The sequence below is a fragment of the Cibotium barometz genome, chromosome 18 (genome assembly GCF_041138505.1).
Source record: "Cibotium barometz isolate CiBa-2024 chromosome 18, ASM4113850v1, whole genome shotgun sequence".
Lineage (NCBI taxonomy): Eukaryota > Viridiplantae > Streptophyta > Polypodiopsida > Cyatheales > Cibotiaceae > Cibotium > Cibotium barometz.
In genome coordinates this window covers 19,059,766-19,191,285 of record NC_141063.1, presented here as the reverse complement: position 1 = coordinate 19,191,285, position 131,520 = coordinate 19,059,766, and the positions used below count along the sequence as shown (strand labels likewise).

The following is a 131,520-nucleotide window of genomic DNA, read 5'->3' as shown; positions in this document are numbered from 1 at the left end:
TCTACCGTGACTCCTTGATGTAAGATAATGGCGGCAGCTCTTGTTAATCCCAGAATTGAATTAACATTCCCCCCTTCCTGATGGCAATCACGTCCGCGTGATCGCGTTGAGTGGGGAGAATGAACAAGCTTGTCGATGGCTTTGATGTTGAATAACGTTCAATGGTCTGTTCCTCCGGAGGAAATAAGAAAAGCTAGTTAATGTGAATGAAGAGGTTAGTTGTGTATTGGGAATTCCTATGGGGTGGGGGGGTTTTGCGAATGATTGCATTTTTATATTTGTGTGAGCCCTTTTTTTATTTTTTTTATTTTTTTCCACTTTATTTTTGGCAATTATCGGCAAAGTTACATGTGATTTTTGTTAGTGGGAACACTAAGAGATGTTAATAATGGCAGAGAAGAGAGAGAAGGATCCGGAGGAACGTAGACTTAATCATCAAAATGAGATGGTGATTCTCAGTTCCTCATTTGATTCATTGAAGCGACATTCATCATTTGAAGTAATTGGTTGTGATGATGTCCCTTTGTGTGGAGGATTCTTGTCAAATGTTATTGATTAGGACCTGATCTTGTCTTCTTCTGTCCATGTGCTTTTTATGTTTTTATGCATAACTAGGTGCTCTTAGAAGCAGATTTTCATGAAGTACAAGAATTGAGTCATATAGACTCTTATTGAACTGCTCTGTGTTGAAGTAGCCACTTGTTGGTGAGGATTAAAAGAATTACGTCGACTTGCGAGGCTAATATAGATATCTTCACTAAGGATAGAAGATCATTAATTTGTAAAGATGGTAGCATCGTTTGGAGAGGTTTGTAATTTAAAGGAAAATTCCAGGTGATGGGTTGTACCATTGACTAGGCTTTCGCCCACCATGGCCCCCCCATCCAGAGATGTTCTTGGAAGTTGTTGATGGTGAGGCTTTGGTGCAAATGTTCTCCAGTGCATGAGTGGGTATTTACTCATTGAGCAGCTGCTACATTAATTTAGCCAAAAGAATAGTAAGCAATAAGCTAACAGATATATAATGGCTATTGAAGATTATTGGAAAAGGTTAATGCGTGAGATATCTTAATCTGTGAGATGAGGCTTAAATTGTGAAAGTGCAGGTTCTTAAGCCGTAAGATGGGACTCCGTGAATTGTAATTCCGTGAGATGGAATTCCGTGAATTTATAGATTTTGATCCCCTTTATTTTATTTTATAGGTCATCTATGTCATGATTTGCAACAATCAACAGCTTCTTATGTGCTCATTTCTTACTTCCAGAGGGGTGACAAGAGCATTGTTATTCTATTCTTGATGTGCTCCTAAGTCTCCATATTGCTTCTTGAATTTGTTGTTGTTGAAATGATATCAAGGCAGTAGGGAAGATTGCTGATTGTTTGCTTGAACAGACAAGCTCTTGTGTTGGTGCTGAATGCACGAGAGTGGTTGAGTGATTTGCTTGCTATTTCTTGGACCTCCATTCTTGTTGAACTTTAGGTGAAGTTGTTGGGGTTGAAGTCGGTGGTGATGTTTTCTTCACATTGTTCGATTTTGGCAACCATATGATGGAATTACCATCATAGTATCCTTGTTGTTGAATTACATGCACATGCACCCATCTTTGACGAACACTGTAACTTGGTGGCCGATGTGCTTAGTGTTTAGGCTTTCTTCTTTGAGCAAGCTTAGGAGACTTTGTTATGCGCTTGGGGACCCAAGCTTTGGTATTTCTTTGGTAGTACCCTTGTACTTGCAGCAGTGTTTTTGGTACCCACACTTGTTGCATTGGTGGAGTTCTTTGAGGAACTTGCATAGGCTTTTGTGGTGTTGTGGAGTACTTTTCTTTTTCCTTGGCTTTTGAGTGCTACGTTGAGATGCCACATCGTTCACACATTGATTGTAAGGTGTCAGTGACTATGGGCATGGAAGTATTCCAAATTGTGCAGTCTGCCACCTTATGAGGTCCACGACAATAGAAACACTGAAGCGTCCGATTAATTGCTTCCTGAGCAGTTTCTACCCTTTGGACTATTTCTGTTTGGTGCACGGGAGTTGAAGGTTTTGAGTCCATTGTGGATGAAGCAGGACACTTTTTAGCATCATGGTCAAAGATTTTACAATATATGTAGTATAGATGAACAGGTGCCTTGTATGCACAATGAGGATTGGGATGGTATGAGTCCTTTGGTCCCCCCCTTCCTAGACTAGTCAGTATGTCCAAGGTGTGGATATCCAGGGAAAGGGTTGGTACTTATAGGATTTGCGGGAATGTTAAGCAAGGGGCCAAAGCTTGGTGGAATAAAAGTGACAGGGGGTGTAAAACCCGATGACACTCTTGTTATAGGCATGGCCAACGGCATTGGGAGGTGAATTTGCGGCATAGATCTCAATGGCTAGAAGATAGCCATTGGGTTGAGTCCTTGTGTGATCCCTGGCAATCCCTCTATCGTGGCCATATCAGAGTGTCTAAATGCTCCTTAATGAGCAATCACAATTTTTATTTATTTTTTACTTTTTATACTTTCCCTAATGCTCCTTAATGAGCAATCACAATTTTTATTTATTTTTTACTTTTTATACTTTCCCACAGCCCGTTATAGCCTCAAGCGGCTTGGCGTACTCTTCGTTGGATCAAACGGGTGTCCATTTGCCCTAATTAGCTTAGGCGTTATACGCACATGAACTGAGATATTTTTTCGGAGGCGTATGGTAGGAGCTTCCCAGATGGAAGAGAAGATCCTAAAACCTATTTTCCATCACTCTCTCAAGACGAAAAATTTTCCCGATAATTTTTTCCCTGTTTCGCAGCACGTTTTTGAGAGTGTTCCAAAAGGAATTTTGAAAAACTCTATGTGAGGAAGTTGTTGTATTTTGGGAGTACTACAATTTTGTTTTCCTGAGTCATCCATGATTTTGTCGTTTAGACCCTCAAAAAGTAGCCTGAATATGGCTCGTTATCGTTTTCGCGCTGTTTTTTTTGCGATTGTGATTTTTGGACTGTTTTTTGCCTCGATTTTTGGGTCGAAATTTTGAGACTATTGGTTGGAGGCCAAAATGGTCGATTTTGACTTTGGACAACCAAATCCAAAGTCGAAGAGCTTGATGTCATCTATCCGATGAGCCCTAAAGCGCCTTTATCAGATATACGGTTAAGGAGATACGTGCCTCCAAATAGGGGTGTTTTCGAGAGTTTTTATTTGTTTTTTTAAATAAAAATATTAAAATCATTTTTTGGACCTTTTCACGAGCTAAGCCGTTCACATCTAAATCGTTCACATCCAAGCCGTTTACGCCCCAACCGTTCACGTCCCAACTATTCACATCCCAAGCCGTTCACGCCCAAGCAGTTCACTTGCCAGTCATTCACATGCCAGCCGTTCACGCCCAAGCCGTTCACGTGCCAGGCGTTCACTTCCAAGCCGTTTACGTGCCAACCGTTCACGTCCAAGCCGTTTTCATGTGCCAGCCGTTCACATCCTACACTTTCACGCCGGACCATTTAACGGCCTGGTCTTTTATGCCTTTTTTTAGTCTAGTGGGAAATATGAATTTCCCTTTTTGGGGGGAAATATTTTTGAATTTAAAATGAAAAGGATATCCAAAAAGGTAAGTGGGAATCAAAAAAGTCAACCTTTTAATGACACACTTTACACCCTTCATAAATGACCCCCAAAATGGACAAATTGACAACTCATGAGCATCCACTCATTGAATGCTCATTAGCCTTAATGAGTTATGTAAAAAAGTGATTAAAGATTAATCCTTTCACTAATCTTTTTCTCTTTTACACTAATCAAGAACTCTAATTAACCATTAATCCCTAATTCACACAATTGATGAGCACATCATTGGATAGAGCAAGGAAAAATTAATCTTTGTGCATCAACAATTGTGTAAATTAATCTAAATTAGGAGATTAAGTAGACTCTTAATTATAGTCTCCTCTTTAAGGCAAAATTAAGTAAAGAGAGACAAATTTCTCCACAATTGATCAAAAATTTGATGTGATTAGGTGTTTTGATGCATCTAGATGCTCTTAAACACTAAAAAACTCCAATTTCGACTGCTCATATGATCAATTTAGACCCCAATCAACACATTTTCTAAATTTTTAGTCTCTTGAACAAGATTAATCACCCTTAATGACAAAAACCATTCCATTAAGAGAATTTAGTCAAATTCAAGGGTTTTTTGATGGTTTTAATAAATGAAAGATTAAGCTACTCCTAATGCTTGCTAACACTCTAATCCACACAATTTCAACAAAAAACATACAATTAAACTAGAATTAATGATCTTAGATATATGTTTAAACTAAAGAGAGCTAACATTCACTAAAAATTGTATTCTATTGCATTGTTTGATGCAATGGATGCAAACTAAGCCTAATACAAACTATGTGCAAGTCTTAAGAACATGATAAACCACCAAAAAAATAACAAATTAATCTAAAAATTAAGCAAAAAAACATTCTTTTCAAAAACAAAAAAGAGAGCTATTCTACACCAAATCTCACACAAATCACCATCAAATCCACATCTTTTTCATGGGAAACCATTAATCAAGATAATGGGCAATGGGTTATGCATAGATTAGAGGCAAAACGATTGAAAAGCCAAGGGATGGCTCCCCGAGAACGGTGCCAAAAATGTTATGGCTCACCCTAACCCTCCTTGAAACACATCCAAAAAGAGATTACCTGGTGAACTGCAACTATCGTGAGAGGATCTTTCCAATGGCCGAGCTCATAACCCTTGAGGTCTCCAAGCTCTACAACTCCTTGAGAAGCAATTCCACCGCGTCTCCTGCAAGCGTTGTCACACCGTCGCGTTGCTTAACGGGTCCTCATCTCTCCTCTCACCGCACTTCACTCACACACACACACACTAGCATGCATTAGGGAGAGAGATTAGCAAGAGCAAGACTCAATTGCACAATGGGAGAGTATGTTGTATTATGAGAGAAATTCACTTATATACATGGCCATAAGTGTTCACACCCACTTAAACTATGGCCGACCGGGCACTTTAGGCTCGTAAGGGGCCTAATGCTATTACAATGACTACTCTCATAATATATCCATGAAGTACATCACTCAGGACTTCATGCTATCTTGCTACCACTCACTCTTGAAGCGGGAATAGCCACAAATACTCCGTCATCACACCATTACGGGCACCCGTCCAAGTTGTAGCTTTGGACACTACTGCTTCATATCTTGAATGTATGACCCTTTGGTGTATCTACAGTGACTCCTTGATGTAAGATAATGGTGTAGCTCTTGTTAATCCTTGAATTGGATTAGCAAGCATCTCACCCTCCAAGTCCCAACCTCTTCCAAAGAAACACAAACATGAGAAATCCCATAATCCATCCGTTTCTTTCCCACGACGCTATTGCTCCATCCCAACCACAACCTCAACCTCCTGCCACCACCATCCCCATTCCTTAGCTCACTCTAGGAGAAGCTCCTCTTGGATCTGTAAGTGATATGTTTAAGCCTCATGACTTCTTCGCACCTAAGTCCATGTTGAAGATGCCCATTAAGAGAGTCACCAAGGGTGACCCATAAGCTAGCCCCCACCACCTTCCTCTAATCCATAACCAACTCCTACTTCCTTCCAACCTTTACCACATTTACTTCGGTTGGCTTTCCACACTTGGGATCATCTCAGCTCTGTAGATTAGTCCCACATGGACCATCTCCTTCCACTAGGACCCACTCTCAAGGATGCCAGAGATTGTTCCCTCATGGACCATCTCTTCTACTATAACTCACCCATGATTTTGGAGCTCCACTCAGTACTTTTGACATCGACACTCATTGGTGGATCGAGCTTATCAGTGATGCAATAGAAACCTCCAAGCACCGTATTCTCCAACAACAACAATATCTTAAGAGCTGGGATGAATACATATGGGAAGAGGGCCAAAATTTTAGCCATTCCCAACAATTACTTCAGGCCACCTATGAGAAGAATGCCAAGCTCAAAGTTGAGCTCAAGAAAGCAACACATAAAATGTATCGGCTTCAAAATGAGATTGTGGCAGCAGAGCCCCACCCAGGAGGAGCTAGCCCATGCTCACATGCAAGGTATGGATGACCTTGACCTTCAATACCAAGCCCTCAAGACCGCCAAGGTTATGGCAACCTAGGCACATCAAGCTCAAAGTGACCAACTCCTAGATGAACTCAAGCATGCTAAAGTTAAAGAGGTCCAAAATGGTCCTCAACCCCAAAGCCTCGACTCTTTCCCATAACTAAACCACCTCTCATTAACCACATCTATGAGCCCCTCCATCCTCAAATCATTATATGATGAGGAACCACATCTAACTACTCTTGAAGAAGTCAGTTAGAAGGACGGGAAGGACGGAAGGACCCAGGGTTGACCTTGCTTGTTGTCCATGAACAACAACTCACTTACTCATGATCCAAGAAAACTTCTATAGCCACTTGGATTTACCCTTTGACATGGCTGAAATCCATATAGTGAACTAACACATAGATCAACTATTTGCCCATTGGAAGATTGACCACCCCCACGGCACACCCAGAGAAGGCACAGCACTTTGTTAGTCCCAAGGACTACCCAACAATAGGTCACATAGGAGTCCAACCCGACTGGCGTATGCTCTATCTCCTCACTGATCACCAAATGTGGCAGGAATACATGGCCGCACCCAGAGAAATCCGCATTGACCCCAAGTTCACGCCAACCAAAAGGTGGTAGCCTTGGTGCAAGTTCCTATGTATGGAAAGAAAAGGGATCGCCTACAACTTCCCATACATTGATGGCCCCACAGCCCTCACAACCATGGAGATGAAGCTCCATTTGTGATTATGTGCCAATGCAGTCAATCACTTTCTCGCAATAATTTCATTACGTCTTTTTATGAGATCGATGACATATTTGGTACCAATGTGGATTGGTAAGTCTCACCCCATGTCAGGCCTTGTCTAATAATTTTCACATTCTTTATGGACTCACTTTTTAAAACCCTTGTCCAAGGGTACCGCACACAAACTGCCCGAAAAAAGAGTCGAAGAAAGCAGAATTAAAAGTGTCAAAGAAAGCAGTGTGTTGAAGTTTTCATCGGAAAAAGCTTCTACACGGGCGGCCCACCTTTTGCCCAATGCTAATGTGCACCACTTGCAATATATCCACGGGCTCTACATGTAATAGACACATAGGCACCATTCTTTTAAACACCCACATTCAAGCCTCAGCGCCAACAACCCTTGGGTACATTTTTGGATAGGGGCAATGGCAGGTGCATGCGTCGCTCATGGTACGACCCATCACTTGGACCTTTAAATAACAAGAACCTTTTGTGATCTCGTCTTTGATCACCCTGCCCATTGATCCTCATTGACTATATTGTACGAGAGTGCTCCAACAATGCAAAATCCCTTGAGCCCTAGAGACTACGTTGCAACCATGAGCACAATTCACTGCCATGTCCCAAACAATGTAATAATCTTCTCTCCCCAAGAAAAGGGATGTCAAGAAGATGTCAAAGAAAGCAAAAAAGAGAATTGAAGAAAGCTGTTGAGTTGGAGAAGTCTTCGTGTTGCCTATCATTAGGGCTACCTAAAGCTTCCCACCACTTTGCCCTACGTATTAGGTTCGAACCATCCCACTTTGCCATACGTATTAGTTCGAACCATACCACTTAACCTAATTTCATGACGTGGCTTGGACCATTCGTGCCTTCCCATCCCGGTAGTATCTTCACCACTAACTTGGGTGGTGTGAGGACACGATCATTGTTTTAAGAAGGGGTTATGTTAACCACTCTATAGGTTAAGTCGCCCGACCTACCTTAAGAACTTTGCCATTTTATTCACTCGAATGGGCATGTATCTTTTTTAAAGACGGTGCTAGAACATATAAAGCAGCCTTACCATATGTTTAATGTCAAATAGAGAAAGTCTACAAACTCTGTATACATACTTGCTTAAGACTATTAATAGAGGTTATACCATTTTTAAGTTTGGCCAACCTAGTGTGGAAACTCGTCACTTATATAATAAAAGTCATTTATGCATCTTTCATGTAACTCTTTCCAATACTTCTTCCTAAAAAAATTTTTAGCCATTACATAGCCCAAAAGGCATAACCTCATAAATCGCCCATTCTATTTCAAAACTATTGATCCTTAGGCACATGAGCACTTGGTTGTGCCTACAAAACTTGTCTAAGAAATTATCCACTTAATTGTACCTACTATACTTGTCCAAAAATTTATGTATCTTTGATGCAACTTTTTCCAATACTTCTTCAATGAAACATAATGGGTTGTGTCCCCTCTTCGTGTAAGCATTCAACTTCTTCAAGTTGACATAAATGCAAAGCTTTTTTATTTTTCTTTAGCACAGTAATAATTGGCAAAAATCATTTTATATGTTTAATCTCATAGACAAAACCAATGTTATGCAACTTTTATATTTCCTTTTTAATATTTTTAGATTTGTTTTGTATGGACAATGAGCTATTAGCTTTGCATTAGCCACCAATGGATTACATCTGTATCTTTGTAACTTTGGGTAAAGCAATCCCTATACTTTATGAGTGAGGCCTTATATTCGTATAGCTTTTCTATGGGAAATTCCTCCCCTTGATAAGTTGTCTTAGGATCCTCCTTAAACATCTTATTGGTCCCTTAGAGCCCTAATCCAAAATTTTAGAAAATCTGGACCCTTAGGCTAAGGTCTTTTGTGCAAATTCAACATTTTTGAAATTCATTGGATCATCAAGCATCTTATCTTTTTTAAAACAATCTTCAAGTACCTTGAGAAAGGCAAAGCCAAGGACACTCCAACTTGTAATTGATCAACTCCTTGGCTTCCTCTCTTCCATGTGATTGGTAGAATGTGGTTCTCCCTCTAAGACTATGATATCATGTGTTTTATATTAAGAAAGTGCCTTCACATCCTTCTCCTTGCCTTCTATAATTGCTCGTTGTACCAAAAACTCCTTATCACCCACAAAGTCATCCGCATTCATTGAGGATTATAAAACTTGGTCCTTGTTGGATGGATATTGTTCGTGTGGTGGCATGAAAGACCAAAGTGTTGCCCATTAGGACTAGATCTCATCCATATTAACCTCCTTCCTAGGTGGCCAAGGTATCCTTCTCCACTTGCCTCTAGGTTTAGGTAGATACTTGTCTTCTCTTGGCTTTGATAGTGTGCCCTCCTTAAATCTCAAATTTATCTCCATGTCAAGCTTGATGAGTTAGGAATGAAGTGGCACTAAAGTATTGCCATGTTAGTAATTATCTAAGAGGTTCAACTCACGAATCAAACTTTTCCACATGTACTAGTAGACCTTTCTAATCAAGTTAAGATTAGTTATTGATAGGTAGCCGATGTTTGAATTAAGGGGCACTTCCACCTCAGTAAATTCAAAGATAATTGGCAATGAAGGAAAGGCTCACTCTTTACTAAGGTATATTCACCTACTTCACTATTAGTTGAGCTAATCTCTTCCACTCAACACACCATGTTCATGTCACCACATAGGGCCACAAGGTAATAGACCAATCACCTCATGTTAGTAAATGCTTGGACTATGTGTCATTTGCTAGCTCGTGTATCTGGTTGATGTGCTCATCACTATGCATATCATCCTCATCATCGTATGAATGTGTTCAAAGTTGTGTTAGAAGTTACATGAAAGTCTTTTTTTGTTTTTCTTGACAAAAATGATTTTATAGTAAAGAACAAACCTAGTTTTAGGAGAAACCCAACTCATCAACTATAACCTCCTCAATACTAAGTTAGGAGAAACCAAACTCATCAACTATAACCTCCTCAATACTAAGTTACTACATTACCAACAACAAGCAGCCTAGCTTGCTTTCTTCTTCTTCTTACCATCGTAAAATAACATATACTACTGAAGCTATGTCAAAGTTTCTTACTACCACTAGTTTTATCATTCGAAGTGTGTGGGTCAATCTTGTTTTTGGGAAGAATAAGTATTTATATATTAACAAGACAAAAGCTGTCATATACAAAAGGTCCTTTTTTATACCTACCACATCCATCCTACACCCATAATTACAAATTCGATCCCTCCCACATAGAAGATGACTTCTCAGGATATGTGATACCCCAACTGCATACATGCCACGAGAAGAGAGTTAGAGGTGCATTCCTGAGGTGTATACTTTTCCGGCTTTAATCGAAAATCCTTTGGGCAGGAGACCGATGGTGGAATGTGGGTCAATCTTTATTAGCCTTTCTTGTTTAGGACCTGTACCTTTTTTTAAATAAATATAATGAGAGATTTTTATTTGTACCAAGGAGCATCCTTACGGATGAGAGTTGGAAGTAAGACTCGATCACTGGATGAAAGCTGGAAGTAAGACTTGATCATGAGACCTTACCCCAAACACACACACACACACGGAGTAATGCGAGATTTTTATTTGTACCAAAGAGTGTCCTTACGGAGGAGAGCTGGAAGTAAGACTCGATCAAGAGACCTTACCCGACACACACATGCTTCACCAATTGCTCTACACACTGCTGGTAACCTGTACCTTATTCTTATCCCTCGATAGGTCAAAACCAAGCCCAAATGCTCTAAGTGCTCATTCCTGGACTGGCAACTATGCTCAAGCTGCGTCGCATCGTCGCCCCAGCGGCTGCTGCTCGCCATGTTTTGTCTTCAGCAAAGCCCACCTATTCGCACACTCGCCGAGCCCTCTTCCTTTCTCCCACTCTTTCCTCCTCCTCCTCCTCCTCCTCCTCCTCCAGCTTCGAGTGGCTATGGCCTGCCTCTCTTCTCGTCGCCGCTGGAACCACCTCTCTCCTCCACCCTAACTTCGCCTTCTCTGACGCATCCAGCGATTCCAGGTCTGCCATAGATCTTTCTTCAATTCCGTTTCCCCCCCTCACCCAATCAAAACTAAATATTTTCTTGGCATTTTCCTCGTTATAATCAAACAACTCGTCGTAATTTTCTTCTTCTTTTTCTCTTTTGCATCCAAGTTCCATTGCAATGAAGTATGATCTGCGGCTTTGTTTTATATTTACATTCAACGTAGAGATAGCCTGGCCCAAGTTCGCCCCAACGCACTGCCGTCGTCCTTCATCGTTGAAGAACTAAAGGCCATCTGCGGTGTAAGTAAATTTTCATTACTGTTTGCCAACTTAAATCTCGACATAAACACACGTTTTTTTGACTAGGCAATGGGCATGCCCTCTAATCACCTATCATGTTGATTAATCATTCTTTAGGTGCTCATTTTCTAAAATTGATCCAAATAATTTTTATCTTTTGTTTGAAAATCCTCATGTTAACTGGTCATTTCTTTGGCAACCCTTTACATAAATTAACCATAAATTTTCCAAGTGCCATACAGCTGGAATTTGATTCCAATATCAATCTGAATGGACTTTTTTAGATAAATCTACCCACCTTGCTTTTTGTAGGAGGATGGAGTTGTCTTGGATGATAATGAGAGATATGCACATTCAATGTCAATCAACAACTTTTATCCTGTCATGAATGTCCCTGACATGGTAGTTTATCCAAGGTCAGTATATCTCGCACTTTCTATTTCTATGAACGCATTATTCAGAGGCTATTTCTATATTTTCATTTTTCTGTTCTCGTGGATGCTAGATCCCAGGAAGAAGTTGTTGCAATTGTCAAAGCTTGTAACAAGTATGAGGTAAATACTTAAATTTTTTGATTATTGCACTGTTAGACCCTTCGTGAAAGGCCATGCCATATTGTTCATTGTTGCTAGTGTATTAAGGCATGGTTGGGGTTGAAATAGTGCTTTAATTTGGCATATTTTAAGCAGAGGAGATAACAGATTAGCTTGACATTGATAAATAGCTTTGTTCATTGCCCATGCCTAGAAATCAATGCCCATTGTCATTGTCTGTTGACATAGGCCCCAACTTGCTCTAGTTTTTAGGAGCAGCCATGTTTGAGCAGTTGGGCATTTGACATCTGTAAATTGATATGAGACAAACAAAGATGGTTGTGACAGCTTTTTGAAACAACGGTTCAAGATAGGTATCATGGACACTCTGTGTGATGGTTGTGGGCCCCATTTGGAGACCTGATCATCAGGATCACGTGCAGCTAGGGATCCCAAGTGAAAAATAATAATCAATAGGGATTAAAATAAAATGAACCCCATCTCTCTCCTCTTAAGCCACTAAACCTTCACACAAAACAAAGGTTTCCACATCCTTTATGTTTCCTCCAATTAAGAAACCATTCCAACCATGGATCTCTCATTTTAAGGTTTACACAAAACATTCATTCTCTCATATGAGAAAATTCTATTTTCTAACCGGCAAAGCATAATCCTTTTTCCACACATTTAAAGGCTCTCCATTGGTCATTAAAATTTGGGTTTTCATGCAACTCCACATGCATAAACTACACCCTAATTTCATAACCAAATGCTCTCGATTTTCTCAACAATTATTAAATCAATTCCTTGGTTTAAAGGTCCAATTTCCCAACATGAACTAAATGAAACACCCTAAGTAAGAGGTCCACTTACCTGTGTGTGTGTCGAAGATCAATATACATGCCTAAACATACTCAAGAAGCTCATCCAAGCATTTGCAATTTCTACACCTAAACAACTTTCTTGCCACTCAATCATAGGCTCCAAACCGGATATCATGGTAAGCCACCTCCGAGATAGAGACCAATGCAACCCTAGCGTATCTGTAAAGCTTTTATAGCTTTTTTAACATGATTAAGACTTAATTAATGAACATAAGACAAATACTGTAGGAAAAGATTGAGTGATTGCATTGAGACGGGGGTCTTTATTAAATAGAGGTCGAAAAGGTACAACTGAAGAGGCACATCCTTGTGAAGGGGTGTGGCTCTTGAATCAATGGTTATGTCCTTGGGACTTAGGGGTGTGTCTTTTAATGAATAGACATGTCCTTTGACAGTGACCCATGTGCAAGGGTGTGACCCTTCACAGGTGTCTTTACAGTTAATGAGAGATTAAGGAGTAATTAGGGAGAGATTAAGAGAGTTAAGTCACAATCGTGACATTCCCTCCCACTTAAAACAAGACTCCGGCTAAGAAGAGATGGTTGTCTTTGAAAGAATTCCTGAAGAAGTTCTGGATATTCTTGTAAGTCTTCATCACTTTGCCAAGTAGAGTCAGAATCATCAAGATTGCTTCATTTAACCAAAAATTCTGTAGTGAGCTTATGTCGTGTTTCTTTCTATCTGACATCAAGATTTGTCTCTGGAATTAAGAGTATGTGTTCATCTTCGATTTCTGGAACATAATTCAAAACATCTAAAACTGGAAAATCATCGTCCATAAACTTCTTGAGCCAAGAAATATGGAAAGTTGGATGAATTCTACCCCAAGAAGGCGGTAATTCCAACTTATAACAGAGAGATGAGTTCTTCTTTATAATACGAAAGGGTCCATAATATCTTGGGCGAAGCTTTGCAAATATTGATTTCACTGTCTTGTATTGATAAGGGGCAATATATAATAATGCCAAGTCTCCTTCTTGAAATTCAATGTGACGATGATGCTTATTAGTTGTGCGCTGATATTGCTCTTGTACGCTGACCATCTTATCCTTAATCTGTAACATAATATCTTGCATTTCTTGAATGAGTTGGTGTGCTAAAGCCACTTTATGTTGAAGAACAAAGTTGGCAGGAACAAGGGGAGTATGGCCATAAGGTGCTTGAAAAGGTGTTATTCCAATAGCTGAATGATAAGAATTATTATAAGCAAATTCCACCAAAGGTAAATATTCTTCCCATGAAGCTAATCGAGACTGAATATAATGATGTAGCATTTCTTTCAGAATTTGATTAACTCGTTCCGTTTGTCCATCTATCTGTGGATGATAAGAAAAGCTAAAGAGTAAATTTGTACCAAGAGACTTGAATATCGAAGTCCAAAAATGTCTTGTAAATTTTGGATCTCGATCAAAAATTATAGATTTTGGCAACCTATGAAGTTTGAAGATATATTGTATGAACAATATTGCAATGTCTAAAGCTTGGGTTGCTTTCTTGCACGGAATGAAATGTGCCATCTTAGAAAATCTGTCAACCACCACAAGAATCTGTGTATTGTCTTTAGAAGATAGTGGCAATGAAGTGATAAAATCCAAACTAATACTTTCCCAATGTTCATTGAGAACTGGAAGTGGTTGAAGAAGATCCGCTGGAACTTGTCTGCTAGCTTTCATACGTTGGCACGAAAGACATGCTGTGACAAACTTAATAACATCTTGCTTCATTTGAGGCCAATAGTATGTAGCTGTCAAAAGACGATATGTCTTGTTGATGCTTGGGTGTGCAGCATAAGTGACCTGGTGATGTTCTTTCACCAATACTCTTCGAACATGAGTATCACGAGGTACACAAATACGATCTTGATAATATAGTAAACCATCCACTAATGTATATGCTCCATAAATCTTCAATTCGGAAGGAGTTGTATTCTGAGAATTGAGAATTCGAAATGCATTTCCAAAATCACGATTCTTTCAATAACGATCCTTGAAACCTTGAGATATATCCATTTCAAGTATAAAAATGGCCAAGACTGAAGCTGGCGGCATGCGACCGAGGGCATCTGTACCCACATTGTTAAGACCAGGAATATACTCAATTGTCATATGAAAATTGGCTAAGAATTCGACCCAACGCGCTTGCCTAGCATTCATAACTGGTTGCGTGAATATGTATTTTAAAGAATGATGATCTGTTTTCACCATTGAATCCGCACCAAGGAGATAATGTTTCCATGCATGATAGGCATGAATAGCCAAAAATTCCTTGTCATATACTAGGTATCTTACTTGAATCGCAGAGTGCTTATGATTGTCAAATGCAATAGCACGTCCTTGTTGCATCAAGACGGCACCAGTGGCAATATCAGAAGCATCCGTATAAACATCAAAGGTGAGAGTAGGGTTAGGAATAGCCATGATAGGAGTTGTGGTCAAAGCTGTCTTTAATCTTTCAAAGGCTTGTGTTGTGGCTTCAGTTCACTGGAATGTAGGAGCGGACTTTAAAAGTTTTGTGAGAGGAGCAGCTATTTCTGAAAATCAATGAACCTTTGTGTAATAGAAGTTGGCAAGTCCTAAGAAAGAACGAACATCATTGATGTTTGTGGGAGTTGGTCAATTGACAATAACCTATATTTTCTTTGGATCCACAAAAATACCGTCTGCTGAAACACCATGTTCGAGGTATTTCAAGGATGTTATGAAGAATTCACTTTTGCCTAGATTAATGTAAAGCGTATTGTCACGAAGCACCTGGAAAACGATCAAGATGTGTCCTGTGTTCGTCTATATTACGACTCAACACCAGGATGTCGTCAAGATAGATAAAAATGAACTTATCCAGAAAAGGACGAAAAAGATCATTCATCAGGCTCATAAATGTTACAGGGGCATTGGTTAACCCGAATGGCATGACCAGGTACTTGTAATGACCATATTTTGTGCGAAAAGCTATCTTATATTCATCACCTTCGTGAATGTGAATCTGATGATATCCAGACTTAAGATCAATTTTGGAGAAGACCTTTGCATGGAGTAATTGATCAAACAATTCATCAATGCGTGGAAGAGGATACTTATTCTTGATAGTCAACTTATTAAGGGCACGATAGTCAATGCAAAGGCGCATAGACTTATCCTTCTTTTTCACCAAAAGTACTGGAGCTCCAAAAGGGCTTTTGCTTGGTCGAATATGTCCTTTCTCCAAAAGTTCAGTAAGTTGTCATTGTATCTCTTGAGATTCCATAAAAGAAACTCGATGTAGAGCACGAGAAGGTGGAGCACTGCCAGGAAGGAGATCAATAGCATGGTCGACTGGTCGCCGAGGTGGGAGAACTGCAGGAAGCTCCCGAGGAAAAAGATCCAAGTATGGAGCAAAGAAAGGTTGCTTAAGGTACATCATCTTCGTATCCATGTCATGGGGAGGATCATTGGTTGAATAGACCATTAAAAGTGCTGAGGAACAACCACTCTTGCGGACCCACCGTTTCGCTTGAAGAGCTGAAAGGGTTGGTGTAGAAGGTTGGTCTCTGATGCCTTCGAGTGCCACAAGCATATCATTTTGAGCAAATTGTATGGAATGGTTCCGGAAACTGATTAGGGGATCATTTTGATACAACCATTCTTGACCAAGAATCATATCATAATGTGCCAAAGACATGACTTGGAAATCCAATTTGTCACGATAGTGCTGAATTTGAAAGGAGAGGTGTTTAGCAACGGTGTTACACAAGGATGTGGAACCATCGGCAAACTCTACTTCATAAATAACAACACTTTGAGAAGTCTGAATCTTCAATCTCTGGGTGAAGGTGGTTCCCACAAAGTAATGAGAACATCCACTGTCGATGAGCACATGAATAGGGTGATTGGAAATAGAACCTTGAAGAACCAAAACCTGAGTAGACCGTTGGGGTAACGGTGAAGAGGCAGCTTGAGCTGTGGTAGCAGCGGTGATCACCGAAGCATGTGCAATAGCATGGTGATTAATCGCACGCTTTCCTTTGTCAACAACTGGGGGTTTCTTCTCGGAAGTGGAGGGTTCAGCATTAGAATTTTGTCGATGGGTTGGTCTTTTGGGGCACTCAAACCAACGATGAGGTCCATTGCAAATTGTGCATAATCCTGTCTTTTGTTGATCCCATCCAAAAGGGACGGAAGGACGAGGATTGTGAGATTGGTCATGTCCTTGGTCCCGTCCCCGATCCGAATTGCGTGGTGGAAGGACTGAGGACGTCGGGACTAAAAATAGGACGATCCTTTTGATCGGCGAGGGTGTTGAGAATTATTCCATTGGGGATTAGGCCGAGAGGTAGAAGTGCCAGAAGATTCTCTTCGACTATCTTGGTTCATACGAGACCCATTGGTTTTTTGAAAGGCAGTAGCTTGACCAGAAGAGGTCGAATTTTGAGAATTAATGTTTGCAACGTGCTCGGCGTATCGTATGGCATCGACAAGATTGACAGGATTATATTTTTGAACATCGGCACGCAGTGTGGGGTTAAGACCTTCAACGAAGGCATGGAGTTCGTCTGCTGGGGACAAGGAGTCAATCTCCAGTATCAAGTTGGTGAAATGAGAGATATAAGAGGCCAAGGAACCAGTTTGGTCCAAATGGCGTAAGCGAGTACGGGCTTGGAAATCCGCATTGGCAGGTATGAACTGCTTACGGAGAACTCACTTGAATTTTTCCCACGTTGTAACCGATTTTCCGACGTACTGTCGTCGTTGCCACCACAATAAAGCAGTGTCTTTGAGGAGGGATACCGCAAAAACCACCTTTTTGGAATCAGAAAGGGTCATGGCTTCAAAGTATAACCGCAGTTTGTAGAGCGATTGTTCTAAGATGCGCTTATTGCGCTAACCACCATAAGATTCAAGGGGTTTAATTTCCAATTTCTTTGTTTTACTGGCTTGTAAAAGACGATACAGAGTTTTAAGGTCGTCACCTTCTACCTCGGAAGGAATGACGTCTTCGTCTGCTGGTACTGTTGCTGAAACATTTGCTGCTGGTACGGAACTCGTGTGTGAGTGGCGATCCGTATGGAGCTGTTGGATCTGTGAAGCCAAGGATGCCATGGACTCCTGGAGTTGGAAATGTTGCTGAAGTTGCTGCAAAGCTTGCTGCCATTCTGGAGGAGCCGGTATGTCAACAGGTTCAGCCATGAGAGAAGATGCTGATGTAGAGGCTGCAGAGTGACGAGGCTCTGGGGGTTTTTGCTGCTGATGATGCCGCTGGGCTTTAGTAAGAACCATCGGCTGGAGGGTGGGGCATCTATAAATCCCGTGAGGAGAGGCTACGTGCTCGTGAAACAGCTATGGACCATCCAGTATAATGAGGGCGATTAAAACCGGTCTATGGACACATAAAGCGGTAATTCATTCACAAATAACCTGGACTTACTGAGACACACATTCACAGAATCCTCGCTCCCTCGCTCAACAACACATTGGCCCCGAAGTCCGGCGCCCCTTGCGGTATTTCTTTATTGTTAAAAGGTTGGAAATTACAAAGCACAAGTGCAACAAAGCACTCTACTTACATCAGCTGAATTTTACAAATTCTAGGAGAATTTTGCCAGCATAACTGCATTAAAACTGTTCCATAACATCTCAGAATGAATCCCAACTGACAGGCTCACTTTCATAGGCATCAAGCTACCCAATGGAGTCCAAAACATCACAATTCAGCTTGCTGTAATTTTCTGCACAGACCTGTTTTCAGCTCTGTTTTCAACCCAAAATAACCCTTGTATTGTCCTGGAGGACTTTAGCAAAGTCCTACTGCATTTTGGCATCAACCGGGCAACATAACAGCCCAAAAACAGCACCTAAACAGTGCTGAAACAGCATTGTTTTAAAGAGGTTATTACCCTCTTCTGTCCCTGCTTTGGTGTAGGAACCAACTACACCTGTTCCTGTTCAAGGAGGTAACTAGCCTTTGCATACAAGCATGAAATTCACACAATTGTACCTGATTTTATCTGATGAAAGCATTTCCATAGTCTGCAAGAGAGAGAAAGAGAGAAAGAGGCGGTGGGGAGCAAGCTCAACCCTCAATTCCTGAGTTGTAGGGCAAGGGAGTGCACCACGAATGCTGGTTTTCTTGCCACAAAACACCACGATGGCTGCAAATTGAGCCTCCTTCCCCAAATTCCCACGCTTCCCTCTTCTCTATGAGGAAAATGCACCAAAATTTGACACTTGGCACATTTTTAAGCCTTTTCCACATGCAATCTTCCAGGCTAAAAATCTCCTGACTGGTTCACATTCTCACAACAGTCCTTTGTCAGCTTTTGGTCCCCTTGACATTCCGCACAAACTGACGCGAACACTTTTCAATTCCGACACTGCCAAAAATAGCAGTTCCCTAGATTTTAGGGATGATGTCATCTGCATTCCTTCTGGTCTCCTGACCATCTTTGACCACTATGGTCACTTCAGAATTTGCTTAGAATTCAAAATACATTCACATTTCGATGGCGGCCACTTACTAATGTAAACTGGCCTATACCCTCATTCAGTGGCCATGTCCTGGACACTATCATTCATCTTTCAGTGCCCATGTCCTGGACACTGTCAATCATCTTTCAGTGCCCATGTCCTGGACACTGTCAATCATCTTTCAGTGGAGTTCTCAGGCTTAGCCAACCATTGGTCCAAAGTCCCACTGGCTGACCCATTCTGACATTGCAATGGCCCAAGCCCTTCCAAGAGATCCCGGGGGAAAGCAACAGCAACCAAAGAGAAAGAAAAGAAAAATATATATATATATTTATAAAGAAATGTAAATAAGGAAAACAACTGCAAAAAGTTTCACCTCCTGGTGACATACCCCCCTCTTGAAAGAAGCAAGCGACCTCGATTGCAAGTCCACATGCAAACGGATGACACAGGACGATCACAAGATTCCCCATGTGATTAGTGTCATCGCATGTATCTCCTGCCAACGGATGACACGGGGCGATGATAGGAATTCCCCACTACCATTTGTGCCATCGCAGGTTCAAGCCTTTCAAATACATGTTTCCGGATGCAACACAGGGCGATAGCATATATCTTGTACTATTAGTGTCACAACATGTAAATCATTCATTTGAAGCGTAACAGATACAACTTCAAAGCACTGAAAGTTCATTCATAGATTAAGTCATTGACAACAAATGTCAAAACTGTACATTGCCAAAAATATAATACAAATGTACAGGTCATTCAGAATTCAGCTTCAAAAAGCATATTAAATCATTGCAGGTTCTAACAGGAAGGCTTCCTTGTAAAGTTGCATCAACTGAGGTGAATCAGCCAGTTCAACCTCATCCATCCATTTAGCATCCATTGGTGAATAATTTCTGAATTTCACCAAGTACCTTCTTGCAACTTGTCCTTTCACTTTTCTGTCTTTATGGGCCAGAATCTGCTCAGGAACCAGAATTTCATCCAATTCCTCCACTTCAGGCTGTTCCTCTGGCACTATATCTTCTGGCACGTTGCCAATAAAAGGCCTCAAAAGGCTCACATGAAATGCATTATGTATCTTCCAGGTTTCTGGCAATTTCAGCCTGTATGCTACATCACTTATCTTGTCTGAGACTTGGAAAGGACCATAATATCGCATACTCAGCTTAGGAAATAGACGTTCCTTGCCCTTTCTTTTTCTCAGTCGTGCCTTTTCAAAACGCAATAAGACCCAGTCATTCTCTTTAAACAAGAGCTCTCGACGATGCATGTCAGCAGCTCTTTTCTGCTTAGCTTGTGACTTTTCCAAGGCATATTTGACCTTTTTATACGCTTCTTGCCATCCCTCAATATACCGATCTGCTTCAAATATCTTATCCTTTGTCTGCAGAATGGGAGGTACTTTCTTGCCACCTTCAACAATTTCAAAAGGTGCTTTACCAGTAGAGGAGTGCACTGTATTGTTGTAAGCATACTCTACTAATGGCAAATAATGCTCCCAAGTTGCCTTATGTTCTGACACATAACATTTCAGCAGATCCAAGACAGTAGAGTTAGCCTCTTCAGACTGCCCATCAGTTTGAGGATGAAAAGAAGATGAGAATTTCAAGGTCGTGCCCATATTCTCAAACAATGCTTTCCAAAACAAGCTAGTCATCCTTGGGTCTCTATCACTGACAATAGACTGTGGCATACCATGGTATTTAAAGATATTCTGCATGAAAACCTTTACCATGTGCTCGGGCTTTATCTTCTTTCTAACAGGAATGAAGTGTGCCTGCTTACTGAATCTACATATTATAGTCCAGATTCCATCATTCCCTGTTGTTGTCCTTGGAAGATCAAAAATGAAGTCCATGGCAATACTTTCCCATGGTCTCTCTGGAATAGGTAGTGGTTGCAATAACCCAGGTGCCTTCTGTCTATCAAACTTGACCTTCTGGCATACTAGGCAAGATCTGACATAAGCATCAAGATCACGTCTCAAAGCTGGCCAATAAAAGAAAGTCTCAACCGCTTTCACTGTAGCATCAATGCCTCGATGTCCAGCATACGGTGGAGCATGGCTTTCTAACATTACTTTCGGCCTTAACTGCTTAGTCACACATAGCTTTCCATGCATCATGAGAAAGCCGTCTTTCAGAACATAGTGATCATGATGTTGATTATTCATTAGCTGCTCATAGATTCTGGAAAAATCTTCATCACTGGCATACTGCTCTTTCATATCATCCAATTCCTGGTGATAAGAAATAGAAACAGCTGACACTTGTGGTTTGCGAGACAATGCATCTGCAACCACATTCTTCTTGCCTTCCACATGCACTATCTGAAAATGGAACATTGACAGAAAATTTGCCCAGCGCATGTGTTTCTCTGATAACTTTGCTTGTGTGAGAAAGTATCTGAGCGTCTGATGATCCGTTTGCACAACAAAATCAGCACCAAGCAAATAGTGTTTCCAACTGGTAAGTGCATGGATCACAGCTAACAGCTCTTTCTCATAAATCTGATAGTTCTTCTCAATGTCAGAGAGTATTCTACTCTCATATGCCACGACTCGGCCATTCTGCATCAAGACAGCACCAATGCTGTTCCCACATGCATCACACTGCACAACAAATGATTTAGACAAATCTGGCAATGTCAACACAGGATCTGTAGTCATTTTTTTGTTTCAGGCATCTAAATGCTGATTTCTCTTTATCTGTCCATTGCCATTTAATAGCCTTCTTTTCAAGCGCATGTAACGGTGAAGCAATCTCTGCAAAATGCCTTACAAATCTGCGGTAGTAAGAGCATAGGCCAAGAAAACTGCGAACATCATGCACAGTCTGTAAATCTGGCCATGAAACGATTGCTTCAATCTTAGCAGGATCCATTGTGACACCATCCTTTGATACAATGTGCCCAAGGAAGTGAATTTCTTTCAAAAAGAATTCACTCTTCTTGCCATTAATGAGCAATCTGTTGTGTTTCAGCTCATTAAAGACTGCTGTCAGATGGTCTCTGTGCTCCTCTTCACTCTTTGAATAGACAATCATGTCATCAAAGAATGTGCCCACAAAGCTTCTGTAAGGACGGAAAATTCTATCCATCATTCTGTTAAATGTGGCAGGAGCATTTGTCAATCCAAAAGGCATGACTAAGAACTCATAGAGACCAAATGTAGTGCGAAATGCGGTCTTGTGCACGTCCTCGGGTCTGATTCTAATCTGATGGTACCCACTCTTCAAATCTATCCTGCTAAACATTTATGCTCCTTGCAAACGGTCAAGAATATCATCTATGCGCGGAATCGGAAATCTATTCTTGATCGTGTTCTTGTTCAAGGCTCTGTAGTCAATACACATTCGCCATGAACCGTCTTTCTTCTGTACTAGTAACACAGGTGAACAAAACGGGGAACTACTGGGCTGAATTAGTCCCTTCTCTAACAGCTCATTAACCTGTGTCATAATCTCTTTCTGCTGGGCTGCACTAACCCTGTACGGTGGCCTATTGGGCGGACTAGACCCTGGAATAAGATCAATGGCATGATCCTCTGGCCTCTCAGGGGGTAACTCTCCTGGTAAAGACTCTGAAAAACAGTCTCTGAACGTATCCAAGAAAGCTTTTCTACCTTTGTCTAGTGTAGACAAATCAGTTTCAACTTCATTCACTTGCTTTGCAAAAACCAAGTACGCAGAAAGATGATTTTTCATTACTGAAGTTATAGCAGAAGCAGAAATAACTGGGACAGACTCTCCTTTTAGCTTCACATCCAAAACATGGGTCTTGTCCCTATGTACAATTGTGATTTTCCTGTTGAAAGCATCCAACACTGCATGTTTCCTATGACACCATGGAATTCCCAACAAGACATCACATCCTTCCAAGGGCATGATAAGGAACTCCTCTGTGTCCACATAACTCTGTATATGCATGCGGAGTTTGCCAAGTATAGGAGTGACAGGAACTGAATGCCCAGGGCATGCCAAATCAGCCTGTCCAACTGGTCCCATCTCTTCAGCACGAATTCCCAACTTGGCTGCCAATGCTGGTGAAATAAAGTTGGCTCGAGCACCAGGGTCAAAGAAAATCAGCACTGTAGCATCTCTGATTTTACCCCATGCTCTGCATAATTCTGTAGCATTATCACATGGTTGGTCACCAACCATGTCAGGTACCAATCCTGCACTCGGCATTGTCTTCTTCTTGAGTGGCCATTCTTTATCCTCGGCATCTTTTGCTGGCTGTTGTGGACATTTTGCAGCCATATGCCCTTTTTGTTCACAGATGAAACATTTCCCAGCTTGCATCAATGCCTTTCTCTCTTCAAATGACTTGCCATAGAGTGGCCTCTTCTGTCCTTTGCCTTGACCAACACTTTTCTGAGGTTGTGACGGCCAAGTCTTCTTCTCAAATGGCTTCTTTCTATAGAATGGTCTAGGTGGGAAATCCCTCTTCACAAGTGGTTCCTATTTGCCCTGAGGTTCCTTGTTCACTGTGTTCTTAAAGCCACGTGAACCTCCCTGTAGCAATGCATTAGCCATGTTTGCATTCTCAATGAGCTGAGTCATATTAGAAACATTGGTCTTAATGCAATAATCCCTGATTTCTTTGGGCAAACCACAGCAATATTTCTCTATTTGCTCTGACAATGGCACTGTCCTGTAAAAGTTACTGGCAAGAGTGCATCCCAAAACTTCTTATTATACTCTTCCAAATTTACACAGTTGGCTGCATCAAGTTTGTGCCATGCTGTCATAACATCCACTTCAAAAGTATTTGTAAGCCATGCAAAAGAGAACTGCTGTTTAAACTGAACCCATGTAGCAGGTGCTTGTCCTTGCATCAAGAGTGAGGTCCACCACTGCAATGCATTGCCTTTCAAGAAAGTGGCAGCCTTCCGCACCTTAGAAGACTCTGTAAAGTTACCCCCAGTGTATGCTGCATCAAACTGCTGAATGAAAGTCAGCGCTTTCAATTTGTCCTGCATCCCACTGAAAGTCTCAAACTTTACTGCTTGACCTCCTTCTTTGTAATCCTTTTGCACCTTTTCTGCATCAGTCCTTACTGCACTTTGTCCACTAGGTTGAGAAAATTCAGCCACACTGACAGGCGCTGCAGGCCCCAAAACTGGACTAAAATAAGTTTGAAATCCGGGCTGCACACCTATATTGGCATAAAGAGGGTTCACAGCTTCCATAGGCATCATTCCTGGTGACCCTCTTGACATCAATCCTGGCAAAACTGTGGGCGGCCTAGCCATGGCCTGGAAAACAGATCCACCACCAAAATAGCCAGGCTGGAAAGCAACGAATGGAGGAATGGTCGGCATGACCCTTTGCACATTACTTTCCTGGCCATTAAATGCATGTACCTGTGCCTGTGTAACATGCTGCACTGGATCAGCTGCCACTGCTGGTGTCTGCTCTACATGCTGTGGCATCCTTGGCATTTGTTCCTGTGCCCTCTCAACTGCATGCTGAGATGATTCAGCCTGGGAATCCCCTGTCCTTGACTGCAAATACCTCTTCATCCTGGGATTCTTCACCAACTGTTCAAAGGTACCAACCATGCTCAGGAGTTGCGCATGAAATAAATCCTCTTGTTCCTGTTCTTCCTCTAACAAGGCTGGCTGTACTACTGGCTCCATCCGAGCAGAGGCTGACACCTGGGCACCTGTCACCTCTATATGCTGTCTGCGAGTAGAAGAGGAACTCTCTTCGGCAGGGAGCTTGCCTTTCCCTTTGTCTGTCATACTGTCAACTGAAAGTTTAAGGGAACCTGTATCCAAAGAAAGAGACCGTACTCTTTCTCACCTGTAATCAGTTGTACCTCACTATGTGTGTCTCCTGTTCACCCAATCCAATCCGTGTCCGGGCTCTTGCAGAAAAGAGGACCCTATCCCGGCAATGGAACCATAAAACCGGTCTATGGACACATAAAGCGGTAATTCATTCACAAATAACCTGGACTTACTGAGACACACATTCACAGAATCCTCGCTCCCTCGCTCAACAACACATTGGCCCCGAAGTCCGGCGCCCCTTGCGGTATTTCTTTATTGTTAAAAGGTTGGAAATTACAAAGCACAAGTGCAACAAAGCACTCTACTTACATCAGCTGAATTTTACAAATTCTAGGAGAATTTTGCCAGCATAACTGCATTAAAACTGTTCCATAACATCTCAGAATGAATCCCAACTGACAGGCTCACTTTCATAGGCATCAAGCTACCCAATGGAGTCCAAAACATCACAATTCAGCTTGCTGTAATTTTCTGCACAGACCTGTTTTCAGCTCTGTTTTCAACCCAAAATAACCCTTGTATTGTCCTGGAGGACTTTAGCAAAGTCCTACTGCATTTTGGCATCAACCGAGCAACATAACAGCCCAAAAACAGCACCTAAACAGTGCTGAAACAGCATTGTTTTAAAGAGGTTATTACCCTCTTCTGTCCCTGCTTTGGTGTAGGAACCAACTACACCTGTTCCTGTTCAAGGAGGTAACTAGCCTTTGCATACAAGCATGAAATTCACACAATTGTACCTGATTTTATCTGATGAAAGCATTTCCATAGTCTGCAAGAGAGAGAAAGAGAGAAAGAGGCGGTGGGGAGCAAGCTCAACCCTCAATTCCTGAGTTGTAGGGCAAGGGAGTGCACCACGAATGCTGGTTTTCTTGCCACAAAACACCACGATGGCTGCAAATTGAGCCTCCTTCCCCAAATTCCCACGCTTCCCTCTTCTCTATGAGGAAAATGCACCAAAATTTGACACTTGGCACATTTTTAAGCCTTTTCCACATGCAATCTTCCAGGCTAAAAATCTCCTGACTGGTTCACATTCTCACAACAGTCCTTTGTCAGCTTTTGGTCCCCTTGACATTCCGCACAAACTGACGCGAACACTTTTCAATTCCGACACTGCCAAAAATAGCAGTTCCCTAGATTTTAGGGATGATGTCATCTGCATTCCTTCTGGTCTCCTGACCATCTTTGACCACTATGGTCACTTCAGAATTTGCTTAGAATTCAAAATACATTCACATTTCGGTGGCGGCCACTTACTAATGTAAACTGGCCTATACCCTCATTCAGTGGCCATGTCCTGGACACTATCATTCATCTTTCAGTGCCCATGTCCTGGACACTGTCAATCATCTTTCAGTGCCCATGTCCTGGACACTGTCAATCATCTTTCAGTGGAGTTCTCAGGCTTAGCCAACCATTGGTCCAAAGTCCCACTGGCTGACCCATTCTGACATTGCAATGGCCCAAGCCCTTCCAAGAGATCCCGGGGGAAAGCAACAGCAACCAAAGAGAAAGAAAAGAAAAATATATATATATATTTATAAAGAAATGTAAATAAGGAAAACAACTGCAAAAAGTTTCACCTCCTGGTGACAGCGATCCTCTGGGACTGGGCTCGCACGAGAGTCTGCTGCTACGGGAGAAGAAGGTACAGGAGTAGGGGCAGCTGTTGGTGTCAAAGGTGTATAATCTGGTGTAGCAGGGCGCACCGTGAACGAAGATGAAAAAACGTTCGCAGAATAGGAGCAATATTCATGAAAAATGATGCTGCACTTCGGAAGGATAGCGCCCAGATAAGGATGATGCCTGAGCATAAAACAGTAATGATCCAGATCCTGTGCAGGAGTACGAACACGGATCACCCACACATCGAACTCTCTGAGGTGAGGAGTCGGTGTGGCTATCTGAACACGGTAATGAGTGGGCTGTAAAGAGGGGGGCACACTCACTGGAACAGGGGCAGAGATTGGTGGAGAACCACGGGTAGAAGAGGGCACTATGGATTGTGAGGGTGTATCCTGTAAATAACTGAATTCATAGGTTTCCTCTACCATAAGCTGTCGGAGAAGAGGGTTATATGTGTCCACGTGATTTGGGAGGTGCTCTTAAACCCGTAAAAAGTGATATTGGTCCGTGATGGGTGGAGAGCATGCAAAAGAATAAAGTGACGGGTTTCTGATATTCTAATGCTCCACATTATGTGAGATTTTAATGCCCAATAAAATGGAAAAATCACACCTGAAGAGGATTGCCATAAATAATATTGTTGTTGTAGGAGAGAAGCACCAAGGAGATGGTGGCCGGCAATCCAACAAAAATTTGCAACTGCAAGCGGCTGGTCGAAGCAACAGTAGTGGACAGTAGGAAGCAAACGATGAAGGGGGTACTGTTGCTGAATCCGTGGAGAAGAGGGACGGCTGCAGGCTGGTGCACGTTGAACTGTGTGCAGGGTGGCGGTGGGCACAGGCTGAAAACTGCCCAAGCAGTTGGCGCTGATTCGTAAGTAAGGTCTTTTTTTTTGTGTTTGTAGACATGGCAAGTATAACCTTAGAGGCATAACCTTTTGGAGTGGGTATTAGGTGTGTGTGTGTTTTTTTTTTAAAATAAAATAAAATAAAGCAAGTCGATGTGCGCTTCTCAACGGGCAGCCGAGTGGAGGGAAATCCACGATGAAGGGATGCGCCGATTCAATGGAGGGGTGCCTGTCCATGAAAGGGTGCCGGCTGAAAGGTAAGCCTCTGTATTGAGGGGTTATGTGTTGTCTTGCCTCTGTTCAAGAGTTTTTCTACATATGGCTGGCCTGAAATTAATCAGCAAAAATTGGGAGTTGGGGGCTGAATTTGATGGGGCATTCTCTCTTGTTCTTCCATTCAACACTTGCTACACCCAATTTTAGGGTTTGGGCTGATTGATTTTAGGGTTAGGGTTAGGGTTTGGACATGTCACAAGGCGGAAAAAGTTTGCTCTAATACCATTGTAAGGCTTTTATAGCTTTATTAACATGATTAAGACTTAATTAATGAATATAAGACAAATATTGCAGGAAAAGATTGAGTGATTGCATTGAGACGGGGGCCTTTCTTAAATAGAGGACGAAAAGGTACAACTGAAGAGGCACATCCCTGTGAAGGGGTGTGGCTCTTGAATCAATGGTTGCCCTTAGGACTTAGGGGTGTATCTTTTAATGAATAGACATGTCCTTTGATAGTGACCCATGTGCAAGGGTGTGATCCTTCATAGGTGTATTTACAGTTAATGAGGGATTAAGGAGTAATTAGGGAGAGATTAAGAGAGTTAGTCACAATCGTGACAGTATCTCGTATTGTCAAGTCATGCGCATCCCATTCCATGCACCCCCTCACGACTGTCACATTGACGTGGCTAGCTAGTGGGCTAACCAGTAGCTTGGTCCTTGGGAGGCCCTTCTCCCAAGGTTAGTCATCATTTGAGTTCCACAAAGGAACCCCCTTACGAATGAGCCACAAACCCAACTATATAGCCCATAAACCGGTTCACACTATTATGAACTATCCAAGCGGCCTCTATGCTAACCTCGTTATGTCTCAACACGTGACATAAGTGTTTAGCTTGCGAGTGTATGACATTTGACTTGTGTGGGACTTGCATAGAGACTTTAACACTGCCTTGACCCTAGACTTGGATGGTGCCTGGCGACATGTTCTAGCAGAAGAACTCACCGAATGCATTGTGCCCATCCCAAAACGAGTCCAAGTGTATTGATTAGCTTGAATGTTCATGTGGCACCATAATACAACGGGTGTGCGCATGGCATCCCCTCCCGCCTAACTTGGTGCGTGGACATGCTTAATCCCCGGCTTTGGTTATGATTATGAGCCTTTTTAGGTATTGACCATCATTTTAAGGTATTTTTGGTATTTATTTGTCCAAGAGACCGGGCCGACAACAGTCGGCTGGTTATAGGGGCAATTCCATGAGCCTATAAATAGCAAGGCCTAGTAGAGTCATTAGTCATCTGATCCAAGGTTTGTGGGACACATCATAGGCGTAGGTGTTTCCTTTGGAGGCCATGTTGGCTAGGATTTATGTACATATTGATACATATTATTGAGAATACACTGTTACAGCGAAATCTGTCGCTCTTCTCTTTGTTCATCTTTGAGTTTTGCATAGTTCTTAATATAGCAATTCTTCCGCATGTGACATTGGTATTAGAGCCTTGCAAAAGTCCTAGAGGTGCTAAATTGGTTCATATTTGGAAAACGGACAATACAAAAGTGGTTGTTTTTGGTCTAGACAGGAAAATGCAACACAATAGTCCTAGAGGTGCTAAATTGGTGCATATTTGGGTAATGCACAATACAAAAGTGGTTGTTTTTGGTCTAGATAGGAAAACGCAACCAAGTGGTTCTTCAACATCAAGCATCTTGGTGGAGTCAGAATGAGGGCAGCCATGGGGTATAGAGCCCCCATGTGGGTATCATGGCGTATGAAGCCCATGCTTAGCTTGGTCGCCATGGTACAAGGATGAGTAGAGGAACAAGGGGTTGCAGGTTTTCAAGAAGGGATCAGCCCAAGGAGGGGTCAAGAAGAACAGGTGCATGTTCCTAAACGTAGAACAGAGCATTAGAGATTGGAGCAATCCAAGGTTGCGGCAGAAGGTTTTCAAGACAAGATCCAAGTGGTCAAGCGTGCCTCAAGTTTTGGAAGCAAGATACCAAGGATGGAGTCCACATGTAGTAAAGGGATGATGATAGTCATCTAGAAGGAAGGTGGATTTCCGTCATCAAGCTTAGCAAAAGGGGATGTCACATGCATGGCATGTGGACATGCTTAATCCCTGGTTTTGGCTATGATTAGCAGCCTTTTCAGGCATTGACTAGCATTTTATGGGATTTTTGGTATTTATTTGTCCAAGAGACTTGGCCGGCTGTAATCATGTGGTTGCAGAGGCAATTCCACGAGCTTATAAATAGCAAGGCCTAGTATAATCATTAGTCAATTGATCCTAGGTTTGTGGGACAGTTCATAGGCTTATGTGTTTCCTCTCTTCTCTTCGTTCATCTTTGTGTTTTGTACAGTTCTTATTACAAGCAGTTCTTCCACATGTGACGGGTGCCGTGTTTGAAACGTTGCAAGACGACTTGTTTTGGTTCTAAGACTTCTTTCTCGTCAATGATGTCGGGCTGTGACTCATCTAGTACTTCCGATGGAGGAGGTCCTATATATTGCTTTAGCCAATTGATGTGAAATAGAGGATGCATAGTCTAGCTAGAAGGTAACGGGAGTTTCATGGTGATGCTGCTGATGTTTTTATAAATCCAAAAGGGCCCAAAACTTCTCAACAAGAAGTTAGGGCATTGCTTGCTGACCTGCTTGAGTCGTTGCTTCATCAATTTGAGATAGATCCAATCCGCTTTTGAGAACTTGATGTCCTTATGGTGTTGTTCGCCAGCCTTGGGTAGACCTCATGAGCTTTAGTCAGATGCAGCTTGATAGACTCCATGATCTCTTGATAAGACTTGGTCACCTTGTTGGCCTCGAGAACCTTCGAAGTGGTCCTAGTCATTAAAGAATGAAACGACCCGATGAGACATAACAAGATGATGAAGAGGTGGATCCTAATTTGGCAGACATTAACCTCCAGGAAGTAAGTGGAGGTGATGTTATATCAAAGTGTCGACTCTTGATTTCAGATGCTCTTGTAAGATGTCCTGTCAATAGATTGACATAACATTTGAGGACATCAAAAGCCAATTGATTATAAATCTCAGTTTCGTTGTCCATCTGTGGGTGAAATTCACTTTAAAATTGCAATTTAGTATCAAAGTTATGGAATAGAGCTTGCAAAATATGTGTAGTAAATTTAGCATCCCTATCTGAAAAGATAGTCTTAGGAAGTGCACAAATAGGATACAAATGTCAAATAAAAAGTAGGGTGTCATCTTCGACAGTCATATTAGCTTTGCAGAGAATCAACATAACAAACTTACTAAACCTATAGCAAGTCGTTTTCCTACTTCCTACACTAGGAGGGAGACCTACAACAAGTCCATGGCAATATCTAGGAAAGGGCCATCTAGAATTGGCAAGGCCTAAAATAGTTATGTTGCTTATCACGAGGTGCTTCAAACTTTTTCGCAAATTAGACAATGTGTGATCTATGTAAACATGTCCCTTAGCATCTTATGCCAATAAAAATGCCCCTCTAGTTTCTCCAACATGTTGTTCATGCCTTGATGACTATCAATGATGGTGCATGCCATGGAGAAAAGTAGCTCTATGAATTTTAACTACACATAGACGGTCTTTATACAAGAGCCAACCATCATGAATTGTGTATTGACATGGTCCAATGGCTTCAAGTGCTTGCGTATTAAATTCTCTCAAATCCGTTCATTCCAAACCCCTCAAGGCATAACAAGGTAGGGTGAAAGGTGGTAGTGACTGAAGTATTTCCTTTCCGTGCATCCGCAATTGGATTAGACCTCCTTGCAATGTACTCAATCATGTCGCCAAGCTGTTGGAACAATGCCAACAGCATGATTGTTGGTGTTCGTAACGACTACAAGTGGATCCTCCCAAGAAGCTAACTTAAGCAAGGCACTATGGCGAGCTTTGACGACGAGAGAGACCAAGAACCTTGGGCCCAAAGTGCACCACGCAGCCCAGCTAGGGCATCAAGCATGAGTGTTAAAGAGATGTTTCAACAGATGATGCGAGCAATCGCAGACCAGAGTACCAAGTTGGAAGAGCAGAAGGCGCAGTGAAACCGATCCCGTCAAGTGGGAAAGACTCAATTGGACACCTACACGTTTAATAGCACAACTTTAAAACCACAAATATGAAATGGACAACTTAAAACAACTTGAAATTTAAATGACAGAAATGGAAAGATGGACACCAGCACTGGGGCCGGAACGGGCCGACCCCCCCCTCAATATATGATATATTTATTGGGAGTATTTAAAGAATACAATGCTCCACGGGTTCTGAGAACCAGATCATGTCCATGTACATATGAAAACAGTACTAAACAAATAGGTCGAATTTTGATGTAGAAAACTCGAAGCAGATCGACCACTGGTGTGGTCCAATCGCTACGGTCCTGTGCTTTCACTGGACTCCGCGGAGAGCACCACACTGGTGTTCCGAGACCACGCACAGACAGGCGCTCTCGTACTAACGCCTGGCTCTCCCGATCTCAGCACCTTTGGACCGAGGTTCGCCCATTTAGCTTGGACAACCCGGCACCGAACGGGTGTAGGCCGAGCGGGACGAATCTTTTACCAGATTTAAACATATAATACTTTACTCAAATCTGAAAATCACTTACTTGAATATGGTTGTTAGGAAACCAATACTTGTGGTTTGCTGAGGATGAAACCACCCTTGTTGAGGAAAGGGTAGCCTCGTGAAAACTCACTACGATAAGTTCCACCAAATAGGGCACAGCCGCCTACTGTGAGAGAGAAACTTCCACTTGCTGGTGGTGGACAATGTCCAAGAAGCAAGAGACCACTCGTTGACGATGCACACGCAGCCTGTAAGGACTGGACCACACAGCCAGTTGCTTTGAAGGGCTGCGTAGAAAGGAGAGGATGTAGTCGCCTTGTGAGGGTAGCCCACGTCCAAGAGCAGCCACAGCAATACCTTGTGAAGGGGCAGTTTCAGCAGTCGCCTAGGGTAGTAGGCGCATGCAGGGAAGGTGGAGATGGAAGTCAACCGCCTGCAGATGGAAGACAGCCGCCTGCAGCAGCAGGTTCCGTCACCTGTAGAGGGGCAGGCGCAGCTGGCAGAGCATAGATGGAGACAGCCGCCTGTGAGCAGTTCGCAGCCACCTGCAGCAGCATGTGTAGAAAGGAAGTGGCCGGCTGTAGAGGTGCACTCAGCCGCCTGGTAACTGGTTGCTGTAGGAGTAGCCTGTAGGGGATGACCACGTGGAGTAAGCAGCCAGCCTGTAGCAGGGTTCAGCCGCCTGTAGAGGATTATGCGCAGGCAGCAGCAGCATAAGCACCCCCAGCAGCAAGCGCAGCAGAACTCCAGCCGCCTGATAGCGTACGAAGGGTGATGATAAAACGCCAGGGAGAAGCGATGATCTTTTTACGCTTGATGGAGAGATTTCTTTTAATAAATTAAGGTGGAGTTAACTGTTGATAATACCCACGCATGCATGAGGGTGGGGGAGTTTGGGTAGGTGCCTTTGCCCACCCCCACACTCACTTAAATGGGGCTCCCCACCTTGGCCCCAAAGTGGGTGCCCACATTTAAATGAATGTGAACACTTCACCTTATAAATCAAAGGGTTAGTATTTAAAACATTTAAAACAACATGTACCATTTACTTACCACCTGTTCACATGCACTGAAACTCGTCAGAATACAGGGCACACTTCACGACTCACTGGCAGGCGTCCCCGCTCAGTAAGTAACACGTCAGGCAGGCAAACACACGAATACATGTCATGCGAAAACAGTTTCAAGCATGCAAAATATGTGTGCATGTGCAAAAGTAACATGGACATATCTCCCGTTCATGGAACATGTACAAAATATCTGTCGGCACAAAACTGGCACGACATAAAAAACATAAAATCCTGGTCTTCCTATGGAGTGACAGTCCCATAGGTAAGACACAGTTCCAGGCACGAGTTTCCCTAGGTGTGACAGTCCCATAGGTAAAACACGGCACGAATACTGGCTCTTCCATGGCGTGACAGTCCCATGGATCGAACACAGTCCAGGTCATACACGGGTGGCACTGATCTGGCTCCCGTCCATACAACACCATCCTGCTAACACACGGGTGGCACCAGTCTGGCTCCCGTCCATGTCAGCAAAATACTGGCCTCTTCACATGAGACACTGGCCTGGCCTCAAGTGAACGAGACGCAAAAATGTGGGAATGGACCAAATGGTCGGCCAATTGGTGACATCCCCCCGGGCTTCTAAAGAGTTGACCTCAACTTAAAAGCCTCAAGATATGCCTGCAACAATTGCGGATAATCTGCAAAATAATCCTCATTTACCCACTTGGCATCAATAGGCAAATAATTCTTAAACTTCACAAGGTATCTCCTGGAAAGCTTTCCTGCAGGAAGCTTTCTCTCCTTGTGAAAAACAATCTGTTCTGGCTGGAGGATCTCCTCAAGCTCTTCAATTTCTGGCGGATCTTCTGTGACAGGCTCATCAGGATCTGGCCCCACATATTTCCGAAATAGACTCACATGAAAAGCATTGTGAATCTTCCAATGACTAGGTAAAGCAAGCCTGTATGACACTTCATTGATCTTGTGAATCACCTTGAAGGGTCCATAATAGCGAGGAGAAAGCTTAGGATATGATCCTTCTCGTCCTGGCCTCTTTCGAAGCCTAGCCTTCTCAAATTTCAGCAATACCCAATCACCTTCTTTGACTTCCATGTCCCTTCTATGCTTGTCAGCAGCCTTTTTATGCTTATCCTGAGATCTTGCAATGGCTGTCCGCACTTGACCAAGGGCAACACCCAAAACATACGTTGCAACAACTCACAGCTTCTGCCCTTGCTACAGAGCAATTGGTGCTCAAGATCAAGCAAGATCAAGGAGGTTCCAAGGCAAAGGACAAGGCTGCCCCAAATCAGCAAAAGGGTGGACAGCCACCTAAAAAGAACTTCCGGGAGCCTTACAAGGGTGGTAAAGCTGAAAATAAAGAACAGGGCCCAAGAAAGAACAAATTTGGATTAACCCCGGAGCAAAGAGAGCAATATGCTAAGGATGGAAAATGCTTTTCTTGTGGTAGCAAAGACCACATGTTCCGGCAATGCCCAGATCGCAAACCAAAGCACGAGGACAAGAACACCAAAGCAAATGTTCATGCAGTTCCTGATGTGCAAGGTAATACAGGTCATGATGCTAAAGAGAGAATGGTTTGCAAGGCATGGGGGCAAGTTAAGGATCAGCCCGCACTCTTCATGTTTGATGACTGTGCAACTGACAATTTCATCTCTATGCAAATGGCAGCTGCATTGGGTATTGAGGTTGAAAACATGGGACCTCAGATTGAAGCTGAAGCTGCATTTATTGGCAAAGAGGTGCAGGTTACCCCTTTGATTGGGAAGTTGCGTATTCATATACAGGGCTATCTTGACAATGAGCATTTCTTAGTTGCTCCTCTGAATGGATGTGATGTATTGTTGGGCAAGCCGTGGCATCATAGGCTTGAGCCCCGCAAAGACTACAAGTCCAATATGATTTCTTTTATGCATAAAGGCCGCATGCACTTTATTGATGCTGGCAAAGAAGGGGATTCCATCCCAGTTGTATCACACATCCAAATTAATAAAGCAATGAAAAAGAGTCTTTCAGCGTACTTGATTTTTGTGCGTGAGAGTCTTGTGCCAAATCATCAAAGTGTGGATGCTATGTCTAATGATAGGCTGAATTTTCTTAATGCATTCAAAAGACTGTTTTGCTGACTCATTGCCAGGTGAATTACCTCCCCAAAGGCCCGAAGATCATTGCATAGATCTTGTGCCAGGTAGTTCTCCACCTAACAAACCCGCATACCGAGTGAGTGCTGCACAACAAGAAGAAATTATGAAGCAGGTTAACGAGCTTTTAGAGAAAGGTTTGGTTCAGCCCAGTTCCTCACCTTACTGCTCTCCTGTGCTTCTAGTTCAAAAGAAGGACGGATCATTCCGTATGTGTGTAGATTATAGAGCTTTGAACAAGCTTACCATCAAGAACAGATTCCCAATTCCACGTATTGATGATATCTTGGATAAGCTTGATGGCTCAGCTTGCTTTAGCAGACTTGATTTGAAGAGTGGTTATCACCAGATACGCGTGGTGCCACAAGATGTCCATAAGACTGCATTCAGGACAGCCTTCGGATTATATGAATTTTTGGTAATGCCTTTTGGTCTCACAAATGCTCCTGCTACTTTTAATCGTATGATGGATAGGATATTCCGATCCCATCGCAAGTTTACAGGAGTCTTCTTTGATGATATCTTGGTTTTCTCCAAGAATGACCAAGAACACAGAACTCATTTGGTCACAGTGTTCGAAGAGTTGCGGAAGCATAAACTTTTCGTCAATGCCAAGAAAAGTGAATTTTTCCTTTCAGAGATTCATTATCTGGGACATATTGTATCCAAGGATGGAGTTACAATGGATCCTGCAAAGATAGAGACTATTCGGAATTGGCCCGAATTGCAAAACGTACATCAAGTACGTAGTTTTCTGGGATTATGTTCGTATTACAGGCGTTTCATAAGGCATTTTGCTATGATTGCAACTCCTCTACATGATCTCACGAAGAAGAAAACTGTTTTCAAATGGACTTCAAAGGAACAGGATGCTTTCTTGCAGCTCAAGCATGCGATCATAAGTGGTCCAGTATTGATTGTTCCTGACTTGCACAAGTCATTCGTGGTTGAATGTGATGCTTGTGGTGATTGCATAGGAGCTGTCCTAAATCAAGAAGGGCATGCAGTTGCATACGAGAGTCGTCGTTTGCATGATGCTGAGCTTCATATGGATATCTATGAGAAAGAGCTCTTGGCTGTAATTCACGCCTTAAAGATTTGGAAACATTACCTTCTTGGGGCTGAATTTGTGGTCAAGACAGATCATCAAAGCTTGAGATACTTTTTATCTCAAACCAAGCTTTCAGAGAAGCAAATGAGAATGGCGAATTTTCTTTCCATGTTTCATTTTCAGATTGTGCATACTCCAGGAAAGAAAAATGTGGTGGCCGATGCACTATCTAGGAGGCCTTATATTGCTGCAGTCTCAGTGGCCTCTCATGGAGATCTATCTACTATGAGAGATTTGTATCATTTGGATGCTGATTTTTGCCATATATGGACTGATTTGATGGCTGGTCATTCACATGCCTCTTATGTTATCAATGAGGGTTATCTCATGAAGGATAATTGCCTATGTGTGGTGAGGGATTTGCGTCCAAAGGTTATGGACGAATGTCATGCTCCACCTTATGCTGGTCATAGAGATATTATGCCTACTACACGCATGATTCAGAGGTATTTCTTTTGGCCAAGCATGCGTAAAGACATTGAGGTTTATGTGCGTGCATGTATTACTTGCCAAAAGGTGAAATTTGACAGGCAAAAGCCTCCAGGTTTGCTTCAGCCATTGCCTATTCCCTCGCAACCTTGGGAAAGTATCACGATGGATTTTATTATGGATTTGCCTAGATCCCAGCATGGGAATGATGCTATTTGGACTATTGTGGACAGGTTTAGCAAGCAAGCTCACTTCTTGCCCGTCAAGAAAACCATTAAAGCTGATCATATGGTAAAGCTTTTTCTTGCTAATATTTTCAAGCATCATGGTATGCCTAAATCCATTGTTGGGGATAGAGATCCCAGGACTACAAGCCTATTTTGGAGGGCTTTGTTTGATAATATGGGTACTAAGCTTGAGTTTTCATCAGCTTATCATCCCCAAACGGATGGCCAAAGTGAAGCTGCAAATTCAGCTGTGTTGGATTTATTGAAGTGTTATGTGGCAGATCAAAAGCATGCATGGGAGAAGTATCTTCCACTTGTTGAGTTTGCCTACAACAATACGATCCATGCTTCCACAGGAAAGGCTCCATTTGAGGTTGTTTATGGCAGAGTGGTCTTGCCACCCATCCTTCGTACCAAGGATGAGATTTTTGCTGCTGATGAATATGTTCGTGACTTGGATTCAATACCCGATCTATAAGCAGGTTGCAATCCAGAACGAAACTTCCTCTTTCTTTCCTCCTCTGAGATTAGCATGAAGGGAGTCACTTCCAGCAACACTTTCCAAAATTTGTTCACATACTGTTGCACACTCTCATTATCTTTTTGTTCCAGCCTGTCCCACTTTTGAGTGAGAGTTTGCTCTGCATTGGGTGGCAGGAACTGAGCATAAAATCTGTCTTTGAATTCCTTCCAAGTAGAGATGGGATCCTTGGTGATCTTTTCGGTGATCCACCAATGAGCAGCAGTGCCTTTCAGAAACATGCTAGCATGGCGCACCTTTGACTTTTCTGTAAAGTCCTCATCGCTAAAAGCAATGTCGAACTGTGCCACAAACGCTAGCACCTTAGAGGCATCATGTTCACCATGAAAGACATCAAATTTGACAGATTTATCACCTGCTTTGAACTCCTTGAGCTTCCTGGTATGAGGCTCATGGTCCTCTCTTTTTCTTTTCCCCTTATCCAACGGGGTAGCCCTGTCTGCATGGGCTCCATGGGCCGTCATAGAAGCTTCATGGGGCACGGTGGCATGTGCTCCACGAACTCGAAGCTCAGATGCATGTGACTTACCTGCATATGGCATGGTCTCTCCATGAGACAACTCAGAAGGCAAAATTTTCCTGGAAGCAGACCTGTCACCATGAGATACATATCTTGCATGCATGTGACTTTCGTGCCCTCCATGAGCACTGGCATACATAAATCTGTCAGGCTTAGTGCCTTGGGGAGAGGATGCATGACGAGAGGTGACAGTCACCTCTTCCTTTTGCATATAAGATTTCAGCCTCTGGGATGCAGGATCTCCATGCTTTAAACGAGGTGGATTTCTGAATTTTAGTTCTCCGTCATCCCCCTCTTTGATATCACCTTTGCGAAGGAGATAGGCAAGTGCCAACTCCCTTGGTTTCTTGCCCACTTCACGAGCCATAGATTCAAAGGTTACATCAACCATAGCATCTGCCTTCCTGGCTTCAATAGCACTTTGCAGATGAGGATCTTCATGCAAAACCACTGGTGTGGTCCAATCGCTACGGTCCTGTGCTTTCACTGGACTCCGCGGAGAGCACCACACTGGTGTTCCGAGACCACGCACAGACAGGCGCTCTCGTACTAACGCCTGGCTCTCCCGATCTCAGCACCTTTGGACCGAGGTTCGCCCATTTAGCTTGGACAACCCGGCACCGAACGGGTGTAGGCCGAGCGGGACGAATCTTTTACCAGATTTAAACATATAATACTTTACTCAAATCTGAAAATCACTTACTTGAATATGGTTGTTAGGAAACCAATACTTGTGGTTTGCTGAGGATGAAACCACCCTTGTTGAGGAAAGGGTAGCCTCGTGAAAACTCACTACGATAAGTTCCACCAAATAGGGCACAGCCGCCTACTGTGAGAGAGAAACTTCCACTTGCTGGTGGTGGACAATGTCCAAGAAGCAAGAGACCACTCGTTGACGATGCACACGCAGCCTGTAAGGACTGGACCACACAGCCAGTTGCTTTGAAGGGCTGCGTAGAAAGGAGAGGATGTAGTCGCCTTGTGAGGGTAGCCCACGTCCAAGAGCAGCCACAGCAATACCTTGTGAAGGGGCAGTTTCAGCAGTCGCCTAGGGTAGTAGGCGCATGCAGGGAAGGTGGAGATGGAAGTCAACCGCCTGCAGATGGAAGACAGCCGCCTGCAGCAGCAGGTTCCGTCACCTGTAGAGGGGCAGGCGCAGCTGGCAGAGCATAGATGGAGACAGCCGCCTGTGAGCAGTTCGCAGCCACCTGCAGCAGCATGTGTAGAAAGGAAGTGGCCGGCTGTAGAGGTGCACTCAGCCGCCTGGTAACTGGTTGCTGTAGGAGTAGCCTGTAGGGGATGACCACGTGGAGTAAGCAGCCAGCCTGTAGCAGGGTTCAGCCGCCTGTAGAGGATTATGCGCAGGCAGCAGCAGCATAAGCACCCCCAGCAGCAAGCGCAGCAGAACTCCAGCCGCCTGATAGCGTACGAAGGGTGATGATAAAACGCCAGGGAGAAGCGATGATCTTTTTACGCTTGATGGAGAGATTTCTTTTAATAAATTAAGGTGGAGTTAACTGTTGATAATACCCACGCATGCATGAGGGTGGGGGAGTTTGGGTAGGTGCCTTTGCCCACCCCCACACTCACTTAAATGGGGCTCCCCACCTTGGCCCCAAAGTGGGTGCCCACATTTAAATGAATGTGAACACTTCACCTTATAAATCAAAGGGTTAGTATTTAAAACATTTAAAACAACATGTACCATTTACTTACCACCTGTTCACATGCACTGAAACTCGTCAGAATACAGGGCACACTTCACGACTCACTGGCAGGCGTCCCCGCTCAGTAAGTAACACGTCAGGCAGGCAAACACACGAATACATGTCATGCGAAAACAGTTTCAAGCATGCAAAATATGTGTGCATGTGCAAAAGTAACATGGACATATCTCCCGTTCATGGAACATGTACAAAATATCTGTCGGCACAAAACTGGCACGACATAAAAAACATAAAATCCTGGTCTTCCTATGGAGTGACAGTCCCATAGGTAAGACACAGTTCCAGGCACGAGTTTCCCTAGGTGTGACAGTCCCATAGGTAAAACACGGCACGAATACTGGCTCTTCCATGGCGTGACAGTCCCATGGATCGAACACAGTCCAGGTCATACACGGGTGGCACTGATCTGGCTCCCGTCCATACAACACCATCCTGCTAACACACGGGTGGCACCAGTCTGGCTCCCGTCCATGTCAGCAAAATACTGGCCTCTTCACATGAGACACTGGCCTGGCCTCAAGTGAACGAGACGCAAAAATGTGGGAATGGACCAAATGGTCGGCCAATTGGTGACACGCAGATTCTGGCTCTGGAAGAGCGCACCCGTTTCCCAGCGCCGCGTTTTCCGTCTCCTCCTCCCTCTCCTTCTGTATCCCAGATTCCAGATCCTCTACACAGGGACCCTCTCGAAGGGTGACGACCGCAGCCAAGTTCGATGCTTGAGTTGCAGATGCGTGCATTGGAGATCCGACAATGTGAAGATGAAGCCATTCGACGTGTGGAATATGAGCGATACCTGGTGGCTTTGGACGCAAGACTGACACCAGCGGCTTCCTCAAATCATTTTCCCGAGAAAATGAATTTCAGGTATAATGGTAAACTCGACCCCGCAACTCTTTATTCATGGTTGCATCAATTTGAAGCTTACGTTGCCGTAGTTAGAAAGAATGATACTAACAGGGTGATCTTATCCAGTTGGTACTTGAAGGTGAGGCCATTCCTTGGTGGACCCAGTGGGCTCATGCCCACACCAGATTAGGTATGGCAGCTTATGTTTCGGACGAGTTTGTTCGCGACCTTAAGCAGCAGTTTCTACTGCCCCGTTACCTTGAGCGACTCGAAGACGAGCTTAGGGGAGCGCGTGAGAACGCGCAAGAACCAGTCCTTTAGTTTGCCAACAGAATTTTGAACTTATGTTTGCAATTAGGCTTATCTGATACAGACAAGAAAGGGCAATTTCTGTATGGCCTGGACACGCAAATCCAGTGGGAGGTGCGTATGTTTAGGCCAGCCACCTTCGAAGATGCACTCTCGCTTGCGCAGAGTGCTGAAATGAAGCACAATGGTGGCACGCCCAAGACTTTCCAGCCGGCTACTCCCAAGGTTACCACCTCGAGAGGAAAAGGCCAAAACCAGACGGGGTCTTCCCTAGGACAGAGCACGGGAACCTCTGGCTGCAAGAACTGGACCAATGCGCCCAAGCTTACTCCAGACTAGAAAGTGGAGGTAGGCAAGACCAGTGGCAAGTTGATTGCTGAGGAGATTGCTCAGTACAAGGAGGGTAGGTGTTTCTTTTGTCATACAAAAGGACACACTTCTCGAGAGTGTCCTCAGAAGAATACTGCTCCAAAGACCGCCGCCTCAGCCTCCACGGCTTCAATGGTGAGCCCAGCTCCCACACAAACCCCAGTGGCTGTCCCTAGTTCTTCGAATCCCAATGCTTCAGTTGGAGCAATCATTAGCCGGGAGCTCGAAGATAAGCAGAAGGGCGCCCATGACCAGGAGTATGAGCGCAACGAATTGCTCAAGACCTTTGGCTACATAGGTGGTGAAACTCGCGGTGGGTGCCCGGGGGACTAGGGCCTTTGACACACTTGTTGATACCATCAAGGCATATTAAAACATTTAAACATCCTAGAGTCCACCAGACCCCTTTCAGACTGGGAAATGTCCAGGCTGGTGACATCCTCCCCAGCTTCTTAAAAGTTGTCCGCAACTTTAAGCTTCAAGCTATATATTCAAGATATAATCATGTCCCATCGATTGGGCGAGACGAGACAGTCTCAAAAATCCAATATAACTGAAGAATCCATGTCCCAAAGAAATGGGCGAGATTAAATAAGTCTCCATAATACCAATATCAAAATCATGTCCCAAGATAAATGGGTGAGACAAAAAACAGTCCCATAAGTCCAGATATCATAATCATGTCCCAAGTAAATGGGCGAGACAAATCAGTCCCATAAGTCCAGATACCATAATCCATGTCCCAAGATAAATGGGCGAGACAAATCAGTCCCATAAGTCCAGATATCATAATCCATGTCCCAAGTAAATGGGCGAGACAAAACAGTCCCATAAGTCCAGATATCATAATCCGTGTCCCAAGTAAATAGACGAGACAAAATAAGTCTCCTGCCAACAAGACATCGGTCCACATGACCCTTGGCATAGACATAAGTCCCGTCATGTCCACTTTACCACTTGCACTTCGTGTTGGTACTCTGACCACACACCTTGGATGAGTATTGGGCTCAAGTAACAAGATAAAACAATCACTCGCAGGCATAGATAACCTGGTGTTCCATAAGCATTTCTGCTACACATAGTTTTTAGGCATTTCGGCCACCAATAGTTTGTAGGCATTTCGGCCACCAACTCACACTACTCTCTCAAGTGTCCATGTTCCCTTCCATCTGCTCTCTATTGTTCCACCCTCGCATGGTAGAAACAATCTTCAAGAGAGCACGTAGGACAAGAGAACACTACATAGGGTATGTTGTGCTTGTCACTACCCTTTGAAGTGCCCATGTTCCCTTCCATCTGCTCTCTATTGTTCCACCCTCGCATGGTAGAAACAATCTTCAAGAGAGCACGTAAGACAAGAGAACACTACACAGAGTATGTGAATCATAAGTTTCATAAGTCCAATGCATCCCAAATAAAGGGAGCCAAAAAGAATAATCCATCCCAGTAAAAGCGAGCCATAAACATAATCCATAAACCTGAGGATGGATCCAAATCCCTAGAAAAGAAGTCCAGGAATCCATAGACGTGTATACCATAACTCTTACCACATACTCCGTGCTAACCACACACCTTGGAGTAGAGGTAGACTTTATCCATAAAAGAATCATATCCATGAGATATCCAAAGATTTCTTCTCTATAAACTCGGATAGATTCGTCCATAGAAACTGCTTGTGAAGCCCAATATCTATATAAATCTCGTCCAAGAAAGAAATCTCCATGGATATAATCCATCCCAATAAAGAGAGCCATGAAAAGAATTCATCCCATTAAAGGGAGCCATAAACAATGTTTCCCTGAAACCATCTCAAGGCAAACAACAACACCTTTCTCCTTGCATAGCAAGGGTTAGTGAACATCAAAAACACTTCATAGTAAATAGCCAAAGCACCAACTTTGCAAACTCAAAGTATACTTAGCTTTTCTTTGCCAGGTTGGTCATGAAGCCAAAAGAAATATCTCGTCACCATATCCTTAAGATATCCTGAGATATATCTCCATATAGCTTGCCTGTAAGCTTGATAATCCACAATATCCATATGGAAAGAGTGCTAAACGTGTGCACATAAAGCCAACTTCACACTTCCACGATAAAATTCTGTGAATTCATAAATCCTTAGATCAACAAGCTGTCTACTGCTCATCTCTTGCTTCATAAGCTATGAAGCGGCTGGCCATGCTTAACAGCAATGATGGTAAGTGTGGTTCCCACTTGAGATCTTTTCTCTTCCTTATTGATAGAAGGAAGCCTCCGCTTCCAAGAAAGCTTATGCTCTGATACCAATGAAACTCGCGGCGGGTGCCTGGGGGACTAGGGCCTTTGACACACTTGTTGATACCATCAATGCATATTAAAACATTTAAACATCCTGGAGTCCACCAGACCCCTTTCAGACTGGGAAATGTCCAGGCTGGTGACAGGTGGCGAGAGAGTCGTTGTCTTGTTTGACAGCGGCAGCACAGAGGACGTGGTCACGGAACAGGCTGCTTGGCGTGCCCGTTTCAACCTGACTTCGGTGGACAAGCAAGTTAAGGGTTTTAGCACAGGCATGACACCGAGCGTCAAGTATGAAGCTCTAGGTGCTAAATTAGTTATTTAGGGCATAGAGTTTGTGCGTGATTTTACGGTTGCCCCTCTTGTAGGAGCAGACATAATATTGGGCATGCAGTGGTTTCACAAGTTCCTTCCTGATGTCAAGTGGGACAAGCACACTTTCCAGACTAGTCGCAATCTGTCAAACACCCCAGTGACCATTAAGTGTGAGCTAGGAATTCCAAACTTCCCGCTGATAAGTCACTTGCAGGCTAAACGAGCAATCAGGAAAGGCGCACATTGTGCGATGATCTACATCTAGACTACCGAGACGGTGGCCAGTGCTTTCGAGAAGGATTTGGCTCTCCATGAAAAGTTCCGGAAGATTTTGCTTCGGGACAATCTTCCTCCCCAGTCCCCCCCCGCCCCCGCCGGTCCAAACCGGAGGATCGATCTCCTCCTAGGCTTGGACCCCCGAGCAAGTTTCCATATCGCCTTTCCAAGGCAATGGAATCGGAGTTGGACCGTCAATCCCAAGAATTGTTGCAATCTGGCTTCATCCGCCCCGGCGTGTAGCCATTTGCAGCATCGATCCTGTTTGTCAAGAAAAAAGATGGGTCTTCTCGTTTGTGTCTCAATTATCGTGCACTCAATAAGCTGACTATCAAGAGTCGATTCTCGATGCCTCGAATAGATTATACTCTTGTGAGGCTGAATGGGGCTAAGGTGTTCTCGAAACTCGATTTGAAGAGTGGGTACCACCAGGTGAGGATTGTTGAGGGGGACATCCCCAAGACAGTCTTCCGTACGAAATGAGCCCACTATGAATTTGTGGTCATGCCTTTTGGCTTGACAAACGCCCCAGCCACATTCAACCGCATGATGATGCGTGTGTTCTGGGAATTGATTGGAAAGTGTGTTCATATTTCTGGACGACATCCTAGTATTTTCAGCTATACAGTTGAGCAGCATGACATTGATGTGGAGAAAGTCATGAAGTTGCTGGAAAGCAACGAGCTTTACCTCAATGAGAAGAAGTCAGAATTTTATTTGTTCGAGGTTCATTACCTTGGATATATAACTAGTGCAGAAGGCATTTGACTTGATCCGGCTAAGGTGGCCGAGATTATCAATTGGGAAGTACCTCAGACTATTGCTTATGACATCAGATCCTTTGTGGGTATATGCTAGGCATACTCCACCCACATAGACAAGTTTTCAGACCTCTCGGCGGATCTCATCGATCTGCTAAAGGGTGTCAAGACAAGAAGGCAACAGATTCGAATGACTCCACGAGCGTTGGAGGCATTCAAGAACCTCAAGGTAGCTTTCTCTGAGGCGCCTTGTCTAGCACTTGCCTCGTGGGATGAGCCATTCCAGGTGATCACCGATGCAAGTAACATCGCAATTGGAGGTGTATTACAACGGAATGGTCATCCAGTACCTTACATGTCTCGTAAGTTACTGCCCACAAAAAAGAATTACTCAGTCTACAATCAGGACCTCCTCGCAGTTATACAGGCCTTGAAACATTGGAAACATTTTCTTTATAGCCGTGACTTTGAGGTTCGCACTGACCATCAGGCATTACACTGGATTCAGACAATGCCAAGTGCATAGTGGAGTGATCGACAACACCGCTAGAGCCAGATATTCCAGCAATTTGGTGGTATGATTGAGTACCTTTCAAGAAAGGCCAATCTAGTGGTTGATGCTTTGAGTAGGAAGGGACAAGTAACTTTGATTCAGACCACTAGCCTCGACCTTGTTGGTACGTGACTAGACGACATGAAGCACACGTATGCGGATTTTGAGGAATTCGGTACACAGTGGAAACAGGCATTGGATGCCATAGGATCATGCCACTTTTTGATACGTGATGGTTAGCTTTTCTACAAAGGCCGATTGTGTGTCATGAAGTCGTTCAGGGCAGCTCTTCTCCATGACGCCCATGGTGCCATTACTGGTGGTCACAGGGGCATGAATTCGACTTTGGAGAAGTTAGAACGGTAATACTATTGGCCAAAGATGAGGCGAGATGTGTTTTCATATGTATAACATTGTGATATTTGTCAAAAGGTGAAAGCTCCTCATGGAAAGAAGATAGGGTTGTTACAGCCCTTGCCAATTCCTGAGGGTCCTTTCCAAGATATTTTAATGGACTTTGTCACAAATCTGCCTCCCAGTCCGAGTAAGCGTAATACGCAGTGCTTAACTATTGTTGATAGATTTAGTAAATTTGTTATGCTTATTCCTTGCAGGGCCAATGTGACCGCCGAGGATGTTGCCCAGTTGTTCATTCGGCATTGGTACCTGATTGGTGGGATTCCTAGGACCATAGTGTTAGACCGAGATGCCAAGTTTACCAGTCATTTTTGGAGGGCATTGTTTGATAACTTTGATACTAAGTTGAATTTTTCCAGTGCATTCCACCCACAGACGAACGGCCAGACAGAGATAAACAACCAGTTGGTCTTTGATGTGGTGAAGTGTTTTGTCCACGATCAGCAAGGTAAGTGGGAATCTTATTTGCCTTTAGTTCAAGCTGTTTTGAATGACTCTTTTTTCTTAGCTATTGGCAGGACTCCATATGAGGCAAGATTTGGAAGACCATTCGAGTCGCTATTGACCAGAACCTCGTCTTCAGTACCTGAAGCAAACAGATTGATGAAGTCTTACCAGGAGATTTTGGAGTCGGTAAAAGACAGGTTGGTTAAAGCGCAGGAGGCCTACACTCGACACGCCAACAAAGATCGAAGGGATATGAAGTTTTCGGAAGGTGATTGGGTGTATCTTCGGATTGTGAAGCAAAGGTTGAACAGGTGGCCAAGCGATGCCCAAAGTTGTCATTCAGGAGCTTCGGACCTTTTTCCATCCAGAGAAAGATTAATGAGGTTTCAATGAAGTTGAAGCTACCTCCGAGTTGGACTATGCACGATGTGTTCCATGTCAGTTGGTTAAAACCATATGCAGGTCCGATCCCTTCATAAGTTAAAGACGAGGTGGAACCAGATATCATTGATGAAGCCGAAGTTATGGTTTCAAAATAGATCCTTTTGCACCACTTCAAGCATGGCTCAGGCCGAAGACAAAGACAGTTTCTCACAAAGTTTCAGGACCGAGGGACCTATGAAGCGGTACGGCTTGACAAAGAGTTCTTCGACGACTATCTGGCGTTACTGACGGATTATTTGGAGGCTATGCAGCTTCTGTCAAGTTAAGCAGAAGGGGATGTCACGTGCATCCCGCACTTGGATGCCACGTAGACATATCTGTACAGAAGGTGCAGGACCTGGGGTGGAAAACTGGTCCCATGTGAGCCCAGCCCGGGACGAGTCAGCCAGGATTCCACTCTAGTCGTACAAGGTTAGGTGTGCATTGTCCTGCACATGCGTCCAAGGTCAGGTGTGCATTGTCCTACACATGAAGCAGTGCCAGTCCGTGCTGTGAGTCTCCCTCTGGAATGATGTCAGTGGTTCTGTGTATCTGGTATAACATTGGATGCCAAACCTCTGTGTAGACATGTAGGATTTGCATGTAGGGATGGGGCTAGCCCATAGGGCTACCCCAAGAACAGTTATGTGGGCATGGGGGAGTTGTAGACCCACCCCCAAAGGGCCAGGAGGGCCTTGGCTGTGCCCCCCAGCCATGGGATGGGTTGGAAGGGCTGTCAGCCAACCCTAGGGCCTCTGGACAGGCAGCCGACAAAGCATCAGGCCCTTAAAAGCCTGTTGGCCAGGTGTGGGGCAGCCCACACAGGCTGCCCAATAGCCCATTACCAAGGCGCATACTGGCTAGACAGTCTAGTGTGAATGCGCAAGGTTTTCCAGCATTTAATGGTAGTCGTGAGACTTTTATTAGTCAGCCGATTGGGGTAAAACCAGCCGACCAGCATCCAGTAGGGGTATAAATACCCAGAGCATAAATCAATTCATCTCTCTCATATTTCATCAAGGTGCTGAAGCTAACTCAAGGGCTAGGACAGCCAAGGAGAAGCTAACACAAGGGTGAAGGATTGAAGGTCAAGGACAGAGGATTCTCCTCAGCCAAGAAGGTTCAGGTCAAGTCTTTTTTTTAAGTTTTGCATCATTCTAATAAAAGCAAATACACCATTCGTGGTGGGGGCCCTACAGAGGGTATTCGGGACCCAATACTGTGTCCTCTTCTCCCTCTCTCTCTCTCTCTCTCTCTCTCTCTCTCTCTATTTTTTTGCTCTTCTACATTCAGTTTTGTGCGTTAATTTCATCGCGACAAGTGTGCTGATTTCTGAGCATTGAAGTTACCGACCTCCACCAAAGCTTCCGCATGTTACAATCTGCATCTATTTGAGTGCCATAATCTAATACATCCAACCCTATGGCAGTAGCCAACTGCACTGAAATAAAATTGTCCATGGATGCATCATCAAAAAGAAATAGTGCAGGTTGATCTTTTAATTGCTCCCATGCTTTACATATGAGTCTCTCAGCTGAAGTATGTCCTGTGTTTCCCTGTACATACGGCACAACATTTACAGGAGGCTTTTCTGTACCACTGCTTGCATTTTTTGGGCTTCGTGGGCACCTAAAATATATGTGATCTTTACTACCACATCCAAAACATTTTCCATCTCGTGCATACTCAATCCTTTGTTGTCTTGACAGTCCATGATCATTACGTTTGTCCCACGGCTTCTTGAATGAACATTCCTTTGTATCCTGAGCATCTTTGTAATCACCTTTTATGGGTTGTCCGCCCTTTTTTTGGTCATAACGAGCCCTCTTCTTGCCCTTGAAAGAATCCGAAATTGGCTTAGATTTGTCTTGTTTTATGTGTAACTTTTCAGCTACGGTAGCCAAATCCGTTAACTATTGAAGAGTTTGATTTGGATACACTTCAAGACTCTCTTGAATGATCAGATGCAACCCAGACTCAAACTTTCTTTTCTTTTCGTCATCAAAGAGTATCATGAAAGGAGTAACTTTCAGCAGTACCTTCCTAGATTTGGCGATGTAAGTTTGCACTGACTCCCCTTCTTCCTGTTTCAACCAATCCCATTCTTTACGCACATTTTTAGCAAAGTTTGGCGGTAAGAATTGAGCATAAAACTGAGTTTTAAATTCAGTCCATGTGCGTGCAGCACTATGATCCAAAAGCTTGGCCATCCACCAATCACTAGCTGTTTGTTTTAGATGCATACCCACATGCCTTAGTTTGGACTTCTCCAAGAAGTCTTCGCTGCAAAAAGCAATCTCAAATTGCTGAATAAAAGCAAGGGCTTTGGTAATTTCCATCTTTCCAAAGAAATTTTCAAATTTGATGTCCTTATCCCCTGACTTAAACTCTTTAGCTTTCTTCTTTGAGTGAGATCTGTTACGCTCACCAGTTTTAGCATTAGGGGATTCATGTCGAGCCCTCTTTCCACTATCCCAAGTGGTACTCGTAGATCGAGTGGAATCGGCATGACCAGAACACTCTCTGCGTGGAACAGTATGAGATGGCCTCTTGTGAATCACCAGGATCTACATGTGCTTCTAGATGAGAAGCCCTTCTTCCACTAAAGTCCTCAGATACATCCTTTTGTCCTCTCAGATAAGACATGGCCAATTCACGAGGATCTTTATGTCCCATCTTTGCTGCCATGGCCTCAAAGGCTGTATCATCTGGAGAAATTTTCCTTTTTGTACTCAAAACTTTTTGCACATCAGGATCTTTTCTCGAAGATCACCACTCTGATGTCTCATCACGATAATGTTCAACTTGGCTCCTCAAGGCCTCCAACTTAGACCTTACATCAACAGGATTTGTATGTGCAGTACTAGCATTCTCTCCTGCATATGCCCTCTCTCGCTCAAGAGGAGTATGAGCAGTTCCATTAGATCCCTTTGCATTATCCCTCTCCTGCTCAAGAGGCCGAGCGTGAGTGCTCATGTTATCTTTTCTGTATGCTTAGCCAAAATTTTGTATGCCCAAAAAGTGTCCTTTCTCAAGCAGAGAAAAAGGCCTTTGCTCGGATACCAATGTCACAGGCGGGCACGTGAATACAGAAATTAATGGCCATAACACAACACATATTCAGCATCCATCACATCAAGTGCATCAATACATCATACATCTATCATCACAGGCATCATAAACATATACATCATACATCTGTCATCACAGGCATCATAAACATATACATCCTTAAACCACATAAGATAATCTTGCACATGACACATCACTAGGGGCTGGAGTTGGGGCCACCCCTGTTAGCAGTCATCTCTTGTATGTACATTACACCAGGGCCTGTGTTGTGGGTGTGCCAGTCCATTTTTGGTGTTCCCCCATTTTCCCTCACTTTCCATGTATTTTCCCATTTTTTCTAGGTGTGGGAGGGATGTTGGTTGTCATCTTCTGTTGGCCGATTGGTGGAGTTGCTACCCGACCTAATTTAGCATTGGCCGACTGAGATTTTGCTGGCCGACTGTGTTTTGTGCTGGTCGTGAGCATGTCTGGCTGCAGTCGGCATGTTTTGGGCTGGCCGACCAGCAGCTTGGGTCCATATAAAATGGCCCTGCCCCCCACACTTTTTTTTGTACCATTATCGAGATTTTCTAGTGTATATATAGAGTTTATACAGCTTCTCTCTCTCTCTCTCTCATTTGCGTTTTGCTCTCTATAGTAGTTGTCTTTATTTTCGCTGTGCATTCTGACATGGTATCAGAGCCCCATGTGGCTTGAAGCTTGGAGACAGTAGGACCTCGAGGGTTTACTGATTTGAGATACTGATTGGAGATTGCTTGGGCTGGGACTTGAAGATCGGGTAGAAGGCGGCCATCAACGTTGGATAGCCACCTTGCATATTATTTGTAGCCTCTTCTTCTTTTTTCCCACCCACCCTCCCTTCACAAGACCTTGTGAACCCTTGAGATGGTAGACTTGCTTGAGATGGCTGAGAAGCATGTGAAGATCCCTACACTCCCCATATTCCCGGTGGATCGACAGCTCGGCGGGAACAACTACGGCATATGGAAGGTAATGATGGAGTTTGTTTTGGAGTCTTATGACTAGGATGAATTCATTGTAGTTGGTGTTCCACGGCCGGAGTTGGAAGACGAGGAGTTACCCTTTGTACGGAAAGAACGGGAGGCACAGGCACAGTTATGGGATCGTGTCAATGCTAGTGTGCGTTCTTTCATCTTTCTAAATTGCACACCACAGGTGATTAACCATATAAAACATATGACACTGGCCAGAGGGATTTGGCAACATTTGGCTTCTCTGTATAACAGGGTATCACCCATGAAGTGGATCTCCTTGGAAGTGCAGATGCGGGTGATGGATCCCGCAAAGTCTTCGACGATGCGGGAACAGATCAACAAGTTGCAGGCTCTTTAATCAGGAAAAGAGAGATCTTTAGAGGACATGGTCATCACGTTGTTGTCTCATTTGCCCTCTCAGTACTCAGCATTTTACTCCTCTTTGATCACGAGTGGTGGTGGCAGGCTCAGCTCCATCACGTGGGGGGAGCTTGTGCCTATGGTCTTGGACCAGGAAGAGCGTTTTACGAACCCTCCACAGGGTGGAGGTTTCTGAGGCCTTGACTGGCCAGCGGTCGAAAGGCCGTAAAAACAACAATAAGGGCAAAGGGAAGTCTTCATCGGAGAAGTCTTCTGAGAAGAAGCCCGATTCAGATCGTGACAAACTGAAGGCCGAGCGGACTTGTAACGATTGTGGCGAGAAAGGCCACTATTGGAGAAAGTGTCCTAAGCGGAATACTGGGAAGAGTGCTGATTCTTCAGCTTCAGCTGCAAAGACTCCAGCCTTTGTGCACTTGGAGATTTTGGACACAGATGCTTCATCTTCTTCAAGCGAGGAGGCAGTTGGCTTCACCGCCAAGGATACTTGGAAGTGGATTCTTAATAGTGGTGCTTCCAGGCACATGACTCCTTCCCGTGAGTTCTTACAAGATCTTAAACGGCAATCAAGTTGCATTTTCATTGGCGACAATTCCACTATACCGATTCGTAGTGAGGCCAGGATGGAGATCATTCCTGATGGCAAAGGGGGAAAGCATTCCTTTCGTGTTCTTTACATCCCCGCACTTGGTTTTCATCTATTGTCAGTGCATGAGGTTTGCAAGACTGGCTTCCGGGTGGAGTTTGAGGAGCATTATGTTGCTCTACGGGACAGAGAAACATGCTAGGTTGTATGGGAAGATGGAGTGGAGAACGATATCTACAAATTCTCAACACTCTCCTCTCTGATAGGCACTCAGATCGGTGACTTGTGGCGCTTCCGTTTTGGCCACTTGAATGTGGATGCGCTGCAGTGGGCTTTTTGGGACCACATGGTGGATGACTTGCTAGATGTTGGCAGCAGGTAGGGACGCTGTAGTTCTTGCATTCATGGTAAGCAGCACACGGAATCTTTTCCGAAGCAGGCTTCTAGGTGGGCTTTGAAACCTTTGGAGTTGGTACACAGTGATGTGTGTGGATCTATGTAGACCCCATCCTTGGGAGGTTCTTTGTATTTTATGCTGCTGCTTGATGATTGTAGCAGATTCACATAGGTTTGTTTCCTTTCCCAGAAGGACCAAGCTTTTGCTCAGTTCAAGGAGTGGCATGTGATGGTGGAGAAAGAATCTGGATTGCAGATAGACTCTTTGGGTTGACAAAGGAGGAGAGTTTTCTTCCAATGCGTTTGTGCGGTTTTGTGCGGAACACGGCATCAAGCGGGAGCTAGCCAATACAGTTTTGCCTTCAGAGAATGGAATGGTTGAGCGTAAGAATCAGACTGTGGTGGAGATGGCGAGGACGATGTTGGAGCATCGTGATCTTCCTCGTCCACTTTGGGGAGAGGCTGTGGCTACGGTTGTCCATATCCTCAACTGATCTCTGGTGACTTCAATACCAAAGATGGCTCCCTTTGAGGCTTATTTTGGTAGGAAACCACATGTCTCCCATGTCCGTGTGTTCCCTTTCCAAAGGATACAGGTTGTATGACCCAGAGCGGAACGAGGTTGTTGTGAGCAGCAGAGATGTTGTTTTTGATGAGCATGCTCCAGCTTCCATTGTTGATGAGCCGCCACTTCTTGGAGACCCAGATGAGTTTGATGATGATTCCCAGTCTATTGTTCTAGTTGGACAGCCTTAATCAGTTTTTGCCTCCGAGTGGATCAGAGAGGACGGACCTCGAAGTTCGCATAGAGTTCGTGACAAAAGTCATTTAGCGGAGCTCTTACAGGTAAACTATGCTTCTCTTACATACTTGTCAGTTGCAAATATCTCATCCTTTGTGCGAAGGATGGGTGGCAAAACCACCTTACCATAAACAATCTCAAACGGGGCCTTTCCCGTAGATGCATGCACCGTGTTGTTGTATGCAAATTCCACAAGTGGTAAGTACTTCTCCCAAGAAGACTTCTGATCCGTCACATAACATTTCAAGAGATCCAACACGGCTGAATTTGCAACCTCACTTTACCCATCCGTTTGAGGGTGATAAGTTGATGAGAAGTCCAATTTGGTGCCCATATTATCAAATAAGGCCCGCCAAAAGAGACTTGTAGTCCTGGGATCTCTATCCCCCACAATGGACTTCGGCATTCCATGACGCTTACTTGTGCAAGATATATTTTAACCATATGCTCAGCTTTGATGGTCTTTTTGACCGGCAAGAAGTGAGCTTGCTTGCTAAACCTGTCCACAATTGTCCAAATTGCATCATTACCGTGTTGGGTGCGTGGCAAGTCCATAATGAAATCCATTGTAATACTTTCCCATGGCTGGATGGGAATAGGCAATGGTTGAAGCAAACCTAGTGCCTTTTGCCTATCAAATTTCACCTTTTGACAGGTGATACATGCACCTTTTGATAGCTGCTACATATGGCTTCTGTGACAGTGCATCGGCCACTACATTCTTCTTTCCTGGGGTGTGCAAGATCTGAAAATGAAACATAGAGAGGAAATTGGCCATCCTCATATGCTTCCCTGACAACTTAGTTTGGGTAAGAAAATACCTCAAACTCTGGTGATCTGTCTTCATAGTGAAATCAGCCCCAAGAAGGTAATGTTTCCATATAGTAAGTGCATGAATTACAGCCAAGAGCTCTTTCTCATAAATGCCAAGAGATAGCTCTGCATCATGCAATCTACGGCTCTCATAAGCCATGGCATGTCCCTCTTGATTAACGATAGCTCCTATGCAATTTCCAGATGCATCACATTCCACACTAAAAGGCTTTTGCAAATCCGGAATGATCAATACTGGACCATGAGTAGTTGCATCTTTCAATTTGAGGAATGCATCCCTCTCTACATTAGTCCAATTGAACAAGGCCTTCTTCTTTGTCAAATCATGCAAAGGAGAAGCAATCCATGCAGAATACCGAATGAACCTGCGGTTGTAAGAGCATAATCCAAGAAAACTACGGATCTCATGCACTGAACTCAATTCGGGCCAATTCCGAATTGCATCAATCTTTGCAGGATTCATCCACACTCCATCTTTGGACACAATATACCCAAGATAATGTATCTTTGTCAAAAAGAACTCACTCTTCTTTGCATTTATGAAGAGTTTATGCTTACGAAGTTCTTCAAAAACAACGGCCAAATGAGCTCTATGCTCTTCTTCGATCTCCGAGAAGACTAGGATGTCATCAAAGAAGACACCTGTAAATTTTCTGTACCCACGGAATATGCGATCCATCATTCTATTGAATGTAGCCGGGGCATTGGTAAGACCAAAAGGCATAACAAGATACTCATAAAGTCCAAATGCTGTCCTAAAAGCAGTTTTGTGTACATCCTCAGGCACTACACACACTTGATGATACCCACTCTTGAGATCAATTTTGCTAAAGCATGCCGATCCATCCAACTTGTCAAGGATGTCGTCTATGCATGGAATCGGAAACCAATCTTGATGGTAAGCTTATTCAAAGCTCTATAATCCACACACATATGAAAGGATCCATCCTTCTTTTGAACCAAGAGGGCGGCTGAACAATATGGGAAAGAGCTTGGCTGAATCAAACCCTTCTCAAGAAGCTCATTCACGTGCTTTATGATCTCCTCTTTTTGAGATGCACTTACACGATAGGCTGGCCTATTAGGTGGTTAGCTACCCGGCACGAGATCAATGCGATGATCTTCCAGTCGTATGGGTGGCAACTCATTTGGTAACTCATCAGCAAAACAAACATTGTGCTCTTGCAAAAATTTTAGCCTATCATTACTAAGAGTGTTTACATGTACATTATTTTCCTCAACATGATCTCGTACAAAATCAAGTACGTAAAAACACTCTTTTTCATTACTTTCTTAATTTGTACATGAGATACAAGGGGAATGGTATCACCCTCTTCACCAGCATTAATTACATGCTCTCGGCCTTTATGCATGAAGGTGATCCTGTTGGCCTTGTAAGCCTTGCACGGATCAACACGTGTATGCCAAGGCTTTCTGGACAATACATCACAGCCATTCAAAGGCGCCACAAGAAAATCCTCATGATACAAGAAAATCCTCATGATCCACATAGCCTTGAATGTGTATGCGCAACTTGCCAAAAATAGGCACGACCTGCACTTCTCTACCAACAAAGGCAGCCCCTGCTTCAATTTGAGGACACATGTCCTCCACTTCAATATCCAAAGCAACTGCCATCTGTGTAGATATGAAATTCTCATATGGACATCCGGAACCATATGCACATTAGGCTTTGATGCATTTGCATTATCACGCTTCTTCTTGTTTGGGCATGCCTTTGCAATATGCTCGGTGCTACCACAAGTAAAGCATTTTCCCTCGCTCATATATTGCTTTTTTTGCTCCAGAGTGAGACCATAGTCTCTCAATTTGACCATAGTCTCTCAATTTGAAGGGACGCTTCTTGGTAGTGTTATTTTCAGCCTTTGGACCATTTTTATCTTGGTTTTGGTCCTTTTTAGGTGGCTGTCCATTATTTTGCAGGTTTTGGACAGCCCTCTTTTTGCCTTGAAATGAGGGTTTAGCCTTATTGGATCGACTCAATTTGAGTTCTGATTGCTCGGTGGTGGTGGCAGTGGTGGCTGCGATTAATTGGTGTAAGGTATGACCAAGATACATTTGTAGTCCCGCTTTGTACACGGGTTGCAATCCCGATTGAAACCTTCTCTTCCTTTTCACCTCGGTGACATGTATAAATGGAGACACCTCCAAAAGCACTTTCCAAAACTTATATATATATGCATTTACCGATTTCCCCTCATTTTACTTCACCCAATCCCACTTCATTGTTATCTCATTCAATGTATTCGGAGGCAAGAATTGAGCATAGAACCTCTCCTTGAACTCTTCCCATGATCTAACAGGATTCGGTGAGAGCTTCTTTGTGAGCCACCAATGGGCAGCGGTGCCTTTCATGAACATACTTACATGTTGGATCATGGATTTCTGAGTGAAATCCTCATCACACTGAAAGCAATATCAAACTGGGCAGGCAGCCCTGTGGTTGTTGGGCAGCAGTTGTGGGGTTGGGCAGCTCAGACCAAGTTGGTCCAGCAGGACAGGGGCCAACCAGCCCTTGGGGCACATATTTAAGCAGTGTTGGGGTTATTATTTCCCATCTCATCTTTCTAGAGCTTACCAACATGAAGTGCTAGGGCACAAGCTTCGGGAGAAGCTGGACAGAGAGAATGGGCTGAGCTCTGGCATCTAGCTCCAGCGTTAAGCTGAAGCCAGGAGATCTACGTTTTGAGCTTTATATTGTATCCAAACATTTACTTGTAAATATTTTTGTACATAATCTACAGTAGGATTCAGGTATAGTTTGTGTTGTGTTTGTGTGTTTTGGTGCTCTCTTCTTTTTCTGATAACTCTTGCACAAATGCACAAGTAGTCCATTGGCACTGAGGTGTTTACGTACACTGCAGTTTGACAACAAACTCTTCATCTTTCAAGTCCTCTGCCAACTGATGCGGTGCTGATTGCTCCCTTGAACTTGAGGGGGGAGCTGGTGCACTAGCTTGTGGTGATGTGGTTGCTTGGGTAATACTGCCCTTGGTCTACTACCATTCATCAGGGGAGGGAAGCTTTGCTGACACGTGATGTGGCCTCTTGTGAAAGACCACATCTCCACTCACTATGGTCTTCCTCACTTGAAAGTTGAGGGTCATAGATACAATGTAACTTTCGAACTCCATGCCATATCCCAAGAAGATGCATTTGTGGCTCTTTGGGGCAGATTTGGTTCTATAGAAGCCTAGCACCTGCACAAAGCAATCTCGTCAAGAAAATCATGAAAATCCTCAAAATCCACACGTGCACTTTTCGGCCTGTTTCCCTGCCTGCCACCTCCGTACTTGCCTGCAGCCCTCGACCTGCCTGGACAATTGCGCACTACACCCACGTGCTGCCGAAGAAGTACATGGTTGGTGATGAACTTTTCATGAATTTGTTATATCAAGATGTTTTCATGGTCTGTAATTCAAGTATAGTGTATTTGCACCAGTGTGGAGTCATATTCGCATTGCATTGGTTGCACTCATATCAAGAATTCGTGTTGAAGATCTAGACCCCAGATAGTTGCATAGAAACACATTTTGTATGATATGATAAGATGTATCTAGCATTTGAAATTCTTTTCTAGCGATCTTTTCTAAAGTAAATAATTAGGGCCACGTGCACTTTTCAGCCTGTTTCCCTGCCTGCCACCTTTGTACTTGCCCACAGCCCTCAATCTGCCTACACTCACAGGCTGCCTAAGAAGTACATGGTTGAATCATGATAGTTTCATGAATTTGTTGTTTCAAGATGTTTTTATGGTCCCTCATTTCAAGTATAGTGTATTTGCACCATTTTCGGACCGATGTTGATGGGAGATGTTTTTATGGTCTGCACCACGTTTGGATCTAGGTTGATGTTGGCATGTCAAAAAACAGCATGATTTTGCATGCTATTGGCCAAAATAGTCATGAAGAAGCATTTCCGACAGGTATGAAACGTTGCATTTTGTAATGGCCGTTTTAGATCCCCTCCCATTAAAAAAAGCGGCCCCTGTTTGTTTTTGAAGCCTTGTGAGCCTTTGCCAATGATTCCTTGAACTTACCAAAAGCGTGAGAGTTCTCCATAAGGAAGTAATCCAAGTCTAACAAAGAGGACGTCTAACACCTGTTTGAAAACTCATTCTATCACATTCTTGTGTAGGCCATCTAAGCTCATCTTAGGAGCGCATACTGAAGGAAGATGCCATGTGTTGTCATTTGTTCAGGGGAAAGAAAGTTATGCTCTTCTCATCACTTTTGCAAGCTAGCTGTGCATCAATCTTGTTTTGAATCTTTTTGAGCTGCGTTATGCCAGATGAGGTGTTCTTTTGCATGGTTGTGTGCAGATATCCTTATAGTTGAGCAATAGCTTTTGTTTTGATTTATTGATTCAATAGTGAAAACTGATAATCAAAGTATTTTCGAAGGATTGAAGATAGCATCTCTTAAATGGTTCTGAATTGAACAGATCTTAGTGTTGTCTCCAGATTCCTATTGTGCCGTATGGAGGAGCCACGTCTCTTGAAGGTCAAATTTTGACCCCGTATGGAGGTGTGAGCATTGATATGCATTTAATGAAGGCAAGGGCAATTTACTATTATTATTATTTTGGTTATTTCTAAAAACATTAGATTCTTTATTTGTTCCTTACAGAACAATGAACCTTGTTTTGTTGCAGAAAATCAAAATTCTTCATGTAGATGACATGGATGTGGTGGTGGAACCTGGGATTGGATGGATGGAACTCAATGAGCATCTGAAGCCGTACGGGTTATTTTTTCCTCTGGACCCTGGTAAGACGTTTGAGAACCTGAAATAGTGCAAGTATCTAACAAGGGAAAACATGTAAGAGTTTCATTTGGCTCCTCCTTGAAGTAAATTCTACTTGGCCCTGTCCATGCTGCATATGGTCTGGTTTCAGCCACAACAAACAAGATTTTGTTTTTCTCATAGGCAAGGAGTCTTCCCTTGACAAGACCTTTAGCTAGCTATACACCTGGGTATATGTGAGAATATTAGTCTTTTTCACTCGACAATGTCCTTTACTGATGATGGGATTTGAACTCGTGCTTTAGGGCAACAAAATCAAAATCGCAGGTTATGTTGGTAAGACGTTTGAGAACCTGAAATATTGCAAGTATCTAACAAGGGAAAACATGTAAGAGTTTCATTTGGCTCCTCCTTGAAGTAAATTCTACTTATGCACTTGGCCCTGTCCATGCTGCATATGGTTTGGTTTCAGCCACAACAAACAAGATTTTGTTTTTCTCATAGGCAAGGAGTCTTCCCTTTACAAGACCTTTAGCTAGCTATACACCTGGGTATATGTGAGAATATTAGTCTTTTTCACTCGACAATGTGCTTTACTGATGGTGGGATTTGAACTCGTGCTTTTGGGCTACAAAATCAAAATCGCAGGTTATGTTGGTTAGCTCTCCAAGTATATTGCCATTTCTAATTCCCTGGGTCATGCATGGGGTATGAGTGAGGAATTCTAGCCATGATACCTGCTGTCAGAGCAACGTGTACATAACTGTGGGGAAGGTGGAAAAGATAAGATGCAGCATGCCTTTGTCTTTTTCATCTGTTTGCAACCCTACAAGAGATGCAATAACAAGCCAACAAATTCTCAACACCTAAGGATATTCAAAAGGAGATCCGTTGATGTCATATCTCAGAACAGAGGGATGCCATGTGGAGCGATGTAAGTTCCATAAGCAAATATGGCGGTTTAGGCACAGAGAAATGAAAATGGAAGTATTGTCAAAAAATCTTTGGTGGATCCACCGTCAGGATAAAGGTCCATTTCTTTGGATTGAAAGGAAAAGGCAACGGCTCTTGTGATAAAGTGCCTAAAGAGCTTAAAGACTCTCGCCTGCAATGGAGGAGAGACCAGGAAGCATTGCAGGGATTTGGGGGTAGTGATGATTTGCAAGAGGACAGGGAGGATGTGTCCAAAAGAGGTAGGCTGGAAGATGATGATCATGCAGATATGCAGAGCCAAGTAGCTGTTGGGTCTAGCTCCGCCCCTCGAGCCCACAGGTCTTGCTTGCCCACCAAACCTTCTTTGAAAAGGGCAAGCATTAAAGCAGGGATTTAAAAACAGGCTATGTAGGATGTCACCGGTGAATTGACAAAGCTGTTTGTTCAATGTGCTTTGTCATTCAAGTGTACCCATCATTAGAGGAAGGCTATGAAAGCTATTAGCTGCATTGGTTATGAGTGGGAGAGCCCATCTTATGAGTCCTTGTGCAAAACGCAAAAGGGAAAAAGAGCAAATGGAGCTTGAGATGGAGCCTTTGAAGGCATTCGAGCAAAAATATGGTTCCACAGTCTTATGTGATGGCTGACAGACAGTAGGAAACAAATGTGTATGACACTTTAGTGTCCTCTTGTAAGGGCACAACATTTGTGCCTGCCATTGATGCTTTGCAGGGACAGTGGCGATAGGGGCCTTTATATGGCAGCGTTTGCGTCATACAGTGCCAGTGATTGGCCCTCAAAATAGTGTAGGTGATCTCTGACAATGGGTCAAATTGTGTCTATGGGCAGGATGCTAGAGGATGAGTTCCCACAGATTGTGTGGGCTCCATGTGCAGCTCATAGCCTGGACCTCTTGATAGAGGATGTCGCAAAGATTGAGTGGATCTTCGAGATCTTTCATGCTTCTCGGAGCATGGCCAAGTTTGTTCTTAGTTTGTTACAAAGAGGCTAAAGGTTCTCGCCGTGTATCATGCCCATATTGACTTGGAGTTGCTAAAGTCCAATGAGGGTCACATACGTGTTTATTGTGGTTGAGAGGCTTGTGAGAGTCCGTTAGGGGCTATTCAGCGTAGTTGTCTCACGAGAGTGGATGCAATGGGAGGATCGGGAGCAACCCAAGGCAGTTGCTTTTATGCACACTGTTATGCAAGACAGTCGGTGGGATGAGGCCAAGGCACTTGTCAAGGTGATTCAACCCATTTACAATGTGCTCCGCATCACAAACATGGAGGCAACACCGTTGGTCTCTTAAACGAGTTCATGGACCGCACTGAAGAGGCACTTAATCGATGCACCGTCCTACCTGTTGAGAGGTATGCATGCAGGCTTGCAGCATGCCAACCAAAAGCAAATGTTTTTCTTTTGTTTGTAACTTGCAATTGACATTAATCATTAAAATTTGAATAGGGTCCCAGACATTTGGGAGGTCTGAAAGCATAGATGGGGATTGGTTTCACAGACCAATCCATGCAGTTGCCCATATACTGCATCCAGTATGGCGGACTGAGGAGAAGTTCAATAGTGAGGAGTTGGAAGAGGGATGGCAGGAGTACATCCAGAGGTGGACATGAGGTGATCTTGAACTCCTGAGGAAGCTAGAGGACAAGCTCCTAGTGTTTCGCAATGGGAGCCATGCCTTCGGGAGAGCCACCACACTTATGAGAGAGATTGAGCTGTAGCCAATCTTTGCTGGTATCCACAGCTCAAGCTTTGAAGTGTGGAAGATTTCCATGATGTGAGTGTAAGAGAGATGAGGGTTCAAGGAGAGAGAGGAAGCTCAATCCATGACAATGGTCGAGAGAGAGAAATGAAATGAAATGAAATGTTATATTAACGTCTTCAAAAGGCCAAAGTGACCTATGAGACCAAAGTTACAACCATGTGACATCTGATACAGTATCTGGAAAAGAAAAGAAAGGACTGAAGGTAAGTATCTAGCCCTACAATACATCAGTAGGAAGCATCCGGAAGCAGCAACTAGGGAGAGTGGGAAGCTAATGCTACTAGTCAAAATGGGGTACATGAGTACATGGATACATGAATACATGAATATGGGGGAGTACAAAAGTGACAGTGAGTACAACAGTATATGGCTGGAGTGGTAATCATCCTAGGAGCTCTAGCATGGGTCTCTGCCGGATGGCCTGGATATCTGCCATAGTGAGATGCCTGGTCGGACGAGCCCAATGCCTCGCAATGATGCTCTGAATCCTCCGGTGTAGGCACCGTCTCTGATGTAAGGATCTGCGAACCCTCGGGCGTATGGAGTGGAGATATGGGGACCCTCAATGGATCACCACAGCCGAGCTAGTAGCACTGATGGATGGAGATGTATGGAGAGGCCCTTGGTTTCTATGATTTCCCGGATGATTAGGGCCAAGGCCTCCGTACCACATGATATTATCCGTGCAAAGATGGCTACCCCCCCATTGGTAGTAGAGGCACTCACTCGATCAGTCTCCTTTATACATAGCACTTGGGCTCTCCCTAGAGACAGATATGCTCGCTTAGCCCTGGAGTCTTCACGACAGTTCGCATCACAGGGAGACGGATCATGTTGGTATGCACAGATGACAGCTTGGTTCCAACTGCATGGCTTTAGTATGGACAGGCTACCTCCATTTCAGTACTCCCTGAATGCACCCTCCCTCTCTCTCACACGGGCAGAGATTACTAGACTTATCAGGCAGGACTTGACTCAGCTGGACACTAGGAGGACATGGATATAGCCGACACACGAGCTTGGTACGAAGATGGCTTTCTATAGAGATCATCTTCTCCAGCTCACGGAGGATGGGTTTGTGATTAGACCCAGCTACATGGATACTCATTTTTCTCATGGGGTATGGTGTGCTATTGGTCAGATGCGCACATCCTCACACCAGCTAGAGATTGAGACTGGCAGATTCAAAGGAGTACCAGGTGATGCCAGGATTTGTCGGTTGTGCCAGATGGAGCCAGAGACAGAGTTACATTACATATGTCACTGTCCAGTATATTATGAGATACGAGGCCGTTTTCACTGCCTGTTCAGAGAGGGTTTTGGACCACTTTCCAGAGTCATGAGATACCAGGATCAGAGATGCCTCGGATTATACTTGCTGGAGCTACGTAGACATAGAGAGGGTCTCTTGAGAGGGAGGGGATCAGAGAGGGAGAGACACCTACAGAGGCAGATTACAGACTTCTTTCGACCAGAGATTGAGCAGTCAGGCCAGTAGGCATTGCAGCTAGCCCCAGAGTATAGCCGCACCAGAGGTACACTGATTGATCGGGCTATAGAGCTGGGGCGGTCCAGGCGCCCCAAGATGAGAGGCCCATCTCGACACCGGCAGAGTCCCAACAAGCTGGAGAGAGCATATCATTGTACCACTCTTTAAGAGTGGGGACCCCATGGTACCAGGCAACTACAGGATGATCATGATTGGTCATTACTTGGCCAAATTATATGGCTCTATATTGGAGTCGGAGCTGAGCCCATGGGCAGAGAGGCATGGTCATCGAGCACATGGACAGGCTGGCTCCAGGAGAGGATTTACTACCTTGGATCACATACTGACACTTCGAGCACTTATTGAAGGGGGCAGGGCACAGAAGAGAAGGATATATTGCTGCTTTGTGGACTTCCGCAAAGCCTTCGATACCGTACCACGTGCCAGGCTTATGCACAGATTGCATGACATTGAGGTACCCGAGGATATACAGTGGGGGATATATGCTTTGTATGAGTCTGTGACAGGCAGAGTTCGAGCTCCAGGCGGACTATCTGATAGGGTGACTAGCACGATAGGGGTGAAGCAGTGATGCCCACTATCGCCCACCCTCTTTGGACTGTACATTGATGCGGTCTCTTATTATGTAGACAAATTGGGAGGCCCAGGGGCATGCCTGGGAGGGGTGTTGATACCCGTCTTGTTATATGCTGATGATATTGTTCTAATCTCAGACTCTCCGGAGGGATTACAGAGACACCTAGATGCATTACAGGCTTTCTGTGTGGATAGAGATCTGACAGTGAACCTTGGGAAAACCAAGGTTATGGTGTTTAACACCACACAGGCATGGGTGACGAGATCAGAGCCTCAGTTCACTTTCCGAGGGGAGCCAGTAGAGTACGTCAGGTCATATGTCTACTTGGGAGTTACTTTCACAGGACCGTGTTTCTCCCTGAAGGAGGCAGCAGCAACTAGATTAGCTCGAGGGCATGCAGCCTTGGGGGCACTTGAGAGACAGTGTGCACACATATAGTTTCAAGAGCCACGCACCAAATTGTGGCTATTTAATATGCTTGTCACACTGACCCTCTTGTACGGAGCTCCAATTTGGGGACCCAGTATACATCACAGATCTCAAAGAGGGACAGATGAGGGATGGAGGCAAATGGAGAGACCACTGATTATGATGATTGCCCACATGATTCGGAGCAAATCATGAGTACCACATGAGATTGTTCGGGCTGAGCTGGGTGCCCCACCAGTAGTAACCGAGGCCCTATTCCAGGCAGTTACCTTTTTACAGCGGCTATAGGAGCTCCCTCAGCAGAGGTACTCCCGATTGGCATTGACCTCATCCATACAGTTGGCAGAGGATGGAGATACTCATTGTTGGTACGCTCAGATGAGATCATGGTTTGACCTACATGGTTTGCGGATAGAGGCACTACCACCCTTTCAGTACAGTCTGGATTGTCCATTTTTGGATCTCACCCGCTCAGAGCAAAACCGCGTGATCAGGATGGATATCATCAGAGTGGACATAGAGAGGACATGGACTAGCCCCCTTGAGCCCTTGGGCACGAAAATGGCTCATTACAAGAGCCATTTTCTACACCTCTCACCGGATGATTTTATCACCCGCTCGACGTGCATGGATGTACACCTATCACATGGGATACGTTGTGCCATTGGACAGATCCGGACCTCATCACACCAGTTGAGGATTGAGACAGGGCGATATGTGCATCAGATCTTGGATGACCACATTTGTCAGCTATGTTACCAGGAGGTAGAGACAGAGGAACACTACATTTGCCGATGTACAGTCTATTATGAGATCCGAGGGAGATATCACTGCCTCTTCCGAGAGGGTTTTGGGCCGTTACGCAGGGTCATGGAGTTCGAGGATCAGAGATGCCTGGGATTGTTTCTACTTGAGCTCAGGAGACACAGAGAGACCCTCTTGGCAGACAGGAGGCCGAGCCATGATGTAACTAGACAGAGGACCCTGACAGATTTCTTCGGCACCAACACCAGCAACCCAACCCACACACCTCCTGATACCTCCTCCATTTGGCCATCAGGGCACCGACCACGCTCCCAGGGAGCCACCACTGATAGAGCAGTTATCTTATGTCGTGCTCGTCGGCCACGCCCACCAGGATCCCGACCACGGCATCCTCACCATCGCCAGATCAGAGCCATTATTGCTCGGCATCGGAGGCGCCTACCTCACTTCTACGACCTCTCCATTCTAGATAGCCCCATGACGGAGATACTTGATCTAATGAGAGGGCAACACTTCAACTGATCAACATACATGGATCTACCTGATATATATTTTTCAGTATTTTCTAGTATTTTCTACTCAGTATCATCTTGGAGTCTTACAGTTCTGTTCTTATAACTGTAGGACAATCAGTTTATTGTACTTTTTAGTCTCATTTGTTGTTCTCTTTGATGAGACACCAACTTCAGATGTACTCTCAGTTTTGGTCTCATAGGCCACTATGGCCTCTTAGAGATGTTAATATATCATTTCATTTCATTTCTCTCTCTCATGTATTTACTTGCAGAACAATCATCTCTCTATCTCTCTCTCTCTCACTTTGCAGCACCCGTCTCATTGGCACCATGAAATCCATCAGCCAATGGTAGTTCTACAGAATATTGGGAAAATCTTGGGCCTGCCAAAAGGTGGCAGCAGCCAATTATCTCTTGCAATAAAAATGTGGCAGCTCAACTTGGCCGATTATACAAAAGAGGAGACGCTTTCTTATTTATTGCATTGACGTCATTCAAAATATCTTTTTGGCCATTAGGTAATATTTTATGTGCTATAAAAATTCTACTTTTAACTCTCATGGAGAGGGTGTGCATCACACGATTGATGATGAAAGGGTTGTTCTAGTATTAGTGTAATATTTTATGTGTTATAAAAATTCTACTTTTAACTCTCATGGAGAGGGTGTGCATCACACGATTGATGATGTAAGGGTTGTTCTAGTATTAGTGTTAGTGTGTGGAAAAATTACTGTTTTATGTGACCTTTCTTGATTATGCTATAGAGTTGCACAGTTTTTGGATGGATTGAGGGGGTATATTAGTGCATCATGATGAGAGGTTTATTCTCTTGATTCATGTATTTACGACGATACCTAAAGGTGTCTAACATGCATTAGTAATTTGCTTGCGTTGCTTGAATTGGTCTTTTGGTCTCTCAAGTTCTAGTGGGTGCGGAAAGGATGCCTCCGCAGTAAACCATATATGGTTCTCATAGAGTTAGTTTAGTTAAAAGTCCTCTTTCAGCGATCTTCAAGCTAGGGTTGCTCTTAGTGAGCAATGGTGGATCACCCACAAATCCCCCACAGGGAGTGCTACACCTACTTCTTTGGCCGCTTATTCTCAATTCACTTCAGAGTTGTATTTTTGAGAGAAGAAAGAGAGTCTCATTTTGACATCATGTAGTACTGGGAGGAACACTGGATTATTGTTATTGAGATCATGTAGTTGCTGTGCCTTAGCGTGGTGGCAAGGCCTCAAAGGAAAATCCCACGCTTCATGGACTTGGTCGGTCTTCAAGGATATGTTTATGGAGACCTTTTGTGAAGTGGTTGGATGAGACCATAGGCTTCCGTCGTTTGTAGACTATTCAGTTAGGTGGGATGACATTTGAGGCTTTTATCCAAGAGTTTAGAGAGCTTATCATTGTGTTTGTCTCTTTTTCATACAAGGATTTTCTTGGGATTATTAAAATGAAGTGAGGCGAAATATGATGGAAACCTATGATGACGCAATCCACTTTGCAAAGACTTACGATGATAACCTGGCAGTTACTCGGAAGGATGATGATGGTCCTTTTGGACCACAACCGAGAGACCTAATGGGAGGTCTTGTCTCCTCAGAAATCAAAGTAGAAATCTCTTGGTAAGAGAATTTGGGCTGATTTCGTGGTAGCGATTGAGGCCCATGCTAGGGGTTGTTTAAAATTTCATAAACCACCTTGTTTTTCATTCACTTGTTCTTTGAACAAGAAATCTGGTGGTGGTGGAAGTGGTGGCAAGCTTGCACACATGTTCAATTTAGTTTGGTCTTGCTCTAGGTAATCTCTTTATTTCTTGTATTGATGTCTTATCTTTGCATTATACATGGTGAGAGTTGTCTTCTCAACATGGAGGTGTTTGGTCCTCATGACTTAATGTGTAGAACGAGTGATAACCTATGCACATGTATTATTTGATGATGGAAGTATTCACAATTTTATTGATGCTTTCCTTGTGTATAGATTTCGTATGCCAATGGCATCTAGTGAACAAGGCAAAGGAAGGTTCCTCACCTCTCTTTGAGAATTCAAGATTATGAAGAGGAGCTATCTTTTCTCACATTACGCCTTGATAGTGTACATATTTTACTGGACAAAGATATTTTTTTACAAGAGTGTAATGTAAATATTGACTATGTAAATCATGCAATTACCTTTGAATACAATGAGAAGAATTATCGCTTGTATGATAACTTTTATGGTCTTCTGAATAAAATGCATTCTTCTGTTGATCATATTCAAATGCAATACATAAAGAGAGTAGTTTTTATTCGGCTTTTAAAACTGTGAGTATACTTCGTAGAGAAAAATGTAATATTCTTTGGTCAGTTCTTAATTTTGACATACAATTTGATGATGAGATTAATTTTCATTGAAGTAGGAGCGTTGTTTTGCAATCTTAGAGGTATTAACTGCTTAAGTCATGGATTCGACTTTCAATGTGGGCAAATTAATGGTGCGTTTGGACTCTTTTATGATGTAAAAGACTACAAGACTAGCTAAAATCTTAAAGCTGATATTAATAATTTATAAACACATAGCTTATGTGCAAAAAGCAAATAACTTAAGAGTTCCACATACACTTACTATTAATGAATGTTGGGTTTCTGGGCTAGTAAGTCCTCTCTTCAAATTCAAAAAAAACTACTCACAAGTATTGAAATTCACTCAGTTTCCATGCATAGAAATCAATTCACACCTTTGCAGGCGACCCAACAATGAGGCATGCTGCTACTAGCATGACTGGATATGCGTTTTTGAGTGCCCATGCCGAAAGATCAATCTAGACAAGATTACGATCCAAACAAAGTTCGAACGCGAGTTCATGTTTGTTGGTGTTCCTACCAGTGAAGGACAGAGAAAGTGTGCTCAGACCAAATAGAGGAAAGAGGATGTACCACGATTTACTTGAGTGCCCTCAACAGTCTTAGTACATCTAGCCTTCCAGATATGCCTAGCTGTCAAGCTCCCAATACATTTCCAAGATGAGTTTCCCAAGTGATATGCTGGAAAGGAAGAGTCTAGAATCTCCACCAAGGTCGTGGTATGAGTGGTTCCACAATGAGCATGAAGGACACAATCTTCTATCAGATTCCCTTATAGAATATATGGAATCCTCAATTAGTAAGCTACGCACCTGCTCCCCAAGTGATTAAGCATGGCCGTCTCGTGATAAGAGACATAAGCAATGCGATCTTATGCCATACTCTTTGGGCCTCTGCGCATTCCCGAACACCATATTGAATGACCTCTAAATAGTGCGTGACATCTATGAAGATTGGGGGTTGCACCTACCACTGCTCTCCACTAGTTATAAGATGATTACAGAGGAGGATTTGAACATTGATAAGTTTGAACGGTTATGTACAAGAATCACAAGAATCACATCAGTTTATATTTGACGGTAAGACAAGTCATCTTCACTGAGAACTTTCAAGTATGTGAGAGGACAGTTTGAAGAGCTTTAAGGTCTTTGATTTAAGGTTGAATATTCATAGCTTATGCTTCGTTACTGAACATCGCAACTAGGCGAGGAACTGTCTAGCTTTCTTGCCTTGGTAGGATAGTTTAAGTTGTATGTGATGTGCCATCATCATTTTAGGGTTAAGCAAAACAATGCCCGTGAATGTGGGTTCAATTGCATTAAGTTGTTATTGAATAAATTTTTTGTTTGTTGATGTTTGTTGTAGGACCTGGAGCTTCCATTGGAGGAATGTGTGCAACGCGCTGCTCTGGCTCCTTGGCAGTACGGTATTCGCAATCTTTAATCAATCTGATGGGTCCCAGACATATGATATGATTGCAAACATTTTACTTTTGTCGTAATTTCTATAGGAGGAAAGTTGTAATATTTCATGGATGGGTAATGTTATTGATGGAAGAAATTGTACTATGCGGCGTGCTTTAGAGATAGCGTGTTGACAACTACAGTGAATGGAAGATAGCAAACACGTGAGTTCTTCTAATTGCTGCTTTTTTTCCCCCTTGAGTTGATGCTTCCATAGTCACAACTCGGTACCCACCAGGAGAGGGCTTGGTGTTCCCGCCCAACGGCATTACAATACCAATGGGGGCCTGCAGGGATTTGAACTCTGGACCTCCCCTCCCCAGGCCACACCAGGCCACACCGCTGTGGGCTACACAATGGTTGGCCTCCTAGTTGTTGGTTTGGCTGTCAAATTGGTGTCAAACCAAGATCACCGAGAACTTTGACCCTTTTCATAAATGAGGGTCTTATTGATGTGCAATATTGGCATACCTTTCTTCTGTATAGCAGACATGCAGATTTCTTTTTTGAAGTCTTCATCCAAGTTGCAGCCATCTGGTATAAACTAATTCTTTTTATCCAAAAGTGATGCAATTGTGCAACCAACTATCACGTGGGTGTATGTTCTCTTTGATGCTAGCCTTGAGTGTGCCCTTCACCTCCCCAGAAGTGATATCTTATCTAGTAAGACTGTAGATGATGCAAAATTTGCGTGTAATTTTGATAAATTGTATGCCACAAGTGTGCTTTTCGCTTAATCTGGAGGCTTGTTTGAGGATACCAATTAAGAAGCTGTGATTTGGTCTCGTGTTTGAATGACATATGAGATTTCCCATGAGCTTCCAGCAGAGTGTCTCTTCAGTAGTGTAGGAGTGTCAATGGGTGGGTTGGCTTCAAGCCAACTTTCATCCACATACCTACCAGCTTGCATTTACACAATGCCCTGTGCTGAGATATGAAGATCAACATACCTACCAGCTTGCATTTACACAATGCCCTGTGCTGAGGCATGAAGATCCCTGAAAATTTAATAATAACACATTAGTGCATTAGCCAAGGGTCCCTGCTTTTATCTCCATCTTGGTATGCAAGGAAATGGGAACTCCTAAATGATTTTGCGGAATCCTTGGCGGGACTTCCAAGGTAGATTCCATCCTTGGTGATCCCAACAGCTTTGACTTTTCATGCTTCGTGCCTGAAGTTGATATACAACATCGAACACCGACGCTATGGCTGGATCTTGATGGACTGTATCATATCTCTACTCCTGTGGGGCTGCAGTATACTCATCAATTCCATTAAGATCATGTGTAAAGTTGACCCATTAAGTGGCCTTTTTTTTCCAGCTTCACTGCCACAATCTCCAGTGTCTGATGCAGTGTCTGAATTCCCAAGTGCCATTGGCATGGACACCCATATATGTGGATCAACCTTCATTGCTCTCTCTTGTTCTATAGCTGCACCTATTTCATACCCCAATCATGGATTACCATTGCTGTCTTGAGCTGAGTATGCTACATACTTTCTTGGTAATCAGTTTGATGAGGTGGTCATCAAATACATGACAATGACCATGTGCTTGCCCCTTATTAAATACAGATTAGGTTAGCATTAGAGGACTGTCATGTCAATAAGTTACCCACCATCACTTTGCTGTTACTTGAAGGCCAATGGAGAGTTAGGGTTAGGGTTTAGAGATGCTGCAAACAGGCGTGGAGAGCAAGAGAGAGAGAACACGACTTCAGTCTATTCAGTTGATAAAAATGTGAAGTACAATAGCCACATAATAAGTGACCTAAAGAGATGTGTTCACATGTCGGGCCATAAAATGTGCCGGGTGGACCAAAACACCTATAAACTGCTTATAAGTGAAACTAAGCTAAACTGGGGGAAAAAACCTCCACTAACTGAAGTAAAAAGTGCCCCAGTAATCTACTGATGATCACTAGCACTCTTCTAGGTGCATACACAGCATAAAACCCAACATTACTGCCCCGGAAGGATGTGTTTCAGTCCACGGAGAGTTTTGCCATCATCTTTATGAACCATGGACCTTGAAACTTGGCAGTTACTCAATGTATACCCTTCTCCTTGAGGTTCGGAGGACTTGAAAGTTCCCATCTATTTTGTATGCATGCCACTTTTTATTAGTGATGACTAAGAAGAGGACCGTGTAGATAGTAATCTGACTATCAAGGCGGATATCTTTTGAAGCCTCTGACTTGCGCACTTTTGCAAAGAGCTTTGCCTTGTACTTGAGCATTGTACTTGAGCAATGTGCTAATGAACTTATACGTTACCATGTAGACCCACTTGACAGCTGTTGTGACCTCGTTTTTTTGGTAAGGATCTAAGGATTGTTTCCAATGAAAAGTAATATGCTCGAGGAAAAGTTGTCGGTATGGTTTGTGCACTGGAATTGGAAGATGCCAGTCTGGATGTTCGTTTGAGGCAAGTGGCCGAACAAAGGTTTAATCCTTGAGTTACGGCTGTGGGCTAGGGACTCACCCCGTGTGCAGCATGGGGGACTAAGGTTTACAAGTGTCTCGAGCTGTGTGGACAGGTAAGCTTACACAAAGGTGCACATTGTGAATGAGTTACTCATCACTTTGCTGTTACTGCCCCGGAAGGGTGTGTTTCAGTCCACAGAAAGTTTTGCTATCATCTTTATGAACCTTGGCAGTTATTCAATGTATATTTTCTCCTCGAGGTTCGGAGGACTTGAAAGTTCCTATCTATTTTGTATGTGTTAGTAACTAAGAAGAGGACCATGCACATAGTAATCTGGCTATCAAGACGGATATCTTTTGAGGCCTTTGACTTGCACACTTTTGCGAAGAGCTTTGCCTTGTACTTGAGCAATGTGCCAACGAACTTATACGTTACCTCGTAGACCCACTTGACAGCTGGTTCGACCTTGGTATTTTTGGCAAGGATCTAAGGATTGTTTCCAATGAAAAGTAATATGCTTGAGGACAATGGTATGTTTTGTGCATTGGCATTTGAAGACGCCAGTATGGATGTTCATTTGAGGCAAGTGGCCAAAAGGAAGGTTTAATCCTTGAGTTACGGCCGTGGGCTAGGGACTCATCCGTGTGCAGCATGGGGGACTAAGGTTTACAACTGTCTCCAGCTGTGTGGACGAGTAAGCTTACACAAAGGTGCCCAATTCTCGGGGTTATAAATATAGGATGTCACTTTGAAACCTATACCATGCTATGCCTCCTTTCTCAACTTTTCTTGTTCCTTCTTGCAGGTAAAACACCTTATTGTCGTCTCGGTTCTTTTAACCTTTGAGGTGGTGCAGCTTAGGCGTGGAGGTTGAGGGATTAGGCCATCTAACAGAGACTGTGCTTAACCATTAAGTTAATTAAACACACTTAAACATGAAAAATTAAACCACACCATATAAGTTCATAAACCTTGCACTAGGGTCAAAGATGGGCGCCCCCCCCCCCCCCCCGCCCCCCCCCTTCCCCGCGAGCCGTGCGTCATACCCCGCTGCCCACCCCAGAGCGGTGCTATCAACCCCACCCTCCCCCCTTTGCCACTAGTGTTGCATAGAAACACGTTTCACACCATTTCAAAACGTACGAAATGTTTCGTGCTGTAGGAAACACGTTTTTTACTAGCCTGATTATAATGTCCTATGTGAGTACATGGGCTCTTTTTCACACGAAAAAGAGAAACAGACTCTCCACAGCACAATTGGAGAGTTTTGTCTTTTGCCATTGCAATCTTCGATTGCTAGAGCAAAAGGGTCATCCATTGAGCCTCGCCAAGTGAATCCTGATAAGATTGATGTCACAAAGTGCAAGGAGATTCCCGACATTCCTCTAGAGGAGAGAGACATCTGTTCCATGCTCTATGAGGAGATCATGGCTCCAACTCGCACTACACGATCTCGTCGAGAGGCTAGTACTAGTGTGGCACCTGCACCTCTAGAGGATGAGGCATTTGAGGACTTAGCTACCGGCAGTGACCATTAGAGTGAGGCTGCAAAGGCAGAGGATGCAGATGAGGATGAGCACGAGGAGGAGGATGAAGTAGATAGTAGCTACTAGCATCATTTTATTTGAACTTTGTTATTTAGTTTTGACATGTTATATTTATGTACTCTTTTGATACTTTCTTGATGCTAGCATCTAGCTTCATTTGCAATTTGTGCCATGGATCATAGATTTTGAGTCATGACTGATCACCCATGTGGTGATCCTTTTGATTTCTGTTTAGTGATCACTATTAATGAAGTATAAAGCTTTTTCTTGGTAGTGGGTAGTGGTCCAATGATCAATCGTGATTTGTGATATCTTACATGTATTTGATGTTTTTATTGAAATGAATTTAGTGTGGTCTCTTATAAGTTATGTCATAGGGCTAAATACATTTTTTTTTTGTATATTTCAAGTTAAAAAAATATATATTTTTTAAATTTTGTTTGAAACCTTTTTGGACCCATTTCTTACCTTTTAGGAAATGTTTCACAAAACTTATGAAACCTGTTTCATACTTGGGGTTTCAGAAACGCCTGGCAATACTGTCTGCCACAATCTTCTCTTGGACATGTTCTTTTGCTAGATCTAATTGGTAGTGGAGTTTGTGTTGATTTTTTTTCGCTACGCAATACCTAGAGCATCAATCACTGCTAGCTTGTGCATTTGATTTATGTGCTCATCATTGCGTATCTCCGCATCACTGCTGCAAGAGGTCTCCTTGGTTCTTTCTGTGGTGTCTGATGCAATGTCGAAATCCCTAAGTGTCCACTGCCTTTAAGGTTTACAAGTGTCTCGAGCTGTGTGGACGAGTAAGCTTACACAAAGGTGCCCAATTCTTGTGAGTGTAGTGCTGATGATGATGCTATGACTGATGCTACTAATTATGACTCTGATGATGGTCATCATGATGAGGCTAATACTAATCTAATCGCTGACTTAATCATGGATTAATGTTGTTCATGCCAAAGATTATCCATGGCACGAGCGTGCACGTGACATCCTGCTACTGTTGCCGACAGGTTCCCATGCCCTTCCCATGCTGCTGGTTATGCTGCTGAAGATGATGATGTTGATGCTAATGATGCTGATGATGCTGATGATGATGCTACTATTGATTATGACTCTGATGATGGTCATGATGATGAGGCTAATATTGAGCTAAACGTTCACTTAATCAGGGATTAATGCTGTTCATGCTGAAGATTAGCCATGGCACGAGCATGCACGTGACAATATGCTTGAGGACAAGTTGTCGGTATGGTTTGTGCACTGGCATTGGAAGACGCCATTGTGGATGTTTGTTTGAGGCAAGTGGCCAAACGAAGGTTTAATCGTTGAGGTATGGGGTTCACCCATGTGCAGCATGGGGGACCAACGGATTTATTCTTGGTCGTCATCTTGCATGTTGATGACATGCTGCTCACAGGCCGTGATGTGGATCAGATTTCAGCCTTTTAAGGCCGAGTTACATTGTACATTCGGGATGTCAAATCTAGGTCCGTTGCACTATTATTTGGGCATGTTTGTTTTTCTTTAAGTACATATGGAGTAGGTACACATGCATAGAACATGGGAGTTTCGGCAAATGTTGGTATTTTGGGAGGAAATAACCCTCACTTACATAGCTTTTTTCAATAAAAGCTTATGGGATTATTCACTTATAAATGAGTTATTATAAGCCTTGACCCTTCCCCTAGCTCCCAGATTAGGTCGGCTAACCGTATGGTTAGCATCAAGTAGGTACGTAACATATCGTCCTCTTGGAGGCCACAACTTTGGTGTTCAAGGATCGGCAATGACTACACTATGATTGATTTTGACTTGCCCACCCATCCCTGAAGGAGAAAGTTATGCAGCAGAGCCCCATCACAATACATGACTTCTCCCTGCCCACCCTTCCCTTTTGTCCCAATTATGCTGTTAGTGAGAAGAAAATCTACTATCTTCACAAATCTCACAAACTTCCACTGGTTGCTAGAAATGTCAAGTGTTTTCCATGTGTTTTTGAAGAACCGCTCTATTCTATATCTTTTTGATGCAAGTGACCCCTTTTATCACCCTCTGAAGCTTTACACTATGCAAACACTCGAAGGAACCCCCATGCGTAGGCCATCAGACCCCTCATCACTTATTGGGGTGACAACAACATTTTTGACATCTTCCTTCGGCTACCTGACCTAGAAATGTCAAGTGTTTTCATGTCGTAGTGTTTTTGACGAACCGCTCTATTCTATATCTTTTTGATGCAAGTTACCCCTTTTATCACCCTCTGAAGCTTTACACTATGCAAACACTCGAAGGAACCCCCATGCGTAGGCCATCAGACCCCTCATCACTTATTGGGGTGACAACAACATTTTTGACATCTTCCTTCGGTTACCTTACCTCCCCAGTTGACGAGCCTAACTCGGTTGGTAGTATCAAACGTTGTTGCCAACCACTAAGGCCTGATGACTTGTTAAGCCTATACTGGACCAATAGCTCCTTGGGTGGCTTGCTTGCCAAGCGGATAAAACTGTTATCAATTGGTTTAATCAATAACCTCGAGGAGTGTAACATCACAATTAGTTTTCTATTTTTCTTGCAACTTTACCTTAGGAGGTAGTCACATGGAGGTAAAAAAATGTATATTGTTTCTCATGCATTATGCATCTTTTTGCAGCTATGGGACCATGAAGGACAATGTTCTTTCCATGAAGGTTTGCCCTGTTTCCTGCCAAACTGTGTACTTCTCAAAGTGTCAAAGAAAGTAGTGCTTTCTCCGTGTGCATGTATCACTCTTTCAGAACACCATCTTCTTAATAAACATTACTGTAATGTATTTATTCTACAGTTTTTGTTTCATCAGGCTGTGCTGGCCAATGGGGATGTAATAAAAACAGCAAATCGAGCTCGCAAGAGTGCAGCAGGGTAAGCATGTCACTGTTGCTTCAAAGTCTACAAGGAATAATCCATCATTAGGTCCATGAATCATTACTATCATGTCTTACAGCTGGCCCGGATCACACCACTCATTTTGAATACTGAGTGTTTGGAAGGGTGAAATAATGCCCCTAGGAGATTCACTTTGTACATTTATGAATGGCCACTTGCATGCTTGACCTCTTGAAAAATACCCAGGCATATGCAATAATGGTAGAGTTTCTATGCTCTGTTGTAAGTTGGAGACCTCAAATTGAATACCCTTATTACCACATACACATAAGTTCATAGTAACCCTTATAGGGTCACAGTGGATAGAAGGCCATGACTACAGAAAGAAGAGAGCAAGAGAACTGTGTAGGCGGAGAGGGTGAGAGAGTACAAAGCCAATGATTTCACATGACTCAAAGATTATGATTGATGTGATAAAAACTTCAATGAGTACAATGCTTTTATAGGCTTATAGCCTTATCTTTTGACACATCACACACACTGGGCAATGACACATGGCTAGGCCTGTGACATCACTGTGTGGCTGTTCACACACATAAGCACAGTAACACACACTAAGAGGTGGTTTACACACATAGACACACGAGACTCCGAATCCCAACAATCCCCCCTTCGGAAGGTGGTAAGACCCAACACGCAAAGGAAGTAGCAACCTTCTAACTCCATCACATGCTGCAAGGGAGCGATCTAGACATGCACACCTCTCATGCCATGCTAATCCTCCAATCAGCAAGTGACCAAAGTAGCAAGACCAGCTCTTCGTCACCCCCTAGTTCCTAACAGGGATAACCCTTTTTGATACTGCAATGGCATTGGCACTTTCTACAGACAAAAGGATCCCCTAGTTCTAGTTGTGGGTGCTTTCTATGCCACATGCAGTATTCATGCCCATTAGGTCTACCCTGAATCTTGATGGTACCTCTTAAATTCAGTCATGAACTACTTTCTATTGCAAAGAAAACATGTGTAGATTCCTTGTGTTGCAGGTATGATTTGACAAGGCTGATGATAGGGAGTGAGGGGACATTAGGAGTCATAACGGAAGTCACTCTTCGTCTCCAGAAGATTCCAGAAGCTTCTGTTGTAAGCACTTCTGAATCCAGTTCTAATTCAACTGTCTTATGGGTCTTTTATACTTGGTCTAAGTTTGTTTTAGTTTGTTTCAGAATGTTGACATAGAGGGAACGTATTTTGTAGGTAGCCATTTGCAGTTTTCCAAGTATAAAGGACGCAGCTGATGTTGCGATAGCTACCATGCACAGTGGCATTCAGGTACCCATATGAACAACCTAATGACCAAGGATCGTGAGATCTCCAATACAGTGTTTTATAATGCAAGGGTTAGGAAGGGGTTTTAATACTTTGATGTTTTGTCTTGAGGCTAGGGGCTTTCAGTCAAATCATGCTGTAATTTGCATAATATTAGCTAAATTCTGCGTTGTTTCTAACTGATTTGAACTTGGCAGGCAAGCCGCGTGGAGTTGTTGGATGAAGTGATGGTGAAGGCGCTAAACTTAGCAAATGGGAAGGATTTCTCTCAAAAGCCAACCTTGATGTTTGAGTTTATAGGCACAGGTGAAACCTTTTCCATTTTGCCAGTAAATAGCTGACTGGGAGAAAGTGATACACTTGGGGTCTTACACATAACCCTCACTTCTAAAGGGGGAGATCTCATCCATGGGCAGGGGATCTCCCCTGTCCAACTCCCATGGGTGCGATGGGTGGGGGATCTGTCTGTCAAGGCCGTCAGGGTCTGTAACCACATAGCCCCTGCCCCTGAAAAGGGGACTACCTGCCCACTTGTCATGGGTGGGGGTCTACCTGTTAAGATGCTCACTGTTAAAGAATGAGAAATACTTCATTAGAGAAAAGATTGTATAAGTTTTGTCTGGTTAGAACAGCATATGCCAGACTTCTTGTTGTGTGCTTATCTAACACTTCGAACTAAGCTAGTTGCAGCCAATGCGTGCTGTTGCTTTCAGATGCTTATGCCATGGAGCAAACCTTGCGGGTTCAGAAGATTGCTGAAGAACACAAGGGGCATGGCTTTATATTTTCTGAATCTCCAGAGGAGAAGGAGCAACTCTGGAGGGTATGCTCTTAATGACATTTTTTGGAGGGTTTCCGCATGGAAATGGGTATAGAATCTCCAAACGGACAAGGATATTTCTGAAGGGGTCGTGCATGATGGTGGTGTGCCATAAGTGAATTCCCTGGGAGCATGTTCTCAATTGTTTATCCTATTGTAATTTTTAATGGAAGTGACCCTAATAAAATTTAAGGAAGTGGCCCTCTTAATTTTAACTATTTTGCTACAGATGCGCAAGGAGGCATTATGGGCCTGCTTAGCTATGCATTCCGAAGCCGATGCTTTTACCACAGTGGGTTACATCCGAGGGATTTTATGTTAGCCATGTATAGTTGTTACCGCTGGATCTTCACGTGATTGGCTTTTTGTTCACAGGATGTATGTGTTCCTCTATCCAGGCTTGCAGAATGCATCTCTAGAACCAAAGAGGAAACAGATGCCTCGTTCATCAATTGGTAAGCACATTTTACTCTTTGGACCTTTCAATGCGAGTGATTTTTTGACACTAGCTCTGTTTCAAGCTAAGACATTTCTAACGGTGTTACTTCAGTGCAACACTTGCACACGCAGGTGATGGCAACTTCCATACTCTTATCTTATTTGATTCATCAAAAGAAGAGGAGGTGCGAGAAGCCATGCGACTATCCACACTCATAGTTAATTTAGCTCTTCAAATGGAAGGTGGGTGCTGATCATTGCCAACAGTGTGTTACCACTCAATGTGAATGAGCACATGCTCTATGTAAATGCTTTCATTGTGCATCTGTGAATATGTAGCTTTTCTTTATCATCTTGAATCCATGAGAAACTTTCTGAAGGATTGGCTCTACAAAAATGTATTATACAACGATGAGTCAAGACAATGCATAAACGTTAGAATGAGCAAGTCAGCCAAGGACATTCAGTCACATCAAACAGAAAGAGAATATGAATGCTTGGTCCAAGGCCTCCCCACACGTGGTATGAAAACACCATTATACCCATTCACAAGGCCGGAATCACAAAACTACCGAACCATTATGGTCGGCCATCTTATGGCGAAGATATATATGTTCTGGGCTCCCAATTTCCATTCCAAGAGGTACAAGTAGGAGAAATAGTGCCTACCATAGTGTATTGGATAATCCCCCATTCTCAAGAGCTTGTAGAGATGCCAAAAGCCATCACATAATCCTGTTTAAAGATCCAAAAAACACGGAACTTACATCACAGCTGGTGACAGGAGCTGTATTCTTAGGCCCAAAATTCTCATGAGATCAGCAGGAGAAGCAAGAATAGTTTGTGGGTATGCATCTCTAGAAGGACGCTTGGAGAGGAACTGCTTTCAAGCACAGTTCCAATAGGTCCAAGACTCACTAGTTAGATCGGCAGCCATGTATGGAGCACTATTTGGTCTGTAGATCTCATATCACATGATTGGAGTTCAATAGATAGACTACAAATCATGGTGCTTTCCCAACTTATCTGCAACAAACACTCAATTCATCACCATTATCTTCACATAAATATCTCGTTTTAGCTGATTACTTACATACGGAGGGCACGCAAGTTTGGAACCTTGACACAAGTAGACGGCAACTCCCATGGCTAGCCCTGTCCTCATCCATGCAGCTTGCATCACAAGGGGTTGGTATACCTTGTCAACAAGGAAATGGATGACAGCACATGGTCTCTCTATAGATGCTTTGCCACCATTCAGTATCCTAGATGGTCCCATCCATTATTGAGGCAAGAACTATATCTCAATGGGCCAGCTTTGGGTGCCATCCACACATGAGAACTGAGAATTACGAAGATGCCGTATGTGGCATGCATGAGGTTGAGACCAAGGAGCATGCCATCCTTTGATGCCCAATGTACTGTGAGATTAGAGGCCACTTTCATTGCCTATTCAGAGAGGGATTTGGTTCTTTTTGTCAAGTCATAGAGTATGAGGATCAAAGGCGTTTGGCTTTTTTTCTTCATGAGATACAGAGACAAAGACCAACTCATGAAGGGACAAAGTTCATGAACATTGGGCATCGCCAACGCCCATGAGTCAGATGACAAGGACAAGTGCACCAAAACAGGGAGTTTCCAGCCGTAGGGAGTTTCTGTCCGTATGTCCAATTGCCTAGCTACTAATAGACCCCCTCTAACGACACAACAGGAAACACATCAAAGACCCAAAGCTCAGCTGAAGAAACCACCTTCCAGGACATGGGCCACTTTGGTCTTCAACAGATGTTTAATCTCTCTCTCTCTCTCTCTCTGCTGGTTCGCTGTTCGCTGTTCGCTGGTTCTCTCTCTCTCTCTCTCTCTCTCTCTCTCTCTCTCTCTCTCTCTCTCTGCCTGTTCGCATTCGCCCCCCCCCCTCTGCCTGCGCCCCCCCCCCCCCTCCTTTTTCCCAGCCGCTTCGCTCGCATTCGCCCCCTTTTGCCTGCTCGCATTCGCCCCCCCCCCCCCCCCCCCCCCCCCCCCCCCCCCCCTTTTTCCCAGCCGCTTCGCCTGCATTCGCCCCCCTTTCCCCACCCACCCCTGCTCAGGCCCCCAAGGCAGCAACATAATGGGGACTTGAATTTCATCCACTTCTTCTCTCCCGCTGCCTGTTCTTTGCCTGCTCCTTTCAAACATTCCCTCCCTCTACAATGGGAGGGTCTGTAGATGACAAAATCAGCCAGCTTGATCATATCCTTAGGGATCTTATCAAGGACCAGAAGAAGACATTGGACAGCACCATCACCGCCATCAAGAAGGACTTATTGACGGGCATGGGGAAGCTGGAGGCCGAAGCAGAAATATGGAAGGAAGAGAAGCTTACCATGCAAGAGGAGTGGGAGAAGGAAAAGCTCGCCATGCAGGAGGAAATCAACCTTTTGAAGGGTGAAGTGGCATCCTTACGCGATCGTCCACGGGAGGAAGGAGAGACTCTTGAGGTGGACAAAGAGGCGATCAAAGAAGAGATCACCAAAACCCTCACCCACACAATCGAGGGGAAAATGGAGGCGGCCCGCGAAGGATGGGTAGAAGTGATGAAGAAGAACATCAAAAAGGAGGTGCAAGAAGATGTACAAGTGATGAAGAAGAACATCAAGAAGGAGGTACAAGAAGATGTACACATGATGCAGTCTACTCTTGATGAAGAGAAGATGCGACGGATCCGGCGCCTCAACATCCGAGTCACAGGGATACCAGAGAGCACTACCTCCATGCCCGAGATTGACGGGCGGAACCTATGTACCAAGCTAGGACTAAAGGAGGATGAGCCGCTCCCATTCACTAGAGTATGGAGGACAACCCCAAAGGACTCCACCAAAGGCAAGGCCTTAGTGCTACAGTTCCCGGACGAGGAGAGTAGGATGAGCTTTATGAGAAGACGGGCTATCTTGAGGAGCTTGCCAGGGGACCCCATCTACTTCGATGATGACCTCACATGGATGCAACTGGAGCATAGAAGATTATGCATGCCGAAGATCAAGGCGGCACGCAAAGAAGGGAAGAAGGCACATTATAGGGATGGTCACATCTACATTGATGGGAAGAGGGTCGAATAGCGCCATCTGGCCTATGAGACACGGAGGAAACAACATGAGGACAAAGAGATACACATAGCAATCTGGAACTGTAATGGAGTCCTATGGACACATCCAGGGAGACTTGAGGAGGTGATGGAGGGCCGGGATATCATCTTGCTGACAGAGACACATGAGAGCCCGGAGAGGGGCTTACCACGGGTTGAGGGTTATCAGTGGGAGTCAGCTCACCGATAGGGGATGAGACGGGCCACCTCCCGAGGTTCAGGAGGTATTGCAGTGCTTTTCAGGCATGGGTTACATGAGCATGTTCGAGTCGTAGCACGAGACTCGGAGGCGAGATACATGTGGATTAGCTTACGCCTCTCGGCGACCAGATGGATTTATATCGCCCTTTGCTACTTTCCTCCGAAGGGGTCGCGGTTTGCCACCACCGAGGAGCCGGGTGGAGGAGAGGCTAGTGAGTCTCCATACTCTGTCTTATCTGAGGAGATCTTACACTATTCGACACTGGGAGAAGTCTTCTTGATGGGGGACTTCAATGCACGGACTCAGAGCAGACAGTGCGAGATCTATGACTTTGAGGATCCCCTGAGACTAGAGCCGCTAGCTACAAAGGATATAGGGACCACTCGGATCTCCTCTGATGGAGGAGCTGACAGCACTGGATATGGGCAACATCTGCTGGAGCTTGGGGCCCGACACCATCTCGTTATTTATAATGGGATGACTCAGTGGCCAGATTCAGGTGGGTTGACTTGCTTTCCAGTGGGAGGCGGCAGTAGTACAGTGGATTATGTGATGGGATCTCGGGATTATGTCTCACTTCACCGTACCACCATGCCCCATTGGGGCGGATCACACATACCTATCCCTCACTTTTAGGAGCTTATTGGAGACCCACCCACCCATCATACAGCCACCACGCACTATTTTTCACTTCACTCAGGACCTAGCCGAGGTGTACGACTATCATGTTCATGATCAGCTATTTGCCTTAGATCCAACGGCACCCATGGCCATGCTCACCTCCCAGCTCTCACATGTACTTCACTCCGCAGCCGCGAGGAGTTTCCCATACCACATACAGACAGGACGGCCACCTACATCTGGGAGCATGCCCCAAAACCGATGGTATGATGATGAGTGCAGAAACCTTTACCGCAGTCTCCGAGTGCAGAGGGCTCGCGGGGAGATCACCCGAAGGCAGGCAGGCAGGAGGATGCATACTCTCACCCGCCGTAAGCGGCGAGCTTATGAGGAGGCTCAGTACTGGGACACATATCACATGCTCATGAGCAGAGATGCTGCTGCTGCTTGGAGGAGACTCAGAGAGCCCCGTCCTCCCACACCTATTGCCGATCCTCAGACCTGGCAGACATATGCAGAGAGACTTTATGATGTGCCTGCACAGCCCCCTATACCACAGCCCACAGAGCCATGCCCATAGTCTCCACCTTCTTCACCCCACCTATGGTTAGGAGGGCCATATGCCGACTCCAACATGGACGGGCGACAGATCATACAGGATTACAGGGAGAGCATCTCATCTATGCTATTGATACATTGGCACCATTTCTTGCTCATCTCTTCAACAGAGCTCTGTCAGAGGGGTTTCCGGCTGAGTGGACGATGCACACTATTGTGCCGATCCATAAAGCGGGAGATGTACTAGACCCCGGGAACTACAGGACCATCATGATTGGCCATATATTGGCCAAACTATACGGGGCAGTTTTGGAGGCAGAGCTGAGCACTCATGCAGAGGTTGGGGGATTGAGAGCAGCAGGCCAGGCAGGCTTCCGTCGAGCCTTCTCGACCATCGACCACATTTTTACATTGAGGTGCCTGATTGATCAGGCCAAGGCACGGAGGCAACGGCTCTATTGTTGCTTTGTGGATTTCCGCAAGGCATTTGATACTGTGCCCAGAGAGCGCCTCTTTTCGGCGACTACAGACACTAGGCATACCTTCAGACATGATGTGGGGCATATACAGGCTATATGAGCAGGTCTTTGGGAGAGTCCGATGCCCAGGAGGCTTGTCCGACACAGTTGCTAGCACCATTGGTGTGAAGCAGGGGTGCCTGCTCTCCCCCACGCTCTTTGGGCTCTATATTGATGAGGTGGTCGACTACATCACACAGGGAGGAGGCTCTGGGGTTGAGCTATCAGGTATTACTGTCCATGTTATGCTTTATGCTGATGACATCATCTTGGTATCTGACACGCAGGTTGGGCTTCAAAGACACCTTGTGGCTCTTGATGACTTCTGCACACAGCAGGGGCTCACAGTGAACCTTGGGAAAACCAAGGTTATGATCTTCCACACTTCACCCGCAGTCAGGAGCCACACTACTCTCACATTAGCAGGAGGGCGGGTCGAGGTGGTGAGCTCTTATGTTTACCTTGGCATCACATTTACTAGCTCAGCTGGACGCTTCTCCATGGCTCAGGCAGTCCGAGACAGAGTGACCCGGGGGTATGCAGCTCTTGCTGGCCTTGAGCGTCAGTGTTATCAAGCACATTTTCAGGAACCCCGCACGAAGGGGTGGCACTTTGATACATCAGTGACACCAGCCTTGATGTATGCAGCAGCGGTTTGGGCACCAGGGCTTGCAGCCTCCACATGGGTACAGCTGGAGAGACCACAGATCTTGATGCTCTCGAGGATGATACGCAGCAAACCATCCGTCCCGCACGACATTGTTCGAGCTGAGTTTGCTGCACCACCTATGGCAGTGGAGGCATTGTTCCAGACGATCTCCTTTATATACAGGATGAGGGAGATGCCCATGGAGAGATTATCCCGCCGAGCTTTTGAGGCATCCAGACAGTTGGCCGAGGCTGGACACACTGGATCTTGGTATGCACAGATGCTACAGTGGTTCTCACATCATGGTATAGACATTGAGCAGTTGCCACCTTTTCAGTATGATCAGTCTGCTCCACGGGGTTACCTCTCTCAATGAGAGGAACAGAGTGATGAGACAGGACATATGGCAGCACTACATACAGGAGACATGGATAGCACCAGAGAGCCCACTACCACCGAAGATGCTGTACTACAGAGACCACTTTATGAGCATCTCAGGGGATGGATTTATACATTGACCGCGGTACATGGATGTATACATGCCACGCAGCTCTCGCGTTGCTATTGGACAGCTTTGAGTCTCATCACATCAGCTAGAGATAGAGGCTGGGAGAGCGGCACGGGTTCCTAGAGCTGAGCGGATATGCAGATTGTACCGCGAGGAGGTGGAGACTGAGGATCACTTTGTATGTAGATGTAGAGCCCACCAGGGGGTCAGAGATAGATATGCAGGATTGTTTGAGGAGCACTCTTCACTACATCAGTTGATGGAGGCCTCGGACCAGCGACAGCTTGGCAGACTACTACTAGAGCTTCATAGTTCTCGAGAGAGACTCCTCCAGACACCCGCTCCCACTAGGGGTGGGAGACAGTCCCAGCTCACAGATTTCTTCCAGAGAGCTATGCCAGTGCTAGCTAAGGTACCACGTGGGGTGACCGCACAGAGAGCAGAGGAATTGAGAGCCAGGAGGAGACCTAGACAGACTGGACATAGAGCACCCCGACTCCGTCACCGAGAGATAGCAGCTATCCGAATGAGACACCAGATGGAGACACAGGAGAGGCTAGCTCGCTTTCATTCAGACTCAGGGTACATGTTCATGCCATTCACAGCCTCAGCATCGGCGATGTATGATATCTTTATATCCCTCTTATGGCACTGGATGGAGTTAGACATAGATCTGCATAGCATGCTTGTACCACCCCTTCAGCATATAGAGATGCATCTTGCCTTAGCACTCCATCCACATCCCCACCCCCCTTACATTGTTTGTATATGAGCTCCACCGATCTATGATGATTTACAGTTGTATCCAGACACATGCACACTTTTTCTTTTGTTTCTTTTCTTCCGATGACCGGAAGAACACAATTGTATTATTTTTTGTCTCATAGGCCGACTTTGGCCTCTCGTAGACGTTAATATCTCTCTCTCTCTCTCTCTCTCTCTTGCGAGGCATGCGGGACACCCAGTGAGGGTGCTGACCACAGAGGATATTGAGGAGATCCGCCAGTGTCCGATGCGGCACATATTATGAGATGGAGGTACCTCCATAGTGTACCTTCCAGTTCCAGTTTCATTTTCTAGGTGCCAGTAGTATCATCTTTATTTTTCATTTTCTGGGTTTTTTTATCCAGACATTGTATCAGATCCACCATGATGTAACTTTTGGTCTCATAGGTCATTATGGCCTTTTGAAGACGTTAATATAACATTTCATTTCATTTCATTTTCTCTCTCTCTCTCTCTCTCTCTCTCTCTCTCTCTCTCTCTCTCCTCGCCGCCTCCTCTCTGTTCGCTTCCGCCGCCCTCCCTCCCACCTGGTGACCTGTCGCCTCCGTCTCTTCGAACACGTCGCCTCCCTCCTCTCTTCAAACCTGTCGCCTCCCTCCCAACTTTCTCTCTCTTCGAACCTGCTGCCCTGTTCGTAGTTTCCTGTTTGCCGCTTCTCTCTCGTAGCCACTCTCTCTGTTCGCCGCACAGTACTGCTGGCAATATGCTGGTCCGCCTCTCTCTCCGCTAGGGTGTGCACCCCTTTTCCCCACCCACCCTTGCTCAGGCCCCCAAGGTAGCAAGATAACTCTCTCTCTCTCTCTCACTTCTTCCATGGCTTCCCCTTGCGCAACCCGACGAAGGCGACCTTTATGGTCACAAACAAGAGGATAACAAATGTGACTTCCTCATGGGTGGAAGTCATCACCAAGACTCAAAGGAAGATGGATGAAGGGGAGAAGTGGATAGAGGTCGCCAAGAAGGGTAAAGGTAAGGAGATAACAACCCCTACACCTATAATCATTAACATGACTTTGGAAGAGGAACAACGAAGACGTACAGGTGCTTTGCATGTGAGTACCGGCCTTAAAGACGGGGATAAAGTTGAAGAGGAGGTGAAAGAGCTTATGGTGTTAATGGGGATTGACAGTCCGGCACACGCAAAAGCCTGGAGAGTGGGCAAAAAAAGCGGAGGCAACGAGGAAACATCAAAGGAAAGAGCTCTCATACTTCGCTTCCCCTCTATTGAGGCGAAGAAGGAGTTCTTGAAGAGGCGACCCACTTTAAAGAATACAGGCATTTTTCTTGGTGACGATCTTACTCTTTCACAGCTTGCACATATGAAGGAAGTCATGCCAGAGATTAGGGCGGCAAGAGAAAAGGGAAACATGGCATTTTATAGAGAAGGGAGGGTGGTCATCGTGGAGCGACGCTCTACATGATGGTGCGAGACCTATGGGACCAAATTAAAGCTGGTAGCCTGGAACTGCAATGGATCCCTCAGACTTGATGTAGGTGCCTTTGAGGACAGCTTTAGAGATAGAGATATAGTCTTCTACTCGGAGACTCACCAGGCCCCTGGTCAGATGATGCCACCGGTGCCAGGATACAGATGGGAGACTGCTTGCAGAGTAGGGACGAGATCGGTATACAGTAGTAGAGGATCAGGGGGGGGTGGCAGTTCTTTTCAAGGAGGAGCTGCAACCGCTTCTACACATCGTTCGGAGAGATGATCAAGCCAGATATATGTGGGTGAGACCGAGGGCCGACACAGGCAGATTCGTGTATATTGCCATATGCTATTTTGCTCCTAGTACATCGACATATGCAGCACCTAGAGGGCAGTCTCCTTTTCTCTGTGCTAGATGATGACATATGGGAGTTCTCTAGGGATGGAGACATCATCCTGTTAGGGGACTTTAATGCCCGGACGGGCAACCGCCAGACAGCCTTTTATGATACCTCAGAGGAGATGCTGAGAGAGCTGGACACTCAAGATATGGGATTAGACAGACGCTCACAGGATGTGGAGTGCACACAGTATGGGAGATATTTGGTAGATATGGGGACTGCACATGGGTTGGCCATACTTAATGGCTTGCAGAGGTTTCCGTCATTAGCAGTTGGATTTACTTGCTTTCCACATAGACATGGTGCTAGCACAGTGGATTATGTCATGCATTGAGGACTTCACAGTTGGATCTCGGCCCATTGGGGTAGTAGTGGATCATGCATTGTTGACATTGATCATCTCTTTTCACTTTACCACTGTTCAAAGGACACGAGGGGCAGATCACACTCGATATACTTTTACTTCAGAGACTGATGCTGTCTACAGAGATGGGATTTATAGACGTCTGTACACAAAGGAGCCAGGGAGACCTTTGGAGGAGCTGACCCATATACTGACAGACACTTTACAGGATGCAACGAGAGAGGCATATCCACATACTCAGCCTGGACAGAGACAGCGTTCTGGGTGTATGCCCCAGAACAAGTGGTATGTTGAGGAGTGCAGAGAGACAAGAGCCCGACTGCAACGGGAGGTTGCTTTGGGAGTCACTACTCTCCGACAGTCACGTATTGCCTTCTGGCGCCTTGTGCGAAGGAAGAAGTGGGCCTTCCTTGCTCAGCTAGAGCAGGAATTATATCAGCTGTTCTTGAGCCAGGATTCGAGGGAGGCTTGGCGTTTGTTTCATGAGTCCTCCCCTGCTTTGGCCATCACTTCTACAGAGGTCTAGGGTAGTTATGCAGCATCTCTATATACAGTTCCTGGACAGACACCTTTTCCTGACCCGCCAGCACCATGCCCACAGACATGTACTTTGAGACGGTAAGGAAGGCCATTGATAGGATGAAGACTGGGAGAGCATATAATCATGATGGATTGGTCGCTGAGCACTTTATTCATGCGAGAGACATGCTGGCAGAGCTTCTAGCAGTGATGTTTAATCGTGCTATGTGTGAAGGCTTACTCGAGACTTGGAGTATGTCCACCATCGTGCCTATCTTCAAGTCAGGGAACCCTATGGAGCCAGGGAATTATCGCACTATTATGATTGGTCACACACTAGCACAATTGTATGCATCCATCTTGAGCAACAGTTGAGTAGATGGGCAGAGAGAGAGGGCATTCGAGCAGAGGGACAGGTAGGGTTCAGGAGAGGTTTCTCTACTCTTGACCACATCTTGACTCTGCGGGCCATTATTGAGAGGGGCAGGTCGCATGGGCGAGAGATTTATTGTAGCTTTGTGGACTTCCGCAAAGCATTTGATACAGTGCCCAGAGCCAGATTGATGAGGCGATTACAGGAGACGGGGGTACCCACAGAGCTCATATTGGGGATTGTACGCACCCCAAAGGGGGTCTCTACTTTGGTTCACTCCACTATAGGAGTGAAGCAAGGTTGCCCGTTATCTCCTTCATTGTTTGGTATGTATATGGATGAGGCTTCTGACTACATTGAGAGATTGGGGGACAGAGGAGCCTAGCTAGCAGGTACATGGATCCCACTATTGTTATATGCTGATGATATTGTGTTGATCTCTGACTCCCCTGAGGGTATGCAGCGTCATCTGGATGCTTTACATGAGTTTGCTCATGATAGTGGATTGTCTGTCAACCTTGGCAAAACCAAGGTTATGGCGTTTAACACCATGCCACAGTGGGTTAGGCGATCAGCTCCCACATTTACATATGGGCAGGAGAATGTGGAGTATACAAATGCATATACATATCTTGGGGTAGTATTCAGTGGGCCAGTGTTTTCGATGAGGAGAGCAGGAGAGACTAGATGGACTAGAGCACATGCAGCCCTCGGTGGTTTGGAGAGGATGTGTTCGCAAATTCAGTTTCAGGAACCTCGAACGAAACTTTGGCTTTTTGACACTCTAGTGACATCAGCTATGCTTTATGGAGTGCAGATATGGGGACCTTCAGTGGGCATGGAGAGGCCTTTGGTATCTATGATTGCTAGGACTATTAGAGCCAAGGCCGTGGTACCTCATGAGATTATTCGAGCAGAGCTGGCGGCTGCCCCTCTGGTGATTGAGGCTCTTACGAGATCAGTCTCCTACATACATGGCTTGTGGGATCTCCCCCGAGACAGATGTGCACGCCTCGCCCTTGAGTCCTCCCAAACTTTACAGGGAGACACGGCTTGTTGGTATGGACAGATGACATCTTGGTTCTAGGCACATGGTTTTAGCATGGACAGATTGCCTCCCTTCCATTATTCTCTGGAGGCACCCTCTCTCACTCTCACACGGACAGAGATTACCAGACTCATCCGTCAGGATTTAGTTCAGCTGGACATTAGGAGGACATGGATACAGCCGATTGAGAAGCTGGACACGAAGATGGCTTTCTACAGAGAGCATTTTCTTCAGCTCACAGCAGATGGTTTTGTGATCAGACCCAGTTACATGGATGTACACTTGTCTCATGCAGTACGATGTGCTATTGGTCAGATTCGCACATCCTCATGAGATTGAGATTGGCCGATATAGAGGTATACTAGCTGAGGCCAGGATATGCCAAGTATGCCATGGGGAGCCAGAGACAGAGTTGCATTATATATGCCATTGTACTGCATACTATGAGATACGTGGTCGTTTCCACTGTTTATTCAGAGAGGGTTTTGGACCACTTTCCAGAGTCATGGGGTACCAGGACCAGAGGTGTTTGGGATTGTTCTTGCTTGAGCTGCGGAGATATAGAGATAGCCTGCTTAGGCAGAGAGAGAGCCAGACTCAGAGGCACATTACAGACTTCTTTAGTCCAGCCATCACTGCGCCAGATGGACCACAGCAGCAGCAAGACATGGATACTGCCCACACCAGCGGTACACTGATTGATCGTGCGATTGAGCTTGGGTGGTCCAGACGCCCACAACTACGGAGGAGGGCATCCCAGCATAGACGGAGGTTGCAGCGGCAGATTCGGATTATTCTTGCGAGACATGCGGGACACCCAGTCAGGGTGCTGACCACAGAGGATATTGAGGAGATCCGCCAGCGTCCGATGCGGCACATATTATGAGATGGAGGCACCTCCATAGTGTACCCCCCGTCCCACATGATATTGTATCCCCTCACTATACTCCACTCACCTCCATAGCGTACCCCTCCCCCCCCCTCACTATATTCACACCCTATAAGGGTTTTTGTTTACCTTCCAGTTCCAGTTTCATTTTCTAGGTGCCAGTAGTATCATCTTTATTTTTCATTTTCTTGTTTTTTTATCCAGACATTGTATCAGATCCACCATGATGTAACTTTTTGGTCTCATAGGTCATTATGGCCTTTTGAAGACGTTAATATAACATTTCATTTCATTTCTCTCTCTCTCTCGTGTTTCTATGTTCTTAGTATTCCATGATGAGTTTCCATGGACAGTTTTGTATCATCCCAGTGAGATAGCTATGTTTATGTTTTCTTTCTGTTTTATTTTCCATTCCACGATGAGATATGCCATGGACATTATTGTATCACTTTGGTCTCATAGGCCCATTGGGTCTTTAGTAGACGCTTAATATATCTTTCTTTGTTTCTTTCTCTCTCATTAGCCCCATGCTTGATATTTTGGAGAGTGGTATACCATGTGCTCGGAGCTGATGCTACTCTCATGTTTCTATGTTCTTAGTATTTCCATGATGAGTTTCCATGGACAGTTTTGTATCACCCAAGTGAGATAGCTATGTTTATGTTTTCTTTCTGTTTTATTTTCCATTCCATGATGAGATATGCCATGGACATTGGTCTCATAGGCCCATTGGGTCTTTAGTAGACGCTTAATATATCTTTCTTTCTTTCTTTCTGTCTCTCGTGTCACATGTCACGTGCCATGATGATTGCCATTGGTTAGTTTAGAGTGCGATCACACCAATTAGAATGTGAGACAGGCTTGCAGTATATGTCGATCCACAATCACGAGAGGCTTGCAGTATTTGTCCCTTTTTTTAGATGCCCTCTCTACCATGAGATCCAAGGTAGATTCCATTGGCTTTTATGGGACCGGTCCCAGCTCAGATTCTCTTCAGGGGGGTGGGAGGGAAGTGTTGCAAGGTTGGCGATTTCGAGCGTGTGATCTATGGCTAGAAGGTGCCTTGGATTATCCCATAAGTGGAACCATGGGAAGTTGAAGAGCCATATCTAGGCTAGAGTGGCACCTTGTCATAATCATCTCCTCCGGTCGTTTTTTTTTTCAGAAAGGAGACTTCTATTAAGTATGAAAAAAATTTACAAAATGGAGATTTCACACCAAGTAAGGTGGAGATCTCAACCAATCAGGAGCCCTGTGCTGCCAATAGGGTCCCGGATGAGAGGACGTGAAAAAGATACCAATGTTCCACTCTCTCATAAACTGGCCGCGCTTCCTCTCCGCAGCCCTCGAACATCCCAGCTCACCAGGAGATGGGAGCCCGGTGGAGGGATGTTGCAGTGCCCGCTGGGGGTGTTCGTGGAGCTCGATGGTGATGCGTCTCCTATGTGCGTTAGTCTTCCGCTGCACAAGCTGACATGTTATCAGAGCCTGGGCGGCTCACGCGTGTGTCACTGTGTGGTCCTGGGTGATTCCCTCGTGCCTCGGTGGCTTGCGGAGCTCGAATCGAGGGAGCGTGTTGGAAGGTTGGGGATTTCGAGCGTGTGATATATGGCTAGAAGGTGCCTTGGATTATTCCATAAGTGGAAGCATGGGAAGTTGAAGAGCCATATCTAGGCTATAGTGGCACCTTGTCATAATCATCTCCTCCGGCCGGTGTTTTGGGAGGCAGCTCACCGGGAGATGGGAGCCCGGTGGAAGGATGTTGCAGTGCCCGTTGGGGGTGTTTGTGGAGCTCGATGGTGATGTGTCTCCTATGTGCGTTAGTCTTCCGCTGCACATTCTGACAGGAAGTTGGTCCCCAAGCAGCAGAGTACCAGGATCCAGCCATGGCTAATACTGATGTCGGAGAGTGGCAGACCGTTGGCCTGAGACGAAGCTGGCAGCCGACTTTCACGGCTGAACGGCACCGCCGAGCGCGCCAGGCTGGCAGAGCACAGGAGGATACAATTCGTTAGAGAATTGTTCTGAGCATTTATCTCGGCAGCCACCTGACGATGATGCCCCCCCCCCCCCCCCCCCCCCCCCCCCCCCCGAGGAACCCACCTCCGGCCTCGCTTGGTTGGAGGTTGTTTCCTCGCCAAGATTCTTCTCGAGGTTTCCAAACCCTAGTGGGGCCCTCTGGTCCTACTGAGCCTTCGGCAGACCCTTACTCCTAGGAGGACTCCTCCCCTCCTCTTCCTTCTCCCACCCCTCGCCCCCCACGGCCTCCTCCCCAACCTTCGTCTTCAGCCCTCCCCTCAGTAGCTTCCTCTAATGTGATTCCTTTGGAAACCCCCTTTTTCCCCTTCCTTCTGCCTCTCCGGAGCATTCTTGCTGCCCTCTGGATGCACCAGACCCGCAACAGAGGTAGCCGGCAAGTTCAGTTCGCCGCTTGATTCGTCATTTTTTGGAGCTGGATGAGATGATGATCGTCACCTCTCCAATGAGCCCCCCCCCCCCCCCCCCCCCCCCCCCCCCCCCGGCCCGTGCGCCCCCGCGGGCGAGTTCTGGGATAGCCAGTGGATTACAGTTTCCTCCGATGTCTCCTCATCAAAGTAATTGGTATTTTCGAGGAGACGGTGGCTTCCATTTGGATTTGTGTGGTGTTTCACCACTCCAGGCCCTCCACACCAGAAAGTGGCGTGATGATCTTCTCCTTCCCCTTGAGTGCACAACACTGGGGATGGAATGGGATATGGAGTCGGTGTCTGCGGCCATCCAAGGGCAGCCAATCAAGCTTTCTCATCATTTGCATGATCTACGCATCACCGACGTGCTTACCCATCTTTGGCCCTTGGCTTGGATGGAGTTGGGAGGCTCAAGCCACAGAGATCAAGATGGGGAGGTGGTGTCCTCCAGCTTGGGGGTGTTGCTTTTGTGTTCCTTCATATCTCAGTAGCAGTATCCCTTCCCCCCTCTTATAGATACCTACATTGTGACAAGTGGAGCCCAAATTATGCTTATTCCCGGGCTCGTACAGAGTGGCACCACATGGAGGGCGGTGGCTCCCATTTGGATTTGTGTGGTGTTTCACCACTCCAAGCAGTCCACGCCAGAAAGTGGCGTGATGATCTTCTCCTTCCCCTTGAGTGCACAACACTGGGGATGGAATGGGATACAGAGTCGGTGTCTGCGGCCATCCAGGGGCAGCCAATCAAGCTTTCTCATCATTTGCATGATCTACGCATCACCGACTTGCTTACCCATCTTTGGCCCTTGGCTTGGATGGAGTTGGGAGGCTCGGGCCACAAAGATCAGGATGGGGAGGTGGTGTCCTCCAGCTTGGGGGTGTTGCTTTTGTGTTCCTTCATATCTCAGTAGCAGTATCCCTTCCCCCCTCTTATAGATACCTACATTGTGACAAGTGGAGCCCAAATTATACTTATTCCCGGGCTCGTACAGAGTGGCACCACATGGAGGGTAGGATCCGCGCCCACCTAGCGCGTCTTCGTCCCAGGAAGATTAGATATGCGGATTGCTTCATGGAACATCACGCGCCCGCGGGGGGGGGGGGGGGGGGTGGGGGGGGGGTGTGCGCAGTGCTTTCAGAGGTGTGGCGTCCTTAGAGGAGAGCTTCATAGTGCAGCAGTTGGGGGACCCATTGAGATTCTCTTTATCTAGGAGCACCATCTTTGAGAGGGGCATACCTGCCCGGTCCGGGAAGATCCAGGTAGGAGTCACACTTTTTGGTCTCCCTCTTTTGGCTCCTCCAAGACGCCGGGGGAGGGGGAGGGGGGGCGAGGGGGTGGTTTGTATTTATGTCATCGAGCAACTATTGCCAGCAGTAGTTGGCTCAAGCACCATTGACACTGGTTGGGCTCAGTGGGTGACCATCAGGATTGGAGAGGACTATATGGGCTTTTTAAATGTTTATGCGTTGAATGCCGTTGCAGGTAGAGCCACCTTTTGGAGTACAGTTTGCCAGTCCTTTCCACAGGCCGACTTTTGGTGTATGAAGGCAAGACAGACACTCGAGCACTTGGATCCTTGACAGCTTGATCCAACACTTTGAGATATGTAGTAGGATAGAGCAGATATGGGAGGGGCTGGATTTTCTCTCAGGATCGGTTCTAAGCACCTTGGATGTAGACCTAGGTGAGATTAGTTGTTTACTGCAGGAGGTAGCATATAGCAAATTGGTTGGATTCCGTGAGCAGGAGAGGAGCATTCGCCGAGGCCTTGCTTCTCTTCAACAACTTTAGGAGAGCTCCCCAAATAGCCGTGGATTAAGGGTCACTGGCTGCCAACCGTACCGAGCTTAAATCCATAGAGGAGTGGAGGGTGGAGTACAGATACCATGCTAGAGCTTCCTTTTGGACGCAGGCGGGACATAGGGACACAGGGGATTTCTTTGAGATTGACTGGATTCCATGAGCAGGAGAGGAGCATTCGCCGAGGCCTTTCTTCTCTTCAGCAACTCTAGGAGAGCTCCCCAAATAGTCGTGGATTGAGGGTCAGCTGGCTGCCACCCATACACAGCTTAGATCCATAGAGGAGTGGAGGGTGGAGTACAGATATGCTAGAGCTTCCATTTGGACTCAGGTGGGAGATAGGGTCACTGGGGATTTCTTTGAGATTGCAAGCTCCCATAGGCGGAGAGATGGTATCTATAGGCCATTAGCCGGAGACTTCAGCCCTTCCTTTGTGACTTGATTCATGATCCTCACACAGATTTTGTTCACGATCGGGGCATACTAGACAACATCTTCACTTTCTAGGAGGCGACAACTTCGGCCAAGATGCACATCGGCAGGAGCAACACATTGGCAGTCACAAGGCCTTTCACAGCGCTTCCTTTCAGATTTTTGGAAGAGGCTTTGGGACAGCTTTCAGCCTAGAAAGATCACCCTCTTTCTTTGGTTGATGGCTCATAGGAGTTTGGCGGTCAGTACTTGGCTGGCAGTTGGAGGTCGGCCAACAACTTGCCCACAGTGTGGCCACCCTCAGGAGTCTCAGCAACATTGTCTTTGGGATTGCCCGAAGGCTCAGCAGATTTGGCAGCAAATTCTCTGCATCTTCACTAGGGACAGGGCATTGACCCGGATCATTACATGGGGCACTGTTGCTTGGGCCACAAAGGCTAGAGTGGTTAGGGCTTATTAGGAGGATGGGGGAGGGCTAGCCCTTCAGACTCTCACCATCGTATTGCAGTAGTACCAGTCACAGCCCCACCTACAAACGACTGGCAACCAGACTCATGCCTGAGATGGGAGATTTGCAGTAGCATAGCAGCCTGGCACATTTGGTGAGCTAGATGCAGCGAGGCCATCGAGGTTACCCACACTCCGCCGGCTGAGTCCATTAGGAGCATATGGCTCGATATCATTCACATCCTCTGCAGTCAGTGGGGGAAGCTACAAGGAGGTGCTGACCGCATGCAGAAGCGGCGGGAAGCTTTCTTGAGGCTATGGAGGCCTGGCCCATTTTTCACAGATAGAGGTGGTGACCCCACTTGGCATTACAGACCACCTATGTGGTTGTTTCCCCCCCCCCCCTCCCCCTATATGAGATAGCCTTCTCCTCACAGAGCGGCCAGCCGGAGGAGAAGCATCTCTTCCCCTTTTGATCATTTGATTCCTGCCCTCCATAGCCTCAAGAAAGCTAACAGACCTCCATCCCAAGAAAGTAGTGGAGAAGTCCTAAATCAGTCATCTCAAAGGTGAGAGCTAAATCTGATGGGAGCTATTCATTCTTGACAAGATGTGAGCGAGTGTGATCAATAAATCATCAACATATAAGACAATCAAATAGAGCAAAGTATCCTGAGCAAAGATAGAGAGATTGTTGTCTGCAAAGCAACTCTAGAATCCAAGGGAAAGAAAGAATGCATCAATCTTATCATACCACGCCTTGGATGCTTGTTTCAAACCATAAAGGGCTTTGTGCAATCTGTACACCTTACCCTCGTGTTCGATAACCTAAAAACCTCGAGGTTTTGCAACATACACCTCCTCATGTAAGTCACCATTAAGAAAGGCAGACTTGACATTCATTGGTAAACCGGCCAGTGCTCATGAGCAAAAAGAGCAAGAACTATTCAGATGGTGGTGTATCTGGTTGTAGGAGCAAAAGTTTCCTCATAATCCACACCCTCAATCTGAGAGTACCCTTTCGCAACCAATTGATGGGAGAAGGAACCTGAATTAGGGTTTAGAGATCATTCATGGGAGACATACACAGAGAAGCAAGGGAGAGAGAGAGAGAGAGAGTTGTGGGGATAAGTCAACTCATGAAAAGCATGAGAGTGTGACTCCCCTATCACACATGTATATTGCACTAGTACACATAGTGCACTTAGTACATTAAAAGTACTAAGTGTACTATGTACTATAACTTATGGGCTTGTACACACTATAAGGGTGGGCATAACGCCTTTACCCCAACAACCTCCCACTTAAAGGCAAAGTGCCCTTAAGTAAAGGAAAAGAAAAAATCAGCATGTACATGATAATATACAAGGCCATATCAAGGCTGAAAATGGCCTCATCCAATGCCCATCAAGTGTCTGCAATGAGCAAACCGCTCTGGAGGCAAACTCTTCGTCAACAGATCAGCCGGGTTGTCATCCGTGTGAATCTTAACAAGCTGAATTTGCTTGTTCTCTATCACCTCTCTGATGAAGTGATACTTCACATCCACATGCTTCGTCTTTGCATGAAAGACAGGGTTCTTTGCCAACTGGATGGCACTCTGACTGTCACAATGCAACAATGGAATATCCCCTGTATAGCCCAAGTCAACCACTAACCGAGATAGCCATAATGCCTCCTTGCAAGCCTCTGTGGCTGCAATATACTCGGCCTCTGTAGTAGATAAGGCAGTGCACTTCTGCATCCTGGATATCCATGACACAGCACCTCCTGTGAATGTAAATACATAACCGGTAGTAGACTTCCGGTTATCTGGATGACCGGCATAATCCGAATCCGTGTAACCATGCACTAATGCATCCTGTTTGCCAAAGCAAATGCACAAATCCTGTGTGCCCTTCAGGTATCTCATGACACCTTTCACTGCTTCCCAATGCTTCTTGCCAGGGTTGGCCATGTATCTAGAAACCACTCCCACTGCAAATGCAATGTCCGGCCTAGTAGCAACCATGGCATACATGAGACTGCCACAAGCTGAAGCATACGGAATCTTGGCCATATCAGCCCTGTCACTATCTGACTGTGGGCTGTCCATAGCACTGAGTTTCACATATGGAGGCAAAGGAGTACTAGCTTTCTTCCCCCCGTCCATATTGAACCTCTGCAAGACTTTGCCAATGTATTCCTTCTGAGACAAATACAACACATGCTGATTTCTGTCCCGAAGTATCCGCATACCCAAGATGTGATTTGCATCACCCAGATCCTTCATATCAAAGGTCTCATGCAGCCTCTGCTTCAAAGCATCCATCTCTTTACGAGATTTCCCGGCAATCAACATATCATCAACATACAAAATGAGAATCAATAGACTGCCATCCAAAGCTTTCTTGGTGTACAAGCAGTGATCTATGTCACTTCTCCTGAATTTCTGAGATTTCATGAATGTATCAAATTTATGATACCATTCCCTTGGTGCCTGTTTGAGCCCATAAAGACTCTTTTTCAGCTTGCATACAAGCTTCTCCTTTCCACTCACTGCATAACCCTCTGGCTGCTGCATATATATCTCCTCATGGAGATCACCGTGAAGAAAAGCAGTCTTTACATCCATCTGAATCAAGTCCAGATCATCATGCGCAACCAAAGCTAATACAGCTCTAAGTGTGGTCATTTTGACCACTGGAGAGAAGATCTCCTCAAAGTCCACACCATATTCCTGCTTGAAGCCCTTAGCCACTAACCTGGCTTTGTATCTTGGCTTTGCATCTGGTGCAACTTTGAGCCTGTATACCCACTTGCATGGCAAAACCTTCTTGCCTGCAGGCAAATGCACCAACTTCCAAGTTCCATTTTTATGCAGAGAATCCATCTCTGACTTCATGGCACGCTCCCATAGAGCTTTGTCTGCCCTCTGTAAAGCCTCTTTATAACATGAGGGCTCTCCACAGTCAGTAAGCATCAAATAGTCAACCCCTGGAACAAACCTGTCAGGGACTCTGGAGGGTCTAGTGGACCTCCGTACCCAATGACCATCATTTGCAGGTTGCTGTCCAGCCTGCATATCACCCATTGGTGGCTCCTGTTCCATGCCATAAGGCTGAAAAATCATGCCCGGTATCTCCTCTAACTGTGGTATATCCATAGGGATATCTTCTGCCATATCTGGCTGTCCATTTGGACCATTTTCAGCATCATTTAAGGGCTGGTTTTCCTGCTGTAATGGCTGATTTACAGCCCTTTGTTGTTGTCCATGATGTCCATCATCATCAAAGATGACTCTGCCAGGCTCCTGTTGCCTTGCAGGCTCCTTATACATGCATGTTTCATCAAAAATGACATCATTGCTGCGTATGATCTTTCTATTCATGGGATCCCAAAGTCTATACCCCATTTCACCTCTGTCACCATATCCTAGGAATATGCATTTGTGAGACTTGGGATCAAGTTTGGTGCGCATTTCCCTGCGTATGTGCACGTACGCAACGCAACCAAACACTCTCAAGTGCTTGTATGACGGAGGCTTCCCTGTCCATACTTCTTCTGGCACTTTCCCACCAAGCCTCGTATTAGGTGACCTGTTTATAAGGTGAACGGCTGTCATAACAGCTTCAGCCCAAAAACCATGAGGTAATGCAGCATGTGACAACATAGAACGGACCTTCTCCTGTATGGTCCTGTTCATCCTCTCTGCTGTCCCGTTTTGTGGAGGATCATAAGGAGTAGAGAGCTCCCTCTTGATGCCTTTAGCATCACAAAAGTCCTGAAACTGTTTGGACGTATATTCTCCACCATTGTCGGAACGCAAAGCCTTCAGTGTTTTGCCAGTTTGATTCTCAACATGAGCAACAAACTTCTGAAACACTGAGAATGTATCACTCTTCAAGCGAAGAGGATAGACCCACACCTTGCGTGTGGCATCATCAATAAAAGACACAAAGTATTTTGCCCCTCCCAAAGAAAGCTGAGGCATCTCACATACATCTGTATGCACAAGCTCTAACTGAGCATCTTTTTGTCCAAGAGCTTTCTTGTGGGGGCACTGTAGTTGCCTACCATATATACAATGCTCACAAAACTGAAAACTTGAAAACTTTAGAGAAGGCAAGTAACCCAAACGAGACAATTGCTCCATTCCCTTGACACTCATGTGTCCCAACCGGCTATGCCACATAGAAATTTCCGGCAGCTCGGTTGCATTTACATTAGCATGGTGACAAACACCTGCATGCATGAAATAAAGAGTGTCCACCTTAGAGCCTCTGGCAACAACCAGTGAGCCCTTACTAATCTTCCACTTTCCACTACCAAATGTGGTAACATAATCAGCATCATCAAGCTGTCCAGTAGAAAGCAGATTCTTCTTGATCTCAGGCACATGCCTGACATCATGGAGCATAAGCTGTGAGCCATCTGAAAATACAAGCCTTACATCACCTCTGCCAAGAATCTTGCATGCATGGTTATCACCCAAATAAACCACTCCTTCATTGCCAGCAGTGTACCTGACAAACAAGTCTCTGCAACCTGTGACATGAAAGGAGGCACCTGAATCAATGATCCATGAGTGCATACCATGACCACCTGTAAGAAGTGAATGGGCATCAAGTGAAGACGTAAAGAGGACCTCATCCTCACTGCCACCTGCATGTGACACATTGATTTCTTCAATCTTGACTCCACTTTTGCCCTTTGGCTTTGCATCTTTGGCTTCATCTTTCTCTTTGTCTTTGCCTTTTCCCTTTTCTTTCTGATCATTTTTCCATTTGTAGCATTGCTTTTTAATGTGTCCCTTCTTGCCACAATAATGGCATTCCAAATCCTTTTTGGAACGAGACTTGCTCCTTCCCCTTTCTTGGCTTTTTCCCCTTTGTTGGGATCTCCCACGTGCATTCATTGCATTGGACTTGCCAACAGAGTTGTTTTTCCTGTTCATCTCTTCTTGAAGAAGAGCACCCTCAACATCTGCATATGACAGCATAGCATGCGAATTGCTAGTGGCTGTCCTGAATGTGTCCCAACTCTCTGGCAAAGTGCATAACAAAAAAGTGGCTTTGAACTCATCGTCCATTGCCAACTTTTGATTGATGACTTGGCTGACAATACCATTAAACTCATTTAAATGGGCTGTCATAGAAGCCCCTTCCTTCATCTGAAGACCTATGAGTTTCTTCAACCAATACACTTTGCTTGAGGCACTTTGTTGGGCATACAAGTCCTGCAATCTCTGCCACATTCCCCAAGCTGTCTTCTCTTCACGAATGCTGAAAAGTAATGAGTCTGACACAGACAACATGATAGTAGATCTTGCCAGCTCATCCATATCTTCCCACTCTTCAGCCGTAAGAGAAGCGGGCATCACACCCCTTTCTTTGATAGGCTTGTGCTGCTTTTTCTGAAGCAACACATTGTAGCACTGGGTTTGCCAAATGTCATAATTCTGCGAGCCTTCAAGCTTCTTGATGTGAAGCAATGAAGAGCTCTCGCCTGTGGTTGCCATAGCAATATGCAACCTTTAATGCCTGACTCCCTGCAAATATGCAAACACTGCACCCAAGATGTGCAAACACTGCACCCAAAGCACACAAAGTGCTCACAAATGTTCTCCCAAGCTTTATCTCCCACTGCGGAAGCAAGAATGCAACTTTTCTCCCACTTTTTGTGATGAAAACACCAAAATCTGGTTGCTGCAGATTTTGGACAGCACCTTAAATGTGCTCTTTTGCCCTTCCAAAGTACTGTACAACAGTACCAAGTGCTTACCAATGATGTACCAAACCTGTACCGGCAATTTCAGCAGCTGAATTTGAACCTTTTGATCACTCAAAACAGTGTACAGCCATGCCAAAACATGCACAAAGCTGTGCCAAATCTGTACCAGCAGGTACAATAGCAATAAATGCTCTCGTGGCTGTCCAAATGAGTGAAAATCAGACTTTTACAGTCACGAACACTGCATACAACAGTCCCGAACAGAAATTGGGCAAAAGCCCCTTGACTGCAAGCTGATTTTTGAGGATTCAAGGCATAAATGGCTTGCCTGCTGCTTTGCCAAGCTCAACAAGCATACGAACTTGAAAAAGCCCCTTGATTTGAGATCAATTTCTGATCATGCATGGTACATTGGCGCACATGAAGGCATCCAGAGTGTTCACGATGCTTCCCCCTGGCCACATATACATCCAATACATGAAAGCCCCTTGATTTACAGGCACATTGAGTGCTTGTAAGGCATCAGCACATTAACCACAGCATCAAATGTGATTGCCTGCATGCAAATCAACCAAATCGGCACAAAAGCCCCTTGATTTGCACTGCAATTTGCTGCAATTTGCTGCGATTTTGCCCAAATGTGCAATTTCTCACATCATACAGCATGTATGAGTGCTTAATTGCACAATTACATCAAAAGCCCCAAATTTCGACATCCAATTTCCTGCAAATTGATCCTGATTGTGACCAATGTCACCCAATTTTGCCAATTTTGCTCAAAAATTGAGCAATTGGGCACCTGTACCTGCTCAATTGATAATTGTACCTGCTCAATTGCAAGTCCCAAAAAAAAATTGAAGCAAAATACCTCGTGATTCTCTGATTTGCAGGCGAGTTTTTGTTGTTGCAGGAAAAGTGGGGTAATGATGATGCTGCTTGTTGTGCAGGTAGGCAATAGCCTTCGCCTAGCGCATCTACGCCCAGCGCTACACGCTTGTAGTCGTGGTGATGGAGCTGTGCGAGGGGGGAGACCTGCTCAAGCATCTCAGGGACAACGACACAATGGGGCTGCTAAAATCCTCCGCCATGACCTGGCTCGTAACGGACTCATTCAGAGGTTTCCACTCTGCAGTGTTGCTGCCCATTATGGCCACCTGAAGGCGCTGATTAATTGCCTGTACATGGGCGGCGTCCCTCTTCAGACTCTCCGTGAGCGAGTCACGGGCGGACAAGCTCTGGGGCTTGGAAGCGGCGAGGCTATCTCGGTTCGCAGCCAGGCGAAAGGCGAATACGTGGCAAAGGGGAGCGAGGTAGCATGGCGTGCCCTCCACGTCGTCGAAGACTCGACAGTAAGAGAAGTCAGCACGCGTGTTCGTTCACCTGCCTTCGCCTGTGTTCAGCGCAGTAGTGGCTGCCCAACGAGTCTTCGCTCCAATGCTCAGATGCCCAACGAGTCTTCGCTCCAATGCTGCGTTGACTGTCCTTGCGCCAGTTGTTGTAGGCGCCTGTGCTCGTGGCTGCTGGGCAGCCAGCCTGGCTGCTGGGCAGTCCTCGCTTGGCTGCTGGGCAGCTGGAGCAGCCCACGCTGATGGCTGGGCAGCAGTTGAGCCAGCCCACGCCTACTGGCTGGGCAGAGACCAGAAAAATACAGGCAGTTCTGTCAGAGATTCAGCAGGCGACCAGCTCCAAGAGAGATTCAGCAGGCGACCAAGCTCTGATACCAGTTGATGGGAGAAGGAACCTGAATTAGGGTTTAGAGATCATTCATGGGAGACATACACAGAGAAGCAAGGGAGAGAGAGAGAGAGAGAGTTGTGGGGATAAGTCAACTCATGAAAAGCATGAGAGTGTGACTCCCCTATCACACATGTATATTGCACTAGTACACATAGTGCACTTAGTACATTAAAAGTACTAAGTGTACTATGTACTATAACTTATGGGCTTGTACACACTATAAGGGTGGGCATAACGCCTTTACCCCAACACCAATATGTTGTTTTTCTAGAGATCCATCAGCATGAAACTTGGTCTTAAAGACCCACTTGACCCCAATAACTTGTCGATGCAGAGGCCGGTCCACAAGCTCCCATGTACGATTCCTCTCAATGGAATCAACCTCGGCCTCCATGGCTGCTCGTCGTCGCCACTCAAGAAGAGCAAGAGCCTCTTTAGCTATAGTAGGCTCATACGACTGTATCACTGTACTCATCAGGGTGAAGTTACAAGAAAGACGAAGCTGCTATAATCTCTGTGCCTAAAGCTTACAGATTATGGGATTCGGAGTTGTGATTCTTGGTGATTTCTCGCAATGTTCACTTTGTTGAACCCTCCGATGATTCTCGCTCTCATCCCGAGCTTACCATCAAGGTCCCTTCTCCTTCCTCGGCCATAAACTCCACCACCAGCTTCTCCACCATCAACTTCTTTACCCCCTGCCTCTCCACCCCCACTTGCTCCTTCCTCGGCTCCTGCTCCTGCTCCTGCTCCTGCTCCTGCTCCTGTGCAAGAGAGGATTGCCCCCAAGATTCCACGATGGCTGGAAACCACTATTCGTGATTGTCATCTCTCCGATATGGAACTTCATCAGCTTACTAATTCTTCAGCACAATCTTTGACATGGAATGAGAGCTATATCCTTGAATATGAGAAGCTCGATGAGTAGCCTTGTGATGAAAGACATCTCGGTGTTGCTTGCCATGAAGACAAGCCACACACAAGTAGAGTGGGTGAAAGACCCTCGACCATCTACTAAGAAGACAACAATTGTAGAGAAGTATAATTCAGATGCCCGAAGCAAGTATGCCACAAGTTTCCACATGAGCTACCAAGGCATGACAGCTGTGACGAAGTTGTAGGCTTCAGCAGATGAGATTGGGACTCATTCAAAGAGCCACAAAAGTCCTTCAACCGATAAAGACCACCTTCCTAGATAACTGTGGCAACAATCTGCAAGGTGATGGTGTCGATGATCTCGAGGATGCAACTGTCAAAGTAGACACCATATCCTTTCCGAAAAACTGAGAGGAGATTGTTGGAGAGCTTGGGAACAAGCACATCCCGAATGATAGAAGGCTGGCCCAGGAAAGAGTTAAGTCGCACATTGCCAACCAAAGAGGCCTCCAAGTTGGAAGCATCACCAATGGACACCCTCAAAGAGCTGGGACGAATGTCATAAAGAATGGTCGTGTGAGGAGTCATGTGAGTAGTACACCCACTATCAACCACCCAATTCGTAAGACGTGAGGTGGAAGTAACCTTGGTGGAATAGGAATTTTGAGTTTGGTTGGTGGATGAAGAGGTTTGATTGGGGGTTTCTTAGGAGAACCACTTTCTCTATTCTTCTTGCGACAATCAAGCTGAATGTGACCTTTGAGACCACAATAATGACAAGTAAGCTCCTTATGAGCGGGATTGTTGGTAGGTTTGTGGTCCTCAATACCGATGGAGACAGTCTCCTTGGTGGAAGAGGATTTTTGAGTTTGGTTGGTGGATGAAGAGGTTTGAGTTTCTTAGCAGAACCACCTTCTCTCTTCTTCTTGCGACAATCAAGCTGAATGTGACCTTTGAGACCACAATAATGACAAGCTTCTTATGAGCGGGATTGTTGGCAGGTTTCTGGTCACCTTTGTTTCTCATGGAAACCTTGGAATACCATTTACTTTTGCCCTTAGCCTAAAGAAGGGTCTCTATTGACAGAAATAGTAGTAGCTGCCCCTTCATCGATCCACTGAAGATGATGACGCCGTTGAGGCTTCCTCCCATGATTAACGACCCCAAACAGAGAAACAAAAACAGGTAGCCAAGATCATACAGAAGCGTTGTAATGCATCAAGGCCCAACAATGATCGCAGAGGTGGAGTAGATGCTACATGTTTATTTTTAGGGTACACTTTCTTCACACATGGTCTCATGCATTTGAATCATGCCTCATAGTCTCCACCATTCTAGCAAGGTATCTCAGTCAGAATATTTTTCAGCTTTTACTATCGGATAGTCAATTAAAACTTTATATTTTCCAGTTCTTTTCATGCCATCATGCATGATAGATGTGTTGTATTACCATGGTCTTATAGATCCTCCTGGTCTTTTGTAAGTCATCATTAGAACTCTGTGTGCGCGCGTGCGCATGTGCATGCACACTTGCACAGTAAGGTGCGAGGACCACACTGATTCTAATAATTTGACTCAATTGCAGGTACATGTACTGGAGAGCATGGAGTTGGAGTTGGAAAAATGAAAGTAAGTTTTAAAGTTGGCATACAATGTTTTTTTAGGCAGCTTACAAGAAATATTATATTTCCACTTGTCTTTTTATTTGCATCAAATTTTGTCTCTTTTTAGAAGTCCATCTTTGACTTCAAAAATTTAATGCAATACACTAGAAGCCTTTGGTTGACAAACAATGTGAACCTAGTCAACATTTACCAGGGGATGTTGACATGATTGATATTGTACTTATTACTTTCCATGTGATATGTGCTTTTCTAATCAATGAAGAGAACTTTCAAAATAATGGCTCATGCAATGACATACAGTTGTCTTGTCGTTCATTTCTCGAGGCAAGTGCAGGGCTTTACAAATGACCACAATGTCAAAAGACATGGTGAAATGTACAAATCTTATCGGTGTAGAGTCTTTCATGGAGAACCAAGTGATCACCCTAGTTTGACAAATACTTACCTTATCAATGTAGTGTGTTATATGGAGGACTAAGCGACCACCCTAATAAGTCAACTGCATATTTTTTGAGTGTAGGGTCTTTCTGGTTGGAGAGACTAGAGGGCCTATCACCTTGCACAAGTGCATAGGTGCTTCAACTCATGTATGGGCGGCTATACTAAAAATGTGCATCTTTTTCAATGCATGGCCCTGGAGCTGCCTGGTTTGGATCAAGGCTTTTGTAGAGGACATAGTTGGTAGTATTCTCTTGTTAGGAGCAGCACTATGATTCAGAGACCAACAGTACTGAAGGGTGTATGTTTTGAATTGGCACATGCATTGAGTGTATTTTTTGATGCTTTTTGCAGTGACATGAATAAGAAAACTGTTTCCCAACATGAGCTAGCTTGTATTTTTCTCTTACAGTTTCTGGAAAAGGAGCTAGGAGTGGACAGTCTCAAAGCCATGTATGCTGTGAAACAAGCTCTCGATCCCAAAAATATTATGAATCCAGGAAAAATCATACCTCACCATATATGTTCATGAATCACTGTAGAGTTTGCAGTCAAATAGAAAACTCTCCCTAAACAATGTATCACTTCAGTCCAATATCTTCATTACATGGATTTGTAATTATTCTACTTAAAATCTCTCATGGGAGAGGCATGTGAGCAGAGCTTTCAGTACCAAGGAAAACATAATAGTGGTGAATCCTAATAGAACCAAATTATGTATTAAAACTCAAGCCATCATGCTAATCTCAATAGCTAAACACAATCCATGTACTAAGTAGCAAGAAGAAAAGGTCCATGCTTGTGAGCTGAGCAAGAGATTGATAGAGGAGTGAAGAAGAAGAGAGTATGTGTGTTGAAAGGATAGCCGCTTTCTCCTCGATCTTATTGGTTCTCTTTTCCACCATTTAAAGGTACCTAATACAATGATCAGGTGTTACATAGTACAAACTACTACCACACATACACTCATTAGACGGTGGCTTGTCAATGCCAAGGTAGTTTCTTTACTTGCAATTATCCTTGATTATGTTACCTCTTTGACCACTCTCACATGCCCCTTCTGCCTTGAAATTGAATCTAGATGTTCAAGTTTGGGAACAAAACTATGCTTAAAACATCTGGTATCCACAAAGGATAGGTTGCCCAGATCGTCGATCCATATGCCTAGAGACTGGACACTTGCATTGCAAAGACACATTTGTCAAAAGTTGAAAAAATAAGAAGATTGTAATGAGAACATAACAAAACACCTAAGAAATCTCAAAGCTCATGGAATATTCTTTCATAATGGATAGGGTTTCTCAATTTTAACGAGTCAGAGACCTTGTGAACCAGACAAGAAGATTGTGAAGGTGTTTTTTTCCATAAGTATGAAATGAGAACATTACAAACCCACCCACCTCCCCCCCTCCCCCAAAAAAAAAACAAAACAAAACAAAAAAACAAAGCTCATGGAATGATCTTGCATAATGGATAGGGTATCTTAATTTACCAGCTAGAGACCTTGTTAACTAGACAAGAAGATTGAAAGTTTTTTTTTCATAATGAGAACAATTTTAAACACACAAAAGAACCTCAAAACACATGGAATATTCTTGCATAATGGATAGGGTTTCTGGATTTAACCAGCCACAGCTCTGCTAGCAATGTGCTACTCGTCAACCATCACTGCAAGCTTCTCTATGCAACAAAAAGAGGTCATGTTTGCATTCTAAAAGTCACCGTGCACAAACCCACTCTTTTTTGCCTTTTGCAACATGTCAATCCAACTTCTCTTTAAGAGCATCTAAATGTTTTAGAATGGTTGCAAGCTTTGAAGGTTTTCTAAAGGATCCAAGAATAGATGTGTCTACAAAGTCTATTTCGAAGCTTGAAGTGGCCAAATTCCTTAGGTAACATCCATTGACTTTTGTATTCATAGCTCATTAATTTGTGACCTATGGATAGTTACACGTTTTAGAAGGTTTTTGGAGGAATACACAATTGGATGATCCACCCAATTGCCTTTGCCCCATGAAATGGCAAAGGCAATACTGTGGTTTTTAACATGAATGGGGACCCCTTGTGAGTCATGCATGGTGGGCTGAAGACATTGTACGCAGCTTTTGGCGGAGCAGGGGAGAGATGGGAATGAAGGCTTCGAAGGAGGTGCTCTTCTAGGTGCCGCATGCTGTGTGCAGCTGCTGGTTGAAAAAGGTGCAGAAACTAGGCTAGAACTTGAGTGATATGGTTGGTGGGCACCCAACCTCTCATGTGCCCTATGCATAAAAGCCTCTGCACCGAAGGCTCTCCATTGCCCCCCACATACATAGGGCTAAAAGAAAAATTCATCTTTGAAATGTCAAATGTAGAATTCAATACTAACTTGTTGGAGATCTTTGGTGGAGGGGAGATCAGCTCAATTATCAACAATCCTTACGGCCCGTTCCACTTGCAAACCATGTTGTATACAATGTTAGCACTAAGTCACTATTTCTATATATTGTAGTGACATTACCCATACCCTAAGAAACTATTTCTATATATTGTAGTCATTGCAAAATTTTGAGTGATGACACATCATAATGTCTCCATTCACAACTAACAAGTGCACAAAGGTCTCACCTCAAAACCAAGGGATCCTATGCACAATTCAAGTTTTTCCTTAATTCAAAAAAAAAAAAACCAAACCAAAGGGTAGAAACTGTTAGACTATCATTGTAGTAGTGTGTTTCTATTCTGTCATGGATCACACAAGATAGTATGAATGAATGTAGTAGTGTGTTTCTATTCTGTCATGGATCACACAAGATAGTAGATTACTCAAATTGGAATACTTCTTGACACCTTACTGAATCCCTATGTAAATCATGTGCAATTGGCTACATGTTCGTAGATTGCTTGAGGAGAGCTCCTTTACTATAAGCTACCTTGCAAGTTCTCAACACTCAATATTTGAAGTGTGTAGAATGGGCAATTGTCCATCGTACCTCTGCACATGCTTGCAAGCCAAGGTGCGAGCAACACTCAATATCTTAAGTTCATAGAATGGGCGATTGTCCACCGTACCTCTGAGTACACTCAATACCTTAAGTGTGTGGAATGGGCATGGTTCTTCTGAATGTACTCACACTTGCAAGCCAAGGTGCGAGCAAAATCCAATGCTGAGTTTTTGTTGTTGGCGACTTTAATAAATAAGATAAATTGGAAGCATAAGTCGAACATTATCAAGATCGATTCATTGATGATGATTTTCTATTGAGTAGCCACTGATCTCCACTTAGTGATTGTCATGTGATTATTGGACAGTTATCATCATTTTGACGATGAATCTTGGTGCTAATTGAGTATTTTGGGGATGCACTAGTTTACTCAGATGTGTGGTTGAGGTTATACGGGGATACTGGAAGAAAGTTGTGGTTTATCTTACAAAGTTAGTTTGTATGCTTATCTTTCACTAGAGCCACATATAGCAAACGAAGATGACCTTACAATAGTGTGGAGCACATGGTAGGGTATTATCTGATTTCCATGTTACCTTTGGTTCACATGTATGCTCAAGCCCAACTTAGCAGCACATTTTGGATGATGCTCTTAAGGACTGTTAAGTTCATTTATAGTATGCCTTCTCAAGTGACATTTTTGTATTTAGCGAGTCTCTTTAGGTCCTTCTGAAGCACCTAAAGGTCATCTTAGTGTTTTTGAGAATGTTTTTGAGGCAAGAGACGCTAGAGTTTGGTTTATCTAAGAAGAGGTTCTTTTGAGCGAACTTGATTATCATGTAATGTTAGATCTTTGGGCTAGGGATCAAGCGTAGGGTGGAAGGTTGGCCAACTTCCTCAGATTGATTGTGATGATGGGATTTAATGTTCCTTTTGAGAATCAGTATGATACTATTGTTGGTAATATTTATTTCCTTGGGATTCTTCTCCATGGATCAAACAAATGCCCAAGAGTCCTTTGTTGGGAATGAGGAGCTAAGTTATGCTTTTCACGAATTCGTGTGTGAAGGACCTAGTTGTCATAGCTATATGTTGATTCTGGCTCATCATTTATGGTTGACATGCATTCCAGTTATTTAGCTACAACAATTGATTTATTGTGGGGATGAGCACAAGCAATCTTGAGAACCAAAGATTGAGGGAGATGGTACTATGAATGTAAAGTAAGAGATTAATGTGCTTCACCAATTTTGCATGATATCTCTCTACTGAGATTGGTTTTGTGAAACCTTTAGGTATAGTGATCAATTTCTTCATTTGGTGTAGATGAGCACACATGTATATATGACCTAAACTCAGAAAATGATAATATTGATATTAAGATCAGTTGTTTGATCGTATAGATTTTTTCTTCCAAGATGATACAATTTGTGTATTGGGCGTTGTTTTGGAAAGAAAACCCATTACATCACTACAATAGGGATATATAGGGTTCCAAAATTTTGTACTTGAGTAAAACTAATGTTTTATAGACCTTCAATGAGGCACCTGTACTAGGCCCTAGCCTTCGATGAGGCATGTCAAAAGTGTTGTGACTGGTGAGGTTATTCTAGATTTAACCATGCCTAATAGAGCACACAATGCTATTGTTGTTTCTCAACACGATATTACTTTTTTGCATAGTGATTGATAGGGTGATTATGAGTGCCTCGATCTGACGAGCAAATAAGAGGATGACAGATGTTGTCTCCAAGGGGCGGTTTGATTGGGAGAGGTAAACCCATATGCTCAAAGATAACTACGATGTATTAAGCATATGACTACTAGCAACAATTAGTTTATGTTTTGGTGCTGTTTTGGATAGGACAGTTTTGGCATGATAGGAGCATTCTTTGGAGTACTACTTGGGATGTGGGTGCTTTTATGTACTTATGTGCTGAAATACCTAACAATTCTCACAATTTGTCAACATGGGAGTATGTTATGTTATCCCCTAGGTATTGTGATTTTGCCAAATCCTCGTGTGGATATGTAATTTAACTAGGATTGATGCTAAGATTTCAAGTTCATCCAATTTAGTGTTGACTTGAAGAAATATTGGGAATTGAGGATTTTACCTCAAGAAATTGTTATGGTTGAGGATTTTGACTTCTATTCCACATGAGCTCAAGCTCCTATGGGATTTCAGGGAGTAGAAGCTTAGATTTAACTTGTTTATGATTATCAGATTATGGAAAGATAAGGAAGAGATTAACTCAATGTGGAAGTTGGGTTGCTAGTAGGAATTTCCTATATTTGTTTTACAAGCATGTAAATGCTTAAAGAGAGGAAGTATGTTATGTATTGATGCTAAGCTTAGGGTTAGATTTGCTAATCAGGCCCAAAAAAGATGAGTAACCATGCTCATATTGATGGCTTAGGCTTATAAAGTTAATAATCGCCAAAAAAAGATTTGTTTTTGTTTTTCGAGCCGGGGTCATCAAAAAAAGATAACCATGCTGATATTGATGGCTTAGGCTTATAGAGTTAATAATCCTAGGAGTTATAGCTATTTATAACCTAGAAGTGAGTATAAGTGGGATGAGCCTATAGAGTGGGTTATTGTATTGTTGTGTGATTGCGTGTACCTCAACTATGGATATGATCCACTCCAAATTGTACATCCTTGACATAAACATGATACCAATGGCCTTTCAGGGCAGGTCGCCCCCCCCTCTCTCTCTCTCTCTCTCTCTCTAGAAATTTTAAAAAGAGAACAAGAGAGATCGTAAATGCCCTGCCCCTCCCGACTATGTTTGTTCGCCAGCGAGACCCACCCTGGGCATATCCAGCTGCATTAGCAAGATCTCACTCACTCCTAGCAGCACTGGTGGGTAATATAGGGCATGAGAGGCCTCATCCTTATAGAGTTTCAACCCTCGAAAGGTCTCTTTCTGCCTTACTAAAAACTCATATGGGGCCTTGCAGAGGGGGCCTGGATGGCCATGATAAACAAACCACTTCTATCTTATAAAGTGAATTGAGTGTGCGTATTGACAGTGTGTGTGCATCATGTACATGTGAAACTGAGAAAAAGGAAGCAGAAAGAGATATCTAGAAGTGTTACAACATTCTCAAATTATGTGTCATGTATTTGTGTGGGCGAGTGTAGGTTTGTAGTGCAACAAATTCCTTGAGCTGAGTGACACCTTGCTGGATCGGTGTGCTTGTGTTTCTTTGTGAAATTAAGTGGGTACTAAGATACAACTTGCAGTTGAAGTTCTAGCCAAAAAAAACTAGGATGAGAGAGAGATAGAGAGAGAGAGTGCGGGCTCAAAACTCCTTTTTAACTGATCAATTGAAACAGCAGGTGGTCTCCATCATATATGACAGCACTGATTAAGAGTTCTTTAAAACCACAGACAAAAGATTTGACTATTATTTGAAAAAGACCTCTATGAATTCAGAAATTCAAAAAATTTAATAAAATTCAGGACAGAACACAACTTCAAAACCCAATGGCCAAGATTTGTGATAGACGCTCCAACCCAAAAACCAAATATGAATCTGCAAGAGATGCTGTGGACAGTAATCAGACCTAGGGGACAGCCGTACCTAGAAGGTGGTCTTTTGACAAATTGCAAGGCCGACCTTACCAAAACAACACTTGGATTAAAAGTCTTCCATATACCAGACTCAAATTCCCCAAAAGAAAGGATTTGCCCTGGGTTTCATGCCAAAAACTCTGTACTTAGAAGCATTTCCGGTGCACAATGGAGGGGCCAGACTCGTCGTACTCAGATTTTGCTATCCACATCTGCACAACGAACCAGAAAAATGAAATGTGAGAATGACCAAAAGAGGCACTTTGATTCTACCATATACATAGCAGGTTCAACTCTCTTCACAGAAAACTCAGAACAAGCATGTACACAATCAAATCCAAGCCACCAAAAAGCCCTCAGATGCACCTGCTGGAAAGTGCTCAACGACGCCAAAATCGAGCCTCCGATCCAAACACTGTATTTTCTTTCAGGTGGAGCAACCACCTTGATCTTCATGCTGCTAGGAGCAAGTGCAGTTATTTCCTTGCTCATTCGGTCAGCAATACCAGGGAACATGGTAGAACCACCACTCAGCACAACGTTCCCATACAAATCTTTACGGATATCCACATCACACTTCATGATAGAATTGTAGGTGGTCTCATGGATACCCGCAGCTTCCATTCCAACGAGAGAAGGCTGGAATAGAACCTCTGGACACCTAAATCGTTCAGCACCAATTGTTATGACCTGCCCATCTGGAAGCTCGTAGCTTTTCTCCAACGAGGAGCTGCTCTTTGCAGTTTCTAACTCTTGCTCAAAATCCAATGCAACATAGGCTAGCTTTTCCTTCATGTCTCTTACAATTTCTCTTTCTGCAGTAGTGGTGAATGAATACCCACGTTCAGTAAGGATCTTCATCAACGCATCTGTCAGATCACGTCCTGCAAGGTCCAATCTAAGAATGGCATGCGGCAACGCATACCCTTCATAAATGGGAACGGTGTGGGTGACACCATCGCCAGAATCAAGCACAATACCTACAGATTCAACAAAAGCAAGGGGGAAAGGGTATAAAAAGTAAGAGGAAGATCTTACAAAAACACCAACTATGGACAAAGTCCAGACAGCAGAACATCACCGATGGCAACTAGCTTACCCGTTGTCCGACCACTGGCATACAGAGAAAGAACTGCCTGTATGGCAACATACATGGCTGGTGCATTGAAGGTATCAAACATTATCTGAGTCATCTTCTCACGATTGGCCTTGGGATTCAATGGTGCTTCTGTAAGAAGCACCGGATGCTCTTCGGGAGCAACACGAAGTTCATTGTAGAAAGTGTGGTGCCAAATTTTCTCCATATCATCCCAATTGGTCACAATACCATGCTCAATCGGATATTTGAGAGTCAAGATTCCACGCTTGGACTGGGCTTCGTCTCCAACATAAGCATCTTTCTGACCCATGCCAACCATTACTCCTGTATGACGAGGCCGTCCCACAATGCTTGGAAAGACTGCACGAGGAGCATCATCACCTGCAAATCCAGCCTACAAAGTGCGTTCCAATTCCAATAAATAAGTTCATATCTTCAATTTATACCAGAGAGAAAAAAAAATGAAAGTGATGACACTAATAATAATATAGCCCCACCTTCACCATTCCAGAACCATTGTCACAAACAAGGGGCTGTACTTCCTCAGCGTCTCCCATCTTCAGCTGCAGCTGTCAACAACCTGCAACTTGCAATAATTGTATGATTAAGTTAGTTGGAAAAGTACCCAAAAGAAGGAAGATTCAGACTCATGCCCCCTTCTGCGCAGGGGGGCTCGACAGGTACTAAGGCAAGGACTGGCAGACATTATTCATTTTCAAGCTGGAGGACTTGATAAAAATGATGTGCATGTAAGATTATGCATAATCGCATGTGCAAGCAACATTTTCATGCAAAATAAATTAGAGTTTAAATGCATACATACGCAATCAAATGGGCATTGGTCACTCCACGTGACAACAGCAAATGTGTCCTACTTACGGCCCTCATCAATGGAAAGATGCCATCTTTTCCATCCAAAAGAACAGGAATCATAATCATCAAGACATAAAAGCCAGGTGAATACAGATCTACAAAAGCATGATAAACCTTGGAGGGCAACAAGAAAATTCAATGGCATTTGTCAAACTGAGTGAGTTCTGATGGGAACAAAAGCCCCTGGATGGGAGGAAGATCAATGAATGGATGGTACCAAAAATGTTGTTAGCAAACTAGTATAATAGTTGTCCACGGTCATGATAAAGAAAATATGAACAAGTCGAGCACTTATAGAGCTTTGAGAGGAAGTCAGTACATAGCAAGGCAGGTGTTGATCATGAAACAAGATCAAATTTAGGAAAGGCATTCCAGAGCAAGGTAGAAAATAGACCGAGATAAGATCTAAAACCAAACAGTCCTAGGGTTCTGACAGGTAAGGCGAGGTACAGGTTGATCACAAAACTAGGACACTACTAGCATCTTGACACAATTTGACCTGAACAGTACATCAATGCTAGGATCTTTGACAAGCAAGACTGTAGAGGCGGATCCTCAGACTGGAGCATTTCTAGGGTTTCCACAATCCACTTAGGAATCACAAAGACTCTACAAGGTAGAATACAAGGCAATCCGGTTCAGATCTGTGCTTACATATTGAGCATGTTAAGTCCTTATTACGCAAAATGATTAGTACTATTCTCAGTTCGTAGCATGGTAGTCACGCTGCTCTTACCTCACCATAGCCACATCAAACAACACAGAGAAACACAAAGAAGGAAGAAGCAAGCGCATACCTGTAAAATGAGAAGATCAGATGGAGAGCTCAGGTCGGGACGCCTCGCAAGAGTTGAGAGGAGAAAGCGAATCTGTGAGCAGCTCTGACAAGCAATAAAGAAGCACGAAAGCGGGAGGGGATGATGCGATGCAGACGAAGAAGAAGATGCCCGCCTTGGAAAAAGGCCCCAATCCGGTCCTCTCGCCCTTCACACGCCTTTTGAGCACCTCTCTGAGTCTCTGGCCGTCCAAATTTTCTCAAGGCCGTCCAAGGAGGGTGTAACCGTGTACCAAATCAATGTGTGTCAGGTTCACATGGCTCCATGTACCCTTGGAGTCCATATGCCCTCAAGGTGAGCAAGCCCTCAAGGGGCGCAAGCCCTCGAGGCCTGGCACATGAGCAAAGCGGCCAAAAACAAGTGAGAATGCATCGGAGAATATTAGAGTTTAACTAGGAAGAGCAGTGTGATATTACTCCCGACTGGGATGCCAGCTTTTTTTTTTTGCCTTTTGTACTTTTCCATGCATGTATTTAAATATATATACACACACATCTTTTCTTAAAAAAAGAATATTATTGTTGCCGCCTCTTTTCCATGAATGTCGGGTTGAAAAAAGCCAAGTGAGAGAGTGTAGCCATTTATATGTAGTGATATGTGGGCGTAGGCTAATAATGGGCCAGGACTCTTTTTCCCCAAGCGTATGTTTGCACTCTTATGAGTGTGCATAAGTGACCTTATCATGTCACTTCACTTGTACTTCACTCATTCTTGTCAATCTACTTTGAGTGTTGTGCTTCTCTCTATCTCTCCTTGTTGCTTATTTGCGACATCTGTATGTGGATTGCTACCTTCATCTCCACTCCAACAATTGGTATCAGAGCAGGTTCTACAATTGGTATCAGAGCAGGTTCTCTTGGCCCTCATTCCTTTGTCAACTTCTCCTCGAGTTGCTCTTTTGATTGTCTCAGATTAAGCTATCCTCTTAGGTGGACAAGGTATACAATATAGTGTGCTGATAACTACGTTAACATTATTTTTACGCATTTCGAGTGTGTTTCAAGGCTCGTTCGCATGTTGTAAGTTTTTTGCAAACGTCCCAAGGGAGTGTCAATTCGAACTGCATTTGTTTGATTTTGGACTTTCTACACTGCAGTAACATTTTGTATAGGCATGGCCATCGACATCGCATCTTCAAGCTCATCATCAACAACTTCAACAGCATTAGCATCATTATCATCGATTTCTACATTCTTGCTAGCACTTTGCAATTTTTTTCACACTTTGCACGTTGCCTTTGTTATCAATGATCTACTAACGGTTGCATTCAGTGGGCATTAACAGTACCAAGTAATTGGTATATTTGTATTTTGTGTCAGAGATTAGTTATTTGTAGGCTAAAATGGAAGGCAGTGATGTATTTGGGATTCTTTTCGCTTAGGATAAGCTTGATGACACCAACTACTTGTTGTGGCTATATATAATGAGTAAATTAGAGTTTTTCACAACCATCGTAACTATCTCAATTGATTCACATGTTACTATCTCTTAGATATTCACATCGTGAATATCTTCTAAGTTAGCTCAATTGTGATTGGTGCTTACGGATTGAGGGAAAAATGCTAGACAATAGTGTACAATAGTTCTACCTTGAATTTGAAGGATAAGTTTAAAAAAAATAACGTGAAAAACTTGAGTTATTCACACCCTAAATAACTTTGCCTTTGGATATTCAAAGGTTCATAAACAATAAATTTAGTCTAGAAATTAAAATTTGGCCTACAAAAATACCTGTACATGCACTTGAGATCTAGAAAGATTTTGGGAGATGAAAATGCTCTAGAGGATAGTGTCTAGGATCTTCCTACCATAGAAGTATTGGATCCGGTCCTTCATCTAGCACACATCAAAGTGTATTTGCTTAGAGAGGTCTAAATTGCGAGAAATCCATGGAAGAAGCTCAAATGATTGATGAGCGAGTGGAGGAGACAGTTTCAAGCTCCCCCACAATATCTGGTGGCTTGTTAAACATTGCCAAAGGGCTATCCGGAATATAGTCGAATATGGATCAAGAGGTTCACTCAGTTATGAGGGTCGCACAATGAGCAATACCCAAATGTTCCCAGGAAGAAGAGGTGTTGTGCAAGCAGCACCTCCCATAAGACATTTATGTCAAGGGAAACCTTTACCCATCCTCATGAGCAAATCTCTTACACTCCTAGGATTAAGAGGGATGTGGAGGGTATCACTACTAGAGAGACTTTTTTCCCTACGAGTGAGGAGATGGAGATAGAAATTAAATTTATGGGGGCCTAAAGATAATTACAAATCTTTAAGCAAAGGAAACAAGAACTAGACGTAAGAAGGGCCTTAGCAAAAAAGAGAAACCTTGAAAGGATGTAAGCCTTAGCGTTAAAAATCCAAGAAAGGGATAAAAGGGAGGCATTGACACAAGCCCAAGCCCTTGTATAAGCTTTGGCAGAAGAGATGTCGCCCTTAGAGCCAATGGGAGAATGGGAAGCGGCTACCCGTCTCATGGGCTAATAGAAACCAACTCAAAAAATCCAAGGGCCAACTTTACACAAAGGTGCACATCAACTAAATTATAACAGATCTCAATTTCTATGTGCACATTCGATTAGTGCTTTTACAAGGCCAAGAGAGATTTCCCTAGGGGGCAGATGCACTGAATATAGAAATTATATTTTTTTCCATGACCTTGGGTAGAGAGGAGTATCACCAAGAAACTAATCCAAGAAGGGAGAGGGATAATACTCTTCACTGAACCAATCTATGAGCCGCCACAGTCTTAACCAAGAACCTATTCCAAGAAGGGAGAGGGATAACATACTTCATTGAACAACCTATGAGCCGGACCTATCTTAACCAGACCTCAGCTACCCCTGATTTGTTAAGAATGGTGAAATCAATAAGGGGGTGACAAGGGAATTAGGGGTTGCTGAAGTTCATGCCCCAAGGTAAAATCCCATGAAGCCATAGCATATTGCAAAACTTACACAAAGCTTCAATGGAGATGGGGATCCTATCCAACAGAATGGTAGCAAAAATCAATATAAGGGGGTGGCAAGGGAATTAGGGGCCGCTCAAGTTCATGCCCCAAGGCAAAATTCCATGAAGCCATACCATATTGCAAAACTTATGCAAAGCTTCAATGGAGATGAGGATCCTATCCAACACGTGGAAATCTTTGAGTCCATTTGTGAAACATGTAGTCCCATCGATGAGCTCACAAAGATCCATTTGTTTTCCCTAACGTTATGTAGAAAAGCACATCAATGGTATAGGATTCTTAAGCTAGAGGATAAGGTCAATTTTACTCGACTTAAGAATGTCCTTTTACCAAGCTTTACGAGAAGAAGAGGTGACAAGTGGAGCCTAGTGGCACAACTCTACAACATCAAGCAACAAGAGCATGAGTTGATGAGAGATGATGTCTCTCACCTACTCAAATGCTAGAAAAAGGCAGGTAAAAAATATGGCAGTCGATGAATTGACCTCGACCATCCTCGAGAAGGTCAAGTTAAAGGAGGTAAGGGAACCTCCCAATGCACACCTTTACCCAAGGAGAGAGCTAGTCTCATCTTCAATATGTAGACAAAACCATATAAGCATTGAATGCCCGCATCTGTGATATATGAAGTGTGGATTAGAGACCATCTATCTATACAAGTCAAGTGGGGAAGCAACAACTTCCACCAATCCTGAAACAAGTCTCCACTTGATAAGTATACAACCAAGATGTATTGTAGCCTCATTAAACATGTTAACTTGAGCCCAAATCCACCAGTTGAACAACAAAGATAAGGTGGATGTTCACTAGTGTACCAACTTCTACCTTGAAAAAAGATAGGAGGAGGCGTGACCAAAGAGGGTAGGCAATGGTAAGTTAATGTTCCTTATCTATGATGGTTCAGATGAGGGAACCATAGGAATAGGATCCAATCAAGAGAGTGTCTCGATAGAAAAAGGCCCCAAGTAAACGGCCTTTAAAGGCCAATGAGACCCCAATGGGGTATGGGAGAATATCCCAATGATTATTTTTCTAAAAGAAACTAGAAACAATAAAGGGTTTAATTAGATCATCCCAAGGGAAGTTTGAAGGAGCAGTAAAGGTCTTGACAGATTGTATCCCCTCTTGAAGATAAGATAAAATAAACAATTGGACATTCCAGAGCCAATTCAAGAACAAGAGGAGTAAGAACTTGGCTCCGATGAAGGGTTGGAAGATGACCTCATGAATAGAATGTTTGAGACAAGGGATGAGGTGTGTGACTCCTAAATCAGAAAATGGGATTGAATAGTAAGTTAGTGAAAGTGAGATAGCATATGATCCATGAGATGTAACTAACTTGAGATTATCCTTGTCATCTCATAGGTGAAAATGCCTACTGGACCCTTTCTTCATAGCAATCCTACCCTATGGAGGAATGTAAAAGAATGGGTTGAGGGAACTTTAGAACCACATGCTAGACCAGGACATGAGCCAGAGATTGATACCTCATAGCATTTGAGGAAAGATAGTAATGCTCCTAGATTCATCCGAATTCCAATCAATCAATTGAGACATTACTATGCTACCATTCCTATCTACCATAATGGATTTTAGGCAACTGCGATCCTAGATGATGGAGTAGAGGTGAGCATTATCACAAAAAAAAATGCTAGGAAAAATGGGGAAAGTCGACCTTAGAGCAAACGGATCTTGTCGTAAAAATGGTCGATGAAACATTTGCAAGACTCATAGAAGTCTTGCAAAGCGAACCAAATTGAAAATCTTTCTGTTCCAATATCACCACACATTTGTAGTGATGAACTTCTTGCATCAACCAAATTCATATGATGTCATACTTGGTAGATCTTTCATGAGGGAGGCTAGGCTGGTGCAAGATTGGGCCTTGGACCAAGTTTATTTATAAAAAGATACCCGAGTTCTAAATTTGTAAACATGGAAGACTCATTCGATGGAGGATAACCTCTTTGGAAAACCAGTCTATTGTCTCACTGACCACACCACATCAATTCAAGCGTGCAAACCATAAATTGTCTAGACAAGAGTGAAGAGGAAGATATGGTGTAAGCATCTCTTCCTCCTCCATATTTCAATGAAAATTGGATGCACATGTTGTTAACAATCGATATACTCCCTAATTGGGGAACTAAGTACATTGCTTTGGACTCAACAATGCAGGGTCCTTTGACTTATGTCTTGATGATAAGAGTTAAGACTATTGTTGATGTTTTTGAAGCAAAGTTATCAAACAAGCTTTGATAGTGAAAAGGGAAGCACATTAGAAAATGGTTAAGGCGAATGCATTTATATCAAGCTAGATGAAAAACATGTTACAAAGTAAATGGATGGATGCATAGTGGCTAAGATACCTTGAGGCTACAAAGGTACATGAGGAGTTGGGATGAGGATCTAGAAAAAATCACTATCCTTGTTAAAAAACAAGAGAGAAGGTTGAGCTGTGACTTTCTAGATCGAAAAGGCATGGGAGAAACAAAGCCTTGGCAGAAGTAGAACCGAAAGCCAAGAGGATTTTGGCCCAAATCAACGCAAAAGAAGATGATGTAATGGACTTAACACCTATTCCTGAGCATTATAAATCATATACAGTAGATGATCGAACATTTGTTTGTCTTAGAGCTCAATGATATAAGGAGAGGCAAGAAGGAGTTTCATATGATGGACCCCCTAAAGTCACAACAAGGAGGTAGACTTAGCTAAACCTGGGGAGAAGCCCAAACTGATGTTCATTTTGCTAAGGATATGATGTTGTATGAGGAAAAGGAATTGGTAGATCTGCTAAGAGAATTTAAGGATTTATTTGCTCCAATATAAAGGGAGTGCCACCTAAAATGGTATAACATACAATCCCTATCATTGAAGGATCTAGACCTACAAGGCAAAGGCCTTAACAAATGAATCCCAAGTATATGCAAGAAGAGATTGATAAATTTATTGCTGTGGGATTCATTTATGAAATCGAGCACATTGATTGGGTGCCACCCATTATCATTGTGCCCAAAAAAAAAAGGAAAGCTGCAAGTGTGTGTGGACTTTAAAAAAGTCATTGCAACCACGTGAAAAGATCATTACCCCCATTAGCCCTATACTGAGCACATTTTAAAAAGAGTTGTCAGTGAAGAAGCCTATTACTTCTTGGATGGTTTCTCTAGCTATAATCAAGTTCTTAGATCATCACAAGACTGTATTCACCAATATGGGGTGCATGTTCACCTATTGGGTTACCTTTGGACTAACCAATGCCCCTACAACATTTTTATGGCTTATGTGCACAGCTTTCAAAGACTACCAGAAAAAGTGTTTGGAAGTTTTAATTGACTACTTTTGTGCTCATTCTAAGTGGAAGAACCACTTGGATTACTTAAGAAAAGTATTTCAAAGGTGTCAATTGTATCGAGTATCTTTAAACCCATTGACGTGCCAATTTTGGGTAAAGGATGGGGTTATATGTGGGACACACTGTCTAAAAATGGTATCTCCATGGATGGAAGCAAAGTCAATTTGATTTTGGAAATACCTCCTACTAATTTCAAGGGAGTACTGTAAATTGTATTATATGCCAAAATTGCAAGGCCATTATATAGACTACTAGTAGTCTTTGAATGGAGTGAGGAATGCCAGCAGAGCAGGCATATGATAAACTAAAGAGGGCCTTGGCAAGTGCACCTATGTTTAGACCCCCAAATTGGGATATAATTTTCCATATGCATATTGATGCATCAAATTTTTCAATTGGTTGCATACTGGTACAACTACGAGAACACAAGTTAGACTATCCTATTTATTTTGCCAAAGTAGTAGTAATAACGAGACACAAATGAATTACACAACCACATAAAGGGAAGGATTGGCCATGATCTCTGCAGTGAAAAGTACATACACTTTCTTTTGGCTAATTTCTTTGTGGAACACCAAGCATTGTGCACCACCTTGTCAACAAGCTTTGCACAACGAGACAGATTACACAATGGTTGCTTTTACTCCTAGAGTTTGACTTTTCAGTCAAACTCTAAGAGTAATGGGACAGATTACACAATGGTTGTTTTTAGTCTTAAAGTTTGACTTTCAATCACTATATGAAAAGGATCACAACATGTTTTAGTAACTGATCAAATGTCAATGTCACGAATTCCTAATGGCAAACTTGACACAAGAATCAATGATGATCTCCTAAATGCATGTTTATTCAAAATTGACATGGTGCCTGATTGGAGCCATGAAATATCTCGATACCTCACTTATGGTTTTCTTACAAGATCAACTATTGAACAAAGACAGGATGAAACAACAACGATAGCTTATCAAGATAGCGGCACCTTATCAACTACATGAAATATCTCGATAACTCGCTTATGGTTTTCTTACAAGATCAACCATTGAACAAAGACAAGATGAAACAACAACGATAGCTTATCAAGATAGCGGCACCCTATCAACTACATAAATTAGGAAAAGATGATGTTTTGCGGAGGTGTGTCTAAGAGGATGAATTTCTACATATGTTGGAGGATACACACTTCAGGATGACAAGAGGACATTTTGCTAGGAAAGTGATAGCATGTAATGTTCTCTAAGCAGGACTATGGTGGCTAACATTATTTGGCAATGCGGCATTATTTATCAAAGGTTGCGCGATGAGTGTCAATGTTTTGTCACTCACAACAGAGGGACATGATGCCCCTCATCCTAAAATAATAGTCCAACAACCTTTCAAGAAATGGGGAATTGGCTATATAGGACTCAATAAAATACAATCTCGCTACATCATAGTAGTAATGGACAATCTCACAAAGTGGGTAGAAGCCATAGCTACCAAGAAGGCCAATGTCATATCACTGCCAAATTTTTACAAGCATGTAATTTCTAGGTTTGGATGCCCGTCATTGGAGCTAGTCAATGACCAAGGGTCACATTTTTTCAATGAGGTAATTGATTGTCTCATGAAAGGCTTTATGATAGTACATATGAAAACATGAAATCTTTGTCGTACTACCCATAAGCCAATGGCCAAGCAGAGAGGACGAACAATATCTTGTGTGGCATTTTGACAAAGATCGTTCAAGCTAGTAGAATGGATTGGGAACATAAGCTTACAGTTATGTTATGGGCATACCGGACATAACGTAGCTTATAGTAGCAGCTACATTATGGGCATACTGAACATCATAAAAAGTGGCAACTGGGTATACCCCATTTCAGTTAACCTATGATGTTGATGCTATAATGCCCATGGAATACATAGTTCCCAATTTAAGAATTGCAGTCAGCGAGTTGACTAAAAATGCTATGCCTACTTTCTATGCCGAGATAATTTTTTTGTTGCAGTTAACCTATTATGTTAATGCTATAATGCCCATGGAATACATAGTTCCCAATTTAAGAATTGCAGTCAGCGAGTTGACTAAAAATGCTATGTCTACTTTCTATGCCGAGATAAATTTTTTGTTGTGAATATCTCAAGATATTTACGATCATAAAAAACCAAACTAGTTTTTCATGCGCCAAATCAAATTATCTCTTAGTAATCATCTCCACTAACCTCGATTCATCCTTCCAACATCATTTTGTATCATAATACTAACTTTTTATTGACATGATTTGTCTCCTAAAAGTCACGTATGAACAACTACCATGGTTTTTCATGCCACTAAAATCTCAAAAATTACTTAATTTACTAATTCATCTTATCATCTGCATAATTTGCAAGAATAATATGCATTAAACTTGTCAAACAAATATATTTTTTCAACGTGAATATCTCAAGATATTCACACCATGAAAAACTAGTCTGGTTTTTAACATTAGAAGAAGTTATCTTAGGAATCTCACTATTAACCCTAATCTTGTTAGACATCATCCCCTACTTGTTGGCTTCCTATTTGGTGTTCTATTTTAGCCTCTAGGGCTGACCATGTTAGTCTGAGGGGTTGGTCACCCCTCACATATATTTTACCCATTTTTATTCCCCATTTTATGGTCCTGGGTATTTTCCCAGTTGTGGAGGCACTTAATCTCCAATCGGCTACCTTCATGTAGGTGTATATATAGCTGGCATCCCTCCCTCATTATTCATTGCTTGCCTAGCTTGTCTAGCTGCAGTCCCTCACATACGAGGTCCTCCCCTCTTGCTCGGGACATGTATTCCTTTTGGTGATGATATTGAGAGCAGGTTTTTACCTGTGTTTCCTCTCCATCTCTCTCTCTCATTCTCTCTCCTATGTTTCCACTTTCCCTTCTTTCGCTGCACATTCTATCATGGTATCAGAGCATTGGTGATTGTCAGTGTTGGATGCTCCCTCCTCTACCTCTTCATTTTTGTGTTTTTCTACCTATGGACAGATCTGTGTTTTTGTTCATGCATTGAAGCTTGTGTTTCGGCTCTTCAAGGGCTGACTCTTCCCCAGAGTAGCGAGCTGCAGTTCCTCCTCATCAGGGCGTCAATTTACAGCCTCTAGGCAGCCTGACAAGGGCGTTTTTTTTCAAGACAGCAGACCTGCCCTTCTGGCGGCACCTTCCTGGGTTCTCATGCGATTTTTTTTTTCAGGTCTAGGCAGCAACATAGCTATCCCAACAGGCTACGTTTTGGGCCTGTTTGGGCTTGCTTTCCCACGCCCTGTTCTTGGAGCTCTCTAGGCTCCCCTTTTGCCTGTTCCTTTTGGTTATATTGTGCCATCCCTCCCCCGCCCCCCCCGGCCCCGATTGTTCTTGTTCTCTACAGTAGTTCTTGATCTGAGGCTTCATCGTTTCCATATTCAACCTATTCTATAGCCCCTTTTACCTTTGCATTTTTAGATTTGCAGCCATGGTTACTGCGTTTTTCTGAACCGATCTTGCTGGTAACTCTACCTTCACCTGGGCTTCATCTATTTGGACCAAAGGTACCTTCTCTTCAACATTTTTTCCTCATAGGAGGTGTGGACACTGGTTGACTTGAATTTTCAGGTTTGTAGCCCTTGTTTGGCTGCGTTTTCTTCTCAAGTGGACACAGATCACTTGGGGGTTTCTTGTTTGGATTGTGGCTCTAGAGACAGCTTGGTACTTGAGGAGGATTCTGAATTTTAGATTTCAGTCAACGTTTTGCTGATTTTGGAGTATCTATACTTGTGTTTTGTTCCTCGCCTACACAGTTTCTCGATTTCTACATGTTTCTTGCCTTCTGTTGGGCAATGGAGTGCTATTTTTGCTGGATAGCAGTGTTTTGGCTACATTTTGCTTCCCACAGGAGTTTCCTTCACTCAGGGGGGGCCTATCTCCAACTACTTCACTTGAGGATCAATTTCAGGAGCTATTTTGTATCTGTGGTGGAGACTTTCTTCTGTGACAAGAGTTTACAGATTTTGGAGGAGAGCAGTGATCTTTTCAGAAATCTTGAGCAGAGTTTACTTTGTCCGAGTTTGTGTTTTTGCAGTATTTGCAGAACAAGGAGGGTGTTTTGCCCTTTGCGGTGTGATCCTTTCACATGGATCATTTATTTATTGCTAATTCTTTGGATCTGGTTCTACTTCTAGAAAAGTCTTCTGCTATGTGTGATTCTTTTGAGGACTTTGTTACCACTGCAACTTATATTCTTGCTTCCCTTCCTCATTATGAGGAGTCTGCCTCTGCCTCTCTTTGTGATGCTTCTTAGGATGCCCCTCCCCTTGCCAGTTCTGCAGGCTTGTTTTGGAGGATGGTTTTTTGGACCCGGTGGGATGCTTTGGATCTATGGTTGCTAACTATGTCAGGGCATAGTGGTTCTTCCAGAGTTTTTTGGATTTGGATCTAAATCAGGTTGGGCTTGTACTAGTCTGACGAAATCTTTTTTCAGAGGGGGATGTGGAGTCCTTTTATCATGCGATGCCCACCTCAGGGGTGTGTACTTATGTACAGCATTGGGCAACTTATATTATGGAGTTTGAGCAGATGGACCCCATCTTTTCTACAGAGTCTTTACATCTTGTGATGCCGACCTTTTCAGAGGATGCTTTTATACAGCATTTGGCTACTCTTGGTACAGAGTTGGAGAAGATTGACTCTATTTCTTTTGAGGGTCCTAGTGTGAGGAGCAGTTTGCGTCTCCCTTGATTGATTGTATACAGGATCTGATCTTGGTTGGTTATGAGTTTTTTCCTACCTTCTCCAGACTAGATACATGACATTTGACTTTGAGGAGTGTTTTTACACTTGGATTTGGAACCATTATTGGAGCAGCACGTCGCAACCTACTTGGTTGTTTTCTTCCAGAGGAGCGGTGTACTTGGCAGCTTGTTCTGTTGCTTTTGTATAGCTGAGTTGCTAAGGAGATTGCTGTGGAGCTTTCTTGGTACCTGTTTCTACAGTCTTTCATTTTTGATCGAGGATGACGTCTCTGGCTTCTTGGAGTTTGCTTAGCATCCGGTGCTAAGAGGGGGTGTTAGACATCATCCCCTACTTGGTGGCTTCCTATTGGTGTCCTATTTTAGCCTCTAGGACTGACCATGTTAGTCTGAGGGGCTAGTCACCCCTCACATATATTTTACCCATATTTATTGCCCATTTTATGGTCCTGGGTATTTTCCCAGTCCTCGTGGAGGCACTTTATCTCCAGTCGGCTGCCTTCATGTAGGTGTATATATAGTTGGCATGCCTCCCTCATTATTCATTGCTTGCCTAGCTTGTCTAGCTGCAGTCCCTCACATATGAGGTTCTCCCCTCTTGCTCAGGACATGTATTCCTTTTGGTGATGATATTGAGAGCAGGTTTTCACCTGTGTTTCCTCTCCATCTCTCTGTCGCACTCTCTCTCGTGTTTCCACTTTCCCTTCTTCCACTGCACATTCTATCAAATCTCAACTCCTTTTGCATTAGTGGTCCATTCTAACACGTTTTTTCTTCAAAATCATGACTTTTTTTTACATGAATATCTTTAGATACTCATGGCTATGAAAAACCATATTGGTTTTTCACACCTAAAAAAACTTATCCAAATCATCACTAAGTATATAGATAACATCACTAACAATAGGTTGTAATAGTAACACCAACTCTTCAAAAAAAAAGGGAAAACAACTAAGGAGTCTCCCTACCATCTAGCTTGTGGCGGGTTGAAAAAATTGATTAATACTTTTACAAGATGACTCTCCCCATAAAAAAGAGCATGAGGACTTTGACTATGCATCCAGGCCCAGGACCACCCGACAAAGAATAAAGGAAAGAAGAAAATCTCCAAGGCACAAAAGCTCACCCATTTGGGGCCCTACCTCAGGAATGCAGCTAGAAGGATTATTAGCAGGGAAGTGCCATTGGCAAGGGGAAAGATATCCTTCTAGTACCACACTCTCTTGAATGCTATTCCTTGAAACCCCATAGATCAAAGCTAAGGTAGAGACTATAGGCCAGAGTAGTATGTAGAGTAGCTCCCTAAAGTCATCAATGCCTAGCTTTATATATAATTTATTAATTCCTATGGTAAAAGGAAAAAAATAGGTAAAGTGACCTTGCTAGATGGGACCACAAAAAGAGTGATGATCAAAGAAGATGACATTAGACAAGCCATGTAATTACCATCACCCACATGCACACATAGGGTGGAATGCAAAGACCTGCCCTTCGATAGAATGCTTAAAGAGAAAGTGTTCAACAAGAATAGAGTGGAGTACACCAATCTCAAAGAAAAGGCAGATGAACCAACAAGCAAGGTAGTATCTATAATTATGCATAGAGCAAGGAGGCAAGCATGAAGCAAAAGAAGAAAACAAGGCCTCGAACCATGAAGATGTCCTTATTTCTAGCATGAAAGAATTCTGGCAAACATGAAGCAAAAGAAGAAAACAAGGCCTTGAACCATGAAGACTCCTATTAGGCCATTCCCTCACCAAGGGTGGACAAGAAGTGATGAAGGAGAAGCATATGTATAGGCAAATCTACCTCTCTCCCAACCAAACAATCTACAATGGTTTTAGGTGTCGATCCACACACAGGTACAAAATTTATTTCCTTCCTCGAGGCTCGAGCAAACACCTTCTATTAGGACGCCTCAACAATAGCAGAAACCATTGATGTTTATTGCAACAAATCCCTATACCTAAATAGAAAAAGGCTTAAGGTTTGTGAAGAGGAATTGGAAAGAAAGATAGCAGAAAGATCAAAGAGAAGTAAAGTAGAGCAAGAGCTCAAGGAGCAGCAATAGAAACATGAGGATAAGTTGAAGGTAATCAATGTTGAACTAGACTTAAACGTCTCAATGTATAATCATGAGGATAAGTTGAAGGTAATCAATGTTAAACTAGACTTAAACGTCTCAACATATGCCTCTAATCAGAGAGAGCTACAAGCATAAAAAGAAGAGTCCAAAAATATGAAGGAATAGGTGAGCCCACGAGAGAAGCATATGCAAGACTTAAGGGATGATTATGAATAGAAGTTGGAGGAGGAGACATACCACTCTAGTGAACTGAAGGCCAAACTTAACAAACCAAAGTAGTAAGAAGTTAGTGGCCGAAGAGCACGTAATAGAGCTTCAAAAGGCTAAAGAGGTAAAAAGACAATGTAAGAGCATTTGGAGAAGGAATGAGAAGAGCTAAACAAGGCACATACAGACATGGTCTGCTCTCTTCATGCAAAAGTACAAAAAGGCAAAGAGCAACCAGCATTAGCCATCAATAGTCACCAACAAGTAGTGGCTCACTTCACAGAATCTATCCCCATGAGGTAAAAGGAAGAATTGTAATCAAAGGAAGAGCTTATTCAAAAGGCCCTACTCTAGCTTGAAGATTGACAAGACAAGCCTAGGAAGTTGACACTAAGTATGAAACTCTCATACATACAAGGGCAATTCACAGCTCTGTTCAATGAAAAGGATGCTCATATCACAAAATTGGAACACAATTAAGTCAATAGAGTAGAGGCCACAAATAGAAGAGCCCAATGATAAGGTGAAGGAGCTGGTGGATCATGCATTGTAGCTAGCCTCATTTGTGAGTGACTTCAAGGGCCCCTCCACAAATTCTTAACTTATTTTTTTTCATTAACCCTCTTGTTTCTATAGTAGGACATAGATGTTATTGAGGACTTAACCAAAAGGGATATAGGTGTTATTGAGGACTTAACCAAGGGGGATATAGGACTTATCCAACAGAACTTAGATAGGGATGAAGACCTAATAGTAATCATGGTAATTTTTCATAATGGCATATATCTTAATGACTACACCACTATGTACACTTATGCCTTGCATCCCGTAGTACTCAATTTAGATCATGGTGTAGAGTCCTCATGAAATCCACCATTTTGGATGAGAAGGAAGAGATGCTCAAGTTGTTTATGTCACCTAACCTCCCTTTCACTAGAGATAATTTTAAAACTCTTTCTAACAATTTTGCATGGTTCCAAACCCAAGGGTGGCTAGAAGCATATAATACACATGTTCATGAAAGTACCCTTTATTATCCCTACGATATACTTAAGCTCTACCAAAAAATATATAAATATCTAGAGAAAACATTAGCATCCGTAGTATGTGGCTTCTCTGGGGTGAACATATCAAGTACTCCATTCTAATAACCACAGAAGATAGATATGTTCTTTAATAGCACCAAGCTCCCACCACCACCCACATAGAGATGGAGATCATGTGTATCACTATACTTATCCACTTAATCGACCTCTTACTTCTAAACTCCTTCCTTCTCTCATGAGCCTACCCCCTAACAATACTAACAACTAGCCTACTAACATAGGAACTTCTTCTTTTTATTTTGATTTCCCCATTGACACCTCATACTTGAGGAGTCACCAAGACTGAGGCAGAGAGCAGCTTCATAGAGTTACTTACTATTCCTTTACCTACACAGAAGATAAAGCCAATATAGATATATTCTTTAATAACACCAAGCCCCCACCACCACCCACATCTCAAGAGGATAGAGATGGAGATAATGTGTATCATTATACTTATCCACGTAATCGACCTCTTACTTCTAAACTCCTTCCTTCATGAGCCTGCCCTTGACAATACTGACAAACCAACCTCCTAACATAGGAACTTCTTCTCTTTATTTTGATTTCCCCACTGACACTCTCATACTTGAGGAGTCACCAGCACATCGAGGTTGACAGCAGCTTCATAGAGTTACTTACTATTCCTTTATGGGAGAAGTTGGCAGTAAGTACAGAGCTTGAAAACCCACAAATATAAGAATTGCTCAAGATCAGGATGGTCACGTACATGATAGCTTACAATTACATGAGTTGGAAAAAGAAAAATCCAATCCATACACAAGGAGGATACTTGAAGATAGAGACAAACGATGCAAACCCCAAGATTGAAGAATTGGTATCCAACTCGAGTGGAGAAAGGAATTTCTCACCATACATGATTATGGATAAAAATACATATGGGCATTACCAACACAAAGGGTGGATCCTCTATATATGTCCATCAAAAGGAGGTTTAACACCAACTGAACTCGTTGCATTGAGGAGAGAAAACTCTCATGTGTGTTATAATTTCCCATTTTCTAATCTAACATGTCACGCATCCAAATAAATAAAGTAACTCCATATGATACCGCAAACGATAAATGTTAAGATATTGACCCCAACTAGTGCTGCGAACATTGATGACCCGCTTAGGTAATAGCTTCCACACTAACACCACTGGCTCGGTTGGTGAGATTATAGACGATATGCCGCCTATGGTTTTCATGATGTGTGAATGTTGAGATATCAAGCCCAACTAGTGCTACAGACATTGATGACATGCTTGGGTTGATAGCTTCCACACTAACACCATTGGCTAGGTTAGTGAGATTATGGATGATATGCCACCAGTGGTTTTCATGATGTGTGACAACCACTTTGGTGTACTAGCGTTATGGCATAGTTATAGTGCCAGCTTATGTAGTTGAATCCACACTATGAACCGACATTTTGTATGTTATAGAGCTATGGCAGACTTATAGCACCATCCCATGTGGTCAAGCGGCTCACACTATGGACCGACCTTTGTATGTTATAGTAGGTGTTGAGAAATCATGTATGGTTGACCTCACGGTGTATCAAAGCATATGAGAAACATGATTAAACATATTGATTAAGATAATACAAAATTTGATTAAACTACTAACAAGATAAGACAAGTGATTATGCACAACCCACATAATCTCATTGCATTAGAGTGATCCAAGTACATCCTTTTATAGCTCTCATGGAGCTCCCAACTCATAAAATGTATGCACCCTAGTGCCAACCATGTGTCCATAAATGCTTACACTACATGTGCCTCCTTGCACTTTCCATGTGTTCCCTTTTTTACCTTTGACTTCACCTTTGACAAATTTCCACAAATCAGCCTTTGCCAATGTATCCTTAGTCTATATTTTTCT

General features: G+C 43.9%; 2 protein-coding genes and 1 pseudogene across 7 annotated transcripts; 1 reads left to right on the top strand and 2 right to left on the bottom strand.

Annotated features, from left to right (window-relative positions):
• Nucleotides 1–10,524: 10,524 nt before the first annotated feature.
• LOC147629030 (D-lactate dehydrogenase [cytochrome], mitochondrial-like) lies at nt 10,525–106,654 on the top strand. Of its 6 annotated transcripts, XM_086812241.1 has the most exons (19): nt 10,527–10,854; nt 11,046–11,121; nt 11,434–11,537; nt 11,627–11,675; nt 58,326–58,430; nt 58,529–58,643; nt 68,841–68,901; nt 75,575–75,611; nt 75,761–75,822; nt 76,833–76,929; nt 77,044–77,118; nt 77,313–77,421; nt 77,829–77,938; nt 78,165–78,227; nt 78,311–78,390; nt 78,486–78,616; nt 105,399–105,442; nt 105,773–105,854; nt 105,959–106,280. In XM_086812241.1, the coding sequence occupies exons 1-19, from the start codon at nt 10,610–10,612 to the stop codon at nt 106,009–106,011; spliced, it is 1,698 nt and encodes a 565-aa protein (XP_086668367.1). In that variant the 5' UTR covers nt 10,527–10,609; the 3' UTR covers nt 106,012–106,280. The 6 variants fall into 6 exon arrangements, with proteins under 6 accessions (XP_086668371.1, XP_086668367.1, XP_086668366.1 ...); XM_086812240.1 differs by having other exon boundaries at nt 105,773–106,055; XM_086812242.1 differs by having other exon boundaries at nt 10,531–10,854; nt 58,338–58,430; nt 105,773–106,053.
• Nucleotides 22,088–23,291, bottom strand: LOC147629031 (uncharacterized; annotated as a pseudogene).
• Nucleotides 106,655–112,217: 5,563 nt separating the features above from the next.
• LOC147629029 (actin-like) lies at nt 112,218–115,613 on the bottom strand. Its single transcript, XM_086812235.1, has 5 exons — nt 115,151–115,613; nt 113,978–114,060; nt 113,481–113,874; nt 112,748–113,361; nt 112,218–112,593 (listed from the first exon to the last, which is right to left on the bottom strand). Exons 2-5 carry the CDS (start codon nt 114,035–114,037, stop codon nt 112,528–112,530), a joined length of 1,134 nt encoding a protein of 377 aa, XP_086668361.1. The 5' UTR covers nt 114,038–114,060; nt 115,151–115,613; the 3' UTR covers nt 112,218–112,527.
• Between the last annotated feature and the right edge of the window lie 15,907 nt (nt 115,614–131,520).

What these genes read in the sequence shown, in the direction of transcription:
- LOC147629030 (XM_086812240.1), top strand. Translation starts at nt 10,610, where the DNA reads ATGCTCAAGCTGCGTCGCATCGTCGCCCCAGCGGCTGCTGCTCGCCAT. An exon ending in GACGCATCCAGCGATTCCAG is followed by an intron (nt 10,855 to 11,045) that starts GTCTGCCATAGA and finishes CATTCAACGTAG; the next exon opens with AGATAGCCTGGCCCAAGTTC. An exon ending in TCTGGCTCCTTGGCAGTACG is followed by an intron (nt 68,902 to 75,574) that starts GTATTCGCAATC and finishes ATCTTTTTGCAG; the next exon opens with CTATGGGACCATGAAGGACA.
- LOC147629029 (XM_086812235.1), bottom strand. Translation starts at nt 114,037, where the DNA reads ATGGGAGACGCTGAGGAAGTACAGCCCCTTGTTTGTGACAATGGTTCT. An exon ending in ATGGTTCTGGAATGGTGAAG is followed by an intron (nt 113,875 to 113,977) that starts GTGGGGCTATAT and finishes CGCACTTTGTAG; the next exon opens with GCTGGATTTGCAGGTGATGA. An exon ending in TGCCAGTGGTCGGACAACGG is followed by an intron (nt 113,362 to 113,480) that starts GTAAGCTAGTTG and finishes TTGAATCTGTAG; the next exon opens with GTATTGTGCTTGATTCTGGC.